Below are 106,528 nucleotides of genomic sequence, written 5' to 3'. Positions count from 1 at the left end.
ATACCCTTACGCGTGCGGCTCCTTAATGCGCAGCCGCTTGCGTAAGGTATGGAGGGAGCCCTTGCGCATGCGGACAATTGTCCGCGTCCGCCGGAAGTGACGGGACCCGGTATCGGTGATAGAGGAAGCGGAAGATGGCGGAGTGGGAGCGATCCAGGCTTATAGGGCTGGAAGAAGCCCCAGGTATGTATAAAACCTTTTCATATTTTAGGTATTCATTCGTCTCTGGTTCCCTTTAATCAATGGTTGTAATAAAGCGGCAGCTTTTAAAAGTGAACCAGAGACGAAGCACCCTCATGTATTTTACCATATATATCAGTGGGAACATTAGAGAAAACACCTACCCTGCTCTCTACTTCATTCTTCACTGCTAAGCCTGCTTGTTATGTCTTCTCTGATGCCTTTTCAAGCCAAAGTCTGCCCATTTTGGCTCTGCTATAATGACTGCTATAAAGATTCCTGAGCAAAGCTAGACTGAATGCTCAGTGGGGGATTTTATCAGGGCTGATAACAAGCAAGCTGAGCAGTGAAGAATGAAACAGAGAGCAGGGTAGGTGTTCCCACTGATATATATGGTAAAATACATGAGGCTGCTTTGTCTCTGGTTCACTTTGGGCTTCACAACATCACCTGCCATAGATGGTAAGTTCTTCTCACTGTGCTTCAGCCCAGGGGTGTAACTAGAGTAAAGCATCCACTACAATTGCAGGAGAACCCTTAGCTTGGGGGGATAACTACTAACTCTCCCTTCCTCCAATACAGGGGACTATACTTCACATCAGGTGTTCTTGTCGCTACACTTGTTATGGGTGTGAAGATCATGATGGCCACACTTGTTTAATGAGCCTTGTGAGATGGGCGCCAAGGTCGGGAAGGGCACCAAGGGAAGGCAATGGAAGAGTTGGGGACATTGGGGGTCCCCATCAAAGTTTCAATGGGGGGCCCATGAATTGTAGTTATGCCACTGTTCCTGCCCCAGTCATGATTGATCCTCAGGATGTATAAAGGAAAGGGGCAACATCTGCTAGAAGAGAGTTGCAGTCATTCATTTGTTTTCATCTGGGAATTCCATATCTCAGAGATCATGATAAGTACAAGAGCACCACCTTTCCCATCCTATGTTGGACGACGTATATCGGCCCAATGACTGACATAACTGCTAGATGACTGGTGCCAATAAAATCTGGAACATTGCCATCCTGTAGAGATCAGACTATGTCCAATACTATGATCGTTGCCAGCCATCTTTAATTCTGCTCCCCCATATTTTATCCCATAGTGGGGGTGCCACTGCCCGATCTGGCCAGGCACAGCCTTCCCTCCATGGATTAAAGTGAGGAAGTCCAACACTTTGATCCCCTCTATCAACAATCAGGCCCCGCCCCCTCAACGCTGATGCCAGGTAGTGAGCCTCCAGAGTCCTTTTTCCGAATCACCCACATCTTCCCAGCATCCTGGGAGGGGGGGGGGGGGTGTCGAAATCAGGTGTTGGGGAGATGTGGGTGATTCAGAAAAAAGATTGCAAAGGGTCAACCGGCCAAGATTTTTGAGAAAGCAGACTTTGTTTTGCATAGCATTTTAGTAAGAGGGCTTTCTGGTCCTTTGTAGCCCCTTGCACACTCCTTGGAGTTCTGGTTCACCATGAGCTTGCTGGGTAGTCTTTAACTCTGGGCGTTACAAGTCCTATCTAGTGTTGGGCGAACAGTGTTCGCCACTGTTCGGGTTCTGCAGAACATCACCCTGTTCGGGTGATGTTCGAGTTCGGCCGAACACCTGACGGTGCTCGGCCAAACCGTTCGGCCACATGGCCGAACTAAGAGCGCATGGCCGAACGTTCCCCGAACGTTCGGCTAGCGCTGTGATTGGCCGAACGGGTCACGTGGTTCAGACCCGAACGCGCTCTGATTGGCCGAACGGTCACGTGGTTCGGGTAAATAAATACCCGAACCACGTCATATCTCCGCCATTTGTCTGTGGGTTTAGCTTTGGGTAGGCAGGCAGGGTAGTTTGCGCTCCAGCCACGCTAGCCAGGGTCCCCCCCCAGTCATTGTGTGTCGCAGCTGGGAACAGTAGTACACCGCTCGCTCAGCCACACTATATATAGCATTGTTTACTGCCACTGTGTACCTCGCTCAGCCACACTATATAGCATTCTGTGTACTGTTCTGTGTCTGCTGGGAACAGTAGTACACCGCTCGTTCAGCCACACTATATAGCATTCTGTGTACTGTTCTGTGTCTGCTGGGAATAGTGGTACACCGCTCGTTCAGCCACACTATATAGCATTCTGTGTACTGTTCTGTGTCTGCTGGGAACAGTAGTACACCGCTCGTTCAGCCACACTATATAGCATTCTGTGTACTGTTCTGTGTCTGCTGGGAACAGTAGTACACCGCTCGTTCAGCCACACTATATAGCATTCTGTGTACTGTTCTGTGTCTGCTGGGAATAGTGGTACACCGCTCGTTCAGCCACACTATATAGCATTCTGTGTACTGTTCTGTGTCTGCTGGGAACAGTAGTACACCGCTCGTTCAGCCACACTATATAGCATTCTGTGTACTGTTCTGTGTCTGCTGGGAATAGTGGTACACCGCTCGTTCAGCCACACTATATAGCATTCTGTGTACTGTTCTGTGTCTGCTGGGAATAGTGGTACACCGCTCGTTCAGCCACACTATATAGCATTCTGTGTACTGTTCTGTGTCTGCTGGGAACAGTAGTACACCGCTCGTTCAGCCACACTATATAGCATTCTGTGTACTGTTCTGTGTCTGCTGGGAATAGTGGTACACCGCTCGTTCAGCCACACAATATAGCATTCTGTGTACTGTTCTGTGTCTGCTGGGAATAGTGGTACACCGCTCGTTCAGCCACACTATATAGCATTCTGTGTACTGTTCTGTGTCTGCTGGGAACAGTAGTACACCGCTCGTTCAGCCACACTATATAGCATTCTGTGTACTGTTCTGTGTCTGCTGGGAATAGTGGTACACCGCTCGTTCAGCCACACTATATATTGTTTACTGCCACTGTGTACCTCGCTCAGCCACGCTATATATAGCATTGTGTTTTCTGACACTCTGTGTACACGGCTTAGCCTGGCTATATAGCATTGTGTGTACTGCCACTGTGCACCTCGCTCAACCACGCTATATATAGCATTGTGTTTACTGCCACTCTGTGTACACCGCTCAGCCAGACTATATACCATTGTTTACTGACACTCTGTGTACACCGCTCAGCCAGACTATATACCATTGTTTACTGACACTCTGTGTACACCGCTCAGCCAGACTATATACCATTGTTTACTGACACTCTGTGTACACCGCTCAGCCAGACTATATACTATTGTTTACTGCCACTCTGTGTACATGGCTCAGCCAGACTATATAGCATTGTGTGTACTGCCACTCTGTGTACACCACTCAGCCAGACTATATAGCATTGTTCACTGCCACTCTGTGTGCACGGCTCAGCCAGACTATATAGCATTGCGTACTCTGCCAGTCAGTGTGTATATTGCTGGGATCAGTAATACTCCACTCACCGTCAACCACTATATGAGCTCACCATGAGTTCCTCAGAGACCTCCGCTGTGAGCAGCACTCCCAACAACAGCAACAGCCAACGCCCCACGCAAGCTATAACATCCACCCCAGCAGCCAGTGGTCAGCAGCAGCCCTCCCCGGAGGAGAACGTTGTGTCCATCGGTCCGGCGCCAGAGCGATTAATGAGGGCTGCCATTGAGGAGATGATGGGGCCTGATGTGGAGGAGGAGGTCGGGCTCAGGCCAGCATCCCAAGTTAATGTTGAGGACGATGAGGGGTCTGTGACTGTGTCTGGGGATGTTGGGGAGGCAGAGGTGGTGGGTGGGTCAGACTCAGGAGAAGAGTTGTATGATGAGGATGATGATCGGGACCATCTGTATGTGCCTCAGAGTCCGACCCCGGAAAACATGTTGTATCGTGTGTTTAGGTACTAAAATCTGCGTTCCCAGTAGTGTTGGGCGAACAGTGTTCGCCACTGTTCGGGTGCTGCAGAACATCACCCCGTTCGGGGTGACTATATAGCAGACTATATAGCATTGTGTTTACTGCCACTCTGTGTACACGGCTCAGCCACACTATATAGCATTGTGTTTACTGCCACTCTGTGTCTGCTGGGAACAGTAGTACACCGCTCACCCGCCACTGTATAGCATTGTGCTCTGTGTCGCTGCTGGCAATAGTGGTACACCGCTCACCCACCACTGTATAGCATTTCTGTACTGCCACTGTACTGCTGCCAGTCAGCGTGTACTGTAAGGATAAGTGAAATGAGGAAGAAATCCGGTGAAAGAGGGAGGGGCAAGGGAAGAGGTGTTTCCCCTGACGGTTGTGCTGGGGAGCTGTACTCCACGGCGGCGGCCCCCCACAATGACATATGACGAGTTTGAGGAGATGGAAGAGGAGGGTATGGACAATGTGGACATAGACCCAGATTTTGTTTGTGAACGAGAACATCGCCGTCGTAGCAGCAGCACAGATGAGTCTGTTGAAGAACCCACTGCTGCACGAGTTCGCCTTGTGCCACAAGGTAGGCGGCGCGCAATTTCAGGCACCACAAGCGTGGAAGTTCAAGTGAGAGGCAAAAGAGGCGCAAACAGAAATCGCCAGCAAGGCAGGTGCTCCAAAGTCTGGCCTTTCTTTGAAGACTGCACTGAGGATGTTACCATGGCGATTTGCAAGGTGTGCAAGACCCGCCTGAGCAGGGGGAAAAGTATTAACAACCTCTCCACCACCAGCATGAGCCGCCACATGCTATCCAAACATCCCACTCTGTGGGCAAACGCGGCAGGACAGGGTACCACCAGCAACACTGCCTCCCTTGGGTTCACCAGACTCACCACCAGACCCGCCTCAGCAGCAGCAGTAGCCCAGCCATTGCGTGGTTCAAAACATTCCAAAAAATCAGATGACGCTGACACTGTCACTTTCCGGAGTAGTGCTCTTGAGGTCTCCCAGTGTTCATCAAACACAACAACCAACAGCCCTTCGTTGTGCAGCCCTACGGTTCAGTTGTCTGTCTCGGAGATGTTTGAGCGCAAGAGGAAATTGCCAGCAAATGACCCCCGGGCCGTGGCAGTAAGAGCCAGCATAGCCAAGCTTCTGGCCTGCGAAATGCTGCCATATCGAGTGGTGGAGACAAACAGCTTCAAGGGCATGATGTCAGTGGCCATCCCACGTTACGTGGTTCCCAGCCGCTACCACTTTGCGCGCTCTGCAGTGCCTGAGTTGCATGAGCACGTGGTCAGCAAAATAACCCGAAGCTTGAAGAATGCCGTTGCCTGCAAGGTTCACCTCACCACTGACACCTGGACGAGTGCGTTCGGCCAGGGTCGATACATCTCCCTTACCGCGCACTGGGTGAACCTTGTGGAGCTTGGCAGCGAATCCTCACCTGCTACGGCGCGGGTGTTGCCCACGCCGCAAACACCTGCACCGCCGTCCCTCCCACTGGATAACAACAGCACCTACCTCTCTGACTCCTTCTCCTCCAACGCATCTCAAAGCTGTACCTCATCCGGAAACGCTAACCCAGCAGCAGTAGGATCGTGGAAGCAGTGCAGCACAGCTGTTGGCATGCGTCAGCAAGCGTTGCTGAAGCTGATCTGCCTTGGGGATAAGCAGCACACAGGGGAGGAAATTTGGAGGGGAATAAAGGAACAGATGGATTTGTGGCTGGCACCGCTGGACCTGAAACCGGCCATGGTTGTGTGTGATAATGGGAGTAATCTCATTCGCGCTTTAAGGTTGGCTAAGCTGACACATGATGAAGAAGAGGAGGAGGAACAGCTGGAGTTGGAGCAGGAATTTCCTGCCACCACTGACGAGGGCCAGAGCGGTGCACGTTGGACTTCCACAATTCAGCGCGAATGGTCAGCAGAAGCAGACCAGGAAGAAGGTGACGACTATGATGCATCACAACAACTATCACAACGCTCACAAGAGGATGATGAGGATTCTGGTAGGACTCTGGCACACATGGCTCAATTCATGCTAAACTGCATTGAACGCGACCCACGCATTGTGCGCATTCGGGACAACACCAATTACTGGGTTTATATACCCTTCTGGATCCACGGTACAAACACAATGTTCCAAAACTGCTTGAAGAGTCAGACAGGTCAAAATGGAAGAATACCAGCAGGCCCTTGTGGAGACTTTAGAGAGGAGATTGACATCCTCCCCCTCCTCTAGCCAGTTGTACGCCGACAGACTGACTTCCGCAAACCCAGGACGACCAGGAGGGCAGCAAACAACACAAGCCGCAGCTAGTGCCCAAAAGGGAATGGTATCGGCAGTGTCCTTGGAGTGGGAAAATTTTCTGACACCCATGCAGCAGCAGCCTACAGAACAGCAAGCGTGCAGATCCACCTCCAACACCGATCGCCTGGAGAAGATGGTCAAGGACTACATGTCAGATGGCGTAGCTGTGTCTAACAATCCATCTGCACCCTTCAACTATTGGGTATCGAAGCTAGACACCTGGCACGAACTGGCAATGTACGCAATAGAGGTGCTGGCTTGCCCGGCAGCCAGCGTTATGTCGGAACGCTGTTTCAGTGCTGCCGGAGGCATCGTCACAGATCGGCGTATCCACCTCTCCACAGAAAATGCAGACCGTCTGACTCAAATTAAAATGAATCAATCCTGGATTGGAAACGACTACGCAACACTCCAGGACCCCAACCAAGTAACATGACCAATGAACATCTGGGATGGTTTAGCGTTTCCGGTCCCTGTTTATTGAACCTCTCATCTGTATTACATTTATGACTGCATGGCGGCAAAAAGCATTGCTGCTATATCCGCACGCTTTTTGTCCTCATGCAAGGCCTGGGTTGTTGTGTCTCAAAAAGCATGGCCTTCTCCTCCTGCGCCTGCTCCTGTTCCATCACGTGTGCTGCTGCTGCTGGGTTAGCGTTTCCAGTCCCTGTTTATGGAACCTCTCATCTGTATTACATTTATGACTGCATGGCGGCAAAAAGCATTGCTATATCCGCACGCTTCTTGTCCTCATGCAAGGCCTGGGTTGTTGTGTCTCAAAGCGTGGCCTTCTCCTCCTGCGCCTCCTCCTGTTCCATCACGTGTGCTCTGTGCTGCTGCTGCTGCTGGGTTAGCGTTACCGGTCCCTGTTTATGGAACCTCTTCTCTTTATTACATTTATGACTGCATGGCGGCAAAAAGCATTGCTGCTATATCCGCACGCTTCTTGTCCTCATGCAAGGCCTGGGTTGTTGTCTCAAAAAGCGTGGCCTTCTCCTCCTGCGCCGCCTCCTGTTCCATCACGTGTGCTGCTGCTGCTGCTGGGTTAGCGTTACCGGTCCCTGTTTATTGAACCTCTTATCTTTATTACATTTATGACTGCATGGCGGTAAAAAGCATGCTATCCGCACGCTTCTTGTCCTCATGCAAGGCCTGGGTTGTTGTGTCTCAAAAAGCGTGGCCTTCTCCTCCTGCGCCTCCTCCTGTTCCATCACGTGTGCTCTGTGCTGCTGCTGCTGCTGCTGGGTTAGCGTTACCGGTCCCTGTTTATGGAACCTCTTCTCTTTATTACATTTATGACTGCCTGGCGGTAAAAACCATGTTACCTGTGCAAAGAAACATGACATTTTCAGCATTTAAAAGACAATTTTTCCTTTGAAACTTTACAATCAATTTTCTCAAAAACTATAAGCTCTTTTTGCAAAAAAATTTTTCCTCTTGTACCCACTCCCAAGGTGCACATACCCTGTAAATTTGGGGTATGTAGCATGTAAGGAGGCTTTACAAAGCACAAAAGTTCGGGTCCCCATTGACTTCCATTATGTTCGGAGTTCGGGTCGAACACCCGAACATCGCGGCCATGTTCGGCCTGTTCGGCCCGAACCCGAACATCTAGATGTTCGCCCAACACTAGTCCTATCCCATAGAGCAGGGGCATAACTAGAAATCACCGGGCCCCCCTGTGAAACTGAATGGGGCCCCCTCCCCCCTCGCTTTCTGCACAGGTAGACAGAGAAACCATGTTATTCAATTGGCTAGTGCACACTTGAATGTTTTTTTCCCCATGCAGATAAAAACTGCCAGCAGAGAATTTTCTCTATATCAATTACATTAGTTTCTGTGATAAAACATGCATGTTTTCACACATACAGACACACATGGTGTGCAGAAAACACAAAGAAAACTGACTAACAGCTTATTAAACTTAGAGCTTGTTCACACGATCAGCGTTTGCAAAATTGCCAGAGCTTTAAAAAAAAAAATTTAAAAAAATCAGCAAACCGCCCTAAAAGCGATTGTGTAATGATTTCCTATGACAGTGTTCACATGTAAGCGTTTCGATTTCTTTTAAATCGCAAACGCACTACATGTACAATTTTCGGAGCTCTTTGGCTCAATGGAAGGTATAGGGAAATCGCAAAGCGCTGGAAAAAGCAGTTTGTATAGCGATTTCCTGAGTGCTTTTATGAATAAATACATTGCATTTATTAATTTCCGAGTTAACGAGTTCTCTTCCTCCTGACTGACGTCAGGAATTAAAAAAAATAATTGCTGAGCAAAAGCGTTTTCCTAGGCGCAAATCGCAGGGAAAAGCCCTTCAAAAATCACAGTATAAAATCGCTCAGCGCTTGCAATAGCTCTGGCGATTTATGATGTGAACAACGCCTTACTCGGTCCATCTCTGATGGAGCACAACTGGCTCTGAAGACTCCTCCAGCATCACTACAGTACAGAGCACTTGGGTAGGGGCAGAGAGGTTGGGGGCTGGGCGCTGCTGTACACGAGCCTGCTGCACACTGAATAGGGATTGTCTACAAAAACTTTGTATGATTACTTATCAGTGGCTGAGCAGCTGCAGTCATTAGAACAATTGTGCAGAGAGCAGAAAGTTTTTTTTTCTCCATGCCCTTAGTTGTCAGTCTCTCAAAACAGGGAAAAAAACTTCTTCCCCCACAGGGCCCCCTGTGGCTTCTGTGCCCCCCTGCGGCAGCATCCCTTGCAAGGTCTATTGTTACGCCCCTGCCATAAAGCAATATTAATCCATACCATGCACTGATGAGGATCAACCAATCAAAAAAAAGGCTATATGCATGTTGGATAAGTGTGGCTCTGTAATATGAAGCTGACACATCATTGCATTCTAGTGGATCTGGAGGTGTGGCTAGCTTACAGGGACAACAAAGGATGATTTGCATATTCAGCAATGATGCATTGTGGGAGACATCATATGCTCACTCCAATCTGAATAATCGCAAATACCTTCTTTATTAAGATGGCCAACTTTTCATTTGCCAGCCAATATGGAAAGACGCGTGAATGAGGATAGCGTAGGTATCTGGTTTAATATTTTTTTCTGACGAGAGTTCACCTTTAATGCCCCAGATCAAGCGCAGCTTTATAAATGCCTTTAACAGAAAAATATTTTAAATAAGTTTTTGTAAAAAACATTTCAGTTTCTCCTCCTCAGCAACATACTTCTGCCTGCTCACTCCCAGTGAGTAGTTGACAGAGATAGAGCAGGCAGCTAATAGTTGCTGAAACACTTGTCTTATATGCGTACAAGAGAAACAAAAATATTAAAATATTTATAGAACAATATGAAATATCTTTATTATTGTACATTATGTGTGTGCAATAAATTAAGAACAGAGTTTTATAAAATATTTATATATTAAAAAATACATTAGTATTAAAGAGACACTGAAGCGTCCCAAAAAAACCTGCTTTCACTTTACAGTCGTCTTTAGAATTAATGCCATACCTGAAACGCTGCATCTCCGCGGCATTAAAACACCCAAAATCCCAGGGCAAAAATCCAAGACTTTCCAAGTTGTGGACTTTGCTGCCCGGGGGAGGCAGAGCTTTGGGCTGTAGCTCTGCCTCCAGACCAATCCATACGCGCTGATCGCCGCCTCTCCTCGACCCTCTCACTGAAAGAAGATTGAGAGGGGTGGGGAGAGGCGGTGATCAGCGCAGATTGACGGGAGTAAAGGCAGAGATAAAGCCCAAAGCTCTGCCTCTACCCGGAATCTTCCCCCAGGAATTTCGAGGGAATTAATTGAGAGTTCAGCTGCGGGGATGCAGCATTTCAGGTAAGGCACTAATTCTAAAGATGACTGAAGCGTCCAAAAAAACTTTTTTACTTTACAGAGAGACATCAGCAAGTCAGGAGGCGTGGATTGCACAGTCAGTAGACAAGGTTGGCGCAATGGGCGGAGTGCTTCACAATATAAGAGGGAGTGAGGTTATACGGTTACAGTGTGGCTCTCTTCTCAGTATTCATCATTCCAAGGGCATTTCGGGTGGTCACCCCATCTACAATAAGGAGGGGAAAAAAATGAATCACTCAACAATTTAAAAGCATGCTTAGCACATATAAAACAAAAATGTACCATCAATTTCCATCTGATCAATCCTATAACTTGCTGGCTGCCTATTTCCCATCCCCACAAGCAGTCTGTGCACAGTATACACTATTGCTGTGGCCTAACCTGAGGTGTTCCTTTGCACTGCATGCCCCTTTAAAGAGGAGCTGTCATACTATCTTAGGATTTTCCATCTTGACTGTCTATCTTTGAGGAAAAAAAAAAAAAAAAAAAAAAAAAAAAAAAAAAACACACAACGCGGCCAGGACTCCGCATCCTGGCTATCCCAGCCTGCATGGGGGACAAGGGGTTAAAGAGGCTCAGGAGGGGGGGGGGGGAGGGGGAGGAGCTACGTAGAATAATGTATATGTATGTATATGTACCGGTATATATGTACATATACATATATACATATTTTATTTTTTTTTTGTCCCACACTCTGTAGAAAAATTTTTTAATAGTCCCAAAAAATAGTTAAAGTTGCCAATGATACTTAGACATAATGCAGTTGTATAGCAATCCCAAAGAGTTACCACTTCTATGGGGTTTCCAGGGGGTCAGTATGCACTGCGTACTGACCGCCTGGAAACCCGGTCATGAAATTCACTGCTTTTTGTTTTGATATATGTAAATTTACACTGTTAGGTTGATAGATTAAAGGTCATTTACTACATTTAAAGATAGATTTTAAAGTTACGATAGGAAAAAAAAAAAAAAAAAAGTATATTTTCTCCAAAACTGTAAGACTATACTCTTCCTCTTGTCCCCACTGTCCTCAACACACTCTGAAAATTTGGTTTTCCTAGCATGTACTTTGCTATTAACCCCTAAAGCAGGGGTCTCAAACCCGCGGCCCGCGGGCCATTTGCGGCCCTCAGTACAATATTTTGTGGCCCGCGCCAGCAAAAGCAAAAGAGACATGGAAGCAAACTATTTTACCTTATAGTTTGCTTCAGTGCTCCCAAGTAATCCGCCGCATCCCCACCGCTAAACGAGGGCTGCAGAGCCCCCAAATCCCCCGGGCAAAACATCCACGACTGCGTTGAGGGGCAGAGCTTCCAGCTGTAGCTCTGCCCCTCCTGACGTCAATCGCAGCACGGATCTCCGCCTCTCCCCGCCCCTCGCTGTGAAGGAAGATCAAGAGGGGCGGGCAGAGGCGGCGATCCGCCGCAATTGACGTCAGGAGGGGCAGAGCTGAAGCTGAATGCTCTGCCCCTTCCAGTAAATGCCGTTGAATTGCCCCCGGGCGATTTGGGGGCTCTGCAGCCCTCGTTTTGCGGCGGGGACACGGCTGATTACTTGTAATGGGAGCACTGAAGCGAACTATAAGGTAGGACACTTCATGTTCAGAAGAAATAATTTAAAAAAACTGTTAATAATGACATTTGAGGTCTTTTTTGTGTGAAATCCCTTATGCGGCCCAGCCTCATCCTGACTTTGCCTCCTGCGGCCCCCAGATAAATTGAGTTTGAGACCCCTGCCCTAAAGTCAAAGGCCATTGACTTTAATGTTAAATGCGAACACAAATTTTTGCCAAAAAAAAAAAAAAAAATTTGCATTAAATGCGAAAGGCCCAAGTTTTTCAGCAACTATTCACCGGTGAACTGTTTGGACCATCACTACCAGGAAGTGTCCCAAAGCATGGAAACTGGAAAGACCTAAATCTGGGTCTCAAGCAGGTGGTGAGTGAAAAACTACTAGCTGTGGTAGAGGCTTTACTTGTTTGAGCAACATAGGATGATGCATTAAGGAGAAAAGACAATAATGAACTTTATTATTGGGTTTTAGTGGACTAAATTGGATGCTATATACAAAATTAGGGGGCTATATGATACATGAGGCACCTCCTGCTATGTGTTTGATAGATTATAAATACTTCCTAAGGAACCTGAGGTGAGAGGGAAATGGAAGCTGCCATTATTTATTTCAACAATACCAGTTGTGTGACAGCCCTGCTGATCTTTCTGGTCAGTAGTGTATAAATCCCACACCTAAAAGAAGCATGCAGCAAATCTTAGACTTCAAATCAGAAACCTCTGATCTGCATGCTTGTTTGGGTCCATATCTAAAAGAATAAGAAGCAGAGGACCAGCTGGTCAGCCAGGTAATGTGCTGAAGAGGGACCCTGCATTGGAATGGTGGACTCTATGAGGGTCTGGAAGGCCTCTAAACAATCCAGAGATATCAAATCCTATAATATCGGGACTGGGCATCAAGGCGGGGCCGAGGCAGATGTGAGAGGCTCCAGCCTCAGGGTGCAGTGTAGGAGGGGGCGCACTACTCACTCTGTTTCAAACATAATAGGGGAATGATAGCTGAGAGAAATAAGAAAAAGGGGATACATGGCAGTAACTGCAAGCCAGATAACTAGAGAATAAGGTGTTGGGGGCCCCCCTTAGTCTAATAGCAATCAGTGTGTGACGGCTGAGGTGGGAGGGATGGAGGAGAGCACTTTGGTGTCTCAGCCTTGAGTGCTGGTGGACCTTGTCCCGGCTCTGCTGCGCATGTACACATAGGGTCCATGCATGCCCAGTAGAAGGAACCAGCTTGTGAAAGGCTTTTTCCTCCATGCACGAGCACTTCTTTTTACTGGACATGTGCAGATATTACTTACACATGCCTAGTTTGGATGGGCTTGTCCTCTGCCACTAGCAGCCAGTAAACCACATTTGACTCAAGCTTAGTTGAATAAGTAGAGAGGGCCCCTGTGTGGGAACTGGGGACACACAAGGCTGGCTTTATATTTTTTCCATCCCTTAGGCCAGGTAATGCCCCTCCCATTCCAGGTGTAGCCCCTCCTGCCATGTGTATCATCCATGTACTGTAGCCTCTCTCTTTCATGTACAGCTCCCTTGTACACCAGTTTCCATTTTTCATGTGTTGCTTTGCATTTCAAGGTCCTGGATGTGTGTCTTACTTTTAGAGATCTTGCATAGTCAACAGTGTTGCATCATGGGAGATACAGTATGTTAGGTTTAGCACAGATTTTTTTTTGTTTTGTTTTCCAGTAAAGTGGCTTTTTGGTTCCTTATAATTTCCTAGCGTTTCTGGGTAACGATGAGCTATTTGGGTACTCTGAAGAGCAAATTGTGTATCAAAAGTAGTTTTTTTTTGTTAAAAATTGCCTTTGCAGGTTTCATTTTTAATAAAACCATAAAAATAAAATTATGTTTCTATGATGCCATGTCAACAGCACACAGTTCATAAACCAGTTTTCTCAGAAATGCTAGCGTTATCGGCTCACTGGTTTTTAATCAACATAAGGTGAACGAAAGACATCCTTTTTGGGAGCTTATTAAACGGTTTCCCTCTCATGTAATAGGTAGATTTCATTGCCCTTACTGGCAGGGCAGGCTGTACCTAAGCCCAGTAATGTGTACAAACCACAGCCAGGAACACCTTCTTCATGCACTTCCCCGGTCACAGACCCATTGCAGAAGGCTGCCATAGGAACGTTTTCCTCAGGCACTTGCCCGGTCACAGACGCATTGCACAAGACTGCCATAGGAACGTCTTCCTCAGGCACTTGCCCGGTCACAGACGCATTGCACAAGACTGCCATAGGAACGTCTTCCTCAGGCACTTCCCTGGGTCGCAGACACATTGCACAAGACCGCCATAGGAACGCCTTCTTCAGGCACTTCCCCGGTCACAGACCCATTGCACAAGGTTGCCATAGTACCGTCTTCCTCAGGCACTTCCCTGGGTCACAGACGCATTGCACAAGACTGCCATAGTACCGTCTTCCTCAGGCACTTCCCTGGGTAACAGACGCATTGCACAAGACTGCCATAGTACCGTCTTCCTCAGGCACTTCCCTGGGTCACAGACGCATTGCACAAGACTGCCATAGGAACGTCTTCTTCAGGCACTTCCCCATTGCACAAGGTTGCCATTTTCTAAGACATCTCTGTCTGTGCCCCACCCTTTTGCAAAGTACACAGTATGATGACGATGATGATGATGAAGCAAAAACCAAGCATCAGCCTCATCCATAGAGTCTCCGGATAAGCCAACAAAGTCTCCAGATGAGCCTACAGAGCCCCCGAATTATTTTGGCAGTAAGTAACATTTAGGCAGTCAGCTAAGTAAGCTGTCAGATGGTAGAGTTCCACCTGTACCTGAAGTTGGAGTTTAGGTGTAGTTTCAGCTATAAGCTATGAGAACAGTCAAAAAGTAAGAGACCACAGTACTGAAGCACAGGCAGGGAAACCGTTCCCTGGATTGCCTGTGCTACACCTCGCTTGTGTGTCCCCCCCCCCCCCCCCCCCTTGGGCAGGCAGAAATACAATAAAGTGAAGAGGCAGGCAGCACACTGATGGCTTTGCTGGTTAGAGAATATATTTAAAGCGACAGAGCAGCACACTACAACACAGTCCTTCCCCGGGTGTATAAGCTATAAGAATACAAACATGAACTTCTATACTGCAAGAGTAGATGAAGGCTAAAAATCCACTTACTTGTGACCGTTATTGTAGCGCATATTTCTGTGTAGATCATTCAGTGTTTTCATGTCCTCGTCACTTATCTCAAAATCAAATACCTGTAAGGGAAAAAAAAGTTATAACAATACTATAACCTGTGATGCTAGAAACAGCTTATATAGGCGGTCCCCACTTACAAACAACTTCATGGAACGGAACCTGTTTGTAAGTCGAGTTGGCCTGTTTGTAAGACCTGGTACACACATCATGCTATTTTCACTTCACTTATTTTCAAATAACTGAAAAAAAAAATAAAAAAAAACTACATACAAAAAATATACAGCCTATTCCAGCAACCCCAATCCCAAGCTCAAAATCGATCTCATTCTAGATTGGAAGCAGGTTGGACAGGCTGAAAAACATCGATAAAAATACAGGCCATCGTGTGTGCATGTCCAAATCTGTTAACATTTTTCCTCTCAATTATTGATCGATATCTCATTGGAAAAAATAATCAAAATAGGATTTAAAAAATTGCATACGTGTGTAGGCTATCAATGTCAGACCTTAAAGGGGAACTGAAGAGAGTCTGTCATGTTTATTTCCTTTTAATCAATACCAGTTGCCTGGCAGCCCTGCTGGTCTATTTCTCTGCAGTAGTATCTGATTAAAACCAGAAACAAGCATGCAGCTAGTCTTGTCAGATCAGACTTATAAGTCTGAACCACTGAAACACCTGATCTGCTGCATGCTTGTTCAGGGGCTATGGCTAATAGTATTAGAGGCAGAGGATCAGCAGGGCTGCCAGGCAACTGGTATTGTCTAAAAGGAAATAAACATGACAGACTCCATATACCTCTCTCTTCAGTTCCCCTTTAAAGCGGACCCAAACCAAACATTTTTTTAAATTCAAAATATTTAGCTGCACCCCTCTGACACATACAAAGATAAATAAACACTCCTTCAAGCCTATGAGCATTTCTGTGCAAGCTTTTCACCCTGCTCTTTCGATAACTAGGGTTATATAGGTGGCAGCCATTAGCAATTCCTCCTTTGCCTGATACCACCTACTTCACCGGTTTGCCGGATTCTGTCCCGGCAATTTGAAAGGAAGGGAGGGGTTTCTCCAATAAATGTAAAATATTTTATATTTGTCATCATGCAGCTGAAAAAAGGCTGCTATTTATTATAATTTAGAAAATACATTTCTGAAATCTTGTATTTTTAATTTGGGTCCACTTTAAAGGAAATCAGAGATCACAAAGTACAAAGAATCTATACTTACCCAGTGCTTCCTCCAGGCCCATAAACACGTGCGAGTCCCTCACTGTCCTCGCGCGGTCTGCAGTTCAGCCACGATCAGCCCCAGTAACTTGCTCAGTGACGTCAGTCCGGGTCTACTGCGCATGCGCAGTAGGTCGGCGCATACTCAGAAGACCCAGACTGGAGGCAACTGAGCAAGTTACCAGGGATGAACGGCAGACCGCGGGAGGACCGTGAGGGACTCGCACGTGTTTATGCAGTGGCGTAGCTAAGGAGCTGTGGGCCCCGATGCAAGTTTTACATGGGGCCCCTCCAAGCACTCTATACATAATTGATCTGGCGCACCAAAACCTGCCAATGGCAACTACAGTGTCAGAGGTGCAAGAAGGGGATGGGGAACAGTTTGTTAATGATTACTACTATTCAAAGTATCTATCGAAGTGATTAATATGAGCACAGGAACAATAGAGAGCGAATACTGCAATTGAGGGAGTGCCCTTCGGGGCCCCTCTGGCCCAAGGGACCCGATGCGGTCGCAACCTCTGCAACCCCTATTGCTACGCCCCTGTGTTTATGGGCCTGGAGGAAGCACTGGGTAAGTATAGATTTTTTTATACTTTGATCTCTGGTACACTTTAATATCAATCAGATGTCTTGCTCAAGTAGAATGTAAAGAGAAAATTGCATGGTGTGCACCAGGCAAAGGTAACCTGTGGCCAATCACTAGAAAGCAGTCAACCACAAGATAAGGGTAACCTCCTGTAGCCAATCAATGTAGAACAGTCCGTAGGCAAGGGTAACTTCTAGTGGCCAATCACTAGAGAACAGTTAGCCACAAGACAAGGGTAACCTGTAGCCAATCACTAGAGAACAGTCCCAAGACAGGGTCCATCTGTAGCCAATCACTAAAAAAACAGTCCCAAGGCAACACCAATTTGTAGCCAATCACTAAAAAACAGCCCTAAGACAAGGGCAACCTGTAGCCAATCACTAGAAAATAGTCCCAAGACAGGGCCTAGCTGTAGCCAGTCACTAGAGAACAGTCCCAAGACAAGGGCCTCAATTCACAGAGCTTTATCAAACACTTTATCAAAAGTTTGATAATTTTCCTCATGGGTAAAATCTAATTTTGAATTCACTAAGGTGTTATAGATTTATTGATCATTTCATCGATAAAACATTCGATAAATCTATAACACCTTAGTGAATTCAAAATTAGATTTTACCCATGAGGAAAATTATCAAACGTTTGATAAAGTGTTTGATAAAGCTCTGTGAATTGAGGCCAAGGTCGATCTGTAGTCAATCACTAAATAAAAAAAGCAATCCCAAGGCAGATTGGTCTTTAGCCAATCATTAGAGAACAGTCCCAAGACAATGCCAATCTGTAGGTAATCATAGTACAGTCCCCAGGACAAGGGTAACCTGCAGCCAATCAATATAAAAAAGGTCACAACACAAGACCAATTTGTAGCCAATCCCAAGACAAGGGGAACTTCTAAGTTATAACCAAGCACAAGATAACCGTCCCAAGACAAGGCCGATTTGTAGCTAATCATTATAGTACAGTCCCAAGACAAAAGGTAACAGGTAGCAAATCAAAATAAAAAAAAAGGGCGCAAGACCGACCTATAGCCAATCACTAGAGAACAGTGCCAAGACAAGGGCAACCTGCAAACTTTGGCATTTAAAGGACAACTGAAGTGAGAAGAATATGGAGGCTGCCATATTTATTTCTGTTTAAACAATACTAGCTGCTTAGCAGTCCTGCTGACGCGTATGTATGTACACTCGCCGGTGAGTTGAACACCAGGAGAGCCGAATGACAGTTCTCCCTGCTGCCGCAAAACTCCCCTGTGGCATTAAATACTGTTCCCCCTCCGAGCTGTCGCAACTCAGAGGAACATGTAATTCAGGCTCCGGCAACCATCGGAGCCCCGAATTACCCTTTCGCGCCCCATGCAGGGCCGTATCTATTAAGAGGCACCCGTGGGCCGGTGCCATGGGCGGGTCCTCGGGGGGGGGGGGGGGGGGCTGGGGCGGCCACCTATAGTAAATTTAGTAAAAAAAAAAATCTTTTTTTTTGTTTCTTTTTTAAAATTCTTTTAAATTTTTTATAATTTTTTTTTTTTTGCAGGGGGGGGCGAGAGCTTGGGGTGCGGCGAAGAGCACACACACACACGGAGGGTCCCCCCGCCCTACAGCAGAGTGGCAGCGGCCAGCAGGGACGTCATCCTGATCTCTGCATGCCGCTGGTGTGGTCTAGTTAGTGACGTCACTAGACCACGCGGCGGCGCCGGCATGCAGAGTTTCCCTCTTGCGGTGGACGAGGGACGAGGTCACAAGGTAATGTATTTCTAGTTAAGTCTGCTGACATGATTATTGCTCTTATTTCTGGACAAATCTGCTGTCATTATTGCTCTTATTTCTGGACTAATCTGCTGACATGATTGCTCGTATTTGTGGTCAAATCTGCTGACATGATTGCTCGTATTTGTGGTCAAATCTGCTGACATGATTGCTCGTATTTGTGGTCAAATCTGCTGACATGATTGCTCGTATTTGTGGTCAAATCTGCTGACATGATTGCTCGTATTTGTGGTCAAATCTGCTGACATGATTGCTCGTATTTGTGGTCAAATCTGCTGACATGATTGCTCGTATTTGTGGTGAAATCTGCTGTCATTATTGCTCGTATTTGTGGTCAAATCTGCTGACATGATTGCTCGTATTTGTGGTCAAATCTGCTGACATGATTGCTCGTATTTGTGGTCAAATCTGCTGACATGATTGCTCGTATTTGTGGTCAAATCTGCTGACATTATGGCTCGTATTTCTGATCAAATCTGCTGACATTATGGCTCATATTTCTGATCAAATCTGCTGACATTATTGCACGTATTTCTGATCAAATCTGCTGACATTATTGCACGTATTTCTGATCAAATCTGCTGACATTATTGCTCGTATTTCTGATCAAATCTGTGCTGACATTATTGCACGTATTTCTGATAAAATCTGCTGACATTATTGCTCGTATTTCTGATCAAATCTGCTGACATTATTGCTCGTATTTGTGGTCAAATCTGCTGACATTATGGCTCGTATTTCTGATAAAATCTGCTGACATTATGGCTCGTATTTCTGATCAAATCTGCTGACATTATTGCTCGTATTTCTGATAAAATCTGCTGACATTATGGCTCGTATTTCTGATCAAATCTGTTCACATCACGTGTATTTTCTTGAGAAAACCTGCACAATTATGTGAATTTTCTGGGGAAAGGGTGACCAAAACTTTAGCCCACTGTCTTTGCGTTGCACTTTTAAAGGGAACCCGAGGTGAGAGTAATATTTTAAGCAATACCAGTTGCCTGGCTGCCGTGCTGGTCCTCTGCCTCTAATTCTTTCAACCACAGACCCTGAACAAGCATGCAGCAGGTCGGGGGTTTCTGACAATATTGTCAGAACTGACAAGATTAGCTGCGTGCTTGTTTCTGGCGTAATTCAGTTCACTACTGCAGCCAAATAGATCAGCAGGGCTGCCAGGCAACTAGTATTGTTTAAAGGGTCACTTAAGCCAAATAAAAAAAATGAGTTTTACTCACCTGGAGCTTCTACCAGCCCCATGAAGCTGTCCGGTGCCCATGTAGACTCGCTCTGATGCTCCTGGCCCTGCCGGCAGCCACTTAAGGTTTCGGCGACAGGAGCCGACAGGCCGGGAACGCGAGTGATTCTTCGCATTCCTGGATGTAATAGCGCCTTCTATGCTGTTATATGCTATATGCTATAACAGCATAGAGGGTGCTATTATGGCCAGGATTGCGAAGAATCACTCGCGTTCCCGGCCTGTCGGCTCCTGTCGCCAAAACCGGAAGTGGCTGCCGGCAGGGCCAGGAGCATCGGAGCGAGTCTATGTAGGCACCGGACAGCTTCAGAGGGCTGGTAGAAGCCCCAGGTAAGTAAAACTATTTTTTTTATTTGGCTTAAGTGTCCCTTTAAAAGGAAATAAATATGGCAGCCTCCATATCACTCTCACCTCGGGTTCACTTTAAATTACAGTTAGCTCCGCCCTCATCTGGTCATGGCTATGCCCATTTTTTTCGCGCGCTGCAGGTTATAGCCACAAAAACTGGTCCAGCCCTGCATAGCACCCCCCCAAAAAACCCTGGAGCCGCCACTGACTGTACTTATACTAGTTATTTATATAACGCCAACATATTACGCAGCGCTGTACAGAGTATATATTGTCTTGTCACGAACTGTCCTACAGTGGTGCTCACAATCTAATCCCTACCATAGTCATATGTGTATGTAAGTATCGTAGTCTAGGACCAATTTTTAGGGGAAACCAATTAACTTATCTGTATTGTATGTTGTTGGGATGTGGGAGGAAACCAGAGTGTCTTAAGGAAATCCACACACAGGGAGAACATACAAACTCCTTGCAGATGTTCACCTGGCTGGGATTTGAACCGGGGACCCAGTGCTGCAAGGCGAGAGCACTAACCACTACGCCACCGTGCTGCCATACTACTGTACTATATTGTACTGCCATCTTCAGCAGTACTTCAGAGTATGTAGTCATGTCACTGACTATCCTCTGAGGAGCTTACAATCTAATCCTACCATAGTCTAATGTCCTACCATATTCTTATGTATTTATATAGCACTGGCATCTTCTGCAGCACCTTGAAGAGAACGTAGTCATGTTACTGACTTTTCTCAGGGGATCTCACAATCTAATACCTACCACTATTTTGTGCGAGAGAACACTGGCTAATGTGTGTGTGTGTGTGTGTGTGTGTGTGTGTGTGTGTGTGTGTGTGTGTGTGTGTGTGTGTGTGTGTGTGTGTGTGTGTGTGTGTGTGTGTGTGTGTGTGTGTGTGTGTGTGTGTGTGTGTGGGGGGGGGGGGGGGGGACATTTCCTACTTGCTTTTTTAGGGTCACTTTACTCATACCTGGGGAGAAAACATGGCCCCACCGACTTTGGGCTGCACTCTTACTAGGAAATTTGAATTGACCACACCCACTGTGTTATGGACACGCCCACTGCATTTTGTGGCCACGCCCAATTTTCGCGCGCCGCCAACGTCCTCCTCCTGGGGGGGGGGGGGGTCATAGGTTTGGGGTGCCTAGGGGTGCCCAAACCCTAAATACAGCCCTGGCCCCATGCAGCATTATATTGCTGCCATTTGTAAACAGTCCGTTATAAAAACTCATCCCATTACCTGAAAATTTTCTTTGATCCTGTCTGGATTGAAGCTCTTTGCGAGGACTACGATACCCCTTTGTAGAAGGTGCCTTATTGCTATCTGAGCTGCAGATCGTTCATATTTCTTAGCAATGTCGATCAAGACCGGATCTTTCAAAACGTAAGGGCTGTTTGGATCGATCCTAAAAAGGAGAGTTGGGAAAATTAGCCTTGTATTCTTAGCACCGTGTTAAGTTTCTCCTGGGCTGAGAGCCTAAGTAATACCTCAAGTAATGCCTCAACCCAGGCCTGGGTTTATTAAAAAAATGATCTGCGATTAGCAGCACACCTTTACCTGGGTCATGTGGGGCTACAGTGATGGTTTGTGAAAGGTTAAAGTTAAGTATGGAGTAGTCTATTTAACATTAATTCTTCTTACTAGGTGTAGAGCACCAGTATTGAATAATAATACCCCTCCCCTGTTGCTTTAGCATTGGCTTCCATTGGATTAGCATTCATCATGAATAATATTTATAATCCTATTGTAATTAAGTCCTAATTTTTTCAAACTGGAGTTGTGGGAAGTCTAAACTTCCACCCTCTTTAAGTCCAAAGTTACACTTACCGGTAACTGAATTTCCATGTAGTACCACATGATGGGGGCTGGAGATTACTTCCCCTTCCTGAAAAGGGACAGGAAATGCAGTAAGGCTTTAAAAGCACGTCACACCATGCAGACCTCAGTGTATTTTCCAATTACCTCGTCATATTGGATGTGTACATACTTAATCTCTACTTTACTCACCATTCCGGGCGGGTATTAGTAGACCCATCATGTGGTACTACATGGAAATTCAGTTACCAGTAAGTAACTTTGGACTTCCATTAGTCCCACATGATGGGGGCTGGAGAGACTTCCAGATTACTACTTCCTCAGGGCGGGAGCAAAGCGGACAGAACCTTCCTTTCGAAAGCCATGTCTTGATTCGACTGCAGATCTAGGCAATAATGCTTTATAAAAGTATGAAAAGAAGACCATGCGGCTGCTTTGCAAATTGGAGAGAATGAAGCGGATGCCTTTCTGCCCAAGAGGAGGATACTGCTCTTATAGAATGTGCCTTCAAACCTACTGGAGGCACCAAGTCTGAACTAGTATAAGCTAATGAAATTGAGTCAACCAATTGCTTAAAGTGGGTTTAGAAGCTTTAAACCCTTTTCTTGCCCCTTGAAACTGTAAAAGAAGGTTACTGTCCTTCCTCCAATCTTTGGTACTATCTAGATAGGTTAACAAACATCTCCTAACATCCAGTGTGGAAAGCTTCTCCTCACCTGGAGTTTTCAGATTCGAACAAAAAGACAGCAAGACAACTTCTTGCTCTACATGAAAAGAAGATACCACTTTTGGCAAAAACTCTGGAGTGTCACGATTGTGGAATTATCTCCGAGGTCAGCACACAATATATGCGGTGACACTACGGAAATCCTCCACAAGCGCTTGGAAAGGGAACCCAGCTTTGGTGCAAGTGCACCTGTAGAGTGGAATTCCAACCGGCAGATGGAGCTGTGGAGTGCAGAGGAATAAACTCTCTGCACAGCCACAGATGGCAGATGGAAATTGTACAAAATGAAGCAATACAGGGCAAGATAGCCTCTCTCTCGAGAGAGAGCACAGAGACATAATGTATGTATGTCCACCAATCTAGTCGCCACTGGGCGACGGTGGACACACAACAGCGAAGACTAAGTGGGAAAGCAATCGCAAGAATGGCGAGTGCTAATAGAGACACAAGATTGAGTAAAGAGAGCATAGGAAGAATAAAGACAGAAGCAATAACAAACTGTAATCCAACACGAATGAGCAAAAAGGCCTAGCTACACGCGGTCACCACACGTTAAGCGCAACAGCGACAAAGCGTACCAACCCTGACTAACAAATGAAACGTGATAAACTAAAACAAACAGAACGTGAACGCTTGCTAATCGGTTGCCTCACCCAGACAACAGCAAGCGCTCGTTCCAGACAAGATAGACAGAAGGAGCAACCAGTAGCAACCGCATCTCTGGCTTGCACTCCCAGACAGAGTACAGAGAGATCCACTGCCTCTAACGCTAGGGCGAATGCGATCCAAACAGACAGAGCGATTCCCTGTCAGCCACCGCTGGCGACAGAACAATCGCAACAGATAAGAGAGAACAAGGCAATACAGATAATAAACAACCTGACTGCGTTAGACTGAATGCTATAGCACTCCAAAGGATAACTACACTAAGACAATATTTAGCAAACAGTTAACAGAGGGGCTGAAACTCAAGGTAAGTGCAGCAGAACCAAAGCTTATGACCAGCAGGGAATTCTGGGAGGAAATTGCATTTATACTGCAAGCCTTCAAAAGAGGCAGAGCTATCAATAACCAGATGAGTGAATGAAAATCCCTCACTAGAACAGCAGATTTGAAACTTGCAGAGTGGAAACAGGTCTCCTTTCCAGGGACCTGCAGCATGCAGACCTCAAAAATGGTCAAAAAGCTGCCTGCCTGTGCAGACAGCAGAGCAGATCATTACATGGAGGAAGTTTAAAGACTACCTTCTGTTCGGAAATAGTCATATACGGAGGAGAAATATATTACTCCTGTATTTCTCCTATCCGTGTAGCTGATGTAATTGCAATAATGAAGCACATCTTCCAGGAAAGGTATTTCAGGGGAATGTCTTGTAAAGGCTCAAACAGTTCACCAGTCAACATGTTTAAGACTAAATTTAAATCTCAAGGAGCCATTGCTTTTGGCTTAACAGCCAATTTTCGCTTAATGGCTCTAACAAAACGCTTAATTAGCTGATCCACCGCTATGTAAAAAAAAGACAGATAACGCAGCAATATGGACCTTGAGCGTACTCCACTTCAGGCCCATAGCAAACCTGTTTTGCAAACAATCCAAAACATTGGGAATTGATAATTTCTCAAACCCTTGTTTGTCTAAATTAAATCTACAAAAAGATTTCCAGATACGAAGATAAAATATCAGAAGGGACTTGCTTCCTGGATTGAAGCAAAGTCTCAATTACCTTCCCTGAAACTCCTTTCCTTTGAAGGATTAGCCTTTCAATAGTCAGGCTGTCAGAGCCAATTGCTCTGGATTTGGGTGATTAGCTCGTCCCTGGCTCAACAGGTCCTGACTCACAGGCAGCTTCCACGGTTCCGCAATCGATAACAGGAGCATCGAGAACCAAGCCCTTTTGGGCAAATACAGGGTAACTAGTATGACCTGAGCTCGATCGGATATGATCTTTTGAATCACTCGTCCTAGTGGTGGAAAATGCGAATCCGTTTTCCATCCCCAAATCCTGCAGGAGCGCGTCCAGCACATCTGGATGACCCGTCCAGTCTAGCGAGAAGAACCGAGGAAGCTGCGCATTTGTGAGTTGCGAAGAGGTCTATTGTTGGGTAACTCAATCTGTTGCAGATTTGGCTGAAGACTCGAGGGTTCAGAGTCCACTCCCCCTGCCTCAGACTTAGTCGACTTAGAAAATCGGCCAACTGATTTTCTTTTCCTTTTAGATGGACTGCCTTTAGCGACCTCACTGTCTTTTCTGCCCAGGCAAAGATGATCTGAGCTAAGGCTATCAGAGGTGTACTTCTAGTTCCCCCTTGGTAATTTATGTAAGATATCGCTGTGCGATTGTCTGACATGATCAGAACGTCTAGTGCTACCAGATGGACTTCGAATTCCTGCAGGGCATACCAAATGGCTAGAAGCTCTTTGTGGTTTGAGGAAAAGGAACTTTTCAGGGGAGACCAAAGACCCTGAACTAGTTGGGACCTGAAGTGAGCCCCCCAACCTTGTCCACTTGCATCTGTAGTAATGACTACTTGATGCCTCGTTAACAAGGAACCCCTCTTTCTAGGTTCTCTGTTTTCAACCACCACTGAAGGGAATCTACTACTGGGCTTGATACTCAAAAGGGATTGTCCAGGGATTCCTGAAGACCATCCCATTGCAACAGGAGACTTAGCTGTAAGATTCTGAATCTTGCCTTAGCCCATTTCACTGCAGGAATGCAGGAGGACATTTTCCCCAGTAGAGACAGAACCTGTCTGATAGACATTTTCTTTGTGGAAAGGAACTGCTCAACTTTAAATAATTAGGGGAAAGCGAACGCCACAGGACCTCTTTATAGGTTCTGATGCTGGTATGTTCCTTTTAGAATCCTGCAACAATAAATACAAGACCCCTCAATATGCAAAAAAAAAACAAAAACAAGCATACAAAGAAAACAGCAAACAATCATAATTAGCAAAGATATACAACCTGCTCCGCTGATGTTGTTGAGCTGTCCCAGCCCTGAGAACACTTTGCTGTGCCCTCCATGGCTGTTAGGGATGGAGTACTGGCGAGACTGAGTGCTAAATAGCCCTTAGCCAGCCTCCAGGTGTGTCCAATCTGTTCCCAGGTACACACCGAGTGCACTTCCGGTTTCGTTGACCACCTGCGTTCCACCTCCCGGATGTGTGCGCCTCCTTTTGCCACTCTGACTACAACCGCGGCTAAATATTGTTCCTTATGTAGTCTCGGCTGGTCCTCCACCAATCGGCTTCTCCGGACCTCGCCGGAAGTTGCGGACGCCCAACAACTTCCGGCGGAAGCAGATACACACTCCACGTGGAACGCCGGCGCGTGCTATGCGGCTATTGAGGAGCCGATAGCAGCGCCATTGGGTCCCCGCTGAGCCACCAATAGAACTCCTGCTGCAGGGACCCGACAGAATGGCCACTCCGGGACTCCCTGCACCGAGATCCACCACCAAGGCTTCCCCAGACAGCGGTAAGCCAGCCTGCCCTACTCACCCTCAGCTCACTGATGGAGCTGGTGGACCTTCCTGCCTCCTATCCAGAGAGGGGCAGGAAAAGCACTGAGGTCTGCATGGTGTGACATGCTTTTAAAGCCTTACTGCATTTCTTGTCCCTTTCAGGAAGGGGATGTAATCTCCTTCCCCCATCATGTGGGACTAATGGAAGTTATCAATTCTTCAAAATGAGGAATAAAGACGAATTGCCAGCATGCCTCTATATTGTAGACTGGTGTGGGGCAGCAAATTCATCCCCAGGGCCCAATATAAATCAGGTGTCCATCCTATGTTCCCTCAAAACATTGTTGGGATCCCCATTATTTCCCACATACATCAAATAAAGGCGAATAGAAAAAAGGGCACAGGATATAGCCGAAATTTTAAGATATTGCCTATAACAATATTTTTATCGTATCTTTATCGAACATAAAAATAAATATGTTAAAATAAGGTAATAAATATCATCTACAACAATGAAACCGAAAATATAGTTACAGTCGTAGTAAGGCTAGTAAAACATTGGTAATTATCACCGATATTTTACTACAACTCCACTAAGCCTGCTCTCACACAGAACCATCAATCTACCGATGCCTAACCCTAACCCCCCCCCCCCGGGGGGGTGCTTAATCCCTAGACCTCCCTGGTGGTGGTGCCTAAACATAACCCTAAAATCTACTTCCTGATGCTCAAAGGGGAGCTGAAGTAAGAGGTATACGGAGGCTGCCATATTTATTTCCTTTTAATCAATACCAGTTGCCTGGCAGCACTGCTGGTCTATTTCTCTGCAGTAGTATCTGAATAACACCAGAAACAAGCATGCAGCTAGTCTTGTCAGATCTGACTTTAAAGTCTGAAACACCTGATCTGCTGCATGCTTGTTCAGGGGCTATGGCTAATCGTATTAGAGGCAGAGGATCAGCAGGGCTGCCAGGCAACTGGTATGTATTAAAAGGAAATAAACACGGCAGCCTCCGTATACCTCTTACTTCAGTTCCCCTTTAACCCTAAAGCCCCCCTTTCTCTGCTCCAAACAACATTAGCCCTTAGACTCCACCCCCACCCTGTGGTGCCCAACCCTTAGACCCCCACCTGATAATTTAGTCCTAATGTTGACCTTCAATCATTATCAGCTGTAAAAAGGTTTCAAATTCTCTCTCTCATGGCAGCTGGTTACCTCACTAAAGGGGCCCATACACCTAACGATTTTCCCGCCGAAATACGGCCATTTCGATCACAGTGACCGAAACGGCCGTAAAATCGCAGCGCACGATGGATTCCGTCCGAAATCCATCGTTCCCGTCGATCCATCTGTGCCGAAGATTTTTCTCGGTTTAGGAGTGCGTCGATAGCGGCGTTCAAATGCCCGACGACCGACGCAATACAGTGGAGATACATTACCTGCTCTGCCGGCGCGAGTCCCCGCTGTCACCTCCTGGCATCTTCTCCCATCACCTTCCGCATCACGGCATCCGTGTATAACTTCCTGTGTCACTGCAGTGACAGCGGAAGTACAAATAGAGGGCGCTCTATTTGAACTTCCGCTGTCACTGGAGTGACAGAAAGTTATACGCGGATGCCGTGATGCGGAAGGTGATGGGAGAAGATGCCAGCCGGGAGCCGATGCGAAGAAGATGCCGGGACCAGGCGGAGAAGAAGACAGTGGTGGACCAGGGGACGGCAGCTCCACAGATTGTGACCGGTTTCAGGCTGAAATCGATTCACAATCTGTTTGCAGTAAGGTGGCCATACGATCCCTCTCTGATCAGATTCGATCAGAGAGGGATCTATCTTTTGGTCGAATCTGATGGCAAATCGACCAGTGTATGGCCATCATTACATGAATTAGCCTGGCAACAACAGGGGAAGCAGAGGGACATATGTAAAAGACAGGCGTGTTAATTTGGGCACCGAGTATAGATATTCACAGAATGGTTTAGCCGGAATTGGTGTGCCCCTTTTTCCAGCTCTTGTTAAATGCTAACCTCCTACCCAATCCCCTAACACTAACCCCCCACTCACCATATAATCAGGTATAGTGTCTGTATTATTGGCGATTCTGCAGATCACACATAATCAGACATCTGTGTTGCTACACAGATCATCACACACACACACACACGCGCACACGCGCACACGCACACACCTATGCCAAACACTACCCCACCCTACCTCTACCCCCCTCCCCCCCCACACACACCCCCACCTACACATCACAGAAACCTCCCTACTACCAACTCCTAAAACTAACCTCCCTCCACCTACACCTAAAACAAACCACCCCCCTATCTACTATGAACACTAACCTCCCCCACCTACTCCTAATGCTATCCTCTCCCCTACATCTAACACTAACCCCCCTATCTACACATAACACCAACCTCCCCCACCTGCGTCTAACATTAACCCCCACTACCTAAGCCTAACACTAAACTACCACCTAACCACCCTTAACACTAAGCTCCCCTCTACCTACACCTAACACTAACCTCCCCCCACTTACACCTAAAACTAAACTCCCTCCCAGCTACTCCTGAAACAAACAACCCTAAATACTATAAACCCTAAGCTCCCCCCACCTACTCCTAATGCTATCCTGTTCCCTACCTAACCAACACTACAACCCCCCCCTCCCCCACCACCACCACCAGGCACCTACACCTAACACTAACCACCCCCCCCCCCCTCCCATCTACATCCAACACTTACCCCCCACTACCTAGGCCTAACACCAAGTAAAATAATAAGTTTTCCTCCCTGTATGGTAGACCATGGTTTAAATTGTAGAACTGCTATTTTTAGCAAACATTCAAAACATGGAATAAAAACAAAAAAAATATTCTTAGATTAATTGCTAATTTGAATGACCATTAAAAAAAAAAAAAAAAGTGCCCGTAACTTGAAAGCAGGCACCTTTATTTATTTATTTATTTTATTTTTATTGTTTTTACAAAAGCATCACTATTCTCTTTTATTTCTGCCCCCAAACTAAGAATAAAAAAAAAAAATCAGCACCAAAATCCCCCCAGGTGAATGTTTATGTATTTGGCTACAAGACAGGAAGGTGGCATATAAGGAGTTGTTGATCTTTGTACATTAGCAGTACAGGTAGCAATGCCATTTTTTGTTGCAACTATTTACCAGCCTCCATCACGACTGGATCCCAGGACAGCAAATGCCACCAGCACGATGTCCTGTGACCGGCAGAATCCCAGCAGCTTGCTCTGGTTGAGGTAGATGTGGCACTCCACCTGAACAGGGACATTAACACAGATCTTCACATAAAAGGCCAGCTTAGAAATACAACTACAATAAGTATGCATTGAGTGTGGAAGGTTTGTAAAAGTTATGAAAGTGGTTATTGCTCTTTATGTCCCCATTAAAGTGACCTTCCCTCACTTCGGGTCTTGGTGACACTCAGGGTTCCAACTTGAATCCAAGGTGGTCACTAGAAATAGGACAGCCTTTTGCCAAACTGGAATTTTGGCAATAGTATAAACTTTCACCCTTTTGATGTTATCAATTCTTCAAAACAAGGAGGAATAAAGAGGAATTGCCAGCATGCCTCTATATTGTGGACTGGTGTGGGGCATTGGAGGTCATGAATGTTACTGTTGGCTTAGGCAAATGTTGGGTGTTAGCCAGGCCAGGGTATTCTCAGCTTCAGGTGAATCCAGGGCCTGTTCAAGCTACTATGGGGCCCTGGGGCAAACATAACTTGAAGACCCTTTTGATTTTCCACCCACCGTGCAAATCCACCCCCAGGGCGCTTAAAAGTTGGCGGCCAGGACCCATTCCACCCCACTCCTCATACGATATCATCAGGTGTCCATCTTATGTCCCCTCAAAAAGCGTTGTTGGGATCCCCATTTTTTCCTGCATGGCGCGGGGTATAGCCGAAATTTTAAGATAGTCAACATATATAACAATATTTTTATTGTTTTTTCATCTTTATCAAACATAGAATAATAATTATGTTAAAACAGTAATAAAAAAAAAAAAAAAAAAATATCATCTAGAACAATGAAAACGAAAATATTCTTACAGTCATAATAAGCATAGTAAAACATTGGTGAAGATCACTGATATTTTACTACAACTAAGCCTACTCTCACACAGAACTCTCCCTCTACTGAATCCTAACCACAACACCCTCTCCCGGGGTCGCATCCCCTATTGTTACGCCCCTGCTGGCCATAAATTGCCACTCCACTGTGACTAGATATAAAAACAGGGTCTCTTGAAGTACGCTGTCTGCTATATCCTCACTCCCAGAGGAAGCTCCGTGCTTCACAGACCCTTTATCTGATCTAGGTTCCCGCAGCTGAAAGATCAAAGGAGGCCCTCTCCCAGCTGGCTAAGCTCAGAGAGCAGACCGTAACCCTTAAAAATGTATAGACTAATCCATAAACTGCTATATTTGTCATATTTCCTGTGTTGCAAAGCTGCCAGGTCCTTCAAACTCGCAGAGTGTGTCGGACCTTACCTGGCACTGGTACTGAGAAGATTTCAGAACAATCCGACTTAGGGCTCGTTTCCACTATTGCGGTGCGGAATCGCCTGGATTCCACCGCTGATGAAATCGCATGCAGGTGCGTTTTTGTTACGCGTTATTTTATGCATTTACGCATGCGGTTAGACTATATGCGTTTTTAACCATGTCACTGCCTGTGTTCATTTACATTGGTTCCTATGCGGAATCGCACGCGTAATCGCGTAAAAAAAGCGTAAGAAAAACGCATGCGATTTCCCTATTAAATACATTGCCTGCAATTTGCATGCATTCCACTCGCAGGCGTATTCTGCGGCTCTTTTGTTCGTTTTTTCACCGCTGAATAAAAACGCACCTTAACAACGCTACAGTGGAAACAGGCCCATCCACTTGCATTACATGTGCGAATCCGCATGCGTTGGACGCATGCGGATTCGCGATAGTGGAAACGAGCCCTTATGGACTGTAATTAAGACAGGTCCAAAGAACCCGTTGATATTACAGAGGTTATGAATGGTATCATTGTTCTGGATAAATCCTGACTGACCTGAAAAATGTTCTTTAATCTACCCTGACATACGGTTCTGGGAGATAGAGCCCATATATAGTTTAAATATGGTTTTCTGTCTCTGTGAGAATGGGGATGGCTCATCTCAGGTTCCAAGGGGTGTGTGGTCCCTGCCCTCACTCCTCCTTACTGTGTCAGAAGTATAACCAGAGCAGAGGACCCAAGATCCATGTCCTCCCTTGTGTAACATCACCTGATCAAGCCAGCCAGAGGACCATGTGGTTGGCGGCCATTTTCCTGAACTTAAACAAAGGACTTTGACTTGCTTTTCCAAAAAAACTGACAGGTTTCCTCGGAACCTAAGTATTAGTTTATTTCTTTCCTTTTTATTTTTACACGGGGTTATTCTTGTCTCTTAATTGTTCATTTTAATGATTTTCTGTAGATATTAATTAATTATTTATATTGCATTTATATCAAAAGACTTCTAAAAAGGTCACTTATTTCTCAGCTAAGCCTACTATTTAGCCACACAGAACAAATCCTAGCTTTCTGAAGAGTCGCTACTATGGTTCATTATAGTTAGATGGTGTTAACCTTTGTTATTTACAGGTTTTAGAAGTAGTAAGAGTGGTAGTAAGAGTGGGCTTCTCTTTCCAATCTAAAAAAAGAGGAGCAGCCTAGTATTTTGTGTTTTAGGGCTCGTTTCCACTATCGCGAATCTGCATGCGTCCAACGCATGCAGATCCGCACATGTAATACAAGTGGATGGGCCGGTTTCCACTGTAGCGTTGTTGAGGTGCGTTTTTTTCAGCGTGAAAAAAACGCACAAAAGAGCCAACGATTTCGCCTGCGTCGGGAATCCGTGCGAATCGCCGCTAATGTATTTAATAGTAAAAACGCATGCGTTTGTTACATGCGTTTTTACCCGCGATTTCGCGTGCGATTTCGCACCTTTTTCAATTTTATTTAGCCCTGGCAGTGTCATGGTTAATTTCGCATGGCACCCTGCCATGCGAAATCGCAGGCGAAATCGCGGGTAAAAACGCATGTGGAAACGCATCCGCATGCGTTTTTACAAGCGTCGGAATGCGGCCGAAATCGCGTCGCAACAGTGGAAACAAGCCCTTATAGTTCACACACCTCCTTCTGGTCTGTCTGCTGCCAAAATTCCAACAGTTTCAGCTCATCGATTGCTTCCAGAGGTTGGACGGTCTGTAGGCTAAAATACATTGGAAGGCACAGAGCGGTCTGGCCATTAGGGGACTTGTGATAGAGGGGTCTGGCTCCCGCTATTTATTGGGTGCCCTTACTTCTTCTTTGGGCACCCAATAGCCGATATTTTGCATTGGTGCCCAAATAGTCCATTAGCTCCATGCGCCTACATTTCCTATTCCTTCATTTTCCTCCTCCTTTCCCCCCACAAGTGTACACACAGTGCAGCCTTACCTAATCCAGGTAGGATGTAGGCGGAAGCACCACACTCTATGCTTCAGACTTTGGCTGCATATTAACCCTGGCAACAGGTAGTGCAAATTAGCCCCGTACCCATGGGTCACTATAGCTTGGGGGGGTTTATAGCTGGAGGATGTGGGCAGGAGACACCTTGGGGAGACTAGAAGCTCTGGGGCCCTGGGGCAATTGCCCCCTTGGCCTCTATGGACGTGCCAGCCCTGGGTGAGGGTAGTTTTGGCATCAGGCAATGGCAGTTGAGGCTGGCTTCAGTGCTGGGTAACAGCCCAGGATAAGTTAGTGCTAGATGAGGTTAGGTTAGTTGATGAAAAAGCCAAGCTTAATGTCAGGTGGAGGGAGAGATTAGTGTTGAATGACAGGTGGCGTTAGTTTAGTATTGGTTGATGGGTAAGGAGTGGTTAACTTCAGGTGAAAGGAGAAGTTAGGGTTGAGTGACAAGTGAGGGTTAGGTTAGTGTTGGGCGATAGTTGATGTATAGTTACTGGTTGTTGATAGGAAGTGAAATCTCAACCAAAAACGAACAATCCTTACCTGTGAGGTAAGGTTAAAGAGACAATGAAGCGAGAATAATTCTCGCTTCAGAGCTCATAGTTAGCAGGGGCACATGTGCCCCTGCTAAAACGCCGCCATCCCGCGGCTAAACGGGGGTCCCTTCACCCCTAACCCAAGCAAAATAAACGACCCAATTGGTCATAGATTTTGCTGCTCCTAGAGGCAGGGCTAACGGCTGCAGCCCTGCCTCTAGTCGCGTCTATCAGCGGCGCATCGCCGCCTTTCCCCCGCCCCTCTCAGCGAAGGAAGACTGAGAGGGGCGGGGGAGAGGCGGAGATACGCGCTGACAGACGCGCGTGGGGCAGGGCTGCGGCGGTAAGCCCTGCCTCAATCCCGAAGAGATCCCCGCCTTCACGGAGGGGATTTCGGTAGGTAAGGGACCCCCGTTTAGCCGCGCGATAGCAGCGTTTTAGCAGGGGGACACATGCCCCTGCTAACTTTGAGCGCTGAAGAAGAGTCTCTTTAAGGAGGATATGATTAAGTTGCATATGGGATAGCAGAAAGCTTACAACATTTTAAGTTTAAGTTTAATTGGCATTTCAGCATTCTGACATTAGCAGATCCAAAAGATATTTGTGTCACGCAGGGGCGTAGCAATAGGGGTTGCAGAGGTTGCGACCGCATTGGGGCCCTTGGGCCAGAGGGACTGCGAAGGGCCCTCCCTCAACTACAATATTAGCCCTCTATTGGTCCTGTGCTAAGAATAATCACTTCTATAGACACTTTGAATAGTGGTAATCATTAAACTGCTCCCCATCCCCTTCTTGCACCTCTGACACTGTAGTTGCCATTGGCAGGATTTGGTGCGCCGTATCAATTGTTATGTATAGAGTGCTTGGGGGGCCCCATGGTAAAACATTCATCAGGGCCCACAGCTCCTTAGCTACACCACTGGTCACACGGCTGTCCCCAGTACAGCGCTGCCATAGATCACAGCACTGTACGGTGTAAATAGATGGTTAGATAGATCTAACAGTCCCTAGCGGCTGCTGGGACACAGATAACTGAGCTCCGTCATACAACAACAACAACAACAACCAACATTAGTAAATCGCTTTTCTCCCGTAGGACTCAAAGCGCATAAGCATGGCTCAGACCATTCAAGCGGGGATGCACGCGCATTAGCGTGCGTGATTGCCAGCAAAACACGCCCCTAGGACTGCACGCCAATTGGCGTTAGGCGGTCCTGGGCTGCCGCCGCTCTCACGCCAAATGGCGTGAGGCAGTCGTTTAGTAGTTAAAAACATGCACGTTGCCATAGACTTCCATGACTTCCGGTCCGCCGCAGGAGACGCATGGTAAAGTAGGTATGCACCTCACGTCTTTCTCGCATCGCGCAGTACACAGCAAAAAATACCCTAAGGCGTTGTTCACATTGTGACACACTTGTGCTCTTGCTGAGCGATTTTTTTTTTCAAATCACTCTGCGTGTTAGGTAACACTTTTGTAAGCGTTTTTTTTGCAGAGTGTTATAATTTAAGTAGGCCTCAGTTATTTGGACTGAGTTAGTCAAAAAGGCTTGGAGTGCAGATTGGCCCTTTAAGGGGATTTTCTCTGAGAGAGAAAATCTGCAGTTCTGTCAGCAGAACTAGAACATACCAAGAAGCTGTTCTAGTACAATGCCGCATGTCTCCCTGACCTGCGCATGTACCGGCACTAGAACAATAAACATCAGCCATGTTATGTAAATATCCACATTCCTGCATATAGGTCAGAAGCCTCATTGATTATTAATCAAGTAGGTGTGTATGATGACACTAGTGTTGGGCGAACATCTAGATGTTCGGGTTCGGGCCGAACAGGCCGAACATGGCCGCGATGTTCGGGTGTTCGACCCGAACTCCGAACATAATGGAAGTCAATGGGGACCCGAACTTTTGTGCTTTGTAAAGCCTCCTTATATGCTACATACCCCAAATTTACAGGGTATGTGCACCTTGGGAGTGGGTACAAGAGGAAAAAAAAATTTAGCAAAAAGAGCTTATAGTTTTTGAGAAAATCGATTTTAAAGTTTCAAAGGGAAAACTGTCTTTTAAATGCGGGAAATGTCTGTTTTCTTTGCACAGGTAACATGCTTTTTGTCGGCATGCAGTCATAAATGTAATACATATAAGAGGTTCCAGGAAAAGGGACCGGTAATGCTAACCCAGCAGCAGCACACGTGATGGAACAGGAGGAGGGTGGCGCAGGAGGAGAAGGCCACGCTTTGAGACACAACAACCCAGGCCTTGCATGAGGACAAGAAGCGTGCGGATAGCATGCTTTGTACCACCATGCAGTCATAAATGTAATAAAGATAAGTGGTTCAATAAACAGGGACCACGCGGCAACGCTAACCCAGCAGCAGCACACGTGATGGAACAGGAGGAGGCGCAGGAGGAGAAGGCCACGCTTTGTGAGACACAACAACCCAGGCCTTGCATGAGGACAAAAAGCGTGCGGATAGCATGCTTTGTACCGCCATGTAGTCATAAATGTAATAAAGATAAGAGGTTCAATAAACAGGGACCACGCGGCAACGCTAACCCAGCAGCAGCAGCAGCAGCAGCACACGTGATGGAACAGGAGGAGGCGCAGGAGGAGAAGGCCACGCTTTGTGAGACACAACAACCCAGGCCTTGCATGAGGACAAAAAGCGTGCGGATAGCATGCTTTGTACCGCCATGTAGTCATAAATGTAATAAAGATAAGAGGTTCAATAAACAGGGACCACGCGGCAACGGTAACCCAGCAGCAGCAGCAGCACACGTGATGGAACAGGAGGAGGCGCAGGAGGAGAAGGCCACGCTTTGTGAGACACAACAACCCAGGCCTTGCATGAGGACAAAAAGCGTGCGGATATAGCAGCAATGCTTTTTGCCGCCATGCAGTCATAAATGTAATACAGATGAGAGGTTCAATAAACAGGGACCGGAAACGCTAAACCATCCCAGATGTTCATCGGTCATGTTACTTGGTTGGGGTCCAGGAGTGTTGCGTAGTCGTTTCCAATCCAGGATTGATTCATTTTAATTTGAGTCAGACGGTCTGCATTTTCTGTGGAGAGGCGGATACGCCGATCTGTGATGATGCCTCCGGCAGCACTGAAACAGCGTTCCGACATAACGCTGGCTGCCGGGCAAGCCAGCACCTCTATTGCGTACATTGCCAGTTCGTGCCAGGTGTCTAGCTTCATGCCCGGTTTCAGGTCCAGCGGTGCCAGCCACAAATCCGTCTGTTCCTTTATTCCCCTCCAAATTTCCTCCCCTGTGTGCTGCTTATCCCCAAGGCAGATCAGCTTCAGCAACGCTTGCTGACGCATGCCAACAGCTGTGCTGCACTGCTTCCACGATCCTACTGCTGCTGGTGCTGGGTTAGCATTTCCGGATGAGGTACAGCTTTGAGATGCGTTGGAGGAGAAGGAGTCAGAGAGGTAGGTGCTGCTGTTGTTATCCAGCTGTTTGCGGCGTGGGCAACACCCGCGCCGTAGCAGGTGAGGAATCGCTGCCAGGCTCCACAAGGTTCACCCAGTGCGCGGTAAGGGAGATGTATCGACCCTGGCCGAACGCACTCGTCCAGGTGTCAGTGGTGAGGTGAACCTTGCAGGCAACGGCATTCTTCAAGCTTCGGGTTATTTAGCTGACCACGTGCTCATGCAACTCAGGCACTGCAGAGCGCGCAAAGTGGTAGCGGCTGGGAACCACGTAACGTGGGATGGCCACTGACATCATGCCCTTGAAGCTGTTTGTCTCCACCACTCGATATGGCAGCATTTCGCAGGCCAGAAGCTTGGCTATGCTGGCTGGCTGTTACTGCCACGGCCCGGGGGTCATTTGCTGGCAATTTCCTCTTGTGCTCAAACATCTCAGAAACAGACAACTCAACCGTAGCGCTGCACACCGAAGGGCTGTTGGTTGTTGTGTTTGATGAACACTGGGAGACCTCAAGAGCACTAGTCCGGAAAGTGACAGTGTCAGCATCGTCTGATGTTTGTGAATGTTGTGAACCACGCAATGGCTGGGCTACTGCTGCTGCTGAGGCGGGTCTGGTGGTGAGTCTGGTGAACCCAAGGGAGGCAGTGTTGCTGGTGGTACCCTGTCCTGCCGCGTTTGCCCACAGAGTGGGATGTTTGGATAGAATGTGGCGGCTCATGCTGGTGGTGGAGAGGTTGTTAATACTTTTCCCCCTGCTCAGGCGGGTCTTGCACACCTTGCAAATCGCCATGGTAACATCCTCAGTGCAGTCTTCAAAGAAAGCCCAGACTTTAACTGGCTGAGGACTCGGACCTCGTGCGTGATGTGCTGGTGCTGCTTAACCCACTGCTGGACGCTTGAGAGGTCATCCAAGTAATTATCTGGTCCTGTTCTTTTGGATCTGTGAGGGTTGTTGTCCTGGACAACATGGGCAGTATTGAGTGGGTTTTCTTGGGTGCTCCCCTGTGGCCTGTACGTGAACCGTCAGGGGAAACACCTCTTCCCTTGCCCCTCCCTCTTTCACCGGATTTCTTCCTCATTTCACTTATCCTTAAAGTACACGCTGACTGGCAGCAGTACAGTGGCAGTACAGAAATGCTATACAGTGGTGGGTGAGCGGTGTACCACTATTGTCAGCAGTGACACAGAGCACAATGCTATACAGTGGCGGGTGAGCGGTGTACTACTGTTCCCAGCAGACACAGAGTGGAAGTAAACACAATGCTATATAGTGTGGCTGAGCCGTGTACACAGAGTGGCATTAAACACAATGCTATATAGTCTGCTATATAGTCACCCCGAACAGGGTGATGTTCTGCAGAACCCAAACAGTGGCAAACACTGTTCGCCCAACACTACTGGGAGGGAACGCAGATTTTAGTACCTAAACACACGATACAACATGTTTTCCGGGGTCGGACTCTGAGGCACATACAGATGGTCCCGATCATCATCCTCATCATACAACTCTTCTCCTGAGTCTGACCCACCCACCACCTCTGCCACCCCAACATCCCCAGACACAGACCCCTCATCGTCCTCAACATTAACTTGGGATGCTGGCCTGAGCCAGACCTCCTCCTCCACATCAGGCCCCATCATCTCCTCAATGGCAGCCCTCATTAATCGCTCTGGCGACGGACTGATGGACACAACGTTCTCCTCCGGGGAGGGCTGCTGCTGACCACTGGCTGCTGGGGTGGATGTTATAGCTTGCGTGGGGCGTTGGCTGTTGCTGTTGTTGGGAGTGCTGCTCACAGCGGAGGTCTCTGGGGAACTCATGTTGAGCTCATATAGTGGTTGACGGTGAGTGGAGTATTACTGATCCCAGCAATATACACACTGACTGGCAGAGTACGCAATGCTATATAGTGTGGCTGAGCGGTGTACACAGAGTGGCAGTAAACACAATGCTATATAGTCTGGCTGAGCGAGCGGTGTACTACTGTTCCCAGCAGAATCAGAGTGGCAGTAAACAATGGTATATAGTCTGGCTGAGCGGTGTACACAGAGTGTCAGTAAACAATGGTATATAGTCTGGCTGAGCGGTGTACACACAATGCTATATAGTCTGCTATATAGTGTCAGTAAACAATGGTATATAGTCTGGCTGAGCGAGCGGTGTACTACTGTTCCCAGCAGAATCAGAGTGGCAGTAAACAATGGTATATAGTCTGGCTGAGCGGTGTACACAGAGTGTCAGTAAACAATGGTATATAGTCTGGCTGAGCGAGCGGTGTACTACTGTTCCCAGCAGAATCAGAGTGGCAGTAAACAATGGTATATAGTCTGGCTGAGCGGTGTACACAGAGTGTCAGTAAACAATGGTATATAGTCTGGCTGAGCGGTGTACACAGAGTGTCAGTAAACAATGGCATATAGTCTGGCTGAGCGGTGTACACACAATGCTATATAGTCTGCTATATAGTGTCAGTAAACAATGGTATATAGTCTGGCTGAGCGAGCGGTGTACTACTGTTCCCAGCAGAATCAGAGTGGCAGTAAACAATGGTATATAGTCTGGCTGAGCGGTGTACACAGAGTGTCAGTAAACAATGGTATATAGTGTGGCTGAGTGGTGTACACAGAGTGTCAGTAAACAATGGTATATAGTCTGGCTGAGCGGTGTACACAGAGTGTCAGTAAACAATGGTATATAGTCTGGCTGAGCGAGCGGTGTACTACTGTTCCCAGCAGAATCAGAGTGGCAGTAAACAATGGTATATAGTCTGGCTGAGCGGTGTACACAGAGTGTCAGTAAACAATGGTATATAGTGTGGCTGAGTGGTGTACACAGAGTGTCAGTAAACAATGGTATATAGTCTGGCTGAGCGGTGTACACAGAGTGGCAGTAAACACAATGCTATATACTCTGGCTGAGCGAGCGGTGTACTACTGTTCCCAGCAGACACAGAACAGTAAACAGAATGCTATATAGTGTGGCTGAGCGAGCGGTGTACCACTATTCCCAGCAGACACAGAACAGTGAACAGAATGCTATATAGTGTGGCTGAGCGAGCGGTGTACCACTATTCCCAGCAGACACAGAACAGTGAACAGAATGCTATATAGTGTGGCTGAGCGAGCGGTGTACCACTATTCCCAGCAGACACAGAGTGGCAGTAAACAGAATGCTATATAGTGTGGCTGAGCGAGGTACACAGAGTGGCAGTAAACAGAATGCTATATAGTGTGGCTGAGCAAGCGGTGTACTACTATTCCCAGCAGACACAGAGTGGCAGTAAACAGAATGCTATATAGTGTGGCTGAGCGAGGTACACAGAGTGGCAGTAAACAGAATGCTGAGCGAGCGGTGTACTACTATTCCCAGCAGCGACACACAATGACTGGGGGGGACCCTGGCTAGCGTGGCTGGAGCGCGAACTACCCTGCCTGCCTACCCAAAGCTAAACCCACAGACAAATGGCGGAGATATGACGTGGTTCGGGTATTTATTTACCCGAACCACGTGACAGTTCGGCCAATCAGAGCGCGTTCGGGTCCGAACCACGTGACCCGTTCGGCCAATCACAGCGCTAGCCGAACGTTCGGGGAACGTTCGGCCATGCGCTCTTAGTTCGGCCATATGGCCGAACGGTTTGGCCGAGCACCGTCAGGTGTTCGGCCGAACTCGAACATCACCCGAACAGGGTGATGTTCTGCAGAACCCGAACAGTGGCGAACACTGTTCGCCCAACACTAGATGACACCACGAGTGGGTCCACCAATAGTGTGATCTAGGGGGTGGCGAAGATGATGTCATATTTAACTCTTTCCTAGTCAGTATTAAAGGCTGAGGGAGCTATGGGAGCTCATTCTGTTCTTTACTTTTGCAATAGTTCGCAAGGCTGACTGGGACCTCTAAGTATGGAGAGAGAGAGAGAGAGAGAAAAAAAGAGAAAAAAAGAGAAAAAAAGAGAGAAAGAGAGAGAAAGAGAAAAAAAGAGAGAGAGAGAGAGAGAAAGAGAAAGAGAAAGAGAAAGAGAAAGAGAAAGAGAAAGAGAAAGAGAGAGAGAGAGAGAGAGAGAACCAATGCAGTGTGAAAGTGGACGGGAAGAGAAGCACGTTCTTCAAGCAGGGTCGAGGAGTCAGGCAGGGCTGCAGTTTGAGCCCAACGCTCTTTAACATATTTATTAACCAACTGGCTGTAGCCCTGGAATCCTCCCCAGCACCAGGCCTCCTCCTGCATGACCACGAGGTGAAGTTCCTGCTGTATGCAGATGATCTCCTGCTGCTCTCCCCAACAGAAAGGGGCCTACAGGACAGCCTGGCAGTACTGGAGAGTTTCTGCACCACATGGGCACTGCCCATCAACCCAAAGAAGACAAAAGTGATGGTGTTCCAGAGAAAAAATCTAAAAATGCCCACCTCCTCATTTATATTAAATGGCTGCCCACTGGAGACCACAAACAGTTACACCTACCTGGGGCTGGAAATTAACCAAACTGGGAGCTTTAAACCAGCAGTAGAGGCCCTGAAGGAAAAAGCCTGCAGAACGTTTTATGCCATCAGAAGGCAACTTTACCACCTAAAACCACCGGTGACAGTCTGGGTAAAGATATTCAACAGCATCATCACCCCAATCCTGCTCTATAGCAGTGAGGTATGGGGCCCGGTCACCTACCCTGACCAATCAAAATGGGACTCCAGCCCAACAGAAATCTTCCATCTAGAGTTCTGCAAGTATCTTCTCCAAGTCCATCGCAGCACTTCGAACTCAGCTTGCCGGGCAGAGCTAGGCAGATTCCCACTATGGCTGACTATCCAGCAGAGGGCGCTCTCATATTGGGCGCATATACAGAGCAGCAACCCCAGCACTTACCACCATAAAGCCTCACTGAGCCAGGGTGGGGAGGCCATACCACGCTCTCTGAAACAAAACGTCAAGAGCCAGCCCAGCCAAGACCACCAACACAGGCTGACAAAAGCCCAAATAAAAGGAATGATAGAAAGCTGCAAGGACCGATACATAGAGGAATGGAGAAGTGACATAAAGAACTCCCAGAAACTCACTATCTACCAATCACTACAGAGGGAGTACACAATGGCCCCATATCTGGAGAGGCTACACCACCACAAAGATAGACAGGCCTTGAGCCTGTACCGTCTGAGTGCCCACAACCTGGAGATAGAGACAGGACGACACAGACAGACATGGAAGCCCCGGGAGGAGAGACTGTGCAGGCAATGTGACCAGGGGGTCCTGGAGGATGAGGCCCACTTCCTGCTACACTGCAGCAAATATACACCGTTGAGGACCGCCCATTTCCAAAGACTCTCCGCCCACATTGCAGATTTCACCTCCACAGATGAGGAGAGGAAACTCTACATCATACTGGGGGAAGAGGAAGAAACTGTGCAAATAGCTGCCCGATATGTCACGGCCTGCCACCAACTGAGAGGAACATGATAACACATGGACTGTATAACCCCATACTCCCCTCCCCTGTGGACTGTATGCCCATACCCCCCTCCCCTATGGACTATATACCCCATCCCCCCCATACCATCCCGTACATCCTCCTATGGACTGTATACCCATGTCCTTCCCTTATTCCCACAATCCCCCCCCCCCCACATTAATGTTCTATTTTGCTTTGGCAATGCTAAATGTATTTGGTCCTGCCAATAGCTGTTAATATGGTTTAGAGTTACGCTGCGGGCTTGAGTAGTTCTGAGTTATGGCGGTGATATGCTGCAGATGATTTTCTAACACAGAGCAATTACTTAAATCACTTCCTGATGTCAGTCAGGAAGTGATTACTTTGCCCCCGGAATTAATATTATTAAAGCACTGGGGAAGGCGTTCTACAAAGTGCTTTTTCAAGCGCTTTGTGATTTCCCTATACCTTCCATTCAGGTCACATCACCCTGAAAATGGTACATGCAGCGCTTTTGTCAGTGGGAAGCAAACAGAACGCCCCAATGAAAAGTCTCATTGGAAAGCATAGTGCAAGCGCTTTTAGGGCAATTTGTTCAAATCACCTGCGCTTAAAGAGGAACTCCAGTGAAAATAATGTAAAGTGCTTCATTTTTACCATAATTATGTATAAATGATTTAGTCAGTGTTTGCTCATTGTAAAAACTTTGCTCTCCCAGATTTACATTCTGACATTTATCACATGGTGACATTTTTACTGTGGGCAGGTTATGTATCTGCTCCTAGCTGTTTTGGCTGTTACAGACAGCTGTAAACAGCCATTTCCTGTCTGTGAACATTGTTACATTGTGGCAGTTTGCCCAGAGTACCGCGGTACCAGAGTTTCTTGTGGGAGGGGTTTCATCACAAAATCAGTCATACAGCTCCCCCTGATGGTCTGTTTGTGAAATGCAATAGATTTGTCATGTAAAAGGGGGGTATCAGCTACTGATTGGGATAAAGTTCAATTCTTGGTCGGAGTTTCTCTTTAAATAGAAAACAAAACACGCCTCTAGTGTGAACGAGCCCTAAAAGTGAAGAGTGAATCATTTACTGCATTCTACTATATGTCCCTACTGTACAGTGCCTAAAAAAATAAAAAAAAAAAATAAAAAAAAGAAAGAAAGGGGAAGAAAGAAAGTCATTCGCCTCCATTTTTCCTATACACAGTGTACCAGAATGGAATGTACAGACTGCACATAGCTTATCTTAAGCCCCCCATGCAGGTAAGGAGTCGACTTCAGGGCTGTGTCTCTATATGGTTAGTCTTGGTTTGTTTAAACACAGACAAGAGCAGAACCAGAATGACTTGTTTTAGTTTACCTCATTCTATAGATTTGGTTGCCATGATGGAATCCCAGCTATTTCCCTCACTGTACCTGATTGCAGACCGGCTTGTACCGCAGCTCAAGCATATTAAGGATAAGTTCAATCTGCCGTCTGTTGAAACTGGAGACACCAATGGATTTAGTCAGACCAGCTGCCTTACAGTCTTCCATTGCCTTAAATGAGACAAAAAAAAAAAAAAAAAACAACCACAACAAAAAACAAAAACATAATTGTGTATGGAACAATGATTATTTTTAAGAAGTTAACCACTTGAGGACCGTGGTGTTAAACACCCCCTAGTGACCAGGCCATTTTTTACTAAATGGGCCACTGCAGCTTTAAAGAAAACCTATACTGAAAATTAAAAGTCAAAATAAACATACACAAGTCATACTTGCCTCCCGTGCAGTCTACTCCTCAATCTATTTTTCCTGTCCTGCGTCCTGTTTGTCCACTGTGATCAATGGAATTCTCCGTCCTCCATTTTGAAAATGGCCATTACACCATAACAGCTTCCTGGTCAGCACACTGTTAAACTGTAACATCGCCCACTTGAGCCATAGGGAAACATGGACACATCAGTTCTCCTCTCAGCTGTAACTGACAGCAACTCATATTACTGGCAGCAACTGATATATTTCAGTTCTGACAAAATGTTGTCAGAACTGGAAGGGATCACTGTAAGAAGCAAATGGTGCGCTTCTGAGAGGAACTGATGGCAAGGTAACTATGTAATGTTCATTTGAAGTTACCTCGTGTGTTTATTTTAAATAATTTTACTCAGTACAGGTTCTCTTTAAGGCCTTGCTGCAGGGCTGCACAACTGAGCATACAATTTTTATTTTCATATTCCCCCTTCCCTTCCCCCTCCAGCCAATCAGTCAATCATAGGCTAAAGCCTATGACAGCCGATCACTTTCCTGCCTGCAGAGGGACAGCTGTGTCACACAGCTGTCCCCAGTACAGGACTGCCTTAGATTGCAGCGCTGTACAGGGTTATTAGATGGCACCATCTAACAGTCTCCGAGCACCGACCGCTGCTAGGAGACTAAGGTGGAGCGGAGCTCCGCCTTCCAAGCGGAGATGCACGTGCATTGGCACGCACTATCCTGCTAGCCCCATAGAAAGCCATTCACGCCAATCAGTGTAGAGTGGCCAATCGGCGTGGAGCAGTTGGCAAGCAGTTAAGTTATTTTTAAACTAATAGATTAAAAGAAAAAAAAATTAAAAGCACAAATATATTTTATAGCACAACTGAACTTGCCCTCTGCCAAAAAGAACCTGCTCAGCACCGCTTCCTGAAATCGTGGCATCGCTCTCTAAAAACGAATTTGCTCCAACAAGCATATGCGCTACCTTAGGCCACTTCCCATTGTCCTAAGACCAAATTGCACTCCTACTAGGTATCCTAAAACACACTGCCTCTATGTATTTGTTGTAAACTACCCCTCCTCGTCCGTCCCCCCCCCCCCCCCCCCGCCATTCCCTTTAGATTGTAAGCTCACAAGGGCTCTCTCCCAGTTTGGGGGTCTTGCAAATCAGTATACATTTTATCTATCATATTACTTTTAGCACTGTCATTACCATTTCTATATCTTGTATCATTTTTGTATTTTGTCACCAATTATGTATTGTGTATATTGGTGTACACCATTGTCTGTATTATGTACCCCATGTTTGTTTCTTACTTTGTACAGCGCCACAGAATATGTTGCCGCTTTATAAAATTAATCATCATCATCACCACCACTCGCAATGCTTGCTGTTGTCCCCACTCCAAAAACAACCTCCTCTGCTTGCTATAGCTGCAACAAACATTGAGGTTTATGTCTAAGGGCTCGTTTCCACTATAGCGAATCCGCATGCAGCCACCGCATGCGGATTCGCATAGGTAATACAAGTGGATGGGATTGTTTCCACTTGTGCGTCGTGCTGGTGCGTTTTGGCGTGCGGGGGAAATCTGCACGGCAGAGCCGTCAAATTTCGCGTGCGGCAGGAATGTGGGCGAATCGCAAGCAATGCTTTTAATAGGGAAATCGCATGCGGCTTTGTCATGCGGATTTCCCCGCGATTTCGCATGTAATGCTATGGTGCTTTACACAGGCAGTGACATGGTTAAATTCGCCTGGCTCCTTGCCATGCGAAATCGCGGGGAAATCCGCATGCGATTTTGTCCGCGGTGGAATCCAGGCGATTCCGCACGGCAACAGTGGAAACGAGCCCATAGCAAAAAAGCGCTGATTTCCCGGAGCACCAAAATGAACTGCTTCGCTCCCTTTTTTCCAAAAACCAAGGCAGTTGTATGTAGCATGGGTTCCACAAGATGTTGGAGACTTTCCTTTGAGGTTCAGCTCCATTATATCACACAAAATTCCCGCAGATTGGTCGGCGAAACAATCAGGTTACAAATCTATATTTTACCCCTTTCCAAACCATCACTAGCATGGACTGCTGAAATAAAGCTGGCCACACATGATACAATAAAATGATCCGGTTTTACATCAATTCAATACAAACTATCATTTGTACAGAAAAACTTAGTTTTCTTTTTATTATATTCAAGATCGGATTTCCAGTTTTATTTCCAATTTTCTCGATTGGGAGTGGCAGAAATTTCTGATCAGTTTTTTGCAAGATTGTATGGAGAGTGGTAGATTGACAATTTTGTAATGTAGAGATGCGAGCAGTTTTCAATCATTTTTTTTTTCATAATTGGGGAAATATTTAACACACATTCAGGTCGGTTTCACACTGCAAACTGGCATCAGCACTGCCAAAAACAGGTCTTCGGGGAACTCTGCGTTAGTACACAGTGTTCCCTGCCTAGCCACCAGCCAAGCAGGAAGTGACACACGCTTGTGGTCACTTCCTGCTTTGGGGTATGCGGAAGTGCATGGATGTGTATTGTAAAAATACGCTTCCGCAAATGCGTGTTGCGACATCAACTTTTTAAAAAACCCACGTCGCCATAGACTAACATGGCTTCCGGACCGATGCAAAGCGCTGCGGATCCTGCACGTTAATGTAGTTCTGCGCAAGCGATAGATTAGGGACTTCCAGCGCAGGGTACTGCAACGTGGGAAGTATGAACTTCCCCATGGGGTTAAATTAGGCTGCAGCAGCGGTGCGGCAATTTGCGGCACTGCGCCAGTGTGAAAGGGCGCTCAAATGTTACAGTCATCAGTAAAATAGTGTGGTGTAAATCTTGAATTGAAAACAAAACACACACACACACACACACACACTTTATAAATGGTAGTATGGTGTGTGGCCACCTTAAAGCAGAACTGGAAAAAAAAAAAAAAAAAAAAAAAAAAGAGTTTGACTTCTGGGGCTTCTGCCAGCCCCTTGCAGCCTTCCTGTCCCGCGCCGGTCCTCAATGATCCTCCGTTATCCCGCCGCCAGCTGCTTTAGCATCGGTTGACTCGGCAACTTCGCCTGCGTGCCCCGGGCCATGCACATCTTTCTCTGCAGTAGCGTCTTACACTATTAGCGCAGGACACTATTGCGGGCAGGAACACAATGAAAGATATGCGTGGCTTGCAGTCTTACAAGTTGACGGTACGATAGTACCCGAATTAGCTGGCAGCGGGTGTACGGAGGATCGTGGAGGACCGGCGCGGGACAGGAAGGCTGCAAGGGGCTGGCAGAAGCCCCAGGTACTGTAAGTCAAACACTGTTTTTTTCATCATTATGTCCAAACACTGACTAGATTTCGGAATCATTCTGAGTAAATCTAAAGACAGTTGAGTGAGAATCCCAGGTGATCAGCAGTTACAGAAATGCTCAAAACCAGCTCATCTGCTACCAACAATCATGTTACATTTAAATCACTTTTTTTTTATTTTTTTTATTACCTACTGCACATTCCTATGCATTGTTTGGCATGGCTGGCTCGATAGATAACTGCAGCAAGCAGATTCTCCCAATAAAGTGCAGATCGGTTACTTATACTAAAGTGAGTTTCCAATACGAGCTCTGTACCTTCCAGGTGTCCCGAATGTCTGTGTTGTGATAAATGATTTTTCCATTCTCATCTTTTGGATAAGGGTCATCGCCAGGCTGTTGGTGGTGCAAACATAACATGCTCAGCCACACAATAAAAAAATGTCATTTTTATACACCTCACTCCATCACTTAAAGAGGAGCTGTCAGCCATACTATCTCAGGAAAAAAAAACCAAATATATAAGAAGATAAATACTTGCTCTACTTACATAACAGATGTATTGTACTGTCCACGTTATGATTCCTGTGAATTTTATAAAGGAAAAATAGAGAATCCTATTCTAGACAGTTTCCATATTTACTGTGGCTATTTTGAAGCCAGTCGTGATGTAATATCCGCCCTTAGGGCCCGTTTCCACTACGGCGATTTCGCCGCCGATTCTGCAGAGTTTCCCCGCACATGATTCGCACGGGGAAACTCTGCCATAGGGGATGACGGCGCCGCTGCGGAATCGCTCGCGGGAGCGATTCGCCCGGAATACCCCGCAGTTTTCGCTGCCGAGGCTGCGAATCCCATAGCCGTGCATGGCACGGCTCATGGGATTCGCCTGCGATCCCGCCCACTCGCTCAGTGCGGCGTGCGTCTGCGAGACGCACGCCGCACAAGTGGAAACGAGCCCTTAGTCTCCTCTGCCTGATTTGCCAGCCCTTCACTATAGAAAGTGCATTGTTTCGCGTCCAGTGAAAAATGGCGCTGATTAAATAATGGCGCCCCCTTCTGCCCGATATTAGTTTAAAACGATCTTTATCATTTTAAAGGTTAAAATAGTACAGACCTTTTGAACGAAATTTATAGTTTTAAAAAAAAAACAACCTTTTTTTTTCTTTTGTCCTGCCTGAACGATATTTATCGTTTTAAAGTGAACCTAAAGCCTGTTAAAAATAAATAAATATTAGATTAACTCACCTGGGGCTTCCCTCAGCCCCCTGCAGCCGATCGGTGCCCTCGCAGCTCCGGTCCGATGCTTCTGGACCCGCCGGCGAACACTTCCGGTTTGGCCGTCACCGGCTGACAGGCATGGGAACGCGAGTGATTGTTCGCGTTCCCATGCCTGTATATCGCCCCCTATGCTGCTATTGTGACCTGGCCGCAAAAGACAAGTCCAATCCATGGACAAGGGGCTCTTCCCCACCTCCGGTGCCCCAAGAGGAGGTGGGGGCGACGACTCCCTGGTGTGGGGGGGGGGGGGGGGGTTTCATGGTGGCATCTGGGAGTCCCCTTTAAGATGGGGAACCCAGATGCCTGCTCCCCTCCCAGGAGAAATGAATATAGGGGTGCAATGTATCCCTTACCCATTTCCATAAAGGGTTAAATGAAATAAAAAAACGCAACAACGAGAAAAGTCCTTTAATGTTCTAAATTAACCAGAAATACTTACCTTCTTAAAGGGGACTCCTAGATGCCACCATGAACCCCCCCCCCCCCGGGAGTCGTTGTCCCCACCTCCTCCTGGGGCACTGGAGGTGGGGAAGAGCCCCTCGTCCATGGATTGGACAAGGGCTCGGGGGGGGGGGGGGGGGGGGCTTGGCAAATTTGGTGTTGCTAGGGGACTTTGCTATTAACTGCTAAAGTCGGCGGGAATGGTTTCCGCAATAATGTCATTAGCGATTTAAATAGTTAAATTTTCCTCTTTGAACATTTAAAATCGATTTTCTCAAAAACTAGAAGGTCTTTTTGAACAATTTTTTTTCTTAGTGTTCCCACTGTTCTTCTTAACATTCCCTACACATTTGGTGTTTCTGGCATTTAAAGGGGCTTTGCTATTAACCGCTAAAGTCGGCGGGCGTTTAATTTTACCACGGTCAGAAGAAGAATATTCAAAATCGATTTTCTCAAACTATAAGGTCTTTTTCCTCTTGTTCACAATTTTCTTCTTAACATTCCCTGCAAATTTGGTGGTTTTAGCTTTTAAGGGGGCTGTGCTATTAAAAGTTAAAGTCGGCGGGCAGACATTTTCCAAAGGGTAGCAAAGCAGGGCTTAAAACGATAAATATCGTTCAGGCAGGACCAAAAAAAAGTTTTAAAACGATAAATTTCGTTCAAAAGGTCGGCGCCATTTTTTAACCTTTTAAGACGATAAATATCGTTTGATAATGTAATAATCCGAACATTTGTATAGCGCCTTTCTCCTGTCGGACTCAAAGCGCTCAAGAGCTGCAACCGCTGGGACGCGCTCAGGAGGCCACCCTGCAGTGTTAGGGAGTCTTGCCTTGAACTCCGTACTGAATAGGTACTTGACCTAGCCAGGATTTGAACCCTGGACTCCCATGTCAAAGGCAGAGCCCTTAACCAGTACACTATCCAGCCACTACTAAGTGAATGGGGCGCCATTTTTATCTAACAGTGCTAGGGAGCCATTTTTCACTGACCCGCATTGTTTCAGCCTGAGAAATGTTGGCCAATCAGAGAGGAACAGAGGTGTGGAAGGGAAAACAGGAGGGAAAGAGTCTTCAGCCAATCAGGCTGCATTCGTTAGGTCTGAGGGGAAGTAGAGAAGCAAGAAGAAGAAAAAAAAAAAAAAAAAAAACACACACACACACAACCCAGCATGCCCTGCAACTTCTCTTTTATGCACCAAATTTTCTGTGTACCAAATTAGGGTCATGTAAACTGGGGAATGATCATCTATCAACAAGTAACAGTGATTTTAACTTTTGGATTGCCCGATTAGCATCCTTATTACTGGTTTACCAGATAAAAATAATGAATTGATTTTTTTATTTTATGCCCGACACTTACTCTTTAAAGGGGATTTGAAAGGAGGAAAAACAAAACAAGATACTTGCCTCTGGATCCTATTGAGACTTCTGCCATCCTCCTTGGCCAGCCCGATAAAGAAGTCCATAACAATAACTTGGTGGAGCGCCTCGCGCAGGAGCACTAGTGGTTTACCACTCGGGCTCCGGCGGAAATAGCCAAGCCCAATCAAGTCCGCTCTACTGTGCAGCACAGCAGATGCGATTGGGCTTGGCTATTTCCTTTGTAGCTCGAGCGGTACACCGCTTCTTCCAGCACCTAGAAGTCATTTGGGTGCCTTGGTGCAACTCTGGTCTTCTCCGTGGCCCCGCTGGCAGCCTGTAAGCATCGCCAACCCCGATGGGTCCGGCTCCTCCTGCCCATGCATAGGTGCGCAGGAGCGCGCATGCCACCAGGAGCATACTGCTGCAGCACAGGCTACTGCGCAGCTGCAGTACACTCCTGGTAATGTGAGCATGTGGGTGGTCTCACGCCGTGGGGGTTGGCGATCCTTTCAGGCTGCCAGCAGAGGGACCCAAATGAATTTTAGTGGCTGGAAGAAGCCCCATGTAAGTAAAACTACATTACTTGTCTGACCTAGTGAGCGCTTTAAACAATACCAGTTACCTGGCTGTCTTGCTGAACCTCTGCCTGTAATAGTTTTAACCATAGGCCCTGAACAAGCATATGCAGATTAGGTGTTTGACATTGTCAGATCTGACAAGATTAGCTGCATGCTTGTTTCTGGTGTTATTCAGACACTACTGCAACCAAATAGATCAGCAGGGCTGCCAGGTAACTGTTTTGTTTAAAAGGAAATAGCTATAGCAGGCTCCGTGGTACCATACATTTGGTTGGTCCTTACTTCAGTTGTCCTTTAAAAAAAAAAAAAAAAAAAAAAATTCTGCATATAGCGTAAAGTGACACGGAAGCGGAAAAAAAAAAACCTCATGATATAATGAATTGTATGTGTAGTATGGATAATAAATAGAACATTAGTAGCAAATAAAATATATAGTGTCATTTTTATTTTCAGGTGTATAGCTTTTTTATAACATTGCATCAATCTCGAATAATTGCAGTTTCCACACTACACTCAGCATTTTAAATTATTTCACAGAGCAGGCTATCTACTGAACTTTTCTCTGCAGAAAAAACAAACAAAAAGAAACAATGAGAGACAGTTAAGGTTAAGAGCTTCCAAAGACAGTGCTGTCCATGACTTTACAAGGTCGCAGAGCTCAGTGAAGCACTTTTGCATAGATAACAATTGCAGTTTCTTCCTGTACTGGAAACAATATGAGACTCACATCTTTGATAATAATGTTTTATTTCTTAGCAGTACTACACACAGGGCTGGGTTTACCATAAGGCACTGTAGGCATGTGCCCAGGGCCGGGCCGAGGCATAGGCTGGAGAGGCTCCAGCCTCAGGGCGCAGTGTAGGAGGGGGCGCACAATTCATTCAGCTGTCATTCCTAATTGTGTATTAAACAGAAAGAAATAAGAAAAGGGGATACATAGCAGTGACAGCAAGCCAGATAACTAGATATTAAGGTGTTGGGGAGGTTGTGGGCCCTGTGACCCTCTTAGTCTAATAGCAATCAGTGTGTGACAGCTGAGGGGGGAGGGATGGAGGGGCGCACTTTGGTGTCTCAGCCTTGGGTGCTGAAGGACCTTGTCCCTGCTCTGCATGTGCCTACAGGTGCCTGATGATGGAAAGGCGGCTCAGTCCCCTCCCCTAGCACCTCCCTCCATTCTTCCCTATGCAGAGTCCTGATGAGAGTGTAAAAGAGAGGTTACTCACCCTGCTCTCAGCATTCTATTGACTTGATCTCCTCTCAGTCAGGGGTACCTCTAGCTACCTAATACTAAGGGTACCTCTAGCTACCTAATACTAAGGGGCACCTGTAGCTACCTATGACGGGCAAGGGAAGTAAGGAGAATTGGAAGCGGGGCCAGCCAGCACACTTGTGGTGCGGTTCCGAGGGGGTTTTGTAGGTTCATGGAGGGTGAAATCTAAGGTGCCAGGACATCTGTGCCTATGGGCTCCTATGATGTAAATCCAGTCCTGAGTACACATACAACTCATCATAAGTTTATTTTCACTTCAGATTCCCTTTAAGGCATCCCTTTAGTCAGACTAAAAAAAAAAAAAAAAAAATATGAAAATGCAGTTACTAAACTCAGTAGAGGGAAGCCTTTGGATGATCCAGATTCTTTTCACACCCCTCCTGTGCTGTACTGGGACCTTCTGAACAATCTTTGACATTAATGTCAGCTTGCATCAGTTTTCCCTTCCATGTACGACAGCAGGAGTACAGAGGGGTTTTTTTTTCCCTTCCATGTACGACAGCAGGAGTACAGAGGGTTTTTTTTTCCCTTCCATGTACGACAGCAGGAGTACAGAGGGTTTTTTTTTCCCTTCCATGTACGACAGCAGGAGTACAGAGGGTTTTTGTTCCCTTCCATGTACGACAGCAGGAGTACAGAGGGTTTTTGTTCCCTTCCATGTACGACAGCAGGAGTACAGAGGGGTTTTTTTTTCCCTTCCATGTACGACAGCAGGAGTACAGAGGGTTTTTTTTTCCCTTCCATGTACGACAGCAGGAGTACAGAGGGTTTTTTTTCCCCTTCCATGTACGACAGCAGGAGTACAGAGGGTTTTTTTTTTCCCTTCCATGTACGACAGCAGGAGTTCAGAGGGGTTTTTTTTCCCTTCCATGTACGACAGCAGGAGTACAGAGGGGTTTTTTTTCCCTTCCATGTACGACAGCAGGAGTACAGAGGGTTTTTTTTTTCCCTTCCATGTACGACAGCAGGAGTTCAGAGGTTTTTTTTTTCCCTTCCATGTACGACAGCAGGAGTTCAGAGGGTTTTTTTTCCCTTCCATGTACGACAGCAGGAGTACAGAGGGGTTTTTTTTCCCTTCCATGTACGACAGCAGGAGTACAGAGGGTTTTTTTTACACACACACACACACACACACACACACACACACACACACACACACACACACACACACACACACACACACACACACACACACACACACACACACACACACACACACACACACACACACACACACACACACACACACGTCAGTAGACTCGGGTGAAAGCACTATGTTACACAAATAGAAGCCAGGTAGCAGACATTGCCAACCACTGTCCTGAATTACAGAAGAAAATAACATATTATCCAAGTAGTTACCTTGAGCTCCATGGGATTGTGAATAAGGAATAAATCCAGGTAATCTAACTGGAGAGCTTTAAGGGATCGCTCTAGTGCCGGCCGGACCCTCTCTGGAGTTTGGTCTGTCAGCCAAAGCTAACAAAAAAGGAAAAACAATACTGTGAATTAAATCAACAGAAATATAAGCAGTGAGGTACGTTAAAAAAAAAAAAAAAAAAAAAAAAAAACACAACCCAATAAAAGTGGTTATAAAAAAAAACAAAAACACATATTATATACTCATAGCTCTCAACTGTCCCTCTTTCGGAGGGACAGTCCCTCTTTGGGAGCCCTGTCCCTCTTTCCTCCATATTTGTCCCTCTTTCAGGACTTTGTCCCTCTTTCTATAAAAATATATATAATTTCTCTACTAAAAAATGTGTTTGATTGACTCTAAACTTTATTCCCATCCTTTAAATTGATAGATTACTCATTTTAAAATGTTACTATGAAGGAAAATGAACCAGGATAGAAAGGACCAGTGTGGTTTGAATTATAAAACATTTTTCTTATGAAATCTTTATGGTATGCGTGACTAGGGGGCATGGTGGGGGCGTGATCAGGGATGTGGCTTAAGTGTCCCTTTTTCTCATCTCAAAAAGTTGGGAGGTATGTATACTGTATACACATGCATACATACACCCGAGGATGAGGTGAGGCAATTTGGTTAGTGATTGGGGCTATAGCCTATTTGTGTTTGTCACAGTTAAAATGATGAAATACCTCTTGAAGGCTTTGTGTAGCATTTGCTAGTAATTAGCCCCGCAGTTATAACTCAGTCATAACAGAACAGAACTTCTCTATTGAAAACTAAACAAATGCTCTGTGGAAACATGGCAATGATTGATGTTATCTTTGGTAACACTTGATACTTCTAAACCTCAAATTTCTTATATGTTTGTATATGTTGTCTTGTGATTGGTAGACCTCAATAAGCCAAGTTTTTAAAAGCATACTCAAATTAAAAAACAAAAACAACGGTAAGAAACTTAACTCAGTACAACAAAGTCCCGTTATCCGGAACTCAGAGACCCTGAAGTCTCAATTTACTAGCATGCCTGAGGGCTCTTTCACATTAGAGCTTGCGTTGAAGAACGCTCAAAGCATATGTTTTGTTGTATGCGTTTTGATATGCGTTGCACTGCAGTGAGTGTGCGTTTTTAATGCGTTTTCAATGCTTTACAGCACATAGGAAAAAACGCAGGTAATTTTTTTTTTCTTTTAGTATTCAACTTTCTACATTGTTCCTCTGTTGCATTCTGGGACTGATTGCCTGCGTTAATGGATTAAAAACGTGCATAGTGTGCGTTTTACATTGACTAACATTGTAACGCATAAAGCTAGCGTCGGCCGAAAAACTGCGCCTGGGTGCAGTGTAACGCAACGCACAAAAAGGCTGCGTTATATGTGAAAGCTAAAATGAAAGTCTATGGACTTTCATTTTACCTTGGGTAATGCAAACTTTACCCGTTGCGTTGAAACGCAGAAAATCTGCCCGAATGTGAAAGAGCCCTAATGGGGGTGGCATTTTTGTGGTTTTTAAGTGCAGAAATAAACTTGGCTAACTGACCCCTCCCACAACAAAATCACCAATATCAACTTCACTCTGAAATCCAGCACTCAACTAAACTTGACGCTTGCTAAATGCTGGCGCCGACAATGGCCGCAATTTAGAATCCTCCAACGCCGAATTGCCGCTACTGCCCCCAGATTACTGGTGCCCAAATCATTTTGTCAACCCCGGCTATAGACAGGCGCGGGCAACAGCCACAATTTTGAGGTTACTGGCAACTTTGGAGCACAAATTTCATGGTACCTGCCGGCACCACTGAGGGGTTTTACCCCCTGAGCACCAGAGCAATTTTCACCTTTCAGCGCTCCTTCCATTCATCTATAACTTTATTATTACTTATCGCAATAAAATGAACTATATCTTTTTTTTTTCGCCACCAATTAGGCTTTTGGTTTAGGTGGGACATTATGCCAAGAATTATTTTATTCTAAATGTGTTTTAATGGGAAAATAGGGAAAAAATGTGGGGAAAAAATATTTTTCAGATTTCGGCCATTATAGTTTTTAAATAATGCATGCTACTGTAATTAAAACCCATGAAATGTATTTGCCCATGTTTCCCGGTTATAAAACCGTTTAAATTATGTCCCTATCACAATGTTTGGCGCCAATATTTTATTTGGAAATAAAGGTGCATTTTTTTCAGTTTTGCATCCATCCCTAATTACAAACCCGTAGTTTAGAAAGTAACAGTGTTATACCCTCTTGACATAAATATTTAAAAAAAGTTCAGTCCCTAAGGTAACTATTTGTGTTTGTTTGTTTTTATTTACAAAAAAAAAAATTTGGGGGAGTGTGGAAGGTAATGAGTTAATTTATTGTGTAAAAACTAATGTATTTGTATATGTAAAATGCCTTAGGGTGTAGTTTTACTATTTGGCCACAAGATGGCCACAGTGAGTTTGTGTTCATGCGACCTGTAAGCGTCCGGAAGGACGCTTACAGGAAGCAGTAGGAGGCTGGGAAAATCACAATGATCGCGCTGTTTCTCATAGAAGCAGCAGATCATTGCGGGGGCTTAAATCAACGAACGGGAATCGATTTTCCCATTCATTGATCTCCGGGCAAGCGGGCTGCGGCGTGCACGAGCGGCGGGAGCACGGACAGAGGCAGTAGCGCGGGAGGTACAGATTTCTCCGTCCCTTGGTTTTATAAGGGTGGAAAAAGGGACGGGAAAAATCCGTACCGCGGGGGGTAAAGTGGTTAAGTACTGCTGTTAAGGATTATAGATTTGCAGACAATGACAGAAGATCGTTTAAATCACAATATTTTTTTTTTGTTTTTTTTTTTTGTTTCAGATGTGAGGTTACCTTCCCGGTGTAAAAAATGTCTTCTCTTGTTACCAAACCGTCTGTAATCCTGTCTCTGATGGCACGACCCACCTCCACCTCGTTACCATATATGTATGCACAGTCAATGTGCCGGTAGCCCAGCTCCAGGGCCAATTTTACACCATCTTCTGAAAGGCTCTTTGGGACCTGCAATAAAAGGGGGGGGGGGAATTAAAAAGGAATACTATTTTTTCTTAAAGTGGATCTGAAATGAAAAACTATAAACTATAACAAGTAACATACATAAATATATATATATATATATCTGATCTAAAAGTTTACATAGTTTACACAGCAAATCTAGCTGCAAACAGCTTCAACAGTTTATGATTATTTATTCCTGTGATACAATGAGGGCAGCCATGTTCAGTTTGTCACATTACACACAGGCAAGCTGATAGCATCTCCAGCCCTCAGCCTGTGACAAATTCACTCCCTTCTCCTCCTCCCCTCTGCCTCTGAAATCTCTGGCTAGTAACCTCCTCCTCCTGCCCAGACTGAGTTAGCCCTTGCTACATGGGAATGAGTGCCTTGGCACTCTAGAGAAGCTGTGGGCGAGGCTTGTTTAGTTTATAGGGAATGAGAGTAATAAAACAAAAAAAGTATTTGGCTTGAGGAATGCCCTATAAACAATATAATTACGCAAAGAGTAAAAGTTTCTCGGATCCACTTTAAGAACGTTATTTAATGTGTATGGAGCGTAGGTGTCCAAGTGCCTAAACACATTGATCAGTTAGTCTGTTTAGTGCTGCAAACTGTCTGCCAAAGAGGAGGAATAATAGCTGAGGAGTGTGTTCAGCTCAGTGGAGCGGGGAAAAAAAACAAAACGTATGTTTCGGCCGCAGGTGAATTGGGCGCCGGGCGAGCCGAATGTAACCTTATTGATTTTTGAACATTTATGGAAGTCAATAATGCTGAATCAACCACACATTTTGAATTATTTATCTTGGTCTCCAAAGACTTTGTGTTTAAACAAACAAAAACCCCTATTTAACACTCGGATACCCCCCAATCACATATTCGAGCGATCACGAACTCTGCCCATTTATGAATTGACTCGTGATCATGAGTAGAAATAGATATCCGACTCGAGTGCGGTTTTGAGTTGAATAACCGCATGTAATCACGAATCATAATTTTTCCTCTGCAATTTTTTCTCAAAAAAAAGCAAGGTCTTTTTGAAATGTATTTATTTTTATTTTGACATGTACACACTATTCTCCTTAACACATGTAGCATTTTTGGTAGTGATAGTATGTATGGGGGCTTTGTAATCACTAAAGTCAGCACAAAAATTACATAAACATTATGCAAAATTAGGAAGGATTACAATTTTTCCCCAATGTTGCATCCTAATTGCGAATTTCAATGTGAATTCACATTTATGCTCATCACTAGTCCATAGCTTCTATACAGGAGGATATCCCAGTTATATCGACCTGATGTAGGGCAGAAAATTATGTTTCCAGCATGCTGTCTGGCAGGGGCTTTAAAGAGACTCTGTAACAACAAAAACCTCCCCTGGGGGGTACTCACCTCGGGTGGGGGAAGCCTCCGGATCCTAATGAGGCTTCCCACGCCGTCCTCTGTCCCACAGGGGTCTCGCCGCAGCCCTCCGAACAGCCGGCGACTGTGCCGACTGTCAGTTCAATATTTACCTTTGCTGGCTCCAGCGGGGGCGCTGTGGCGTCTTTCGGCACGCAAATAGACGGAAATACCCGATCTCCGTCGGGTCCGCTCTACTGCGTAGGTGCCGGAAACTTGCGCCTGCGCAGTAGAGCAGACCCGACGGCGATCGGGTATTTCCGCCTACTTCGGCGCCGAGAGGCATCAGAGCGCCTGCGCAGGAGCCAGGAAGGTAAATATTGCGTCACCGCTGCACGGAGGGCTACAGCGAGACCCCCGAGGGACGCAGGACGGCGTGGGAAGCCTCATTAGGATCCTGAGGCTTCCCCCACCCGAGGTGAGTACCCCCCCAGGGGCCGTTTTGTCATTACAGTTCCTCTTTAAAGTGGACTTGAAATCAAAACTTCCTCTCTGCTCTAAAAAGATACACAACAGCATAATAACCTGTAAAGAAAAACATTTGTTGTTGTTACAGCTAATCTAAATTAAATATCCAGTGTTTCTACTTTCATGGAAGCAGACATATTTCAAAATGAGCTTATCTGCCAGACTGCCATGGCAGTCAGGTGACAGAGTGACGAAATCAAATTACAAACTTGAGAATTTGACACAGATGAGGGGGAATTAGACAGGCTAAACTCTCAGAATACATACTGCGTGCATTTCTCTCTGTTTCCTTCTGTGCTGTGCAAGAGTTCAGGTCCACTTTAAAAGGACAACTGTAACAAGGAGGATATGGAGGCTGCCATATTTATTTCCATTTAAGCAATACCAGTTGCCTGGCTATCCTGCTGGTCCTCTGCCTCTAATACTTTTAGCCACAGCCCCTGAACAAGCATGCAGCAGATCTGATGTTTCTGATATTATTGTCAGATCTGACAAGATTAGCTGCATGCTTGTTTTCTGGTGTTATTCAAACACTACTGCAGCCAATAGATCTGCAGGGCTGCCAGGCAACTGGCATTGTTTAAAAGGAAATATGGCAGCCTCCATATTTTTCTCACTTCAGATGGGAGGACAATTTGATAGTGCAACATTACAAATCACTAAATGGCTTGAAAGCGGTTTTATAGGCTCTATTTCACATGAAAGTGGAATTTTCCCCTTAGCCATCCTGTCGAAAGTGGAAAGTCTAGTAATGTTGTGATTGAAACAACATCAACAACATAATCGCCATGAAGATGCTGAGCACCTTTCATAGATGATATCTCATTATTAAACATTAATTTCATAAAAAGGTCACTTAAGACATCAAAATGTCATTTACATAACAGACGATGTGAGGGGCATGCTGGGACTGATTGCAACAGAGCTGCCGTTAGGGCATTACAAGCAGAAGCCCTGTAAGGCTGGTTTCACAGTTAGACGTTACAGGCGCACGTTAGAGCAGCCTGTAACGCAGCCCACCGCACAGCAATGAAAAATCAATGGGCTGTTCACAGTGCCCACGTTGCGTTACATTGTAACGCTGCGCCATAATATAACGTACTGCATGCAGTACTTTGTAAGCGGCAGAGCCGCGTTAGGGCCTGTACATACTGAAAAACGCAAGCGCATGCGGTTTTAAAGTGCCTGTAGTTTTAAAAACGCATGCGCTTTTGCCTGCGTTTTTTGTGCGTTTGCGTTTTTCTTGTAACTGCTGATTGGCTAAAGAATCCTTTGTTTTTTTTCTAGTTTACATTTCAACAGGAATCAGGAGATTGCAGAGTCTTCTGGGATACTGACGTCTGAAAAACGCAGGCAAAAACGCAAGCGCATGCATTAAAAAAGCGCAGCAGGCACTGCAATTGCGTTTTTCTAAAACGCATCGCACCAGTGTGTACAAGTCATGACGATTTTCATTCTTTATCAAAAGACCTTGCGATTTTAAAAACGCATGCGTTTTTAAAAACGCAACGCAAGCGCAGCAGTGTGTACAGGCCCTAGACTGTTTGCACATGCTCAGTAACGTTGGGGAGGAGCGGACAGCGGCCAGGCACATGGCTAATTAATATTCACTGCACTCAGTGACGTGCAGTGTTTACTTCCTGGAGCGGCCGATCTGTGCGGCAATTGGCCGGCGGGACCACGTGATGCCGCATGCGACCAAGAGTGCGCATCACGGACGCCAGAGTGAGCTGCACAACGCGGCTCACTCTGACGTCCAAAGCAGGGAGCACCAGGCGTTGCGTTAGGGGCCCGTTATGTGACCATAACGTCCCTGTCACAGGAGCCCTCGTGGCTGACCGCACTTAGCCTTCTAAACGGTGCCAGCGCACAGATCGTGCAAACTCTGGTCGCAGTCAATGCGCAGGAACCGTTAAGAATTAGCCGCAGACAACTCAGAAGGGAGCCTGTGAGACACGGGTGATTACCACTTCACCCACTGGTTCAGAGTAAACTGCCACCACCGCGGTTACTATGGGACCGTGGAACCCACTAACTGACTGACTAATCCTGCGAATAAAACGGTTAAACACACGATATTCTGTCTAGCCAACAACAAACAAACAGTAGCGTATCTTCAGAGACCCGGGATCAGTTCTGTGTGTGCTGATAAGCAGGGTAGCAGACAGTGAATGACTTGGAGAAAGTCGTTTATTCACGCAATATAAATAATTAATATATACAGACAATTATTAAAATCAACAATTATGGAAACAGTAATAGCCAGTATAAAAAATAAAAGAAGGGAGAAAAATACTTAGTTCCTGGAAAGATGTCCTTTTTGTGGGAAAACTTGTAAAGTCCTTGGTTTCAATCAAGTCCAGAGTTCAGACCAGGTGGATGCCAGCATATCCTCAAGCTGGCATAGATGAATTCAAGATGTTTCAGAATGGAGGACCCCGAGTTTTGGGTCCTCTGCCATTCTTATGCCCCTGAGTCAGTAGGAGGGAGTGAGGGCGGGGAGCCACACACCCCCTTAGAGGATGAGATGAGCCCTCCCCTTATCCTGGGGGCTAGAAATCATATCTACCCATATATGGGCTCCATCTCACAGAACCGTACAGGTCAGGGCAGATTTATTAACATTTTCAGGTCTGTCTCGATTTACCCAGCGCCCTGATACCAGACATGAGGGGTGGGACCCCTGTGGTATCATCAGGGCACTTTAGAACTGCCTACCTGGCAGTCCTTACCTCAGAAGGTTCTGAAACTTCCTCAGAACCAGCACCGGGGCTCATGCTACCCTTCCCCCACGTTTGGCAACGCTGCTACCTCAGGAACCCCAGAAATATGACAGATCTGGGAAGTTATGAATTAGGCTATGAGACTGAGGTTATTCCCAGGCAAAGGCTTCTTTGAAGTTTGGGCAGCCAGCTAGGTGTCATCTCCCCTGCAGTGAGGGCGCCAGTGGGTCTGGCTTTCCCCCCAGCTAGATTGCTTCTGCCAGGATGCTTGTCACCTTGTACCTGATGGATGGGCCATCAGCACAGCTTGAAGCCAGGGCTCTCCAGGGCAGATTAGGCTCATTAGCATATCAAAAGAGCCATCCAGCCTGCTGGTGCTCTCTCTCTTGAGTGAGAAGAGACTGCAGCTGCCCCTACACACTCAACCCAGATTGTATCGATTTGAAGCGCAATCGATGCAGAGCGATCGAGTGCGATCGCTTTCCTTCACGGGCGGTTACAGGACGCAACCGTCCGTGACAGCCCCCCCTGGGGAGAAGGCAGATAGACATGCATCAGCAAGATGTGTGTCGTTGCCGCTAACCTGCGATGTCTGATCTAGTTCCCCGTTGCAACGGGATAGCCCATCGGCGTTCTGGTGTCGGCTGCCTGCTTTGTGTTGGATCGTAAAGTCGTACTGTTGCAATGACAGGCTCCACCGTAGGAGCTTGCCATTGGTCCCAGCAGTACGGTTTAGCCAACTGAGGGGGTTATGGTCGGTAATGATCGTGAAAGAGCGACCGTACAGATACGATTGTAGTTTCTGTAGGGCCCACACGATCGCTAGGCACTCCTTTTCAGTGGTGGAGTAGGCTACCTCTCGGGGCAGGAGCTTCCGGCTCAGGTAGAGGATAGGGTGTTCATCGCCCTGTCCATCCACCTGGCTGAGGACTGCGCCGAGACCGTAGTCAGAGGCATCGGTTTGCACAACAAACCGACGACTGAAATCCGGGGCTTGCAGCACAGGGGCACTCGCGAGTGCCTGCTTCAACGCTTGGAAGGCGTTCTCGCAAGCGGGGGTCCAGCTAACAACCTTGGGGTGTTTCTTGCTAGTGGCATCGGTCAGGGGCTTCGCCAGGGTACTATAGGCTGGAACAAATTTCCTATAGTAGCCGGCGGTCCCCAGGAACGCCTGGACCTGCTTTTTCGTGATAGGCCGAGGCCATGCCAGGATGGCGTCCACCTTTCCCGTGTCAGGTTTCAGGGTGTTACCCCCCACCCGGTGACCTAAGTACTGCACCTCGGTCATACCAATCTGACACTTACTCGGCTTAACTGTCAGATTGGCTGCGGCCAGCCTCTCTAGTACCTGGGACAGGTGTTTGAGGTGTTCCTCCCAGGTGGGGCTGAACACCGCAATGTCATCCAAGTACGCTACAGCGAACCCTTGCAGTCCCTCCAGCAGGTCGTTTACGGCCCGCTGAAACGTGGCAGGAGCGTTCTTCATCCCAAAGGGCATCATCGTGAACTCGAAGAGGCCAAAAGGGGTGATGAAGGCCGACTTCTGCCTCGCGTCAGGTGCAAGTGGTATCTGCCAGTACCCCCGGCTCAGATCCATGATTGATAGGTACCTGGCGGATGCCAGCGTATCCAACAACTCATCGATGCGAGGCATGGGGTAGGCATCTGTAGTGGTGATGGCGTTCAACTTCTTGTAGTCCACGCAGAACCGAGTTGTCTGGTCCTTCTTGGGGACTAGGACAACAGGGGCTGCCCAGGCGCTACAGGACTTTTGAACCACCCCTAGCTCCAGCATCTCCCTCACCTCTTTCTGCATGTCCGCTTGCACCTCTGGGGAGACGCGGTAAGCGGATTGCCGGATGGGGGGATGGGTGCCCGTATCTACCCTATGCACTGCCCGACTGGTCCGCCCCGGGACACCGGAGAAGGTGTGCTGGTACGGACCCAGCACCTCCTGCAACTGCTCTTGCTGGGACGAGGAGAGTTGTGGGTTGACACTTAGGTCGCTGTCCACATCTCGTATGTCAGCCAGCAGGTCTAACAGGGGGTCTGCCTCTCCCTGCTCTAACCGGCTGCACACTGGCAGCACATACTTGGTCCTGTCATGGTGGGCCTTCAGCATGTTGACATGAAAGCTTTTCTGTTTCCTGCCTCCCATGTTCACCAGATATGTCAGAGGGTTTAACCGTTGCACTATAGTGTAGGGTCCCTCCCAGGCTGCTTGCAGCTTGTTCTGCCTCACTGGAAGAAGGGCATACACTTTGTCACCTACTTCAAATGACCGCTCTCCAGCAGTGCGGTCATACCAGAGTTTTTGTTTGGCCTGAGCCTGGGCCATGTTTTCCGTTACCATTTGTGTGAGGGACTCCATCTTGTCCCTGAACCTGAGAACGTAATCAACTACAGAGACATCTGTGGGGTCCCCCTTGCCCTCCCACGTCTCCCGCATCAATTGTAGGGGTCCTCGGACATTCCTACCATACAGGAGCTCGAACGGGGAGAACCCGGTAGATTCCTGCGGCACCTCCCTGTATGCAAACAACAGATGAGGCAGGTATCATTCCCAGTCCCCACCTTGCGACTCAACAAACGTGGTCAGCATTTGCTTCAGCGACCCGTTGAACCTCTCACACAGTCCATTGGTCTGCGGGCGGTAGGGACTGGAGACAAGGTGCGTCATCTGTATCTTTTTGCACAGGGCCTCCATGAGTCCGGACATAAACTGGGTTCCCTGGTCAGAGAGCATCTCCGCAGGGAACCCGACTCGGGAGAAAATGTTAAGTAGCGCGTCGGCTACCTTGTCCGCCCTCAGGGAGGAAAGTGCCATGGCCTCAGGATAGCGGGTGGCGTAATCCACCACCGTCAGGATGTACCTTTTGCCACTGCTGCTGGGAGTTGGCAACGGTCCAATTATGTCGACCGCCACTCGGTGAAAGGGCTCACCTATGATTGGCAGTGGACACAAGGGAGCTTTGCGGGGATTCCCAGCCCTTTTTACCTTTTGGCAAATGGTACATGAGCGGCAGTAGTTCGTCACATCTATCCGCATTTGAGGCCAGTAGAAATGTCCCCGGATACGATCAAGTGTCCTGTGGATCCCCAAGTGCCCGGCCAGGGGAATGTCATGTGCGGACTTCAGCACATGCCCCCGGAAGGCACTAGGTACCACAAGCAACTTGGTACCCATCCCCATTTCACCTTCGGTGGGGTGTACAGGCTCACTGTACAACTTCCCACCTTCCCAGTATACCTTGAATGTAGCCTCTTCTGTGAGGGGCTCAGAAGCCTGTTTTCTGAGGGCCTCGAGGCTAGGGTCAGTCTGGAGTGCTTGCACAAATGCAGCACTCTCACTCTCAGCCAGCTGGCCCGTGGCATATGAGGCTAGTGGCTGAAGGGTACCATTCCTGTGGTCAGAGGAGGGGGAGGAGGCCGGAACCTCCTCCACCTGTTCTGAGCCCAGGTTCTGAGCAGTATGGCTGCGTGTTACCGCTAGCACAGGTATACCTTCAGAATGGCACATATTGGCATCACCTACATCATTGTTACAAGCATTAATAACAGTAACAGGAACATTTTCATCACAGACAGTTTGTACATCAAACACAGGTTCCCGTGAACTGGGCACGTTCAACCCACCTCCCCCCTGTTCTTGCCCCTGGGTGCAAAGTACCTGGGTGTGGGCAGAGAGTCCGTCTCCGTCCTGGCATTCCACAGGGCTTGGTGCAGGTTCATAGTACGACACCAGCGTGCCCAAGTCGGTCCCCAGCAAAACAGGGACCGGCAGTTGGTCCAGGATCCCAACAACCTTCTCGTGGACCCCCACCCCCCAGTCGATGGACACCCGGGCTTGGGGAATGTGCGAAAGAGTGCCCCCCACTCCAGTGAGGGTGAGGTACTGGTCAGGAATGATGGCCTCTGCGGGGACAAGGTGTGCACGCACCAGAGTGACATCTGCTCCGGTGTCACGGAAACCAGTGACAAGCTGGTCATTCACAGTAACCAGCTGGTGATTGCTTGTGATGGGGGAGTTCCCTGCCCCCTTTGCAAACATCAGGTTGGATGCGGCTCCTGGTTGGGGTACGCTGGCGGGTGGTGTCTGCCGCGGGCGAGGTGCGGGTGGTCCAGGTGCTGGGGTGGCCTGCCTCCGCTCCGGACAGGTGAACTTCATGTGTCCCGTCTTGTGGCAGTAGTGACAGGTGACCTCTCCAGGGGCTGCAGACCTGGGTGCAGAAGCTGTGCTGGGTGGCCTCTGTGGCGGACGGCTCACAGGGGCAGGAGAGTCTGCCGAGGTATTGGGCTGACCTCCCCTCCAGCTGGATGGGACAGCCCTGCGGGTATCAGCCACCCGGGTAGTTGCAAAAGTCTCAGCAAGGTCTGCAGCGACAGTTGCTGAAGCCGGCTTGCGTTCTAGCACAAATTGTCGTACATCAGCAGGGCAAATGTTCAGAAATTGTTCCAGGACTATCAAGTCCTCCAGGACGCCATAAGACCCTTTGGTGAGGCCTAGTGTCCACTGGCGGAGTGTGGTGAGCAAGCTGCTGACCACATCTCGGTACGAATCAGAAGACTTTTTCTGCCAGGCCCTGAACTTTTTGCGATAGGCTTCTGGCGTCAGCTGGTACTTAGTAATGATAGCGTCTTTTATAGCATCATAATCATTATCCTTCTCCGCAGGCAATTCTGCGAAGGCATCAAGCGCTTTGTAGCGCAGCAACGGTGTCAGATGTCTGGCCCACTGGTCTTGGGACAGACGATACTGACGGCATGCTTTCTCAAAAGACCGCAAAAACAAGTCAATGTCAGTGTCTTTTTCAATATTAGCAAATTTAAATTTTGCACTTACGGGTGCTGCAGCTCCTTCAGCAGGGAGGCTGGGCGGTGAACTCCGGCTGGCCTGTTGCACTTTTGCCATGTTTAGCTCATGCTGTCGTTGGCGCTCCCGTTCTCGCTCAGCGGCATCCCTCTCGGCGTGGCGTTCAGCAGCAGCAGCAGCAGCTTTGCGTTCTGCAGATTGGCGCTCCCGCTCCTCTCGTGCCTCTCGCTTTTGCTCCGCCATGTACTGCAGGTACTTGTCCAGGTCAGTCTCCATCAGCTTTTGTAATGCCTGCTGCATTACCGGGTCAGCACCCATGGACAGTCCAGTACTGGCCAGTTCCGGGCGAGTACTGTCAGAAACTCTGGGATTGGGGTCCACACTGACATTCTCCGGCGTAACTGTTGATGCAGGGCCCTCAGGATGCACAACCTCTGTACGGTCAGGAGTCTCAGTCTCTGGTTCCCCTCGATTGTCAGATGGGCTGGTATCCACTTCAGCGGACACTCCCGGCTCCCGCAGTTGCTGGGTATCCCATCTGGACAAGTCGGCTATCAGGTCCCGTTTTGTCTTGCGGAGGATGCCAATGCCCCTCTCTTCGCAAAGATTTTCCAGGTCTGCTAGGCACATGTTCTGGTAGTTCCCGGACATTTCCATGCCAAATAAAATAAAACTTTGGGGAAGGGGTACTGGCTACACAGTCTCTCTGTATATATAAAAAATATATTGCCTTCCAGCTACACCAACGAATTAGTTCGTTTCTCGATAGCGCTAGCGCTATCGCAGATACTTTCAGCACAACACAGATCCAACCGCTGCCTAACACTGTCACAGGAGCCCTCGTGGCTGACCGCACTTAGCCTTCTAAACGGTGCCAGCGCACAGATCGTGCGAACTCTGGTCGCAGTCAATGCGCAGGAACCGTTAAGAATTAGCCGCAGACAACTCAGAAGGGAGCCTGTGAGACACGGGTGATTACCACTTCACCCACTGGTTCAGAGTAAACTGCCACCACCGCGGTTACTATGGGACCGTGGAACCCACTAACTGACTGACTAATCCTGCGAATAAAACGGTTAAACACACGATATTCTGTCTAGCCAACAACAAACAAACAGTAGCGTATCTTCAGAGACCCGGGATCAGTTCTGTGTGTGCTGATAAGCAGGGTAGCAGACAGTGAATGACTTGGAGAAAGTCGTTTATTCACGCAATATAAATAATTAATATATACAGACAATTATTAAAATCAACAATTATGGAAACAGTAATAGCCAGTATAAAAAATAAAAGAAGGGAGAAAAATACTTAGTTCCTGGAAAGATGTCCTTTTTGTGGGAAAACTTGTAAAGTCCTTGGTTTCAATCAAGTCCAGAGTTCAGACCAGGTGGATGCCAGCATATCCTCAAGCTGGCATAGATGAATTCAAGATGTTTCAGAATGGAGGACCCCGAGTTTTGGGTCCTCTGCCATTCTTATGCCCCTGAGTCAGTAGGAGGGAGTGAGGGCGGGGAGCCACACACCCCCTTAGAGGATGAGATGAGCCCTCCCCTTATCCTGGGGGCTAGAAATCATATCTACCCATATATGGGCTCCATCTCACAGAACCGTACAGGTCAGGGCAGATTTATTAACATTTTCAGGTCTGTCTCGATTTACCCAGCGCCCTGATACCAGACATGAGGGGTGGGACCCCTGTGGTATCATCAGGGCACTTTAGAACTGCCTACCTGGCAGTCCTTACCTCAGAAGGTTCTGAAACTTCCTCAGAACCAGCACCGGGGCTCATGCTACCCTTCCCCCACGTTTGGCAACGCTGCTACCTCAGGAACCCCAGAAATATGACAGATCTGGGAAGTTATGAATTAGGCTATGAGACTGAGGTTATTCCCAGGCAAAGGCTTCTTTGAAGTTTGGGCAGCCAGCTAGGTGTCATCTCCCCTGCAGTGAGGGCGCCAGTGGGTCTGGCTTTCCCCCCAGCTAGATTGCTTCTGCCAGGATGCTTGTCACCTTGTACCTGATGGATGGGCCATCAGCACAGCTTGAAGCCAGGGCTCTCCAGGGCAGATTAGGCTCATTAGCATATCAAAAGAGCCATCCAGCCTGCTGGTGCTCTCTCTCTTGAGTGAGAAGAGACTGCAGCTGCCCCTACACACTCAACCCAGATTGTATCGATTTGAAGCGCAATCGATGCAGAGCGATCGAGTGCGATCGCTTTCCTTCACGGGCGGTTACAGGACGCAACCGTCCGTGACAGTCCCCTAAAACGCAACGTCCTGGTGTGAAACCAGCCTAAGGGGCCAGCCGTGAATGAGGCCTGTCCCCCACCTAGCTGAGTAACATACATTTAACTGTTTCCATGCTCTGCAAGTGTACATTGAAAAAGAAAACCAGCTACGGAGTTAAGGAATTCCATGCTAAGGTACTTAAGGCTGCTTTCACAGTGCAACGTTAAAGTCACACGTTATAAAAAGTAATAACGCAGACTAACGCACAGTAACACAAAGTATGTGCGACATTCACAGTGCTCACGTTGCGTTGTAACGTGTAGCAATACTTAGAAAGTGCTGCATGCTGTACGTTAAGCGTTATTAGCTGTGTTGGACTGTTTGCGCATGCTCAGTAATGCTTTTTTGTTTTTTTAAAGTGACGCATGCGCCGTTTTCGTTCCATCAGTATGCAACGAAAACAGCGCACCAAGAGACAACGCAGTTTAAAATAACGTCCAACTTCAAAAGCAACATGCGTTGCGTTAGGGGCACGTTGTGCGACTTTAACGTCACATCAAACGCAATGTCCCACTGGGAAAGATGCCTAAATGGTGTGCATTTTTTTTTCAGTCACAGAGCTGAATTCCTGTTATCAGCTCATTAATTCACTAGCTGTCCAGACCAGGACATAAAATGTTCAGCTTAGGTAAACAAAAAGGAAGATTTTGTTGGTTATAAGGATATTGTTTTTCTAATTATTGTTTTTACTAATAGCTGAGCAACAGGTCAGATTACTGATTAGTATAGAACTTCTTCACAGGTGTGCCGAGATGCACTCTGAAGGTGCGTACACACATGCGACTATAGTCATTTGAAACGGTCGTTCCCCGATCGTTTAAAAAAAAAAAAAAGCAACCAACGATCATTAAGTCTAACGACGGACGAGCTAGATCGTTAAAAATGATCTAGCTTGGAGGATTTTTACCAACGGCGATCGTTTGCAAAAGTAGTACATCGTTGGAAAACGGTCGTTCGTACTAGGCTTGACATGTGCATTTCGCTATTTCTCCATGAAACTTCTCATTTTTATGCGCAAGCGCAATAGTTGTTTTACGTGATGTAACGTTCGTTCTAACGATCAGATCGTTACACACATTTTAAAACTAACTTTACTCAGGTCGTTCTTTCATCAATTAAAAGTTTGTTCCTCGTTTACAACGAACGATCGTTGTCGCATGTGTGTACGTAGCATGACAGCGCCAAATACCAGAGAATCCAGAATCCTGCTATCTTGCTCCCCCTCCCCTTCTTCACCCACTCCATTTTAATAGTTAAAATGCCTAACTATTATCCTCACAAATTATCCCCCCCCCCCCCCCCCAATCAATAATGTCCCCTCGTAATCTGGGCCCCAAGCTTTTAACCTTTTCTCCCGAGTTCAAATGCTGTTTAAATTACCGTATATGTTGCTTTTTTTTTCTTCTAGATTTGTAGAAATAATCAGTGGCTAGCTAACTACATTGCATGTCAAATTATTATGCAAAGTGTATTTAAAGGTTCATAAAGATTAAATATTTTGTTTTTCAATTAAACTCTTGGATGTATAGGTGTAACAATAGAGCCTGCAAGGGATGCAGCTGTAGGGGGACCCAGAAGCTGCAGGGGGCTCAGTGGTGGAAGAAGTTACCGGTACTTTTCCCTGTCCTGAGAGAGAGTGACAACTAAGGACATGGAGGAAAAAAAAAAAAAAAAAAAAAAAAAAAAAAAACTACTTTCTGCTCTCTGTACAATTGTTCTAATCATGAATGCATCTGCTTAGCCATTGATAAGGAATCATACAAAGTTTTGCAGACAAAGATTTGTAGACAGTTCCTATTCAGTGTGAATCAGGCTCTTGTGTACAGTGCTGCTCTACCCACAGCTCATCTACCCTCTCCCCAAGTGCTGTGTACTGTAGTGATGCCTGAAGAGTCTGGACAGGACGTCCCCGGGCCCATGTGCAATTTTTCTTCTAGGAGATAATTTTTTTAATGTCATTAGAAAATAATTTTCAGCACTTTGCAATTGAAAAGTACTAAAAAGTACATAAAAAAAAAAAAAAAAAAAGTATTATCAAAATTATTTGAAGTATTTTCTCGCTTGCCAGGGTTTGAAAAAGCATTTTATTCACAAGGTGTGAAAATGTCACCTTGGAGAGAACACAGCAGGACAAAAGGCGAATTGCATATGGGGCTCTGCTTGGATGGTATTATTTCTCAAGGCTCTTTTGATCACTGAAATCAACTTCAGATACCTGTGATAATTAATTAGTTTGCCAGGTGAGCCCAATTAACCTCCCTGGCGTTTTGATTCCCCGCGGCCGCAGGTGTTTTTTTTTTCAGCTAATTTATTTTTTTATCATGTAGCTAGCCTAGCTACATGATTCTCTCTCTCTCCCTCCCCCCCCCCCCCCTCCCAATCGCCGCCAGCGATCATGCCCATCAGGAAATCCCATTCTGTACGGGATTTCCTTTAGGGCTACCCCCCATGGCGACGAATGGAATGATGTCATCGACGTCGTGACATCACAGGGAGTCCGATCCACCCCATAGCGCAGCCTGGCGGTGATTGGCCAGGCTGTGCAAGGGGTCTGCGGGGGGGGGGGGCCTCTTTCGCGTCGGGTAGCGGCAGATCGGCTCACCAGGACCAGAGCAATCCACCGTGGGTGGCGTTACTGGACGAGCTGAGCTTGTCTGTAACGCCCAGGAGGTTAAAGGAAAAACTACTAAAGAAGGGTGTTCCACGTTATTGCCCCCTTAAGGACCAGAAACTGCTGGTACGGTAAAACGCTGCCTCCCGATGAATCGCCGCACATACTCAACGCTGCCCCATCGCCACGGGCTCCTTTCTCTCTGCAGTCTCTATGACGGCAGAGTGCTGACAGCCGGTCAGGAGCAGCTTTCATTGACTCCCGACCAGAGCCGGATTAAGGCTAAATGGGGCCCTAAGCAAAGTAACTGATTTGGCCCCCCCATCATGTCGTAATAGAATCAAAAGATGCAGCTGCACAGCAACATGCCGCACACCCCGGGGCAGCCGAGCTACTGGTTGCTATGGGCAACAGCCCGCTTTCCTCTGTGGGTGCACAATGCAGGGAATAGCAACGGCAAAATGCAGACAGATGAATGGCTGGAACATTTGCACTGCGGGGCTGGGGCACCCCTGTGAAGAGGGCGCAAGACAGATATCACAGCAGCAGCACTTTCCCCCTGCATCTCCAGCCTGGCAATAGCAGAAAGCTCTGGACACCGCCAAACCAGAAGCAGTTCCTCAGACAGAATTACATAACCACCCCCACCACCGAACAACCGATTTCCTCCCAAAGTAGACAGCCACCATGCAGCTTCCATCCCAGTGAATACGATAGTCCAGCAGAGAAGGCAGCCGCAGCGGGGGAGAATGACAGCACCAGATGACTCACATTCACCTATTGCGATCCAAGCAATAGAGGTCCCGTCAACCGGAGCCCATCTGTCTCCTCTAGAGAGCTGCCGCTCTGTTACTACTGCTATTACTACTTCTTACTTCCTGTCTGATCTAAGAATCAGGAAGTTCAGAGCGAGCGGATGCACTGTAGAAGAGACAGATGGGTTTCAGATGACGGGATCTCTATCGCTTGGATCATGGATAGGTGAGTGAGCATTTGCCATCTGCTGCTATCATTCTTGCTGCAGCTGTGGTTCTCTCTGGGAAGGGAGGGAGGAGTGGGCAGCGGCAGAGCGCATAGTAGCAGGAGTGGGACCTAGGAGGAGAGCCTGGCTCTGAAGACAATCAGCAGCGCACGACATCATTTGACAAGACAAATAACATTTATATTGAGCTTTTCTCCTGGCAGACTCAAAGCGCCAGAGCTGCAGCCACTAGGACGCGCCCTATAGGCAGTAGCAGTGTTCGAGAGACTTGCCTAAGGTCTTCTACTGAATAGGTGCTGGCTCACTGAACAGGCAGAGACGAGATTCGAACCCTGGTCTCCTGTGTCAGAGGCAGAGCCCTTAAAGGGACTCCGAGCAGTGCCTGTGGGTATGCCTTTAAGCATACCCACAACTAATTAATTACAGCCTCACACCTACCAGCATGATGTTTGTAATTATGTCCCCCTGGGTTCCTTATATTTCATTGCATTGTGCTGAATCGAGCTGCCGACTTTGGAGAAAAAAGTCGTCCTGTGTAATACAACATAACTATGGAAAGATGCATATCATTTTGAAGCTCTCTTTCTCCTCTTTCCAATGATAGATGAGCTGCCACCCTAGTTTTCGCAATTGAAATTGCAGTGGCCGCAATTTATATATATAATTGGAAAGAGGAGAAAGAGAGCTTTAAAATGATATGCATCTTTCCATAGTTACTGCACTGCTCAGAGTCCCTTTAACCATTATACCATCCAGCCACCTCTGACAGGATGGCGAGGGCTGGTTTATGTGCTGATGGGGCCCCTTTGACTCTGAATGGGGCCCCAAGCGACTGCTTTTGTTGCCTGGTCGATAATCTGGCCCTGCTCCTGACGCTGTCCATCAATGGGAGCCAATGTGATCACATGGTCAGGAGCCAATGAAAGTGGCTCCTGACCTGCTTACAGAGCTGTTTTCTTATAGAGTGATCGAATTGCAGCGGGTGCAGAGCGGCAAGATCGGCGGTATCGCGCAGTTCATTGCGACATTGACTCTACGTCCAGTCAGAGCCGCAGCAACACCTGCTGGACGTAGATCCGTACTGCGTCGGTCCGGAACCAGTTAAGCAAACCACCATTTTCAAGCAATATGGGAAAGAAAAAGGATCTCTCTGCTGTCAAAAAGCATGAAATAGTTGAATGCCTTGGACATGGTATAAAGACATTTTCACATTCACGTATTATCATCACACGACATTTGCAATTAAGACACAAAATCATAATTTTCCGAAAATTCATAATTTCATAGTAATTTGTAATTTTGTATGGTTATTTTGCATTATATATCTTAATTTCATGTTTAATTTGGTGTTACTCATAATTTGCAGAGTTACACAAAATTACAAGTAACACGTAATTTGGTGCCTCTGGAGTCCCATGATCATCAAGGCGCAGGGACCTCCAGAGGACTGCAGTTATGCATAAACCTTCTATTCAGCCACACCTAACCAATGCTCACAAACGTACGTCAGCAGTGGGACCAGAACTACAGGTAGTCTTCGGTTAATGAATGAGATAGGGACTGTAGGCTCATACTTAACCTGAATCTGTTCTCAAGTCGAAACGTTGTGCCATCTCTGTCCCCTTTGCATCCTATGTGCCCCCTTTGCCTCCAGTGCCCCCCTCTGAGACGATTTGTCCCCCTGTGCCTCCGTTTGTACGTCCTGCTTTGCTTCCTCTGTGCAGCCTCATTGCCCCCTCTGTGCCCCCCCCCCCCCGACTCACCTCCTTACGAGTCCAACGTTGTCTGTCCTCTCTCCGCATCCAGCTCCCTTTAGCCGCTTCCTGTAGGTCGTGTGACATACAGGAACCTGTATGTCACATGACGTACAGGAAGCATTGATGTACGCGTCTAGAGGGAGCTGGATGCAGAGAGAGAGGACGACAGACAGTGTTGGACTCGTAAGGAGGCGAGTCCAATGCTGCTGCTGCTGCTGCTGCATGCGCCGGCACTTGGGGAAAGTTTGAAGCCGCTTCTTCAGGCCTCGTTCACATCAGGGACGTTTCTGTGCGCTTTTAACAGCGCACTGCCCTGTACGATCAGCAAGGTATTGATTTTCCCATGTAACTAAATGTAGCTTGTTTACATCTATGCACTGCGCTGAGCAGCGTTACAAAAACGTAGTGTTGCATGCATTTCTGTGCGATGAGCTGTAAAGCGCACATCAATGCAAGTGAATGGATGCGCTTTTTTAGCGCATAGAAGCGCATGCGTTTTTTACCCTTAATTGGAGAAAAAAAATACATTTACATAGAAAAACAAAGTTTTATTGACAACTGCTACAATAAGCAAAACGTGCTTTAAAGAAGCACAGCGCACAGAAACGCGCACTTAAACGCATGCGTTTTTTACCAAGCGCTCACACGTTTTTCAGCGCAGCAGATGTGAACGAGGCCTCAGACTTACCCCACGCGGAAATGACATCGCGAGGGGATCGGGTCGTTCGCATCTACGGGTCGTTCGCAAGTCGGGTGTTCGTAACCCGGGAACTACCTTACATAGAGACTCATTTTCAAACACTAACTTTCGAATTCTATTCTAATGGTGGGTACACACTATGCAATTTGCTGTCCATTTGACGGTTAGTCAAATCATGTGAACATGTCCAAACTGCTCCTGATCAATAACAGGATCGATATTTGATAACTTCATACAATTGATCCAGTTATTGGATCAGCATCAATAGAAAAAACAGTTGAGTCAGGCACTGCAGTGATTGCTGTTTTAATGGTGTTTCAGATTGGAGTAAATCACCATAGTTGTATCAAAAATTGTGACATTTTAAGGTAGGTGCAAAACATCATTGTCATTGAAAATTTCATCAAGTATAAAAATCTTGTGCATTCAAACAGTTGCAAGAGGAGGATGTCCTACCATGTCAAAAGGTGGCGGTGGTGGGTGCAGGGCAGAAACGGTAGCCTAACGGCCGTTTCGCACGGCGGTGCTTCTTCCGAGGCTGATCCACGTTTGTACACATGAATATACAGGCTTTTTATTTCCTGTGTCATGAACTGGGGGCGGGTACGCTATGGCGTACGCATTTCCGGCCGCATGCGTAAAAACGTTCGCGTTAACCAGGCGTTCATGCGTACAAAGAAAAACGCGTTACCAGACGCGTAAAAAACGCGCGTCAAATGCGAACCATGCAAAACGGCATGGGACGCATACGGACGCGTAATTCCGTACGCATGCAATCTAGAAAAGAGGCGTATTCACCATCTTAAGGGAGCAAATTTCTCCAAATTGCAGGGTTAGTCGCTAGGAAATGAAGGAGCCGTTTGAGGCTAACTGTGTAGTGTAGTGACTCAAACGTGCATGTGGAACGTGAGATTGCATAAAAACACCGAAAATGCGAGAGGGGAGGAAGGAGGGAGAAAAAGATTACTATTGATGCTGATCCAATGTATGTATTCGATTCATCTGTCATGAGCACGCAGTATTTATCATAATAACAAGGTGGCCTTTAGAACATCTCTCCTTCCTCAAAAATCCCAGTGATACGGTTACAGACATTGTAGTGCCGGCAACCCCCTTTCTCATTGATTGATCCAGTTATTGAACAGGAGCAGATCAGACATGACGGAAATCATCCCTCGATTCCCTATTTAGGAATAATGAGGGGAAAAAAAAATTATTTGCATAATAATCTGGAACATGATGTAAAAGTGACATATCCTGCAAAAGCCGATCGTGGAGCTTCTGTACAGACGTAAGCAAGCTCTGCCTCAGAGTGCAGCACATTAAGTCCAGAGCTGGACTTTAAGGCTGCATTTCCACTTGTGCGGTGCGAATCGCCGCGGAAAAAATTCGCATGCGAATTTTCATGCGAATTCGCACACGAATTTGCATGGATGATGATGCATGCGAATTTAACCATGGCAGTGCTGGTGTGCTTTTCCATTGTTTCTATGCGAATTCGCATGAAAATTCGCATACCCAATCCTCATGCGAATTTCCTATTAAATACATTGTATGCGATTCGCATAGCGGTATGCGGCATGCGAATTCTGATGGCTCTGTCATGCGAATTTTTTCTGCACATAAAAACGCAAAGGAATCCTGACAAGTGGAAACAGTCCCATTCACTTGTATTGCTATGCGAATTTGCATGCAAATTCGCGATAGTGGAAATGAGCCCTAAAGCGATCCCAAGCCAAAGCTCGGGTACAAAATAAGATAGTAACCCGCAGTGGCGTAACTAACTACAGTTCATGGGGCCATCTAGCAAAACTTTGATGCCCCCCCCATTGTTCGCTCCATTTCCCTGCCTTCCCATGGTGCCCTTCATGGACTAAAGTTAGAACCTCTCTCTCAAGGGTCATAAAATAAATGAGGCCATGATGATCTTCACACCCATAACAAGCGTAGCTACAAAAACATCTGATATTTAGTATAGTGCCCTGTATCGGAGGAAGGGAAGGTTAGTATTTGGGGCCCCACGCAGCTATGGGCCCCCCTGCCACCACAGGTGCTGCTCCCCTCTAGTTACACCTCTGGTAAACCTAAAGAGAGGGAAGCCTCAGGATCCTGTTGAGGCTTTCCTCAGTGGTCCGATGTCCCACTGCTAAGTGCGGCCCCTCTCCACATCGGGGCCACACTCTTCCTCTGCATGCTGCACTCTCCTCCTCTACCACGCTGCAAGAAGAAGAGCTGCGCATCCCCGATAGGATTACAGACTATGCCCTGTCGCTAATCTTCTGGGGGGGGCAGGGACGGATCTAGACCAAGTTGCGCCTGGGGCAAGGTCAGTTTTTGGCGCCTAAACTGCCATTCCCCATCCAAATTTTGCCACCTTTTTAAGAATTCAACAAACTGCGCCTGGGGCAAGAGACCCGCCTGCCCCCCCCCCTAGATCCGTCCCTGGGGGGGGGGGGGGGGTAGTTGTACTTACCTGGGGCTTCTAATGGGGGGGGGGGTTGAAGGGCACTCAGTGACGGGGAACATCAGATAGAGGCTTCCCTCTGTTAAGGCAAGTATCTCAGAGCTTCGGTTTGGGTCCACATTACCTGCACCTCATACCTCCATTTAACCACTAAAAAACCGCTCCATGCCAATTGGCGTGGCGGCAGAACCCAGGACTGCCTAATGCCGATCAGCAGTGGCGGCATGTTTTTCAGGAGATCAAGCGTGCCGATGCGCACACATCTCCACTTGGATGATGGAGCTCCGCTGCGTCAGCAGTCTCCCAGCGGCGATCACCACTAGGAGACTGTTAGATGGCTAATAACACTGTACAGCTCTGCGATCCAAGGCAGCGATGTACTGGGGACCGTCATGTGACACGGCTGTCCCCCTGGGAGTTGTACTTACCTGGGGCTTCTAATGGTCCCCCGGAGAGGTCTTGTGCCCGCGTAGCCATTCACCGCCTTCGGTTCACTTCCAAGATTTCTGACTTTAAAGTTGGAAAACCACTGCACCTGTGTGGCCGTGTCCTCGCCCCCACTAACATCACTGGGAGCATACTGTGCAGGCGCAGAACGTACTGGGTCTGCGCTGTACACTCCTGATGATCTCAGCAGGAGCAAGGACACAGTGGCCCAGACGCAGTGGTTTTCCGACTTTAAAGTCGTGAATTCCAGAAGTGAACTGGAGATGGGGACTGGACCATTGGTGAGTGGCTGCGCGGGCACAGGATGTCTGCGGGGGACCATACGTTCAACTCTTTTCCCCCCTACAAGACTCCTTTCAGTGGAGGTACAATTTGATAGCGCAACATTACAAGATGCAGGTGTGTAACTAGAAATCACTGCCCCCCCCCCCACACACACACAAACACAGGTAAACTGAGAATCAATGTTATTCAATTGGCTAGTGCACACTTGAATGTGTTGTTTTCTACATGCAAGCCCTGCAGGCATTTTCTCTTTCAATTACATTATCTTCCGTGATAAAAAGTGCATTTTTTCACACACACACACAGACACACACGGTGCGCAGAAAATGCATACAGAAAACTGACAGACAAGTGTGCTCCCAGCCTCAGCTTATTACACTCACTCTGTCCACCTTTGAGGGAGCAGAACTGGCTCTGCAGACCCCTCCAGCATCCCTACAGTAAAAAAAGCACTTGAGGAGGGGTAGAGAGGTTGGGGGCTGTGCGCTGTACACAAGACCCTGCTGCACACTGAATAGGGACGTTCTACAAATCTTGTTCTGCAAAAAACTGTCTGATTCATTATCAGTGGCTGAGCAGATGCAGTCAGAACAACTGTGCAGAGAGCACAAAGCTTTTTCTCTCTGTGCCCTTAGCCGTCAGTCTCTCAGGACAGGGAAAAGAAGCTTCACCCCTCATGGGGCCCCCCTGCAGCTTCTGGGCCCCCCTGCGGCTGCAACCCTTGCAGGGTGTATGGTTACACCTCTGACGAAATGGCTTGAAAGCCATTTCATAGGTTCGATTTCACATGAAAGTGGAATTTTCCCCTTAGCCATCCTGTCAAAACTGGAAAGTCTAGTATAATAATGTGATTCAAGCAACAGCAACAAAACATCATCACCATGAAGATACTGAACAGCTTTCATAGATGATATCTTATGGTTAAACATTCATCTCGTAAAAGGTCACTTATGTCTTCTTAATGTCATTTACATAACAGACCGGGGCATACTGGGACTGATTAACAGCCAACAAGTGCAATTTTAATGAATTTTACCATTTGAAAAGAGAGTTCTGTGGACCCCAGGGGCGTAATTGAGGGTGGAGGGGGAGCAAACCCTACAACGGAAGGGGGTGGGGTCCAGAGGAGTGGGCCCCTCCCACTCATAGGCAAACGTGGGGGGGGGGGGGGAGATTACAGCTGCCCAGAATCCCCCCTCAGACCAGGGCTGGTGCAGCAGCGTGTGTACAGAGCATGGAGCAGCTCTGGAGAACTTAACAGAGGTATGAGCACAGCCCTGTGCCCTGCTTCACCTTCTCTTTCATTACCAATGTCAGCTGTCTTCATTGTTATCTGTATAACTGCTCCTGATCGATCCCGTTGTCGGTCGGTCAGACGGGAAATTGCATTGTGTACCCAGCATGATGTTCTACCATATTATTAAACTGTATTGTACCTTGCTGAGGGAGACCTTTCAGGAATCCCCCACCTTGAAAATCGTGGGCTTGCCCATGCCTTTCTCTGATACTCCAGATCAGGTGTTTTTGTGGCTACATATGTTATGGGTGTTAATATCCTGATGACCACACTTGTTTTATGACCCTTGTGAGATGGGCCCCCAGGCCGTGAGGGTCACCAAGAAGAGGCAAAGGAAATGTTGTGACCATTAAGGGCTCGTTTCCACTAGTGCGGTGCGAATCGGCGGGATTCCACCGCTGATGAAATCGCATGCGGATGCGATTCCGCTTACGTTTTTTGCCGCGATTTCGCATGCGATTTCACATAGGCAGGGTATATGCGAATTTAACCATGTCACTGCCTGGTTCAATTTACATTAGTTTTCATGCGAATTCGCGGCAAAAAACGCATGTGCGATTTCCCCTATTAAATACATTGCCTGCGAATCGCCTGCATTCCACACGCAGGCGAATTCTGCAGGCTCTACCGTGCAGAAAAATCCTGCACAGAAAAACGCACCAAAAAACTGACAAGTGGAAACAGGGCCATCCACTTGTATTGGTTATGCGAATCCGCATGCAGACAACGCATGCGGATTCGCTTTAGTGGAAACGGGCCCTAAGCGGCCTCATCAAAGTTTTGCTGGGAGTCCCCATCATTTGCAGTTACGCCCCTGGTGGACAACCTTACCGTCTATTGTTTGCATGTGCTTCTGCTTTAGTGGGAGTCTGTATACAGTGGCATATCTAGAGAGGTGCGCCATGCCTGCCCCCGTGCTGCACCGCCATGCCTGCCCCTGCGCTGCCCCGCCATGCCTGCCCCTGCGCTGCCCCGCCATGCCTGCCCCTGCGCTGTGCCCCCATGCCTGCCCCTGCGCTGCACCGCCATGCCTGCCCCTGCGCTGCACCGCCATGCCTGCCCCCGTGCTGCACCGCCATGCCTGCCCCTGCGCTGCCCCGCCATGCCTGCCCCTGCGCTGTGCCCCGCCATGCCTGTCCCTGCGCTGCCCCGCCATGCCTGCCCCTGCGCTGCCCCGCCATGCCTGCCTCTGCGCTGCCCCGCCATGCCTGCCCCTGCGCTGCCCCGCCATGCCTGCCCCTGCACTGTGCCCCCATGCCTGCCCCGCCATGCCTGCCCCCGCGCTGCACCGCCATGCCTGCCCCCTCGCTGCACCGCCATGCCTGCCCCCGCGCTGCACCGCCATGCCTGCCCCCGTGCTGCACCGCCATGCCTGCCCCCGTGCTGCACCGCCATGCCTGCCCCTGCGCCAGTGGCGTCCCTACCATAGGGCGGCAAGGGGCGCCCCGCACCGGGTGTCGGGCGCCCCAGGGGGTGTCATCAAGGCCTCCCACAGAGGCCTGTGCAATGTGTGCAGGACAGGAGAGGGAAGCAGCACGGAAAGGAGGGGTGGCGGGGAAAGCGGCGGGGAGGGGGGCCGGACCCAGGCGATGGCATATAGCGTCATCGTCACGCTGGTCTCCGCCTTCTCCACCGCTCACTGTGCTTCCTGATTGGCGGAAGCACAGTGAGTGACAGAGAAGTCGGAGACCAGCGTCGCGTGAGGATGACGCTATGCGCCGCCGCCATCGCCAGGAGCAGGTGAGTGAGTCTTCTTCGCCGCTCCTGCTTATTAGGAGGGGGAAGCGCCAGAAGGAGGGGACCCAGGTCAGGTCCCCACCACCCCTCCTTCGAGGCTTTCCTCATACTGGGGGCAACTATACTAGCTATACTGGGGGCAACTAAACTAGCTATACTGGGGGCAACTAAACTAGCTATACTGGGGGCAACTAAACTAGCTATACTGGGGGCAACTAAACTAGCTATACTGGGGGCAACTAAACTAGCTATACTGGGGGCAACTAAACTAGCTATACTGGGGGCAACTAAACTAGCTATACTGGGGGCAACTAAACTAGCTATACTGGGGGCAACTAAACTAGCTATACTGGGGGCAACTAAACTAGCTATACTGGGGGCAACTAAACTAGCTATACTGGGGGCAACTAAACTAGCTATACTAGGGGCAACTAAACTAGCTATACTGGGGGCAACTATACTAGCTATACTGGGGGCAACTATACTAGCTATACTGGGGGCAACTATACTAGCTATACTGAGGGCAACTATACTAGCTATACTGGGGGCAGCTATACTAGCTATACTGGGGGCAACTATACTGGGGGCAGCTATACTAGCTATACTGGGGGCAGCTATACTAGCTATACTGGGGGCAGCTATACTGGGGGCAGCTATACTAGCTATACTGGGGGCAGCTATACTAGCTATACTGGGGCAGCTATACTAGCTATACTGGGGGCAGCTATACTAGCTATACTGGGGGCAGCTATACTAGCTATACTGGGGGCAGCTATACTAGCTATACTGGGGGCAGCTATACTAGCTATACTGGGGGCAGCTATACTAGCTATACTGGGGGCAGCTATACTAGCTATACTGGGGGCAGCTATACTAGCTATACTGGGGGCAGCTATACTAGCTATACTGGGGGCAGCTATACTAGCTATACTGGGGGCAGCTATACTAGCTATACTGGGGGCAGCTATACTAGCTATACTGGGGACAAATATACTAGCTCCACTGGGGGCAAATATACTAGCTCCACTGGGGGCAAATATACTAGCTCCACTGGGGGCAAATATACTAGCTCCACTGGGGGCAACTGTACTAGCTATACTGGGGGCAACTGTACTAGCTATACTGGGGGCAACTGTACTAGCTATACTGGGGGCAACTATACTAGCTAATACTTTAAAATACAGTTAGCTCCGCTCTCATCTGGTCATGACCACGCCCATTTTTTGCCACGAAGCCCGCTGCAGGTTGTGGCCACGCCCATTTTTTTAGGGGGGGGGGTGGTCTTTTAATACCCAGCACCGGGTGCCAAATGCCCTAGGTACGCCACTGCCCTGCGCTGCCCCGCCATGCCTGCCCCTGCGCTGTCCCGCCATGCCAGCCCCTGCGCTGTGCCGCCATGCCTGCCCCTGCGCTGCGCCGCCATGCCTGCTTCAATCACTCAGACCTTAGATCAGATTAATTCTGCTATCAGGGAACATGGCTACTTAATTTTATGAATATAGGGCACAGTTGGCTTTTTATTTTATCTTAACGCACCTGGCCACTTAATTTATCTGGAGGTGTGTGACTACTTTATTATTTTATCTGGAGGCATGGACATATTTGATTCTTTTGTTTGGAATCATGTGACTATTTAATTGTGAGGCACATTGCTGCCTAATTCTAGTATCTTGGGGACCATGGCTTCTCAATTCATGGCTATTTGGGTAACCCAGCTGCTTAAGTCTGGCATCCAGGGACAACCCCACATTTGTTTTATAACAGTAATACGGCCTACAGAGAAAAAGTTAAATTGTCTCTCTGGCAGTACTGAATTGTGGTCTCTTTGGCCCGGTGCACACCAAAAACCGCTAGCAGATCCGCAAAATGCTAGCAGATTTTGAAACGCTTTTTCTTCTTTTTCTCTAGCGTTTCAGCTAGCATTTTGCGGTTTTGGGAAGCGTTTTTGGTGTAGTAGATTTCATGTATTGTTACAGTAAAGCTGGTACTGAACAGCTACTGTAACAAAAAACGCCTTGCAAACCGCTCTGAAGTGCCGGTTTGCGTTTTTCCTATACTTAACATTGAGGCAGAAACGCATCCGCAATCCAAAATCTGTAGCAGCCCGGGAGTATGCGTTTCTGCAAAACGCCTCCCGCTCTGGTGTGCACCAGCCCATTGAAATACATTACCCTAGCGGATCAGCACCCGCCAGCGGATCGCAAACCGCAGCCGAAACGCTCTGGTGTGCACTAGGTCCTATTGGTTGTTGGACTGAGATAGTCCAACTTGCCTAACACCCTTTCAGCTAATAAACAGAGCAGGGGAAAAGGAGGGTCTTCCTGGGACCCTGTATGGTCTTAAAGCAGACTCAAACCAAACATTTTTTTTAATTTTTTTTTTTTTAATTCAAAATATTTAGTTGCACCACGCTGACACATACAAAGATAAATAAACTCTCCTTCAAGCCTAGGAGCATTTCAGTGCATGCTTTTCACCCTTCTCTTTCCATAACTAGGGTTATACAGGTGGCAGCCATTAGCAATTCCTCCTTTGCTGGACACCATCTATTCCACCAGTCTGCCGGATTCTGTCCCGGCAATATGAAAGGAAGAGAGGGGTTCCTCCAATAAATGTAAAATATTTTATATTTGTCATGCAGCTGAAAAAAGGCTGCTATTTATTATAATTTAGAAAATAGATTTTATTTCTGAAATCTTGTATTTTTAATTTGGGTCCACTTTAAGCCATATCCGATACTCAAAACTACTTGGAGTGGGGGGAGGTAAGTGTTAGGAGTCAAGAGGGGAAAGTTAAGACTGGAGTGGGAGATTAGTGTTAGGTGTTTAAAAAAAAAAAAAAAAAAGGGAAAGGTTGGTGTTAGAGTAGAGAACAGAGAGGGAATAAGAAGAGATATTTCCCAAAAGGTAACCAACAATATCCCGAGCCAAAAAACACAGGCAACCATAACAAGTGTATGCAAGAAAGGATGCTGTTTTTAGAGGGGAAGGGGCTCTAACTAAAGTGTGTCTGTGGGGGAAGAATTTCAGTGCTTCACTTCATTACCCAGATTCGCCCCGTATGTATAATGCATGTACCAATCTGTATTATGGATTTATAAAGCGGCAGCATTTTCTATGGCGCTGTACAACAGCATATAGGGTATGTATAGCAATCCGTGCCTAATGGATGGGCAGCAGCTATCGTGGACCAGGTAATCCTCAAACACCTCAAAATCGGAAATATACAAATGTCTACAGCACTAAAAGACAATTACTCTTTATTAATCCACAATAAATGCAAATAGTAGGGTTTTTGATCCTAGGCTAATACAAAGCACCTTCCCCTTTAAATCACATCCATTCAAGACATACAGCACTCACTCAGCCTCACTGCATTGAGATAGTCCTAAAAAAATGTATTCACATTTTTTTGATTCTTTACTGGGATCCCTTTATTTTTTTGAAGGTTCCAAAATCAAAGTAGTAATAGTAGTTCTCCCCTTACATGCAATTTGTTGGTATTACCAACGTGTGCACAAAATGATTGTATTTGGATATCTTATATACGGTAGTCCTCCTCATAATCCAGTATAAATAAAAACGGTTCCTCACATAGGCATTCAACAATTGAGTGCCGCTGCTGCCACAGGGGGACCCACTGTCCAATGTGAAAGGATCTCAAACCATATACATTACCCTCCTGCCGTCCGGGTAAGCAAACGGATCCCTGCACTGCCTCAATCCGCTCACTCTGGCCAGTCTAGTGAAAGCGGAGAGGCTAAACATGTGCAAGTGTAGCGAGTCCGGATCCTCTGGACCAGTTCCTGTATGTCCGGTAGGCAAACGGATGCGCTCCACAGAGGTGGATTAATCTCCAGTGATGTCAGTGTTACGTTCGGCGAAAGGACGCTGACGTTTCAAGGGGTACGCCCCTCTTCTTCACAGGGCCGGCCCTAGACTTTTTGCCGCCTGAGGCAAATTTAGGAGAAAATTACTGCCGCCCCCCTCCCCCCGTCCGTAGGTGCGGGGGGGGCGGCCGCCGAGCCGGAGGGGTAGCGGGCAGGTCGGGGGTATTGGGCCTAGTGGTGGTGGGGGGGGGGGGGGGGGTCGGACCCCCCCTCCCTCGCCTGGGTCCCCCGATCTGCGCTCCCCTCCAGCTGTAATTAGGAAGCAGCCACTTGCAGATCGTAAGAGGCAACGGGCAGGGAGGACTCACCTTATCCGCGGTACATCGTGCGCTCCACTGACGTCACTTCCTGCAGCGCCGTCCACTTACAATATAGTGGGCGGCGATGCAGGAAGTGACGTCAGTGGAGCGCTCGCTGGAACGCGGAAAAGGTGAGTCCTCCCCGCCCGTTGCCTCTTACGATCTGCAAGCGGCTGCTTCCTAATTACAGCTGGAGGGGAGCGCAGATCGGGGGACCCAGGCAAGGGAGGGGGAGGGGGGGTCCGACTCCCCTCCCCACCGCTAGGCCCAATACCCCCGACCTGCCCGCTACCCCTCCGGCTCGGCAGCCGCCCACCCCCCCTCCCGGGCGGGTGTTGCCCCTAGAAGTTTGCCGCCTGAGGCAAATGTTTCACCCCGCCTCATGAGCGGCCGGCCCTGCTTCTTCAGACCTACAGGAACTGGTCCAGAGGATCCGGACTCGCTACACTTGCACACGTTTAGCCTCTCCGCTTTCACTAGACTGGCCAGAGTGAGCGGATTGAGGCAGTGCAGGGATCAGTTTGCTTACCCGGACGGCAGGAGGGTAATGTATACGGTTTGAGATTCTTTCACATTGAATAATCATTGGACAGTGGGTCCACTGTGGCAGCAGCGGCACCCAATTGTGGAATGCCTATGTGAGGAACCGTTTTATATTCACATTTATACTGGATTATGAGGAGGACTACCGTATACAAGCAGGGGCGCCGTGAGGCATAAAGCGAACCAAGCGGTCGCTTGGGGCCCCAAGATCTTAGGGGCCTCGGCGGCTCCGTGACGTCAGCGTGACGTCACTGTTTCGTTTTCCCACAGCTCGCGGGGCTGTCAGAGCAGGGCTACGGGAAGATGGCCGCCGCCGAAGCCCTGCTCTGGAGACCATCTTCCCGTAGCCCTGCATGAATCAGCGCGGGAGATTGGAGGAGGGAGGGAGCTCCGTGGGAACTGGGAACTGCGCGCCTGAGGAGCCGGCCAGGAGAGGAGACGAGGAGAGAAGATTTCAGTGCCAGGTGAGTAAATTCTTTTCTTTTTGCAGCCCTAATTGCGATTGATTTCTGCTGAACTGTGCTCTAATTGCGATTGATTTCTGCTGATCTGTGCTCTTATTGCGATTGATTTCTGCTGATCTGTGCTCTAATTGCGATTGATTTCTGCTGATCTGTGCTCTAATTGCGATTGATTTCTGCTGATCTGTGCTCTAATTGCGATTGATTTCTGCTGAAAATGTGCCCTAATTGCGTTTGATTTCTGCTGAAAATGTGCCCTAATTGCGTTTGATTTCTGCTGAAAATGTGCCCTAATTGCGTTTGATTTCTGCTGAAAATGTGGCCCTAATTGTGTTTGATTTCTGCTGAACTGTGCCCTAATTGCGTTTGATTTCTGCTGAAAATGTGCCCTAATTGCGTTTGATTTCTGCTGAAATGTGGCCCAAATTATTTTCTGGTGTCTGGGGTAACTGTTGTTGCATTTATTATTTAATGGTCATAGTTGGCTATATTTGCTGTGCTACGGTTAAGCTCCGCCCATACACTGTCATGGCCACACCCATCTTTTGGCGCGGCGCGCTACGCGCGCCTCAATCACCCCCACATCCATTTTTCCCCGCAAACAGCCCCGCCCCAATCCGCCCTCCTGCTCCACCCACATGTCATGGCCACACCCACTTATGCGGGATAACCACACCCATTTTTGCAGGGTAGGGCCACTTACTACAGTCCGCTTGGGGCCACAAAAAAAACTTAGCTGCACCCCTGTATACAAGATATCCAAATACAATCATTTTGTGCACACGTTGGTAATACCATCAAATTGCATGTCAGTGGAGAACTACTATTACTACTTTGATTTTGGGACCTTCAAATTTTTTTGATTTTTTGATTCTTTACTGGGATCCCTTTTTTTTGTATACATTTTTTAGGACCATCTCACTGCAGTGAGGCAGAGTGAGTGCTGTATGTCTTGAATGGATGTGATTTAAAGGGGAAGGTGCTTTGCATTAGCCTAGGATCAAAAACGCTACTATTTGCATTTATTGTGGATTAATAAAGAGTAATTGTCTTTTAGAGCTGTGGACATTTGTATATAGCATATAGGGTATAACGCAGTGCACTTCAGACAAAGTGGACTTGACTGACAGCAGCGCTCATGCAGGCGCAGTAGAGGACGACATCGTGAGGTCAACCTCTGCACCGGTTGGGACCCCGAGCTGGCGGCAGAGAGTGGAACATGTCGGCTGCAAGGGGCTGGAGGAAGCCCCAAGTAAGTAGATTTTTTTGTGTGTGTGTGAGCTCGAACATTCCTTTTGAGGCTACTTACACACCAAGAAGTTGCGTTTTAGGGGATGTTATGGTCGCATAACGTGCCTCTAACGCAACTTATGGTGGTGTTGAAGTTGGACGTCAGATTGAGCTGCGTTATGCAGCTCTCAAAGCAGCCACTCCAGATTAGTGATAGGAAGTCCGGATCTTTTTAAGGATTCGGATCATTTGAATTGGATCATTGAAAAGATCCGGATCTTTGAACCAAATCATTTGAATCATTTTACTAGGGAAGCAGACTGGGGGTGAAATGACTAGCAGGACAGGACTTTCCCTGCACTGTACATTCTGTATGTTCCTGTTTCTTCCAGACAGACATCCACTGTGAACCGAATCTTTCATTGTGATGATCCGACTCACAAAAAAGATTCGGATCAAATGAACGATTCGTTCATGATCCGGACAACACTACAGTCCTACCAAGAGTCTCTGCAGTGCAGTGAATATTAATTAGCCATGTGGCTGGCCTCGGAGGAGGAGGGGAGACCTCCTCCTCCAACATTACTGAGCATGTGCAAACAGTCTAACGCTGCTTAGCCCAGTAGAACGTACAGCATGCAGCACTTTGTTTAAACGTGCTGCGTTACTATGTAACGCAACGTGGGCACTGTGAACAGCACATTGATTTTACAGTGCTGTGAGTTAGGCTGTGTTACTGGCTGCTGTAATGTGGGACTTTAACGTCCCACTGTGAAACCAGCCTCAATCATGCACCTGACACATAGGTGTGAACACCAGTTTGAAATGAGCCATTTGGCTTGCTAAGGCCAAGGGCAGCCTGCAGCCCAATATGGGGGAGACAGAGCGGAGGGAGGAGTTCCGGCAAGATTTAATAACTATACTTTCTTATTTTGCCTTTATAAGAGATGCTGTGCTTGTGACCTATATGAAAAGTATATCATTTGACTGCCAACGTCCTGTCACACGTTTGCATACCTGTTTCAGGGGGCTGACCTAAGCCACAGCCCCGTTATTCCACTTCTCATCAATGGAATGTCTTACACTATTCATGTCTGGTATTAATGTGATCCATATTCTTTGAGGATTGTGAATTTTCTTCTATTATTTGTGTGCAATGAACGTGGTTTGAGATCTAAAAAAAATGTCTTACATTTGGGATTTAAATTTCCCCAAATGTAAGAGGTTAATAAATCTTAAAGAGAACCAGAGATGAAGCACCCTCTTGTATTTTACCTTATAAATCAGTGGGAACATGACAGTAAACACCTAATCTGCTCTTTGTTTCATTGTTCTCTGTTTAATCTGACTGTTATCACCTCTGATAAGAATCCCCGACTGAGCACTCAGGCTGCTCAGTCTAGCTTTGCTACGGAAAGATTATAGTTCTGTGGTGTCTTTTCAAGCCCAAGCCTGCCCCCTTGTGGCTCTGCTATAATGACTCAGCAATAATCATTCCCAGCAAAGCCAGATTGAATGCTCAGTCTGGGATTCTTATGACTGCTGATAACAGACACTTTTAGCAGTGAGGATGAAACAGAGAGCATGGTAAGTGTTTTCTCTAATGTTCTTACTGATATACATGGTAAAATACACAAGGGTGCTTCGTCTCTGGTTCCCTTTAAGGCCTGGCTGTAGCCAGAGTTCCGCCTTCAGGGCAGATCTGTAGAAAAGGAAAAAGCAATAAAAAATAAAATTAAAAAAAAAAAGGGAGTTCTCTATTTTACCACCTGACTGAAGCCAGCAAGAGAATCATGAGGCTGGTTTTCCTTCTGAAACAAAAGGAACATTGAATTTCTTGGATTTCCACACAAAGGACATATTTCTTCCAAAACTTTAAGCATTTATTTTCTTTGTTTTGAGCTTTTATTTTACCTGTGGCCAGTGTCTCCATAATCCCTCTTGGCCTGTGTTTGCCCAGCTCCAGTGCATTGATTGAATCCACGATATTGGATTCTCTGTGCGTTGAAACAGATTGGGAGGCATTGAGCAGCCCGGCCACTAGGGGGTCTGTGACATTCTAAACCAGGGGTCTCAAACTCAATTTACCTGGGGGCCGCAGGAGGCAAAGTCAGGATGAGGCTGGGCCGCATAAGGAATTTCATAATCGCAGCGCACTGCCGCCTCTGCCCGCTCCTCTCACTCTTCCTTCACAGAGAGGGGCGGGGAGAGGCGGTGATCCGTGCGGCGATTTACGTCAGGAGGGGCAGAGCTGAAGCTGAAAGCTCTGCCCCTTCCAGGAAATGCCGGTAGATTGCAGCCCTCGTTTAGCGGCAGGGATGCGGCGGATTACTTGGGAGCACTGAAGCGAACTATAAGGAAGCTTTTGCCGACGAGGGCCACAAAATATTGTATCGAGGGCCGCAAATGGCCCATGGGCCGCGAGTTTGAGACCCCTGCTCTAAACTATCACTGTGCATCTCAGCATTCCATCCCCTTCTGTCTCTGCCCAAACCAGACCTAAAGCCGCATCTACACACGTAGATGCGGCCGCGATGCTCCTTATCAATCGAGCCGCTGATGCGGCTCGATTGATAAGATCCGACAGGACGGATCTCCCCACCGCCGATTCCCTGCTCGATCCCCGCGAGGGGACAATGGCAGGGAATCGAGCGGAAGATAAGCGGCGCCGGCGGGGACGAGCAGGGAATCGAATGCGGCGCACGCGCGGCGAGCGAGGACGCGGCGGGCAGGCGAAAGAGGCGATCCGGCGGCTAATCGAGCCGCCGGATTGCCACATCTCCCCGTGTAGACGGGGCTTAATATGCCGATTACAGACAGGGGATTTATGCTCCATACACACTTGAAAGATAAATGAAAGATATCAGACCAATTTTACCCCCTTCCATGTAGTATGAGAGCCATGCCTACACAGTCTATTCTATGGAGCTGAACTCCCCATCAGATAGAAATCTTTGCAAGATGCTGCACACAAAGATGCTGTACACATTCAAAAGATCAGTATCTGCAAAAGATCTGTTCCTGCAAAAGATCCATTCATTGGGCTCTATTCACAAAGAGCCAAAATTACAGCAAACGTTTACCGCTAAATTTCCGCCAGCGGTAAACTCCGCATTTTTTCCACATTCACTAATATTTTCCGCATGCGAGAAAAAAGATGCGGCAACAGCCATTATTCATGCGGTAATCATGCGGTAAAAAGGTCGCATGAAAAAGTGTTTAAAAAAAAAAAAAAAAGTTAAAGTCCAGCAAGCACAGCCCTTAAGCCTCCAGACTTCATTAAAGTCAATGGGATGCGGAATATATCACCTACTACTTGTAGGTGATAAAAAAAACAAAAACAAAAAAAAAAACGGTAGATAACAACAAAATGATGCGCCTGAACAGTTTTAAGAATTGACTTTTTATTGCGGAAAATACCGACTTTTGCGGAAATTTTTCCGCATGAATCCCGCACTTTTTCCGCATGCGGAGAAGACATGCGGAACATTTTGAGAATGTGAACTTGACGGTGTTTTGGTCGCAAACTTCCCGCATGTACTTTACCGCATGCGGGAAGTCTTTGAGACTAGAGCCCAATGTCTATATCTGCAGATCCTCATACACACCTTGTTTAACTGGGTGGGGGGGTTTAATCTTACCCATCATGATGTCTTCTTCGTCCGTCCCTCGGCGCCTCCCACGATGCACTCCAATCCGTGACTATACACTTCCTCCTTCAACCCGGAAGGAGAAGGGGTTTTTAGTCACGTGACGCCGGATTGGACCACATCATGGAAGGCGCCGAGGGACAAACGAAGAAGAAGTCATGATAGGTAAGATTAAACCCCCCGCCCAGCCCGCACAGTTGACTTGATTTTAACAAGATGAAATCCGGAATACAACTATCTGGATTTCATCCGGATCGGATTTGAGCATCACTGATTATTACCACTGTAAAACCAAAAAAGAGCTAATGCAGTGACTGGAGGAGGACCCAATGTGGTCTAGGGGCCAGGGCCGGTTCTAGCTACAATGGAGCCCTGGGACAAAAGTAACCTGGAGGCCCCCCTGAACTGGAGCGCTGTAAGAACATCGGTGGAAATTTTGGTATAGCCGGCGCCACCATAGGCCGTAATAGGAATTACGGCTATAGCGATGCTCAGACAGTAATTTGGGCGCCTCAATAGACTGTACCCCAATTACTTTAAAAACCGGTGGTAATAGCTGGCGTCTGAATTACATCTTTCCTTACAATCCACAGCGACCTTTAGGGGTAATATTAATTAACTCCACCGGGATGCAGGAGCAAGGTGAGCCATTTTTCAGCTTTACCCTGCGCTCAAACCTCACGGAGGTTTAATTATAGGTACTGTATGCCCTTGAACTTGCACAAGGTGAGTGTGTTCATGTCCTCACTGCCTCCATAATGCTGCGGAGGGAGTGCGTGGGGTGTGGGGCTCGGCCACATAATTTAGTGGATGATGGGGACACTTGGGGGCCCCTATGGATGCTGGGGCCCTGGGGCAATTGCCCCCTTTGCCCTTATGGTAGCGCCGGCCCTGCTAGGGGCCCTGGTGCATGTGCTACCTCTGCACCCCCTATAGCCACACCACTTCTATCAGCACATAAGAAGAAATATATCAATCGATGGTCAATGAGATATCAATAATTCTGAGTTTATGCAATTAAGAAATGGACCAAATTCAGCAGCTACTGTACATGATTGGTCCATTTCCAGAGTGCATAACTTTGCATTAAATTAGCATCAACTCAATGCTGGCGGGGGAGGGAAGAAACGCTCTCTTGCTTATTTCTAGACCTATCAATTTATTTGGAGTGGGTTTTTGCTCACCAGGGCCCCTATGCAATTAACTTTTTCATCTTCTATTTTGAGTAACTTTTCAGCACTTTGGGCTCTATTCATAAAAGGTTACCGCAAGTTTTCCGCTCAAAACAGCGGATTTTCCCGTCCATTTAGCAAAGTGGGCATTCATAAAAGCTGTTCCCGCATGAAAATCTACAATCCCCCAGCAGAGCGAGAAATTTCCGCCTTCTCCAGTGTTTTTTTTAGAAAAAAGTAACAAAATGGCCATTCATAAAGTTTAGAGGAAGCGGTATGTGGACGGGAAATACCGCTTCCTCTGATTTTGCGGATTACATACAAGTGAATGGGACAGACCTCCCAGAGAGAGCAGTGCACGGAGGGACTCTGCCGGCTGAAGTGTTTCCGCATGCCTTCCGACAGCTTACCGCCAGCCTTCAGCGGGAGATCTCCGCACTTGCATCGCAGCTGGCAAGATTTTTATGAATTACCACCCAGAAGTCTAAAATACCTCTGCGGTATTTTCCCTCCAGGAGTTTTTTCGCCACAAATGTTTTATGAATAGAGCCCTTTGCAGTTGAAAAAGTACCAAAAAGTGGGTGGAAAAGAACTATCAAAACTATTTTGGAGGCCTGGAACCCACTAGAGCAGTTTTTTGAGCATACAGGGCCCGTTCACACTAGAAGCGCTTTTCTGAGTGTTTTGCAATTGATTAGCTTTTTTTTTTAAATTGCTCCCATTCACTTTATTTAAAATCATAGTTAAAATCGTGGAAAAATCACCACGATTTTCACGTACACGATTGCGAAATCGCAGTGATTTTTCCACAATTTTAATGAAAGTGAATGGGAACGATTTAAAAAAAATGCTAATCGCAAAACGCTCAGAAAAGTGCTTCTAGTGTGAATGGGCCCTTAGGGAGCGCTTTAAATCACTAGCGATTTCCCTTAACGCTCTGCCAATGTAAATAGATGGGACAGAATTGCGATCAGCAAAATAGCAATCGCAGGACATGCAGCATTTTGGGAGCTTTTCCATTCTAACGAATAGTATAGGAGCAGGGAAATCGCTCCCAAAATCGCTTGCAAAACACTATCACAAATCACTAGCGATAGCGCTTTGCTCTTTCTAGTGGATTCCAGGCCGTAGTATTTTCTTGCTTGCTGGAAAAGAAGAAAAAAAAAAAGGAAATGTGGTACTTATCCGTTAGCCGGGCGCATCCGGCAGGTGGCACTAATTACAATTCCCCCTCCAGGCCGACATGGATAGTAGGGAAAGATGTAACTCTGGTGGAGTTTTGTCACCACCTAGTGGATGCGCCCGGCTAACGGATAGGTACCGGAAATGTATATGCGTTTTTAAAGACACTTGTTTTGTTGCATAATTTTTCAAAAACGCATCAAAAACGCACATAATGAAAGTCAATGGCAACGCAATGGTATGCGTTTAAAAATAAATCATTGAGGAATTCCCGCTTCCTCGTGATTTGCATAAAAACGCAAGTGAAAAATGCATGGAAAACGCATATGTGTTTTGTATATGGGAACCGCAAACACACACAAAATGCTTGAAAAACGCATATGCATGGGGAAAGGGGGAAAAAAAAAAAAAAACACGCACGCGACCTAAGGGCACGTTCACACCTAAGCGGGAATAAGGCGATTTCATGCTAACCGCTAAAGCACTAGCGTTTTTTTAAAACGCTAGTGCTATTTTAGTCTATGGCAGTGCTCACACTTGAGCGATTAGCGATAATCGCGGGCATTCCACGATTATTACTAATCGCAAACGTTACATGCAGCATGTTTCCAGTGATTTTGGAGCAATCGCCATTAACATATATAGAAACACTAATCAAATTGCTCCAAAAATGCAAATTTGTACAGTGATTTTTCCATGTTAAATCGCTGTAAAATTACCCACAGAAAACGCTAGTGGTTTGCGATTTTAGGTGTGAACGAGGCCTAAAACTCAACCTTTCACGCACAGCCATGTGTGCAGCCAGCCTCAAGCAATAGGGGAAAAGTCTTTTACTTTTGTTTTGAGGATCAAATTTTTTTTGGGGGGGGAAGGGGGGGGGTTGAATGGACCCTCTCATGCCCCCCACCATTTTTTTCATAGAGGGCACTGAAAAGAGAGGCACATAAAATGGTGAGAACATGCCTACCTCCTGGGGTGCATAAGTGCCATATCCAATGATTGGCATCTTGTGTCCATCATTCAGGGTGATGCAGGCATCTGGCTTCAGCTCCATCATGTGCATTTGGGCAGATCTTTACACCTGGGTCACCTGTGGGAAGACTGGCTACTCTGACAGCCAGCACTGCATTTTGCTTTTATTTCTCTCTCTCCCTGTCTGTGACATCACAGGCTGATCAAAGTACAGCCTCCCAAGCACTCCTAGAGAACACCTATTTGCATTCATCCTGTCCCATGTGTTTGGTGTTCTGCCACTAGGGCCACACCTGTACTTGCTCTCTGTGAGACATCGTAGTAGTCTCTTCATTCACCAGCTGCAGCTCATCAGAGGTGCTGGGGAAGGATCCGGGCTTAAAAATAATGATAATATTGTTTGGAGAGGGACCTGTCAGTCAGGAGACAGAGCTGGGACTTGCAGCGGGTTTAGGAGCTCGATAAATGAACTAATGTCTGGTAAGTTGGTCAGGGTCTAGATAAAAGTAACAACGGGCTCTATTCACAAAGCCTTACTGCATGCTGTAAACTAGTATGTGCAAAATATCACCCAAAAGTTTGCCATTGTGTAATTCTCAAAGATTTATCTCCTTAATTTCCCGCATGCGGTAAATGTTCGGTAAGGCCTAGTGCACACCAGAGCGGTTCAGCAGCGTTTTTTGATCCGCTTGCGGATGTGGATCCGCTTGGGTAATGTATTATAATGGGCTGGTGCACACCAGAGCGAGAGGCGTTTTGCAGAAACGCATACTCCTGGGCTGCTGCAGATTTTGGATTGCGGAGGCGTTTCTGCCTCCAATGTAAAGTATAGGAAAAACGCAAACCGCTCTGAAAAACGGCAGTTCAGTGCGGATTTGCAGGCATTTTTGTTACAGAAGCTGTTAACAGCTTTACTGTAACAATATATGAAATCTACTACACCAAAAACGCTTCACAAAACCGCAACATGCTAACTGAAACGCTACAGAAAAATAAAAAAAAAGCGTTTCAAAATCTGCTAGCATTTTGCGGATCTGCTAGCGGTTTTTGGTGTGCACCGGGCCTAAGTGTGCAATAAAAAGTCTCTACAATTTTCTCCACTTTGAAATTCTTAACTGAATAAATGTGCGGATAATTGGAGATAAATAAGGATTTTTTTTATCACCTATAGAGGGCAGGTGATAATTTTCACTTTTCTGCTGTTGGACTTTAGGATGGAGCCTTTTGAGATTTGTTTGCTTGATTTATGTCAATTTTACATGAGACCGAGAAGACAAGTGTGTCTAATCTCAAGGCGTGCTTTCAGACCTTGTACAGTCTTTTAGATGATATTATAGATGCCAAGGAGGAAATTCCTCTCTGCTCTAAAAGATAAGCAACAGCATAATAATCTTTTAAAAAAAAACATTTCTTTGTTACAGCAGATACAAATCCTGCGCTACATCTCCAGTATGGCTATCATTCATGAAAGTGCTGTCGGTATGGAGAATCAGTGCGGGAAAACACCACTGTCGGTGTTTTAGACTTCTGGGTGTGCATTCATAAAAAAGTGTCCATGTGCGGTAGCAGTGCGGAGATTCCCCGAACTAGGCTGGCGGTAGGCAGGCGGAGACACGGAAGCTGCCGAGTTGATACATTTCTCCGTGTTCCGCTCTGCTGCAGCTGCCTGGGAGGTCTGTGTGTCTCCATTCACTTACATTGGTATCGCCACTTCAGAGGAAGCGGTACTTCCCGACCTCACACCGCTTGCGGTGATCTTAATGAATTAACATTTTGCTACATTTGTTCCGATAATCACCGCACAAGGCGGTGATTTATCACTCTGCTCGTTAGTGTCATTTTTTTCATGCGGAAAGAGGCTTTATGAATGCTGACTTTGCTAAGTGGTCGGTAAAGTCAGCTGTTTTAAAGGGAACCTAAACTGAGAAGAATATGATTTTTCCTTTTAAAATAATACCAGTTGCCCGACTCCCCTGCTGAACCTGTGTCTCTAATACTTTTAGCCACAGCCCCTGAACAAGCATGCAGACCAGGTGCTCTGACTGAAGTCAGACTGGATTAGCTGCATGCTTGTTTCAGGTGTGTTATTCAGCCACAACTATAGCCAAAGAGATCAGCAGAACAACCAGGCAACTGGTATTGTTTAGAAGGAAACATCCATATCTCTCTGTTTAGGTTCCCTTTAAGCATTTCCACATGCGGAAATGCTTTATGAATGATAGCCTATGTCTACTTCCTGCTTTTATGGAAGAAGACATATTGTTAACATCCTGTGTTTACAAATTAGCTGCTCTGATGAGGCACCCAGATGGCACAGCTGAGAGCTCAAATTACAGTTGTGATTAGTCACAGATGAGGGGGAATTAGACAGGCTAAACTCTCTAAATACACACAGGCTTAATTTCTATACGTTTTCCCTCTGTCTTATGCAAGAGTTCAGGTCCACTGTTAATGTGACAGGCTATCCTGGGTCATTTGTGTAATGGCCTTACAGTGGTCAAAAAAAGCTTTATTTCCGCACATATTACCGACCAATTACCGCAAAGTTAACAAACACTTAACACATTTACTGCAACATTACCGAATGATTACCGACCGTTTTACCACACTTTTATCGAACATTTATCACACTCGGAAATGTTTTAGTGAATACTAAAAAAAGTCGGTAATTATCACTGGAGGTCATTTTGCAACCAAAAAAAAGTTATTGTGAATAGAGCCCAGTGTCATTCCATATTTTACCTGGGCGTGGTCAGGTTGATTGATTACCTGTTATTCAGAACTCTACATTCCATGCGGTGTTCTGCAAAAAAATGTGACAAGATTGCAAGCACACCTGAGGCCAGATCACAGTGGGACGTTGCACTGTGTTCCCTGTATGCAAAGAAAAAGTCGTGCCACACGTTACTGCCGCGTTGCATGCAGTGAAGCATACAGTCGATGAAAAGTATGCTTCACTGTACCTGCTAAGACAGGTGTTTTGTGTTACCGCACAGCATGCAGTTACCATACAGCAAAGCATCTGCCACACTGTGAACATCGCATAGATGGTGCATCGCAGCGCGGTAAGCCGCATTACAAAAAAATCTGCCGATGCAAAAATTGGCTTCGGAAACAAGATTTTTCAGCAAACGCGGCTTTAACTCGTTGGCTAGGAAAGTGAAAATTAGTTTCTGAAACAAACACATGGATTGGAGGACCAGGGCAGGGGATGCCCTGGGCCCCTGGACCCCAATTCATGTGGAAAAAAAAGCTTGTTCTGCCACTTTTTAGTGTGGCCTTTGGGGACCACCAGGGAATCCCTGGCAGCCATTTTGTTTACATCACTATGGCCTGAAATTTCTTGCTTTAGAAGCCAATTTTCATTTTTCTAGCCTTTGGGCTCTATTCACAAAACCATGTGCGGTAACTTTTTTTTTTTTTTTTTTTAGTATTCACAAAAAATTTACCAAGTGTGATAAATGTTTGCTAAAAGTGCGGTAAAACAGGTGATAGAACAGTAATTTGTATGAAAAAACTTTTTTTGAGCACTGTAGGGCAGCCCATATGCTTGCCACCCATTATACAGAGACGACCCGGGATAGCCTGTCACATTTAGGGCTGGTGCACACCGAGCGGCTTTTTGGGCGTTTTCAGATCCGCTTGCGGCTGCGGATCTGCTTGGTCAATGTATCTCAATGGGGTGGTGCACACCAGAGCGGCAGGCGTTTTGCAGAAACGAAAAATGCCTGGGTGAGGCATTTTTTGGATTTCGGATGCGTTTCTGCCCCAATGTTAAGTATAGGAAAAACGCAAACCGCTCTGAAAAACGCCTGTTCAGAGCGGTTTTGCAGGCGTTTTTGTTACAGAAGCTGTTCAGTAACAGCTTTACTGTAACAATATATGAAATCTACTATACTGAAAACCGCAGCAGCAATCCGCAAAACGCTAGCAAAACGCCTCATAAAAATAAAAAAAAGCGTTTAAAAATCTGCTAGCATTTTGCGGATCTGCTAGCGGGTTTTGGTGTGCACCAGCCCTTAAAGTGGGACCTCAACTCTTCCGCAGGACAGAAAGAAAACATATATAAATGCACCCTGTATGTATATAATTTAGGCTGTCTAATTTCCCCTCATCTGTGAATAATCACAACTGTAATTTGAGCTCTCAGCTGTGCCAGCTGGCTGCCTCAGCAGAGCAGCTTATGTGTAAACACAGGATGTTAACTTAACCCTATGTCTTCTTCCATGAAAGCAGGAAGTACACACACTGGAGATTTTTTTTGTTGGATTTGTATCAGCTGTAACAAAGAAATGTTTTTCTTTAAGGCTGGTTTCACAGTGGGGCGTTAAAGTCCCACATTACAGCAGCCAGTAACGCAGCCTAACTCACAGCACTGTAAAATCAATGTGCTGTTCACAGTGCACACTATGCGTTACATAGTAACGCAGCACGTTTAAACAAAGTGCTGCATGCTGTACGTTATCCTGGGCTAAGCAGTGTTAGACTGTTTGCACATGCTCAGTAATGTTGGAGGAGGAGGTCCTCCTCTGCAGCCAGCCAGATGGCTAATTAATATTCACTGCACTGTGGTGACTTGTGGTGGAACTGTAGTGTTGTCCGGATCATGAACGAATCGTTCATTTGATCCAGATCTTTTTTGTGAGTCGAATCATCCGGATCATCACAATGAAAGATTCGGTTCACAGTGGATGTCTGTCTGGAAGAAACAGGAACATACAGAATGTACAGTGCAGGGAAAGTGCTGTCCTGCTAGTCATTTCACCCAGTCTGCTTCCCTAGTAAAATGATTGAAATGATTCAGTTCATAGATCCGGATCTTTTCAATGATCCGAATCCTTAAAAAGATCCGGACTTCCTATCACTAACCTGGAGCGGCTGCTTTGAGAACTGCATAACACAGCTCAATCTGACGTCCAACTTCAACACCGCCATACGTTGCATTAGGGGCACGTTATGCGACCATAACGTCCCCTAAAACGCAACGTCTTGGTGGGAAAGTAGCCTAAAGTTATTATGCTGCTGCTTATCTTTTAGAGCAGAGAGGAATTTCCTCCTCGGCATCTATAAAATCATCTAAAAGACTGTACAAAGTCTGAAAGTGCGCCTTGAGATCAGACACACTCGTCTTCTCTGCCTTCTATGTAAAATTGACATAAACTCGAGCAAACAAAGCTTAACCTCTTGACGACCAGCTAACGCCGATCCGTGAACAGCCGGAGAGCCGCCGATCGCGGCTCTCCGGCAAAATGTAAACACGCGGGGAAGTAATCCTCGCTGTTTACATTATACGGCGCTGCTGCGCAGCAGCGCCGTAAGGCAGATCGGCGATCCCCGGCCTCTGATTGGCCGGGGATCGCCGGCATCTGATAGGCGGAAGCCTATCCTTCAATGCGCAGGACGGAACTCCGTCCTGCGCATTACGGAGAGAGGGAGGGAGGTAAGGAGGCAGAGGGCGGAAATGGCTGCGGAGGGGGGCTTTGAGGAGCCCCTCCCCGCAAAACGCAGATGGCCGGCGGCGATCAGACCCCCCCCCCCGGCAGGACATCCCCCTAGTGGGGGAAAAAAGGGGGGAAGTCTGATCGCCTTGGCATAATACTGATCTGTGCTGCGGGCTGGAGAGCCCACGCAGCACAGATCAGCCAATACAGCCCTGGTCGGCAAGTGGTTAAAGAAAACCTGAACTGAAAATGAAAAGTCAAAATAACCATACACAGGTCATACTTACCTCCAGTGTAGTCTACTCCTCAATCTATTTTTCCTCTCCTGCGTCCTGTTTGTCCACTGATTAATGGAATTCTCCGTCCTCCATTTTGAAAATGGCCATTACCCCATAACAGCTTTCTGGTCAGCACACTGTTAAACTGTAACATCGCCCACTTGAGCCATAGAGAAACATGGACACATCAGCTCTCCTCTCAGCTGTAACTGACAGCAACCGATATATAACTGACAGCAACTGATATATTTCAGTTCTGACAAAATGTTGTCAGAACTGGAAGGGATCACTGTAAGAAGAAAATGGTGAGCTTCTGAGAGGAACTGATGGCAAGGTAACTATGTAATATTCATTTGAAGTTACCGCATGTGTTTATTTTAAATAATTTTACTCAGTACAGGTTCTCTTTAAGGGCTTAAGGTTGCACGTTATAAAAAGTAATAATACAGACTAACGCACAGCAACACAAAGTATGTGTGACATTCACAGTGCTCATGTTGCGTTGTGTGTAACGTGTAGCAATATTTAGTAAGTGCTGCATACTGTACGTTCTCTGCGTTATTAGCTACGTTGGACTGTTTGCACATGCTCAGTAATGTTTTTGATTTTTTTTTTTTTTAACTGTGACGCATGCGCCGTTTTCGTTCTATCAGTATGCAACTAAAACCGCGCACCACGAGACACATAACGCAGGGCAATTTAACGTCACACTTTAGAAGTGACATGCGTTGCGTTAGGGGCACGTTGTGCGACCATAATGTCGCATCAAACGCAACGTCCTAGTGTGGAAGAGCCCTAAAAGGTTCCATCCTGAACGCCAAAAGCAGAGAAGTGATAATTATCACCTACCATTTGTAGGTGATAAAAAAAAAAAAATCCTTAATTAACACCAACTATTCAATTGAGAATCTCAAATTGGAGATACATTTTGAGGTAATTATTACCACACTTTTACCTCACTTTTACCACAAGAGGTAATTTAGGGAGAAAAGAAATTGTAAATTTCAAAATGGAGATATTTTGGTTGGTATTTATCACTACCTAAATTACTTCATGCGGTAACTCATTGTGAATAGAGCCCATTAATGCAGTGTTTGATGAAAATTCTTGTTTCCAAAGCCATTTTTTGCATTGGCAGAATAGAACGCGTTACTCCGATTTACGTGATTTTTTTTATTCGGAACAGCGAAATCCGGAACTGTTCCGAATTCAACACCGTGTGCGGCAAAATGCACACAATTCCGCTGACTGTTAAATTCAATGGCCTGCTTGGGAATTGCATGTTGTATGCGTTCGTTCATGTTTCTTTCCACGATTTTCGTTTCAAACTTTTTATTGAAGAAAGATTTAATAAACAGATTATGCTTATTACTTTACCCCGCACAAGGGGGGTGCTTTGATAAGTAACAAATTATCATAATGATAAACAGGCTCTGTGAAGCTGGCCCCCTAATATAATCAGATGATAAACATGAAACAAAATAGAATAAAAAAGAAAATACAAAGAATCAAAAATAAACCTTGCATTCTGATTCACGTTTGAGTTTTTGCCTCAAACGTGATCGCGCTGCGGAGCGATATTTGCCGCGATTTTGCTATGCACACTACAGCATAGCAAAATCGTGAACGCAATCGCCGGAACTTTCCTGCACTTTGCGATTCAGCAATCGCTATCGTTCAGCGTAAACGCTAGCGATTGCTAGTGGAAAAGGGCCCTAAGGGACCTTTTTCGCAGCTGGTACAGTCAGGGTGTGAAGCCCCAATTGGTTGGACTCCACATTCTGGCTACCCCAGCCTGCATGGGGGACAAGGGGTTAAAACGTTTTAGGAGGGGGGACCACACAATTTTTAAAAAAAAAATTCCCACACTCTAAACATAAAAAAAAAATTGGGAAAATAGGAAAAAAATGCCAGGGATCTTCATACAGCCATATTGCGGCTGTATAGCGATCCCTGGCCAAAGCGCTGCGGCTGCATATGGACCCCCTGGAAACCCCGTCAGGAAATTTATTGCTCTTTCTTCTGATACATGTAAAATTACACTACCGTTAGGTTTGCTACTAAAAGTGACATTTACCGCATTTTAACGTATACTTTTTTCCTTCGAAACTTTAAAATCGATTTTCTTAAAAACTATAAGGTCTTTTTGAAAAATTGTTTTTTCCTCTTATTCCCAATGATCTCCTTAACATATCCTGCAAATTTAGGGTTTCTAGCATTTAAGGTGGATTTGCTATTAACTATTCAAGTCGGCAGGTTTTTAAATGTGTATTTTTTTTCCTTTTGAAACTTTAAAATAGATTTTCTCAAAAACTTTAAGGTCGATTTGAAAAAACTTTTATGTCCTCTTGTAGCCACTGGGGGACCCTACAGGCTCTGGGGCCCTGGGGCAATTGCCTCCTTTGCCTCTATGGTAGCACCGGCTCTGGTAATGTATTTCAATGGGCTGGTGCACACCAGAGCGGTTCGTTTTTTCCACAAATGCAAACTCGGGGGCTGCAGCATTTTTTAGATTTCTGAGGTGTTTCTGCCTCAATATTAAAGTATAGGAAAGTTGAAATCTGCTCTGAAAAACGTTAGATCAGAGCGGTTTTACAGACGTTTTTGTTACAGAAGCTGTTCAGTAACAGCTTTACTTTAACAATATATGAAATCTGCTACACAAAAATGCTCCAAAAATTGCTAGGCATGTTCAGAAAATCTCTGTAAACATGCCTAGAATCGCTCTGAAAATCTGCTTCAAAAACCTAGTGTTTTGCGGATCTGCTACCACCAGGGAACCGTTCAGGGGTGTAGGGAGAGGACCATTAGACACCAGGGAACTGATTAGGGGTGGGAGGAGGTATTAAAAACCAGGGAACTGTATAAGGAGGGATGAGGGCCACTAGACACCAGGAAACTGTATAGGGCAGGGAAAAGGCATTAGGCCTCCTCTTTTCCAAAGGCAGTTGATAGGCAGTGAAATACCCCTTAAACTCTCTCTACTGCTTGCTGCTGCCTGGTAACTGCTCACTGCTGCCTGGCCACTGATTGCTGCTGCTGTGCCTGATAACTGCTCACTGCTCCCTGGGTAACTACTTGCTGAGCACACAGTTCAACTGCCCAAGGAAAAGAGGCCTTAGAAACCAGGAAACTGTATAGGGAAGCAGGAGGGCCAGTAGACGCCAGAACATTAAAAGGTAGGTAGGTGGCCTAACTAGACACCAAGGAGATGTATGAGGCCGGGTGCACACATAGCAGAAACGCTGCGTTTTTGCCACTAATGGAAGTCTTTGGGCCGCAGGAAAAAATGCATATAAAAAAAGCATATGCGTTTTTGATGCCTGCATTTTCAAAAACGCTGGTTTTGTTGCATAATATCCATAGACGCATCAAAGACACACATTATTAAAGTCAATGGGAACGCAATAGTATGCGTTTTTCATGCCTTTTTTATATGCGTTTTTTATATGCTGCCTTTTTTTTTTTTTTTTTTTTTTTTTTTTATTTAAAGAAAACATTGTTTTGTGATGTATTTCCACTTCCTGTTGTCTTCCTAGTCATTTGCATAAGTGGAAATATAAAAACGCATGGACCGCGAACCGCAAAAGCATTAAAAACGCTTGAAAAATGCACAAAAACCGCACACAACCTAACATAAAACATGACATAAAACACAGCCTTTCACGTTCTATTATGTGTGCACCCAGCCTAAGGCCTCTTTTCCATGGGCAGTTGATAGGCAGTAACATGCCTCTCAAACTCTCACAACTGCTTGCTGCTGCCTGGTAACTGCTCGCTGCTGCCTGGTAACTGCTCGCTGCTGCCTGGTAACTGCTCGCTGCTGCCTGGTAACTGCTCGCTGCTGCCTGGTAACTGCTCGCTGCTGCCTGGTAACTGCTCGCTGCTGCCTGGTAACTGCTCGCTGCTGCCTGGTAACTGCTCGCTGAGCACACAGCTCAACAGTCCGTGGAAAAGAGGTCTTATACATTTCCTTGGTGTCTAATTAGGGGATCAGTTGAAAATGGCGCCTGAGCTGCCTGTATGAAAAGGGCGTCTCCATAGACATCAATGTTATTTCTGCAAATATCAGCTACACGGTGGTGGAAATGGTGCCTGAGTTTTGATATAGGCTACAAGCGGGCACCCCTTGGTAGCTCATATTTTATTGGGCTACTTTCGGCTACAGTAGGGCACCCCTTTGTAGCCCATAATTTTTATTCGACTACAAGATTTTTGGCTACAGTAAGGCGCCGCTTTGTAGTCCAACTTTTTTTCGGCTACAAGGCTTTCGGCTACAGTAGGGTGCCCCTTTGTAGCCCATCATTTTTATTCGGCTTCAAGGTTATCGGCTACAAAAGGGCGCCCTACTGTAGCCCATATTTTTTTTATTCGGCTACAAGGTTTTTGGCTACAAGGTTTTTGATTCTGTTACAAAAGGGCACCCTTTTATAGCCGAGATTTGTGTGTGTGTGTGTGTGTGTGTGTGGTATAGGATTAGGCATCACAAGCGGGGGAGTCTTAGGGTTAGGCACCACCTGGGGAGTCTTAGGGTTGGGCACCACCAGAGGGGGTCATCTGGGGGTACTTAGTATTAGGCACCACCAGGGGGGTTAGGGGAGGGTTCTGTGTGAGAGTAGGGAGAAGTTATGTCATAGTGATCACCAGGGGCTGTCTTAGGGTTAGGCACCACCAGGGAGAGGTTAGGGTTTGGCACCACCGTGGGGGTTAGGGTTAGGCACCATCAGAGGAGGATTCTGTGTGAGAGTAGGGAGAAGTTAGGTCATAGTAATCACTTTTCTCAGCTACATCTAGAGCCCTTTTATAGCCCAATACATTTTGCCTATAATAGCATACTTTTTATAAACTAAAACAAGCTTTTTCGGCTACACCAGGCACCCTTTGTAGCTAAATTTGGCATATATGGACTACACCAGGCACCCTTTGTAGCCGAATTCGGCATATATGGGTTACAACAGGGGCCCTTTGTAGCCGAATTTGACATATATGGGCTACACTAGGCGCCCTTTGTAGCCAAATTTGGTATAGATGGGCTACACCGGGCACCCGTTGTAGCCGAAGTTGGAATATGGGCTGTCAGGAACCGGCCCCGCGGCACGCCTGCGTATACAGTTCCCGACTGCGGGTTTGACCAGATCGAAGTGGGAGCAGCCTTCGTCAAGCTAAAACGAGGCTATGACCCCTCAGAACACTTCTCACTGCCACCACTAGCTGCCGCTAGACACTTCCACTCTGCTGTCGAGTTACTCGCACTGACGTTTTCGTACGTTGGGTCAGCTGCGCGCTTTAGGCCAACGTATGACAAACTCCCCCACAAACACACACAATTGCAATCTTACACTGTAGTGAAGCAAAACCACTAACAGTCGTTCCGAACGATACTGTTAGCCACTCCGAGACTTCCCACTCTGCTGTCGAGCGCAGAAGTGCCCCATACACACAATGCAATTACAATCTTATACGGTAGTGTTGCTCAATCATACAGTCAGGCATGGACTTATACACAGTTACACTTCAGCCTCTTCTAGGCTATGAGTGTTAGCTTAGTACAACAGAAGTCAAACTTATTAAATAACGATTTAATATTCCAGGAAAAAAGTGGAGCAATGCAGAAAATAATATATACAAAACATTAACAAAAACAAAGTAAAAAGTTACAACAACAAATAACATTTGTAAAGCGCTTTTCTCCCATATGACTCAAAGCGCATAAGCATGGCTCCGACCATCGTGGTACAGAGGAAGAATTTTAGAAGTCCGGAAATGCCAGGCCAAACAGGTGGCTTTTCAGTCTGGATTTGAATAGCTCCAGGGATGGTGCTGTCTTTACTGGGTGTGGCAGGGAGTCCCAAAGAGTAGGGGCAGCATGACAGAAGGCTCTATCTCCAGATTTTTTTGAGGTGCACTCTGGGAGTGACCAAGTTTATAGAACTTGCTGATCTGAGGTTGTGAGAGGTGTGGTGCAGCTTCAGCGGGTCCTTCATGTATCCAGGGCCCAGATTGTGCAGGGATTTGAATGTCAGCAGTCCAATCTTGAAGAGTATTCTCCATTCCAGCGGCGTAGAAATCGCTATAGCAACCATAGCGTTGCTATAGGGCCCGCGGCAACCCTACGTCACAGGGGGCCCGCCGCCCTCAGCTAAGAGAGGACTTTTTTCTTTTTATTATTATAATAATGCCGGCGCTCCCCCCCCCCCCCTCCTGTCTCACCTCGGGGCCCCCCTCCTCCTATTATGAGCGGCATATAGAGCAGGCTCCGGCGGGAGGTCCAGCAGGCTCAGACGCTAGAGGTCCAGCTGCCTCCGGGCTACGGCGTCTCCTCTGTATGCTGCATACAGAGAGAGGAGACGCCGTAGCCCGGAGGCAGCTGGACCTCTAGCGTCTGAGCCTGCTGGACCTCCCGCCGGAGCCTGCTCTATATGCCGCTCATAATAGGAGGAGGGGGGCCCCCGAGGTAAGGCAGGGAGGGAGGGAGGCCCTACCCCACTAAGCCACTCGTCTGCCCACTCACCCACCCGCCCCGGCTACCTAACTGTCCACATACCTGGCTACCTAACTATCCACCCACCCGGCTACCTGGCTACCTAACTGTCCACCCACCCAGCTACCTGGCTACCTAACTGTCCACCCACCTACCTGGCTACCTAACTGTCCACATACCTGGCTACCTAACTGTCCATCCACCCACCCGGCTACCTGGCTACCTAACTGTCCACCCACCTGGCCACCCAGCTACCTAACTGTCCACCCACCCGGCTACCTAACTGTCCACCTACCTGGCTACCTACCTGTCCACCCACCCACCCGGCTACCTAACTGTCCACCCACCCGGCTACCTACCTGTCCACCCACCCGGCTACCTAACTGTCCACCCACCCACCCGGCTACCTACCTAACTGTCCACCCACCCGGCTACCTACCTGTCCACCCACCCACCCGGCTACCTACCTGTCCACCCACCCGGCTACCTAACTGTCCACCCACCCACCCGGCTACCCGGCTACCTAACTGTCCACCCACCCGGCTACCTAACTGTCCACCCACCCGGCTACCTAACTGTC

The 106,528-nt window shown here is 47.1% G+C and overlaps 1 protein-coding gene across 1 annotated transcript; it reads right to left on the bottom strand.

Annotated features, from left to right (window-relative positions):
• Positions 1 to 9,983: 9,983 nt before the first annotated feature.
• Positions 9,984 to 93,873, bottom strand: LOC137564311 (aldo-keto reductase family 1 member C3-like). The gene is made up of 9 exons (XM_068278039.1): positions 93,744 to 93,873; positions 56,213 to 56,380; positions 53,310 to 53,426; positions 47,335 to 47,412; positions 43,401 to 43,523; positions 29,267 to 29,376; positions 21,318 to 21,483; positions 14,860 to 14,942; positions 9,984 to 10,349 (listed from the first exon to the last, which is right to left on the bottom strand). The coding sequence occupies exons 1-9, from the start codon at positions 93,837 to 93,839 to the stop codon at positions 10,307 to 10,309; spliced, it is 984 nt and encodes a 327-aa protein (XP_068134140.1). The 5' UTR covers positions 93,840 to 93,873; the 3' UTR covers positions 9,984 to 10,306.
• Between the last annotated feature and the right edge of the window lie 12,655 nt (positions 93,874 to 106,528).

The sequence above is a fragment of the Hyperolius riggenbachi genome, chromosome 3, assembly GCF_040937935.1.
Source record: "Hyperolius riggenbachi isolate aHypRig1 chromosome 3, aHypRig1.pri, whole genome shotgun sequence".
Lineage (NCBI taxonomy): Eukaryota > Metazoa > Chordata > Amphibia > Anura > Hyperoliidae > Hyperolius > Hyperolius riggenbachi.
The sequence above is the reverse complement of the archived record's forward strand: the minus strand, read 5'-3'. Positions and strand labels throughout refer to the sequence as shown.

Bases quoted from the DNA above. Each gene is read 5' to 3' on its own strand.
- LOC137564311 (XM_068278039.1), bottom strand. From the start codon at position 93,839: ATGCACATGATGGAGCTGAAGCCAGATGCCTGCATCACCCTGAATGAT. The intron at 14,943-21,317 runs GTAATGGGATGA...TTTCCCTTACAG, and splicing joins GGATCAAAGAAAATTTTCAG to GTATTTGATTTTGAGATAAG. The intron at 10,350-14,859 runs GTAAGTGGATTT...TCCTTATTGTAG, and splicing joins CGCTACAATAACGGTCACAA to ATGGGGTGACCACCCGAAAT.